Genomic DNA, 118,463 nt, shown 5'->3' on the forward strand with positions numbered 1-118,463 from the left:
ACGATACAATGGTCTTTTTAAAAAGGGGCTAAGAAAAAAATAAAGCTGGAGGCATAACACTACCTGACTTTAAGCTATACTACAAAGCTATAATAACCAAAACCGTATGGTACTGGCATAAAAACAGACACACTGATCAATGGAATAGAGAATCCAGAAATCAACCCACACACCTACAGCCATCTGATCTTTGACAAAGGCACCAAGCCTATACACTGGGGAAGAGACAGCCTCTTTAGCAAATGGTGCTGGGAGAACAGGATATCAATATGTAGGAGAATGAAACTAGACCCTTACCTTTCACCATACACTAAAGTCAACTCAAAATGGATTAAAGAATTAAATATACACCCTGAAACAAAACTTCTTAAAGAAAACAGGAGAAACACTTCAGGAAGTAGGACTGGACACAGACTTCATGAATATGACCCCAAAAGCACGGGCAACCAAAGGAAAAATAAACAAATGGGATTATATCAAACTAAGAAGCTTCTGCACAGCAAAAGAAACAATTAACAGAGTTAAAAGACAACCAACAGAGTGGGAGAAAACATTTGCAAAATATACATCTGACAAAGGATTAATATCCAGAATATACAAGGAAGTCAAACAACTTTACAAGAAAAAAACAAGCAACCCAATTTTAAAAATGGGCACAAGAGCTAAATAGGCATTTCTCTAAGGAAGATATACAAATGGCCAAGAGACACATGAAAAAATGCTCAACATCACTCAGCATTCGGGAAATGCAAATCAAAACCACACTGAGATACCATCTCATCCCAGTGAGGACGGCTAAAATCCAAAAGACTCTGAACGATAAATGCTGGCGAGGTTGCAGAGAAAAAGGAACTCTCATACATTGTTGGTGGGACTGCAAAATGGTGCAGCCTCTATGGAAAATGGTATGGAGGTTTCTCAAACAACTGCAGATAGATCTACCATACGACCCAGCTATCCCACTGTTGGGAATACACCCAGAGGAATGGAAATCATCAATTCGAAGGTATACCTGTTCCCCAATGTTCATCGCAGCACTCTTTACAATAGCCAAGAGTTGGAACCAGCCCAAATGTCCATCATCGGATGAGTGGCTACGGAAAATGTGGTACATCTACACAATGGAATACTACTCAGCTATAAAAACGAATGAAATACTGCCATTTGCAACAACATGGATGGACCTTGAGAGAATTATATTAAGTGAAACGAGTCAGGCACAGAAAGAGAAATACCACATGTTCTCACTTATTGGTGGGAGCTAAAAATAAATAAATAAATTCACACACACACAGACAGAAAAACCGGGGAGGGGCGGGGAAGAAGACATAACAACTACAATTACTTGAAGTTGATACGACAAGCAAACAGAAAGGACATTGTTGGGAGGGAGGGGGGAGAGGGAGGAGGGAGGGCGGTTTCGGTAATGGGCCACAATAATCAACCACATTGTATATCAAGGAAAAATAAAAAAAAATTTAAAAGGGGCTAAGGCTATCTTCCCAACCCCCATCCCTAAAGGGGTGAACACAGCAGTTATGGCTAACAGTCAGAATTCTAAATGAGAGACCCTGCAAGGGTGGGCCCTCTCCAGTGAAAGCTCTGTTGCATAGGATTGCAGCACCTATACAACTGCAAGTCACTACTAGAGATGAGCTTTTGAAGCCAGGATATGGCAAGAATGGAAATATTCTCTTACCAGCCCCAACCTGTTTACAATAGTGACAAACAGTACAATGGGAATGGCCTTGGAGAATAGACGCCCCTCATATACGCTGGGTAGGTCTAATAGGGCCTTGGGGGAAAGAATTAGAAGAAGACTTACAAATTTCACCTTGGGTGACAAGGGCCTCCTCGAGTAAAGGTAACATGGCCTGGAACAGATAAGCGCTCTATTCCAAAGGGCACATTTGTACTATTATGGCTGATTATGAGTTCCCCTATACTGTTACGTATAGAACCTACAGATCCAACAGTACTAGCAGATAATGTATGGTATCATAAACCGGGTAAGATACCTATTCCTGCAACCATCCTTTCCCAGGATGGCAAACTAGCATGGATCTTACCAGAGAGGCGAGAACTCCCCCTATTGGTACCAATAACCCTTCTGTCTTTTCACCCATAGTGTTCTGGCTGCAGGCACCAGAGTCAACTGGATACAGACAGACGTTCGTGTGACCAATGTGTTGGCTTATTGAATATACTTATTGAATATACACTGAACTTTACACCAATGATGACTACTAACCAGACATGTGCGGCTAATAGTTGAAAGAACAGAACGACAGGACAAGCCTTAAGGCATATTGGACAGACAATAGGTTATATGAATGTAAGGGTCATTTATCCTCGCTAAGGCAACATCGTGGAAAATTCTGAATGCTTACATTGTACGGCGAGGGGCCCTGAAGGGGTGGATTGTTGGGGAAAAAATAGAAAAATGGTCAGGGCCCCTTAGAATCTTGCCAAGTATTTGCGGTAAATATGCTCAGGTGTTCCTTGTTTACTACTTAATGTAATTATGTAAGGGCACCCAGGTGTCCAGGGTTATGGACTTAAGTATAAAAGACTTACAGCTCTGATCCATACTGCTTCTCAGAACCCTCAGAGAAGCCACTAGGACAGTTGCTCCTAGATCTGAATAAAACCCATTCATTTTTCTATACCCATGGCTCCCAGGACCTTTTTTTCTATTACCTAGCTCACAGACCTGCGTGTGGAGGGTTTGTGACCCATCTGTGCAACAGAGTCGAGGGGTCTGTAAGCTCTAGCTTTACTCTTTCTTCCATTCTTTGGGCTTTACCACTTAGAATTTGTACATTTCTTGCATAGAACAACTGTAATCAGCTCTCTACTCATTAAGTAGTTTCTGTGGTAGGTGCTACTGATGCTTTTATAAGAAATGTAAAACCATCATGAGCACCCCTTAGAAGCATTTTTAGTATGCCTCAAAGTGTTCCTGGAATTAAACCACTTATATAACAGATTTTTGAATAGAAAATGACTGTGTAATTAGCATTAAGTTTTGTTGTTGTTTTTTAAAGATGGCCGATAAGGGGATCTTAACCCTTGAGTTGGTGGTGTCAGCACCACACTCTCCCAAGTGAGCTAACCGGCCATCCCTATATAGGGATCCGAACCTGTGGCCTTGGTGTTAACACCACACTCTCCCAAGTGAGCCACGGGCCAGCCCTAGCATTAAGTTTTGAAACTTAAAAGGTTTCATATTATCTTTTGGGTGAAGGAAGTTGTGAGATGGTTTTTGGAATTTAGATATAAAATTCTATTTGCCTTCTAATTCAAAATTTATACAACTCTTAAAATGGGCATTGGGTCATACTGCACTTTTATTCTCTAAAGCTGGAGGCAGGAAAACCTGAGAATATAGGCTAAAGAAAGAACTAATAAGAAATAAGGCTTATCTTTTAATAGCTGTAAGGACAGTGAAAGTAAATGGTCAGATTCCTCAGATGTTCGGAAATTCGCCAAACATGACCTATCCTGTTTAATGTAAATATGTTAATTGCACACACGCACCCAGGTGTTCCTTGGTTATTGTCTGATGTAATTGCACATGTGCACTCAGGTGTTCTTTGGTTGTCTGACCCAAATACAGGTGCTCCTGGGTTATCGGACTTGAATATAAAGGACAAACGGCTCTGATCCACATGGCCCCCTTCCCCCAGTATGCCCCTGGGAGGACCCCAGGCCACCACCAGGCTGCCACCTGGCCCCACTGCTGCTGGATCTGCCAGAGGCTGTTGCTACTGCTGCTGAGGAGGCCGGGGACTGAGCTTGTATCTGAATGAAGCATGTCAACTTTGCCGACGGTTCCCAAGATCTTTTCCAGTTATCTAGCTCATGACCTGCATATGAGGGGTCTGCAACCCAGTCTCTCTACAATGGGTTTGAATGGTCTGAGCCCTAGCCCAACACTATCCCCCACCCCCCAAATTAAGCCAGAGGCATGATAATTGACTGAAGTGTGACTCTTTAGGACTTAGCAAATTAGGGAGCTCTTTTCTCTCCAGGCAAGACCATACTTTTTTTCCTCCAGGGTCCTTTATTTTATTGCATTAGCTAAGATAGCACTTAATATTTAGTTATTTGAAAAATATTTGTTGGTTACCTCCTATACGACAGAACTTTCTTTGGACACTAGAGATACGGGGTGACAAGTAGCTGACAATCTAACTTATCTGTGTAGGCCAAAGCACAGTCTCAGACTGATTCAGTTCCTGTCTGCTTGTTGCAAAAAAATAGATTGGATCACCTTATTAATGAGTCACGGGGAAGAGGGCACTTCAGAAGAATAAACGTTCAGGAACTGTAAGGGTCTCTGAAGCATTAGCTGCATAGGGGAAAGTTCTGCTGAGTGATAGCCTCCTTTTCCTTCATTGCCCAATGCAGCTGCTATATGTCCTTCCCCTGTGTAGAGCTAGGGCTGGGTCTGGAGCTCACAGACTCCTCAAGCCCATTGTCCAGACAGGGACACAAACCCTTCACACAGGTCTATAAGCTAGGTAACTGGAAAAAACGTCCTAGGAGCCTTAGTTGAAGGAATAGTAAGCTTTATTCAGCACACACACATCTAAAAGCTGGACAGTCTGAAGAGAAACTCAGAAACTCATCTGCTACAGGCAAAGTCCAAAGAAAAACTGAGCAGCTGCCAGCAAACATGCTCTATTTTTAGATGTGAGCTCTCTGCTGGCCAGCCACTGCTGCACACACTCTGAAGAACACACAATAGCAACAAACTAAAAGATACATTGGTGAGCATGTGCACTAACTCCACCCACACACAACTTGTTTACAAAGAATGTGCTGCACCACCCCCAACCAGACCTGAGGGGAGGCAGTCTGACTAAACTATTCTATTTTCCTCACACCCTGACACCCCTGATACTTGTACACTTGGGCCCCTGGGATATCTCCAGGAAGTGTTAAATAAAATTTGTGGGAGGCCATTGATTTGGACTAGGCTCCTGCACTAAGCCTAAGAGACCAAACTAATATGAAGTTTAACTGAGGTAGCTGAGCTTTAGTTAATTGCATTAGACTCTGTAACCAATTAAGCAGTCTCTACATTTTACTTCCATTTCCTATAAATGCTGTCAGATCATGTTATTAGTTGGAGTTCTCTCAACTTGTTCTGGTTCAGAGGACTACCCAATTTGGGAATGGTTTTTGTTTTTTCTTTGATCATTTTGTTTTTCTTTTTTTTTTTTTTTTGCTCAATTAAATTCAGTCAAAATTTAAACTTGTCAGTTTAACAAAAGTTACCCCAGTAACAAAGGCCTTCTCTATTTAGGATGATTTCCTCCAGGTGTGAAAATATCTAGGGTATCTGAAACCACATACAATCCCCAGGGAAAGACCATTCCTCTACCACCTTCTCCTCCATACCAAGAAGCTGAGATTTGCCCTGCTACAGGCTCCCTACAGTTACCCCATACCTGGGAGCTGGCCAGAGGGAGTTGAGTCACCGGTGTGTAAAGAAATCGAAGGTAAATGTAAGAGTCCCTCAGATATTCAGAATCTTGCTGAACATTTGATGTAAATATGCACTTGCACCCAGGTGTTCCTTGGTTATAGTCTAATGTAATTATGCACATTTGCCCGGGTGTTCCTGTGTTGTCTGACAGAGGGTGTCACATGGTGAATGGCTGAGCAAGAGAGAGCTAACCTTTTAAAGCCATCAGAATCACACCCATTACCACCTATTAAACCATCAACTTATTACTCCATGAATGGGTCAATCCTTAACACTGTCACTGTGGGGATTAAGTTTCTAATATGTGAAACTTTGGGGTCACATTCAATGCATAGCAGTCATTTCAAAGTTTCACATAAGGTGGGAACAGGGAGACAGGATAACAGAAAAATACTGATTGGTTAACAAGTTGCTTCAGGTTAAAGATTAAAACAGAAGGAACTTCATTATCATGCCAATTGAAGATTGAAATTGGCCTGTTTGAGAAATCTCTGTTATCTCTCTCCTGATTTCTCACAGGGTCAGATAACAACTTAGTTTTATCTCGGTGATGTGGAACCTCAGCATGACTGACTCCATTTTTTAAAAAATCTGGTCTATTGGGGCCTAGTGCAGGCTCCCAAACTATGGCCTCCTGTAATTTTTGTTTAACGCTGGAGACTTATGGCTTCTGAAATGGAGGTCCCTCCTCTCTGCTCAACTTGGGATCTCCTCTGTATTCTTCTCCACTTTTGATTGGAGTAAAACCATTAGCACAATTGTGTGAATTTTTAGTTCCTTCCTAGATGTACTTCCCGATCACATGGAGAAAAGAGAGCCTAGTTGCCACTTCTCTCTCCCTGTGGGCAAAACTAGGTCCCTCTTCTCTTCCTCTTGCTAAGAACACATGCTGCAGACCCTGCAGAGCCTCTCCTCAGCCCGGATAAGAATCTATCTAATGGGGAAGTCACTCACCTGCCTGGCTCAGCCCAGCACTGGCTGTGGCTCAATCCTGCCTCTAAGAGAGCCCCAGAAGAAAACAGCTTTTCAAGTTTCTCTGCCACTTCCCATTTTGCTCACCGACAACACAAATACATATGTTGATAGTTCTGTGGTCAGAAGGAGGCTGTTAATTTCTCCATCATAAATTCCATCTGGTTAAATCATCAACACAAGTGAATCCTGATCCCCCAACTTCCATGATGGCATTTCTAAAGACTAGAAGATGTGTTTTAGTTCAATCCTTCTCTCCACTTCTCTTTGAATTGTCATGGGTTCCTTTCTTTTGAGCAGTTATGTCTTCTACAGGTGCCATCATCCATGGACACAAACTAGAAATCCTTTAGTATTTAAGGATCATGTACAGTGTCACATCATCATTACAATCGACTGTTCTCTCCCTAAGCAGTTGCCCTTTGGAAACTAATCCAAAAGAGGTTAAGTCACTTGCTCAAGGACACACAGTGAAGAGCAACATATCTTGGGGTGTGTAAGAGGAGAGGTGAGGGGCAGGTACCTAAACTGATTCTATGTGCCCTTCCAAGTCTAACACATCACGTGCATTTGTGTCTATCAGTGCATAGCATATGTGTGTCCACGTGTCCATGTTTGTGCAAATGGCTGAAAACGAACCTTCAGTTTATTTTTGAATGAGATCATTTATAAATAAGGGCATCTTGTGTATGAATGTTTGGGTACACGTGTGTGAATTTCCCTATCTAATAAATGGCACCACCATACACCAGGGTGGCCCAAAATAATTTCTCATCACCTACCCAATCAATGACCATTCCTTTTCTAGGCTATCTCCTAAATATACCTTATTGCCACAAGATCATCCCCTCTCCATCTCCGCTCTTTTTCTAGCCCAGACCACCATCATTTCTTCACATGAACGAATCCCTGGCTCTAACTTCAATCCCTCCACTCTACCCTCCACAATGGAGCAGTATTTTTCTAAAATCCAATTCCGAGCAGGAAAGACCTTTCACATAGAGCTCTGTCTCCACACTGCCCTAGGAATAACGCCCGAGTTGATTATTCCTGCTTCTGGTGGTCCCTCTCCATACTCCACCTATCTCTCTACCCCTTATCCCCTCTTTCTCTCCGCACCCAATGGTGAAGTTCTATCAACTAATTCCGTTCTGGTTGCTGGCCTTTTGTTGATCCCTCTCCCAGGGACCTTGGACCTGGTCGTACCCCTTGACAGCTTCCTGCCTATTGGTCCCGTAGGTTTCCACCCCAACCTCACTCTCTCCAGGAAACCTTCCCACCCACGTGCTTCCGCCTAAGGCAGCAATTATAACACCTGCCAGTTTGCATGTTAGCCCTTTCCAGATCATGAGCTCTGGAAGGAATAAATCCCATCCCCCAGGAAGACCGAGAGACAAAGGGACGGACAATAGCCCGCCACAGGCTGCACCAGTCCAAGCCTCAAGGGACGGCCGCACGTGCGCACTTCGCGTGAGGTCAGGCCCAGGCTCCAGAGAGCAGCAGAAATCGAGCTGAGCGTGCGTGTCAGAGCCCCCAAACTACTACTCCCAGAATCCCCTCCATCCAGGACTACAACTCCCAGCAGCCTAAGGCAGGTCCTCACGCTGGGTTTGAAAGCTTTACTTTCGCCCCGGAGTGCAGAGGGTGGGGTGATGCGTGTCTTTCCCTTTGCCACCCGAACCGAGGAAATCCCTGGCTTCCTCCCCGGGACAGTATCTGGAAAGTCTCGATTAGACTTATCGGTTTGTCAGCTCATGATGTCATTAAAAGTTCTGAAAGATAGAAACATTGGAGGGCGTGGAAGGGGCAGGAATCTCCACAGCTGCCGCCTGACCTTGCTTGTGTCAAGCAGAAGCAGGCGGCTAGAAAACCAGTGGGTCCTTAGCTCCCAGGTCCTCTCCTGCTCACACTGACTTGGAAGGTGTCTTGGTCTTTAGGGGTTCCAGTGCCCTTAGTGCCACGCCATGGGGGCCATCGGACATCCGCTGCGGAAGGTGAGGTAGGGGCGGTGGAGCCGCTGGCTAGTCTCAGTCTCTAGAGAAGCCACGTATGTGGGGCCCAGCCTTCTCTCCTCTCTTGCTCCTGGTCTTCAGTCCTCACATTCCACTTAATTCCTGCTTCAGGTCCTCAACTCCACCGGTCTAGGTGCAAGGATCCTCCTCCCCTCCCCGCCTCCTTCCCCCTTAAATCTTAAATCTCTACCCTCCAACTTCAGGTCAGCCAGGAGCTTTCAGAAGCCCACTTGGAGAGGAGAGTTCTGTACTTGAGCCTCGGTTTTCCCACTAGATATGAAGCCCCTTAGATTCAGGACAGAGAGAAAGGGTGTGATAAGATGAGTGGTCTGGGTAATTACCTTCATTGGGCCCTATTTCCCTAATTTGTAAGATGGGGACAGTTATTCGTAGAGAAGAATGGGCCTCCACTTCTTGGCTCAATCCATCAGATTTCCATAGCTAACAGTGCCTTCTACCGCACAGGGGAAATTAAAACCCTAGAGCATAGAGGAGAGGGATCACTACTTCTCTCCAAATACTTCTTGTTCAGGTCAGCTATGGCTGTGTTTGGCAGTTACAGGAATCAGGGTAATGCTTGGGAGTTAGAAAGAACCTAGAAGCTGTTGATGAACACTGCTGTTGCTCATACTGGGAAGGTGTGAAAAGGAGGCCACACTGGGGGAGGATGCCCTTGAGAGGAAAGGGAAGTGGGTGGGCCAGTCAGGTTCCAGTTCCACCCATCCAGGTGCAAGGATCCCCACTCTCCCCATCAATGATTCTTATTTGACCTTGCTCAACTTACTCTTTAGGTCACAGTTTTGTCTTCTAGATAATATGTGTATAGGTGGAGAGAGTGGTCATTACACCTTTTTCCTGTTAAGAGTTTTCCTGCACCAAGAAAATCAGATTTAGTTTATTATCAGACCACCAGAGGTCACTATTGACTAACAGTATTGGAAGAGCAATTTAGTTTAGAACTTGAGGACATACTTTCCAAATTTTATACACATTACTTAGAAAAAAAAAAACAATATCTCAGGGCAAGGGTTTAGATTTATTCAGCATCCTAAGCACAGAAGGAAAAGGAGTCCGTTAAGCTAGCGGTTCCCACATTTTGTTGAATATTGGACTCTAAAAAATATTCCTGATGCCTGGACTTCTCTCTCCAGGCATTCTAAATTTCATTGATAAGGGGTAAAATGTGGGCAACAGTATTTTTAAAACCTCCCCAGTGAGTCTAATGTGCAACAAAATTTGGGAACCATAGGCTTAAGCCCTTCTCTGTTTTAAGAAAGGGTTGTGAACCTAATCTAAACTTTATGTGGGGGCCGGCCTGTGGCTCACTCAGGAGAGTGTGGTGCTGATAACACCAAGGCCATGGGTTCAGATCCTATACAGGGAAGGCTGGTTCACTCACTGGCTGAGTGTGGTGCTGACAACAACAAGCCAAGGGTTAAAATCCCTTTACCCGGCATCTTTTAAAAAAAATAAAATAAAATAAAAAAATAAAATAAAATAAACGTTATGTGGATAAACTTCAAAGGAGAAGCACGAGTCCTCAGGGAAGCATTTCTAGGAACATGTTTGAATGCAGCTCGAACAAGAGTAAACAATAACTGCCCCTCTGTGGCACTTAGTCATTCTAGAAACAAGAGCTTCACTAGAGTGACTAGTGAATTTAATCAAGAGATCGTGATAATAGCAGCTTTCACTTACTGAGTTCATTTAACCTTCAAAATAACAAAATAAGAATAAATAAAAAAAATTTTAAAGAGAAAAAAGTAAAAAGAAAAAGAAAATCTTCAGAATAAGAGGTTAAATACCATCATTATTCCCATCTTACACATGAGCAATGAGGCACAGAAAAGTTAAACAATTTGCCAAATACAGGTACTAAATTGCAGAGCCAGGGTTCAAATCCAGGCAGTCGTCTCCAAGAGCCCACACTCTTAATCACTATGCTAGTCTACTTCTTAATCCATAAACAGTGAAATCCCCCTTACTCTCCACTTGTTCTGCATTCCCTCCATTAGTGATCACATTCATTTTCATTATTCCTTCACTCTCTCATCTCTGAAGCCTACATTTCTGGCCATTGTTCATCTTTAAGTTACTCAAGTTTCTAGCAGCATATATCTCTGTGTGCTCTGAGGAGATTCAGAAATATAATAACATTTATTTTCTCATTCTGTGGCAGGCTTTCATTAAAAACTTTATATGTATTATCTCATATGAGTCTCACAATAACAGTATCACAGGTGATGAAACAGTCTTGGTGAGATAAAGTAACTTGTTAAGCTGATATGATTTGAGCTCAGGCGCTTTGCCCTGGCTTCACTCATAGTATTTCCTTATTTCTTACCAGGTTCCAGTAAATATTTATCAAAAGGGGAAGAGAAAGGAAAGAAAGAAAAAATAGAAGGGGTAAGGGTTTTTACTGTTATAAACATTGATATTATAGAACAGGTCCAAATTCCCTCAGTCTGAGACTGAGTGAAGAAGTGGTTTTCCTAACGTACTGCTAAGATGCAATTCTGAAGCACTATTATTTGGGATTTCCCTTTGGCTTGCGCTTGTATCTTTTTCAGGGAGTGGCTTGTGTTCCCACATAAAGAGCAAACTTTGTGTTTTACCTCTCCCTCACTTCACTTAGCACATTGGCTTGTACATAGTACTATCAAAGAATCATTGGGTGGTTACAGAGATGGAGGATGACTTAGAGATTATCTTGCTCTCTTTCCTCAGTCTACAGATGTGGAAACTTGGGTCTAGGGAGAGTATTTGTACCATAATCACAGATAGTTGTAGGGATAGAACTAGAAAGCAGGTCATCTTGAGAATCAGCTCAATGCTCTTTCTACTCCTATGAACTCAGTAAATGTCGATTTGTGCATTGATTTATTTAAATGTCAAAATAACCTGTATTGTGGTTGGTACAATACATTGTACATAAGGAATCTTAAAATTTTCTTTCATAGATAGTTACCATTGTAAATAATTTTTGGCCTTAATAAGATTTGAGATTCATCCAGCCAAATAGTTTAGTGAATGGTTTTCAAAATTTGGTCTGGAGATCAGCAGCATTAACATCCCCTGGGAATTTGTTAGAAATGCAGTTTCTCTGACTCCCACTCTAGATTTACTGAATCAGAAACTCTGTTGGTAAGGACACAGCAAAATGTATTTTAACAAGCCTGCTGGGAGATTCCGATGCACACTCAAGTTTGCAAACCACTGGTTTAGGGTAAAGTGTCTGTTTATTTAATTGCTTAAATAAAATGTAACTATAATGAAAAGACTCCTTTGAAAGATTTTATATGTGATTTTTGAAAAAATTAGATATCCTGTTTATATATCATCTTGGCTAGGACTTATCTGACCCAGTAACATGGAAATATCATTTAAAATATTTTGTGAACGTCATATATATATATATATATATATATTATATATAAATATATATATATATAAATATATAATATATATAAATATATAATATATAAATATATAATATATATATAAATATATAATATATATAAATATATAATATATATATAAATATAAAATATATATAATATATATATATAAATATAAAATATATATATATATATTTTTTTTGGTGGGGCATGGGGTGTTGGCTGGCTGGTAAGGGATCCAAACCCTTGACCTCGGTGTTAACACCACATTCTAACTAACTGAGCTAACCGGCCAGCCCAACCTGATTTTTACCATATAATATTCTCTAGAATAAATCCTTTCTTAAAAGATTCAGGATTCGACTGTCACGATAAGAGCAATACAAAGCCAGTAATTGCAAGTATGTGTTTAACAGGCACATTCTTATTTCTAAAAATTTAATATAGGTCATAGAAAATTCTGCTAGTTCATAGTTTACAGAAAGATAATGTTAACTCGTAGATATATTTAAACTAGGTATAGTTAATTTATATATGTCTACCAGTGTTAGAAAAAAAGAAAGAATATGTGCTTAGCATATTTGAATCTGAGAGCTCTGTGCCTAATTAAGTAATTTCTCAAACAATTTCAGCAATAATTTAGCCAGGTAGAGGACACTACCTCTATTTCTGCTGTGCCATCCTTTCCTTGAGGACAGTGAGTATATAATTCCCTAGCTGATGCTGCCTAAATTGGGGTGAAGAGTCATGGGTCATAGAAAAATGGCAGATGTAATGGTTAATATATCAAAATAGAATAAGAGGACATGTGAGCCACCTACCATGTGCTGTGCATCGCACTAAATGCTTTAAATGCATTATCTCATTGAATCCTCACAACAGCCCTTAAAGTAGGAAATAAAGAAACTGAGGCTGTGAGAGATTAAATAACTATAATTGCATGACTGTAAGGGTCCCATTCAACTGGGTCTAAGCTCATTCATTCAGCAAATACTTATCAAGCACCTATTATGTGTCAGGCAATGTTCTAGGTACTGGGGATGCATTTGTGAAGAAGACACAGTCTCTACTCTCAGATTGCTTCTTTTCTAGTGGAGGTGAAAGACAAGAAACCAAGCAAATAACTATATAATAGTCAGGTAATGGTAAAAGCTAAATAAGAAAAAGAAGATAGGGTGAGGCAATAGGGAGTGCCAAGAGTCTGGGGTGGAGGGTATGTTACGTGCGACCTGAGGGTAGCAGCATTAGAGGGGGCCTGGAAAGCAAGGATGTAAGTTATGGGAAGATCTGGGAACAAGTTCCAGGCACGGGGAATAGCAAGTACTAAGGCCTGAGGAGGGAATGAGCAGGGGATATTCTGGGAACAGAGCGAGGGCTTCTGTGTCTAGGGTGCAGTGAAGGAGAGTAGTAGGAAATGAGGTTGGAGACAGACAAACAGGCCAGGTAGGTAATGCAGGGGCTTGCAGGCCAAGCTAAGAAATTTTAGTTTTTATCTGAGTATCATGGGAAGCCATTGGAGTGTTTTGAGTAGGAAAATGACACTCTCTCTCACATTTTAAATTCTTTTTTTTTTTGGATGTCAGCCTGTACACGGATCCAAACCCTTGACTTTGATGTTATCAGCACCAAGCTCTAACCAAGTGAGCTAACCTGCCAGCCCACACATTTTAAATTCTTGAACAAATATTTATTAAATACCTCCTATGTAGTTGAGGTATATACAATGATCTTTACCTCTAAGTAGTAATATGAGTTGGAGGAAATCTCTTAGCCATTATATGTCTTGTGACTTTTAAAAAATCCCAAATATTTAAAGTATATAATATGATAAGTTTGGGCACATGTATATACCCATAAACCCATCACCAAAATCAAGATAATGAATATATCCTTCACTCCCAGAAGTTTCCTCCTGCTCCTCTATAATCTCTCCCTCTCCCTTACACCTGTGCCCCCCATTCAGACCCAGGCAACCACTGCTTTCTGTCACTATAGATTATTTTGTATTTTCTAGAATTTTATATAAATGGAATCTTACAGTATGTACTCTTTTTTGTCTGGCTTCTTTCACTTAGCATCATTATTTTGGGATCCTTCCATGTTGTAGTATGTATCAACAATTCATTCCTTTTTATCGCTGAATGGTATTTCATTGTATGGATGAAGCACAATTTCTTCATCTGTTGATCAAAATTTGAGTTGTTTCCAGTTTTTTTCTATTATACATAAAGCTGATTTGAAAATGTGTGCCAAAGTATTTATAAAGACATATGCTTTCATTTCTCCTTATACCTAGGAGGTGGGATGGTTGGATCATACAGTAGGTATATGTTTAACTTTATGAGAAATTACCAAACTGTTTTAAAAATTTGATGTACCATTTTATATCCCTACCAGTAGTGTATGAGAGAGCTCTAGTTGCTCCTCATCCTCATCAACACTTGTTATGGTAAGTTCTTTTAATTTTTGTCATTGTAATAAGTGTGTAGTGGTTTCTGACGGTGGCTTTGACTTGCATTCGTAAAATGACTAATATGCTGAGTATCCTTTTATGTGCTTATTTGCCATCTATATATCTTTGATGAAGTGTTTGTTCAACTCCTTTGCCCACTTTTGTTAATTGGGTTGTTTCCTTATTATAGTGTTTTGAGAGTTTTATGAATTTCTGAATACAAGCAAATATTTTTTTTCAGCCCATAACTTGTTTTTCATTCCTTTAGCAGTGTTTTTTGAAGAACAAAGTTATTAATTTTATTGAAATTCAATATCAATTTTTTTTCTCTGCATTGTATTTTTGGTGTTGTATCTAAGGAATCTTTGCCTCACAAAAGTCACAAAGATCTTCTCCTATGTTTTCATCTGTAAGTTTTAGGTTTTACACTATTTATAACCTATTTTGAGTTAGTTTTTATACATGGTGCAAAGTTTGAGTCAAAGTTTATTTTTTTGCTCAGTTGTTTCATCCACTATTTGGTGAAAAGACTATTCTTATCATACTGAGTTACCTTTGCACCTTTGTCAAAAATCATTTGCCCATAAATGTTCTATTAATATAGTGAATTACACTGATTGATTTTCAAATGTTAAGCTAACTTTGCATTTCTGTGGTAAACTCCTCTTGGTTGATTTTTAAAATATATATTGTTAAATCCAATTTGATAATATTTGTGTAAAATTTCTGCATCTGTATTCATGAGTGGTTTGTAGTTTTTGTTTGTTTGTTTGTTTGTTTGTTTGTGATGTCTTTTTCCTGGCTTTGTTATCAATGATGCTGGCCTCATAGAATAAGTTGGGAAGTATTCATGTTTTTTAGAGTTTCTGGAAGAGGTTCTGTAGAATTGATATTTCTTTTTCTTCATTAAATGTTTGCTAAATGTACAAATTAGGCCCTCTGTACCTGGAGTTTTCTTTGTGAGACTGCTCTTAACTACAAATGCAATTTCCTTAATAGATGTATGACAATTCAGATTATCTATTTTTTCTTGAGTGAACTTTGATAGTTTGTGTCTTTCAAGAGTTTTTGTCCATTTATATATCTAATTTTATATTAGCATAAAATTGTTCATTCCCTTATAATAAATATTATATCTACATATAATCACAAAATTATAAAAAAGTTTCAAGTATAGAACTGAGAACATTTTTTCCCTTAACCATTTGAGAGTCAGATGCTGACCTGATGGCCCTATTACTGCTGATAACTTAAATATGTAAACTGTATGTATACATACGGATAAAGTGTATAAGTATTCCTACAAATGAGGATGTTGTCCTACATAACCACAATATAACCATCAAAATCAGGAAATTAACACTACTATGTTGCTACCCTCTAATCCTCAGAGCCTGTTCAAATTTTGCCAATTGTCTTAATAATGCCCTTAATAGCAAAAGAATTATATATTGTATTTAGTTGTCATGTTCCATTAGATTCTTTCAGTCTGGAATTTCTCCAGTCTTTTCTTGACATTTTTGATCTTGGCACTTTTGAAAATTATAGGCCAGTTTCTTTGAGCATCTTCCTCAATTTTCATTTGTCTGATGTTTTCCTCACGATTAAATTCAATTTATGCAATTTTGGTAGGAATATCACAGACATGATGCCGTGTGTTTCTTACCGCATTCTATCACATGACACACAGTTTTAATTTTTCCCATTATTAACTAATTCTGTTTTTTTCCTTTTTGTGATTATAGTGTACTTTCCTTTGCCAGCAATGAGAAACTCACTGACCACTCTTCTCAATATATGAGGGCACTTCAAAATTTCATGTAAAGGGCCGGCCCCGTGGCTCACTCAGGAGAGTGCGGTGCTGGTAGCGCCGAGGCCGCGGGTTCGGATCCTATATAGGGATGGCCGGTGCGCTCACTGGCTGAGAGTGGTGCAGACGGCACTGAGCCAAGGGTCACGATCCCCTTACCGGTCAAAAAAAAAAAAAAAAAAGTTCATGGAAAGATTCATATTATCTTTCAATCCTGTTTCTCCAAGAACTTTTCGAAGTACGTGCATATATACTGAATAGATTGATCCTCCATGCCAGGCTGCCCTTCTCACATGAACACCCTCCTCACCCTGCCCTGGCGCTGACATCCCACACTGGGCCACCCTTTACCCTGCATGAACACGCTCTTCACCTTGCTCAGGTTCTGACATCTCACGTCAGCTCACCCCATCTGTGCATGCCCTACTCATCTGTCTGGGTGCTCTCCTTACTATAATCAGGCTCTCACACACCAAGCTTGGTTGCCTCTTTATAGGATATCCTCTTTACCCTTCTTGGGCTCTGACTCCTCACACAGGCTGTACCACGCCCTCATGGATGCCCCTTTGACCCCACTTGGGCTGACTTTTACACTTTCCACAGCTTTCTCCTCCCAGCCCCCCCCCCCCACCAGCTATGGTGGCCTTACCTCACTCTGCCCCACCTAATAGTTTCAAGATGAATTGTTGGGTGCTGGAAAGGGAAGAGAAGAGGAAGGAAGAGGAAGGGTTGTACTTTTATAAATGGTCTCTGGCTGCTCTATGGAGAACCGAATATAGGGCAGGGTTCAGCAGGGAAACCAGTTAGTCAAAAAAGGGCAATATGGCAGCTATTTGTGGAAAGGAAAAAGAGTGTTCATGAGTGTTGTATCTAGAACAGATGAGTTGTGGACTGTTAGTCTGGTGATTTTCTGTAGGAGCCTTCTATGAGTTTTGCTCCTGACCTGACCTACCTCCTCCTTGCCCATTTCTCTGCCTCACTGAGCTTGATGAACCTGTCTCCCGGAGAGTCCCTATTGGTTGGGGGAGCGAAGGCTATTACTTAGAGGTACTTTATTCACCTGGAGGGCATAAGAAATGGAGGTAAATTTAATTTCAATCCCACTGAACCTAATTTACAAATTCTTGAAATAAAGTGCTCATGAGGATGACTGAACTGGAAACTGACTGAAGGAAATTTTACTCTTTTCAGTTCTGTCCCTGTGTGCCAAAATAAGACAGCATCCTTCTTCAATCCATCCATACCTACATATTTTCTAGATGAACTGGAAACAGTAGCTGTAATACCCACTTCATCTAAATCTGTTAAAAACGGAGGGGAGTGGGGAACGTGACCACGACCTCCAGGTGGAGATGTCAGGAGATATCAGATCAAATATGGAGGACATGGGTTACCGGATAGTCTTAGGAGCCTGGATGAGAGCCAGGGGATTTCCTTTCTAGCTCTTTCATCCTCTGGGTCTCAAACTAACCTTCTGTCAAATGCTTACAAGATGATGTCCACGTATCCTTTCATTCAACAAATATCTTTTTGCCAAGCATGTTCAAGACGCTGATTCTTGCATTCTAGAATCTAGAATTCTAGACCATTCTAGAATTTCCAATATTTCTGAGCACCTCTTCAGTGTGGTTAGCCCTGAGTTGAGCCATGTGCACCCCTTTTGGTTTTTGCAGCCCCATTCTCCAGAAGCTCACAGGCTACTGGGAAGACAAGGCGTAATGCCCCTGAAGCAAGTACCAAATGGTACAAGACAGCAAATGATAAAGTACTAAAACGTACTCAGGGATCAAAAACATGCCGCCTGGCCCAAAGCAGTAACGTAAAAAGACGAAGGAAAGACACAGCGGTCTCTGCACCCGCCAATCGCTGAAAGTGGAGCCTCGGAGAGCCGTGGGCCGTGTGGTCGAAGGCGCGGAGACCCAGGGCCTGAGGGGCGAGCGGTACCGCGTCTCTCCTCCCACGCCCGGCGGCGGCTCCTTTAAGAACCAGAGCGGCAGGCGGGGCAGCTGGCGCTCACGTGACTCAGCGCCGCCAGCTTGCTCGCGGAAGCGGTCCTTCCTCTGCGGCCGGCCGGGGTCTCGGGGCGCCCCGCGGGCGGGCAGGCCGAGCCGGTCCGCAGCCCGGCGCCGGGATGGTGCAGCTGTACAACCTGCACCCGTTCGGGTCGCAGCAGGTGGTGCCCTGCAAGCTGGAGCCCGAGCGGTTCTGCGGCGGGGGGCGTGACGCGCTGTTCGTGGCGGCTGGCTGCAAGGTGGAGGCGTTCGCGGTGGCCGGCCAGGAGCTGTGCCAGCCGAGGTGCGCCTTCTCCACGCTGGGTCGAGTGCTGCGACTGGCCTACAGCGAGGCGGGTGAGGAGCGGCGGGGCCAAGGGGCAATTGGGTATGGGCGTGGGGCCTCCTCCCTAGCGGACCCAGCGTGTAGGCAGCCTTCCTGAGTGGGGAAGGGTCTGTGGTCTCGCCGGGCAGGGCCGCTGATTGCTGAAAGAGCTGTGAGCTTTGCGTTGTCGTGGCAACCGTAGCCGGGAGCCCGCGCGGGGCGGGGGCAGATGCCGAATGCTGCTTCTCACGTTGCGTCCTTGCCAGAAAGGCCTGTGTTAGACTCAACCCAGACCCTCCAAACAAATACATACAAGTTCGAGCACATAGCAGAGTAGAAGGGAGAGTAGTATCCTGAATCTCCAGGTACTCCCAGTTTCAACAGTTGTCGCCGCTCATAGCCAGTAAGTCCTTTTACATCTACCTCCACCCACTTCCTGTCGGTTTTGAAAGCTCACATTGTGCGCTGGTTTTTCAATGTATGCAAGTGGAAGTCAGGTCTTAAACTGCCCCGCCCCCAATGCCCCTTAAACAGCTGCAGGAGCATCCACTACACCAGAAGTGTGAAGCAATATCAAGGCGTACTGTGTGGGTGTGTATCTCTATTTTAGAAAAATCTAGCATTTAAAAATAGATGCTTTTCAGATTACAGAAAGATTCACCATAGGATTCTTTTCACTGTCAAATACACTTAAGCTTTGATTCGTAGTTTCCGAGAGGGGTGTAAAGTGCAGTATTGACAGTGGAAAAGCCGATGGCTGTGGTACTAACAGAGTGGTGAGCATGAACCTGGAGGGTTGGAGATCTCCCTCTAATCCCTGCTCTGCAGCTGGTTCGGTGTGAATTTACAGAAACCTTTGGGTCTCAGTTCCTGTTTTTAAAAAAGTAAGTTGAATTATTAGATCAGTAATTTTCAGACATTGGGGTTTTGTGAACCAGTTAAAAACTGTGGAGCTACTTACATAGTATCTGAGTATTTTGTCAAGTAAATATATATATTTCTTAAAAATGAAAAGTCCTGCTATTTACTGTCACCATTATTTATGACAGAAAAAGCACTTAGCACCTAACATTGTATACCTTTAGCTTTATGAGCAACTTACTATGCAGTCATTTTTTGTTTTTGACTAATGACAATAACAACAGGAGCTTGCACTGGTTGACAGACCTGTTTGAAAACCACTCATTAGCTCTGAAAGTTCCCTTTAGTAAGCAGGAAGATTGTGATTTGGTATTTCTTTTGAAATCCATCTCTCATGGTTATACCCTTTACAATGTTGGTAGTTTTTCCTACTCTGTCCCCTTTCAGGCATGAGTTCTCACCTTCAAGATTTCTGTTAATTGGTGAACTTACCAGTTGCAACTTGTGTGAGAGAGAGAGAGAGAGAGAGAAAGAGACAGACTCATACACAGAGACAGACAGTATGTTTACGTGATTTGCTCCATTCTTCCAAATAGACCTTTATGCTAGAATTTGAAATGGCAGGCATTTTGTAAACCTCTTGCTTTCTTGCCTTTCAGTAGTGGTGATTTCTGGGATCCTTGGATTGCTACTTCTTGTGCATAAGAATTACCTGGGGAGCTTTAAAAAAAATCTCTGTCCACACTCTCAGGGATAGAGTGTTAGTTTCTCTGCTGGGGTGAGGCCAGCATTGAGGGAGTCAGATGTTTAGCCAGGATTGAGAACCACTGACCTAGAGCCACACTGGCCTCAGGAGGCCGTGAGTATCATGGTAACCTCATTCATGAGCCTTGAAGAACAAAGGTGTTTTTGTAATCCATTGGCTGCCTTAGAGAAAGTTCAGGAGTCATGTGGGATGGCATTAACATCATGGCTCATATAGCTCAAGGGTGACTTTTAGTTCATGGCTTGAACTTCATTTCCTGGGTTCAGTTCCTATTAATCACACATAATCACATAAGTAGGGCTGACTCCTGGCTGTGCTGATATCCAGATAATTTGTTTCCCACTGGAAATTGCTTTTGCCTTTGGCCCCTTCCTCCCATTCACAGTAACTGGGACATGTTATTCTTGCTCTCACTGCCCAGTGTCTTCCTCTGTAGCAAATTTCTCCCTGTCAGAATGGAAAGAATCTTTTATCAGCCGTTTATATTCACTGTAAATGTTTTGCAGATCCCTTACCCAAGCAGAAAACGTTTTCAGGTGTTTTGTTTTTTTGGTTTTTTTAAATCTCTAATTAGCTGAAAGCTGTTCTCCTTTTATAAAATTTGAGGGCATTAGGGAGATATTTTGAAGGACAGTACATCATCGGTAAGGGAAAGTTAATTTAGATTTTGTGTGTGAAGCGAAGAAGAGGGGAGATGAGAGAACTCCCTGCTCCTGAGACAGAAAGACCTGGTGGCCAGGGTCAAATGTTCTGTGAGGACCTCTGGTGCTGGATCACTGTTTTGGGAGTGTCAGGGTGGTGGGGCAGGGAGGACAAAACCACATGGCATCACCTTTCCTTTAACACCAGGGTACTAAACCAGCCCTAGCACATTCACACCACGTCCCCCCCCACCCCCCACCCCAGCCCTACTGCCCTTCAACTTTTCTGAAGTCTTAAAACATAATTTGATGCCTCATGTATTATTGTATTTCTGCCTTCTGGTATCAGTTTTGTCATAGAGTGCAGCCTTTTCCTTAATCTGATATATTACTGTTTACTGGGTTTGTGATTTTGCTACATAAAAAGAGAAGTTTACTTATTTTAAAAATCAGTAACTCTCAGTTTAAGAGTAAAAATGAAAATGATTTTTTTAATTTACTTAATGAAGACAGAAACTGTTGTAAAAGAAGTAAAATAAAGCACTAGGCATATATTCCTTACAACATTTTAGTTTTCTTATAAAGGGTTACAACCTCCACACAATCCTGTAGACTTATATATCTCTTCTGACAGTTTGAGAGGTAGCATTCTTGGGGAATGAGCATAGGCTTTTGAGTTAACCAGATCCAGGTTTAAGTCCCAGCTTAATGATTTGTTGGCTCTGTTGCCTTAGGCAAGTTACTTAGCTTGTCTGACCCTCAGATTCCTGATCTATAAAAGGGGGAAAGATATATATCTTGAGGGGCTGTTGTGAGGATTAACTGAGAGAACTTTAAAGCTCTCATTGTAAGTCCTGTCAGGTAGACACTTAGCAAGTGCTAGTTCATCATTTACAGAACAAGCCATTAATCCAAAGACATATGAGGGTATTTCAAAAAGTTTATGGAAAAATAGAATTAAAAGCATATGACTCTTTCCATGAGCTTTTTGAAGATCCCTCACATAACTCCATACGGGCACTATTTTTGCAGAATATAAACTAATTTGCAGAACATAAGCATAGTTGATATAGGCACATATTTATAGGTACATGAGTAAAAAGTTTTTATTATAACTAAACAAGTATTCTTAGTTTTGATTCATTTACTAACCTGAATATGACACCAAAAGTATAGGCAAACAAAAGAAAAATATATAAATTGGACTTCATCCAAATTAAAGGCTTTTTTTACATCAAAGGACCCTATCAACAGATTGAAAGGTCAACCCATGGAAAGGGAGAAAATGTTTGCAACTATATATTTGATAAGGAATTAATATCCAGAATATATAAGGAATTCTGCTATAACTCAACAACAAAACAACTTGATTGAAAAATGCGTAAAGGACTTGAATAGACCTTTCTCCAAAGAAGGTACTTAAATGGCCAAATGCACATGAAAAGATGCTCAGCATCACTAGTCATTAGGGAAATGCAAATCAAACCACAATGAGATACCACTTCACATCCATTGGGATGGCTGTTATCAAAACAAAGCAAAAACAGAAAATAGCAAGTGTTGGGGAGGATGTGGAGAAATTGGAACCCTTCTGCACTGCTGGCAGGAATGTAAAATAGCGCAGCTGCTGTGGAAAACAGTATAGTGGTTCCTCAAAAATTAATATGGAATTACCATATGATCCAGCAATTCCACTTCTGGGTATAAACCCAAAAGCACTGAAACCAGAGACTTGAACGGATATTTGTATACCAATGTTCACAGCAGCATTATTCCCAATAGGCAAAAGGTGGAAGCAATCTAAGAGTCCCTTGACAGGTGAATGGATAAATGTATATGACTGAATATTAGTCAGCCTTGAGAAGGAATGAAACTCTGACACATGCCGCAACATGGATGAACCGTGAAGACATTATGCTCAGAAATAAGTCAGACACAAAGGGGCAAATACCGTATGGAAAAATACTATATAAACTACTTCTCTGGAACAGTGAGCAAACTTATGGCACCTGCAGAGTATATTTAGGCATTCTACCAATATCTCCAGGGACAGAACAGGTTCAGCCTCCATTTCTGTGGCATCAAAGGAATGAGCATCAGGAGAAAGCCATCCTCCTCTTGAAGGCTGGATCATTTTGGAGGAAGGGGGTGCCTGGTCAGCCCAGTGAATGTCTGCAGAGAGGGGTAGCACCTGCTTCTTTGCTGCATATGTCTGTGAGAAGTCACTATAGCAGCAGAGTTTAATAGGTTATACATTTGGAAAAACTGAAGTTAGATCCCTGACTTATCCCCCCTCCTCACCCACAAAATTCTAAAGATTAAAAATTTAGATTAAAAAACAAAAACAACAACAAAAAGAAAAACCTCCACTAAAAGAATATATAGGAGTATATTTACAGAATCTGGAAAGTATGGGAGACTGTTTAAGCAAGGTAGGACACTCAGAACCCAAGGAGGAAAAGATACATCTCTGACTACACCAAAATTGTACAGTAAAAGATGCCAGGAACTACGTCAAAAGTCAGATAATAAACTACCAAAAACTATACTATGCATGGCTGACAAAGGGTTAATATTCCTTTTACCTAGAGAGCTGCAATTCCTTGATGAGAAAAACAAATCAACAACCTAATAAAAAATGGAAACTTACAGAAGAGTAACTATACATGGCTGATAAATGGCCAGCATTATAAGAGATCTGGGAGATGTAAATTATAATAACCATGAGAGTCCATGTTTTTCCCCCCTCATGTAGAGTTCATGCTAGTGAGGATGTGGGAAAATCAGTCATGTTCAAACAGTGCTGCTGGCAATATGAATTTCTGTTATCTAATTATAGTAATCTGGCAGTATTTATTAAAATTTTAAGTGCACCTGCCCTTTGGCACAACATTCTCACTTTTGGGAATCGAGGTCATTAAAACAACCCTCCTCAGTAAATAAATGTATAGGTATAGGCCTATTTAGTACAGTATAAAATATAGTGGCAAAAAAAAAATGAAATATTTGAATATATATCAGTAGGAGAATTGTTGAGTAAACTATGGCACATGTATATGTAGGCTCTTTTACAGATATTGAAAAGGATATGTCCATATGTAGACCTGGAGGGAAAGATTTATTGATAATTTTTAAGTTGCAGATTCTTAAATGAATTTAGTGTGATTCCATTTTGATTAAGAAAAAAAAAAAAGATGACAAAATGCCACTCTGCAATCTGTGTTTACATGAGAGGTGTTGAAGGGCACACCCCAGGCTGCATGTTAACATTGGGTCTTTGGGGACAGGACTACAGTGTACCTCTACCATTTTGACTTATCACAACAAATATATGTTACTTTTATAAGTTAAAAATCTCATACAATTAACAATTAAAAGAAAACTTGGATTTATATTTTGTTTAATATTTCCAACTTTGTCCTATTTCTCAGAGTTGTGACTTGTGGTAAGAGGAGGGGTTGAAGTGTAACTTCTGCTAACCCCGAGTTCTGTAAATCACTCCTGATTGTAATCAGTCACACTAATACTGCTGAACCCTGTGTGCCAGTGAGCTTTGTCGGAGCTGTAAGTGTAGAGCTACAGTAAACACTTATAGCTCATATGAGGAATAAAAAGGAAAATTCCTGTAAGTTATATGAATAATTGATAAGTTATCTTAAGATACTAAGATGAAGATTGTATTTCAAAACCTCAATGCCTAATGGCAGTTAAAAATAAATGCAAGATATCGTTACTTAGGGTTTTGTTCTGCTCAGGCATTAATTCAGCCATTTGTGTTAGGGTTCATTAATAGTTCCATTTTGTGGTTGTTTCTAGTTGCAAATTCTGAGTATCTTATTTCCTTCTCAGGAGACTATTTGGTAGCAATTGAAGAGAAGAACAAAGCCACGTTTCTACGTGCTTATGTGAACTGGAGAAGTAAAAGGACTGAAAACTCTCGTGTGTGTATCCGAATGGTTGGGCATAAGGTGGAGGCACCCTTCAGTGAAACCTTGAGAGACCAGATGTTTATTATTGAAATGCCACTTTCTGAGCCCCCCTTATGCATTTCCTGTTGCCCTGTGAAAGGAGACCTTCTTGTTGGCTGCACAAATAAGTTAGTCTTATTTAGTTTGAAGTATCAGATCATTAATGAGGAATTCTCAGTATTGGACTTTGAACGTTCTTTAATTATACACATAGATAATATCACTCCTGTTGAAATTTCTTTTTGTGTTGGATATTTCGCTGTCATGTCGGAATTAGAAGTCTTAATCCTAAAACTGGAGTTGGACCCTAAAAATGGAGAGAGAGTTAATCACCATCCACATAAGACGAACAATCCAATGAAACAGACAGAAGATGGTAAATAATGAATTTAATTTGTTTTCTTGTTTTAGGCATAGACAAAACCTTCACCACTGGCAATCTAGAAGGGCACTAATATATATGGTGCCAAGCCACATTATAGATTTAGTTATTCCTATTACATGTGATTTGGGTTTATGATCTGGCTGTCCATATCTTATTCTGTAGCATGTAAATATATTTCTACATATATTTTTAATAGAAGTAATGGAACAGCCACTGCTGGATGAGAAGTTTCAGGTCCTAGTTCTCATATTTATTAGTTGCATGACCTTGGGTTAGTAATACCATCTGAGTTTCAATTTCCTCATGTGTAAATGGGAATAATAATACCTATTTTGTTGTATTTTATCAATTGTTGTGAGGAATAAATGAGCAAGTGCTAAGATTTTTCAAAACTGTTTTCTTGTAAATGCATGAAATATGTGTGTATAAATAAATATAAGGATTTTATATTTATTTATAAGAAATAAAATTCTTATATTTCTGTTTAATTGTTGGGAGGATGTGAAATGTAATTCTTATTCAAGCAGATAATAGTATTTGAAGTTGTTAAACTCTTAAATTTTATTTTTTAAGGCATCAGTAATGAAACTTCACAGTTTGAGTCAGATGACTTTGTTATTTGCCAAAAGCCCATGGAACTTCTTGGAGAAAAAAGTGAACAGTCTGGAGTATCTGTTACACTGGAGTCTACAGGATTAGCTGATGAAAAAACAAAATATTTCCACATTCAGCATCTGCTCTATAGGTATTAGAGAGCTTTTTATTCAGTAGCATTTAATATATGTGAACATGCTTAAAGTACCTAAAAATTAGATTTCTCCATCTTTCTGTTTTTTTCAACCCACAGACGTTTTACTCCTGATATTTCATCCTATGTCTCACCTGACGACATCAGGTTGCATTCCCTTCAGCTGCTACCCATTTACAAAACTGGTGAGTATGACAGTGCTGTATAGTGCAGTGACAGGGAAGGCTCTGGGCTGGGAGAGAAGACCAGTGTCAGTAATAGGTTTGGTTCTTCCACTGAGTCCCTCTGTGTCCCTGGACAAGTTCCTTAGCAAATACCTGCAAGCACTAGAAAGGGAAGTCATGTCTGCTAGGAGAAGTCATAGGGCATGACAGACCCTTTCTGAAATGATATTTCCCTTTCTGAAATGGTCTCTAGGCCCAGAAAGGGAAATCAGAGCCCTATTAGAGCTGAGTTTTATCTGGGTTCCAGCTAAGTATTTGACAAAGCTTCTTATAACGGCCTGGTAGCAAGGTGGGAAATTGTGAACTGAATGGAAATTCATTTAGAGCAGTGGTTTTCAACCCTGCTGCACATTGGGCTTACCTGGGAATACTTTTAAAAATGCTGACACCCAGGCTGTACATACTGGAGATTCTGACTTAATTGGTCAGTTATGGGGCCTGGATATCAGTATTTTTTAAAAGCTCCCCGGGAGTTTAATTGACACCAAGATTGAGAATTACCAATAGGCTCTGCACTTAGATGTCTAGAAAAAGATAAATATTATTCTGATTAAATGTCTTTATAACTTCATTTTTTTCCCTTCCTTTTAGTAAACATTGAGTACCTACCATGTTGAGCGTTGTGCTAAATACTAGGGAATCAACAATGAAAAAAAGTAGGCAAAGTACTTTCACTTACAGAGCTAATCATCTAATTGGGGGAGGCAGACATTAATTGAATAGTCACAAAATCACGATTACACACTGAAATGAGTGCTCTGTGAGAAAGGAACCCCACTGTGAGATCCTATAACCAAAGTTCCTGACCCCATCTTGGGGTCAGGGAAGGCTTCCTGAGGAAGATCTGAAGGGCTAATTCGGCTGACTTGGGGATGGGAGTTTGTGCAGGCTGAGAGCATTCCAGGCGGAGGAAGCAGAAAAGGCTCCGTGGTGAGGGGAGAATCTTATGTTTGAGGAACTGAGAGAAGCAAGACTGTGGAGAGTGGAGCCAGGGAGACAAGGCTGGAGATCTGACAGGGCCAGTAGCCATGTTAGAGAGTGAGCTCTTCATCCAGTGAGCTTCCTGTAGCACTTGGAATAAAAACCCCAAATCCATTCCATGGCCTACATGACCCTACCTCTGACCTCATCTTGTGCCACTCTCACCTGCTCACTATTCTCCATCCACAGTGGCCTTACTCTGTTCCCCAGATGTGCCGGCTATGCTCTTGTCTGAGACCTGTTAGTTGCTCTTTCTGTGCTTAGAACGTTCTTCCCTCAGATCTTGTATGACTGTCGCATTCATGTCATTCAACTCACAGCTCAAGTGTGACCTCACCACAAAGGACTTCCCTGACCTCTCAATGTAAAATCTCTCTTCTCCACACACTGTGGGGTTTACTTGTTTATTCTTCATCCCAATCCCCATCACTAGAAAGACAGGTCTGTGAAAGCCTTATCTCAAAAGCCTTGTTTTGTGCACTGTTGTATCCCTAAAACAGCTGCACTTAGAAGGCACCTGATGAATATTTACTGAATAGACAAACGAATGAATGAGCAGTGTGTATCTGTGCTAGTCCCTGATGGATGAGTAGAATTTTTAGAAGATGGAGATTTTGGTAAGATACTACGTAAAAGGAACCACCGTATACAATGTATAAAATTATCATGTGTGTTTGGAGATTAGTGAGAGTTTCTTTGTGGCTAGAGCACAGTCAAGAGTAGGAAAGAAAAGAAGGAAAAAAAACTGGACAATTGGCTTTGTGCCAGTTGTGGAGAGTACGAAATTGTACTTCTGATATTAATGGGTGTCCTTGAAGAGTGTCAATCAGAGGAGTACTTTATTTTAAAACTGGCTGCAAACATCACTCAGCATCCGGGAAATGCAAATCAAAACCACATTGAGATACCATCTAACCCCAGTTAGGATGGCTAAAATCTAAAAGACTCTGAACGATAAATGCTGGCGAGGCTGCGGAGAAAAAAGAACTCTCATACATTGTTGGTGGGACTGCAAAATGGTGCAGCCTCTATGGAAAACGGTATGGAGGTTCCTCAAACAATTGCAGATAGATCTACCATACGACCCAGCTATCCCACTGTTGGGTATATACCCAGAGGAATGGAAATCATCAAGTCGAAGGTATACCTGTTTCCCAGTGTTTATCGCAGCACTCTTTACAATAGCCAAGAGTTGGAACCAGCCCAAATGTCCATCATCGGATGAGTGGATACGGAAAATGTGGTACATCTACACAATGGAATACTACTCAGCTATAAAAACGAATGAAATACTGCCATTTGCAACAACATGGATGGACCTTGAGAGAATTATATTAAGTGAAACAAGTCAGGCACAGAAAGAGAAATACCACATGTTCTCACTTATTGGTGGGAGCTAAAAATTAATATATAAATTCACACACACACACTCACACACACACACAAACCGGGGGGGGGGAAGAAGATATAACAACCACAATTATTTGAAGTTGATACGACAAGCAAACAGAAAGGACATTGTTGGGGGGGAGGGGGGGAGGGAGAAGGGAGGGAGGTTTTGGTGATGGGGAGCAATAATCAGCCACAATGTATATCGACAAAATAAAATTAAAAAAAAATAAAAAATAAAAAAAAATAAATTTCCAATCCATCACAAAAAAAAAAAAAAAAAAAACTGGCTGCAAAAAATGTCAAACACATATAGGTAGAAAATAATATACTGAACTCACCCTGTGAACCCTTCACATGGCTTCAGCAGTGTTGCTTATGACCATTCCCTGCTCCATACCAGATTATTTTAGTGGCAATCCCAGGGTTTATACCATTTCATCCATAAGTATTTTAGCATATGTCTCTAAAATAAAAGGATTCTTTTACTTAAACCCAAAATACCATTACACATTTAAAAAAAATTCTGTGATAGCAAATATTTAGCAAGTGTTCAAATTTCCCTGATTGTCTAAAAAATTTTTTCTACAACTCATTTGTTTGAATCACATTCCAAATAAAGCTCATACACTGCAATTGGTTGCTATGTCTTTTAAGTCTCTTTTAATATAGGCTCTCCCTTTCTCTCTTTGCTATTTATTTAGCAAGAAATTGGACTCTTACTGTAAAATTTTCTATGATTCGAATCTTACTGATTGAATCCTCACAGTGCCATTTAACATGTTCCCGTACCCACTGTATTTCTGGGTTAGTTGGTAGTTAGAGCTAAGTAGCTAGATCTAGATTCTCACTGTCCAGTATGGTAGCCATTAGCCAGATGTTGCTATTGAGCACTTGAAATGTGACTAGTATAAATTGAGATATGCTGTAAGTATGAAATACGTATTAGACTGTGAAGGCTTTGTACAAAATATATATAAAACATCTCATAAATTCTTTTGTTTATTTTTTGAAATGGTAATATTTTGAATATGTTGTGTTAATACAGTATTATTAAAATTCAACTTGTTTCTTTTTACTTTTTAAAATGTGATTATTAGAAAACTTTAAATTACAAATGTGGCTCACATATTAACAGTGCTTGTCCAGACTCAGGTGTGATCAGATTTTTCTTTTTTTTTTTTTGGCACCACAAGTAGTATTGAGTTCTGCTGGAAGGCACATGGTATCTGGTTGGCTCTTTTTGATGTTAATAACCATTGATATCATTACCTAGATCTGTTAATTTATTAGGGGTGGCAAAATGGTGATATTTTAATTATATTATTCCTTTTTCATTTCTTACTGGCATTCTTCTATAAAGAGCAACTTCCACTTAGCAACTCTTTAGTTACCTACTGATGCAGTTTGCATAAAAAAGTCAAGATACTGATGTTTTTCCTTTAATTATTGGCTTTTACAATATTTATTTCTTTTATTTTTACATGCAGGTTTTCTTACTTCTGATGGAAAAAATTTGTCTCAGGAAAAAGAGTTGCTGAGTCTCTTTTGTTTTTTCTCATTACCACACGTGGGCTATCTCTACATGGTTGTCAAATCTGTTGAATTAATGTCAGTCTACCAATATCCTGAGAAGTCTCAGCAGGCAGTGCTCACACCACAATTTTTGCACGTCATCACAAGGTACTGTTTCAGTGTCACTTGCTGGCCTTTGAGTCACGTATATTTCTGTAAGTTCTTGAGATGCTGCCAAAGTCTTTAACTGAGAATTGTGTGAACTAGTATAGAGCACTGTAAATTAATGAGTTACATCTGTCTTTTCAAATCCATCTTTTGATGGCCCATACCTCCATTTTCAATATCAAAGAATTAGTCTCTGGTTTCATCCTTGTTTTGTTTCTTTAGATTGGATGGGGATCCTTATAAGGAAGTATAAGATTCTTCATGAAAGAAGATTTTTGTAGGGAGTTCTAATGAAGAGTCAGCAGGGCCAGTCAGGGTATCTTCTTAGATTCTTTTTTAGATTTCCTAAAATTTTTTCTCAATGCTGCTATATTCTTTCAGTATGAATTGAGTTATTACATAATGGTTTAGAACTATGAAAGGGCCAGAAAGATGATCTGGTTCTATCCCTTGATTAGTATACACATGGGAAAATAGTCACAGAGACGCTGGGATTGGCGCAAGTTATGTGACTAATTAGTTGGCAGAGGCCTTCTAAGTTGCTTTACCCTAGTATGCTGGCATGTGAACTGGGTTCCTGAGCAGTTTGATCTCATTTCCTTTTATCCCATGAGTAAGTGATGCTTTTGGTTTTATTTCCTATTTTTTGGGCTTAGATTATGTTCAAGTTACTGCCTTGGGCCAAGAAACTAATAATAAGATATGCCATCTGCTTTCTAAAGCAACAGTATAAGAGAAGGCCAGAGATACGTACAAGAGGCACAGACACTAGGAGATTTTTGAAAAATGTCTTAGGACTTCAAGAAGGTGCTGTAGGCACTGTGAAGAGAGAAATTACTTCTGGCTGAGTCCATGTGGGGAAGTTTCAGATAGGCAGTTGTGTTCAAAATGAGGCCTGAAAGCTAGTTAGAATTTTGACTGATGGAGATTGGGAGAAATGGGCATTATTGCTGGAGGGAATACTATAAACAAAGGCTATATCCAGTTTTTCAGGAACATCTAATAATGAATTGCACAGGACAGTGACTTCTTTTTTCAACTGAGCGAGTATCAGAGTCTCCAGGCACTGGAGTGTATTTCCCCCTGCATCAAAGCCCCGTGGAGATTCTGATGCTCACCCCTAGTGAAGGTGCTCCCCTCTCCTGATTTCTGGTGTAAGGACAAATGTTACTGATGGGAATGTTCTTCTTAAGTAAACGGTGTGGAGGTGGTTGGTTTTCCCAATTTTCAAAGTGTCGTGTAGTGATGTTCTTTAAATATGAAGAAGCTGAAAAGTAGTGGGAATAATGCTTGAGAGATAGCTTAAGGCTTTGGAAATTAAACTAAGGAAGTTTTTAAGGTTTTGACCAGAGAAATGGATGTGATTAGAGCATTGCTTTAGGAAAATTAATTGTGGCCATTAGGGAGGATGGATTGAACACAGAGTGATAAGCTACTAGAATGGCCCAGGCAAGGATATTGAGGAGCTGTATTCAGGCAGGGCAATGCCAATGAGAGGAAAAAGAAGGATGGATCGGAGAGGCTTCAGCAGGAGAGTTACAAGATTTGGTGACTGATGGGATAAGGGGGATGGAGGAGGCATGAAAAACCCCACTAGAGTTTTGAGCCGCTTTTATTAAAGAATGGAGGCTGGTGTATTGTGAGGCGAAGGGGAAGTTTGGTTTAGACGTGTGTGTTTGAGCTGCTTGTGGAATATCAAGAGGGAATGCTAAGTAGGCTTTTGGACACATAGGACTATAAATTAGGGTAAAGAGAGAAGCTGAGAAGTTTTATTACCGTCAAAAAAGAACTGATTATCAAAGTAGTGAGTCTGGCCCCAAGAGTGTATAGACAGAGACAAATAATTGGAGAACTAATCTCTGGTAAATGTTGTGTTTAGTAAGCAAGAGGAAGAAGAGAAGGATCGTTAAGGTTGCAGAAGAACCTAGGAAATGATAGCATTTTGGAATTTAGGGAAAAGGAGAGGGAGAAGAAAGGAATAAAAATATTAATTTCTGTCCCAAAATATTGATGCAAAATACTGTCCATCTTTTATCCATTTGATTGCATACATGTACAGGACACTGAGAATTTAGTGAGTGGAACCGTTAGATTTTTCCTCCATTTCTGTTATGAATAAGTCATGAACTAATTTTAAGTGTAAACTCCTGAAAACATATTATTATGAGGGTTTGAAGGTACTTAAAATTTGTGGGTTTTGACTGCCTCCAGGTAGGAAAGGAGCTTTTCTTAGTATAAGTATTAAAAATACTCTGACATTATTAAATTGACTGTGGGACCATTAGACATTAGTTTAGCAGTAGTTATATGTAAATTCAGATAAGGCTCCCCACCTCTGCTTTTAAAATCATATATTGTTGAACTAATTTTTTACATGTTTTTTATTTTACCCAATAGATATATATTTTATTATTTATTTATTTATGACATTGAATTCAAATTCTTTATTTGCCTATCTCCCCCAATAGACTGGGGCTCTACCGGGTAAGGGAAGATGCCTTATTCATCTTTACCTCCCCGCTACCCAGCACAATGACTGACACCCATGAATGTCTGATGAGTGAATGGATGCTTACATTTTCACTTCCAATAAATATATATTTTAGAACTATCTTGTCCCATATGTTTGTCTTGAAAAGTTTCTTGAAGATTGGTATGTTCATATACCTAAAAAAAGCAAGAGATTGTTTTTTTAAGGATCAAAGAACAATATAAAATCATGTAAAATGCTAACCTTATAGAAATATATAAATAGGAAACCCCCCATTTCCCCATAATCCTGCTCTCCAGAACCAACCACGTCAACAATTGGTGTATGCATATTCATCCAACTATTTTTTTATACATTACGTTTACTACTATAACTTATTTTTTACAGAAGTGGATCATACTATGCCCACTATTCAGCAACTCTTTTCATGCCAGCACGTTGCAGTTTACTTTATTCTTCTCTTATACATCTGCTTAGTATTCTAGCAGTAGCCAACAAGCTAGGTTACTGTAGGTGGAGGTGAGTCAGAGCACCCTGCCTTTTTATCTCTAGAACCTAAAGGTCATTTATCTTTGTGGTCAGAGCTACTCTCAGTTGTCGTTCTGGCCCCACTGCAGGTGCCTGTTTTGCTCCCCACTCCCTTGGTTTACTTCCCAAGGTTGCTAACCGTACTCCAGATTTGTAAATGGTGATCCTGCTGTCCTCGTTATTGTCATGATTCCAACGGTTATTTCCCAGAACTTTGTGGAATTGGGCAGAGATGGCAGTGGACTGAGGCTGAAGTGGCAGCAGCAACAGATGGAGAGAGTCCTGACTGAAAACCTCTTTCCTACGTTGTACAAAGGCTCCCAACTGAACGTGTCAGGATGCCTTTCTTATGGAAGAAGTATTTCTTCTACTTTAATATTGCTGTTAGGTTTGCTTTAGTCCTTTATTTTTATTTCAAAAAGTACACTTTTACTTCTTCCGCTTTATAGTCTGCTTTTAAGAATCATTCTTGTGAACACGCTGCAAGATGGGTTTTGTGGTAATTTCTAAGTTAATTGTTAACACTCTGATATTGACATTAAAAACAGTTAACTTAGATAATAATGACAGATGACAAGCAGGCATGTATTATGTAATTACTGTGGGGTCCTTAGGTCCTTTTACTGTGCACAGGCAGCCTGGGGCTATGGAAAGAGAGGAGTGAGAGGAGTCAAGAGACCGGGGATCTAATTCGCTCCCCTCTCCAGAGAAACCTTGAACCAGTCATGAACTTTCCATGCTCTGATCTTTAAAACGAACAGCTAGACTAGGTAATTCTGAAGATTCCTTCAGAGAGTCTCTCATTTTCAGTCTACCATTGGATTTGTGTTTGCATAGTCTATGTGTTGCCACCGTAATCCAGGCTGCATTCCATCCTGAGATGAGTAGGGTAGACCAACAGTCAGGAGTGGATTCTAGTCTTGCCTTTAAATAGAACCTTTGGGGAGACTTTGGGGGCATCATTTTATCTGTGAGATGAGGACATTGACCCAGATCCATAGTTCTCAACTAGGGATGAATATCAGAGTCACACATGGAGCTTTGTGGAAATATACATGTCTAGGTTCAGCCCCTAGAGAGTCTGATTCAGTAGAGGTGAGGTGGGACCAGTATATTTTTAAAATAGTCCACAGGAGTTCTGAGGCATTCTGCTTGTTGGGAAGCAGTTTAACTCACTGAACATTTGACAAATATTTGAGTCTTCTCCCGCCCCCTGCTCTGTTTGTCTTGAAACCCTCCACACTGTGGGCATGTTGGTTATTGGCCTCCATGTCACTCAGTGGCCTCTCCTCTTCCTCAGTAACAACCTGCAGTGTTTCACAGTGCGGTGCAGCGCAGCGGCAGCCCGTGAGGAGGACCCGTACATGGACAACACCCTGAAGGTTAGAACTGGCTTGTGATTTCAGTGAGACCTTAAGATCAGAAAGGAGTACGTGAATGCTTGCATATTCTCTCTTGGACCTAAGTTTGGCAAGAACTAAACATCTTGTCTTATTTATTGAATTAGAACTTTTGGATGTAAAATAGTAAGCATTTTGTTATTCACACTTTGGTTGACAATCTTAAAAATAACATTGCTTTGAAAACATTTCATGCAGGTTTGTTTAGTTTTTAAAGTTTGGTAAAGAATCTGTATGGTGTAACTTGAAAGAGAGCAGTTCACGACTATAGTATACTCCAATTTTTTTTAACAGAAATATTGGTGGCAATTAAACAAAGCTATTAAGAAAGCAGTATAGAAATCAGTATACTCAAAAGCACAAAATTGAATAAAATGCAGTAAAATGATTTATACTGTTATCAGATATGACTATAATTATTTCATCATTTTACAAACCTTCAACAACCTTCCATACTTAATCTAAGAATTAATGGGTATGCTAGATCAATAACCTCATTTTTAGTGAGAAGTAATGTAGTCTCTGAAAAGCTTGACTACAAAATAAACATAGGCAATTTTATGATGAAATTCTATATTTCCTGTATTTCCTGACCTTGAATTTCTGTTCTCAGCAATATACTATTCATTTGCATTATATTTATCTATGCTTTTTCACCTCTGAAGTATAAGCTATTTGAATGGATATTTGTTATGCATGAACATGCTGCAAGAAACCTCCAAATTATGATGGCCTATATTTCAAAAGTTAGTTTATGTCTACTTGAAACCTGCTACCTGGAGTGCCTTTTCCCAGAAAAATAAGTGTTCAGTAATAATGGTTACCGTAACAAACCAGCCCCTGTGTAGTGCTAAATGTATCTGAGATACTTTTCCACAGTCACTATTGCCCAAATTGTGATATGTGATAGCATTTTATGGAAAGCGTGGTCTCTGAGTTCTCAGTAACTCTTTTTTTTGCCATAGCTCGCCTGTGATTTTCTGTTGCTGACCAGGTCTGTTGCCTGCCTTCAATCTCTTGGAAAACCAGAATCATAGATTCCCCATGCCTTTCCGTGTATGAGATCTACACAGAGACTTTTCAAGAGATTATTTTAAAAATAAGGGTTATTTCCTTAGTAGAAATGGAAAGGTGACAGAGATAAAAACAAACAAACAAAACTTTGATTCTTTGTCCCTCTCTTTTTTCTCCACTTTGCCTTTTTAGTTTTCAGAAAGATACAGTCTTACACAGGGGTGAAGGTACAGCTTGGGGGTACATAATAGATTGAAGTAAGATCAGTCTCCATTTGGAAAAAAATCAGAATTAATTGTCTCCTCAGAGTCATAAAACCAAAGGGAAAGAACAAGGAAGAGATGAAGGGGAGGGAAGAGGAGAGGTGGGCAGCTGATGGGGGGTGCTACCCTCGAGGCCACTGGACGAGGGAGAGGGAGGGCAGTGATGATCACACTTCATGGCTCCCCCTTCCCGGAGACTCCACCAGTTCTGAAACCCTAGGTACCACTTGCATGAGCACTCGCTGACTCAGGCTTTGGGAGCTGTGGGTCTGAAAAAGTTTCGTAACCCCAGAGCCTGGTCCAAAGTGCACATGGTCTTTATCTGCCTTTGTTCTCAGCCTTCTCAGCGCTAGCCAAGGCCACCTTAACTACTTTTAGGAATGAAAATATAGGTGGAGGTGTTTCTCCAAATACTTTGTACAAGGAGACAATGAAGATGACCTCAGAATCAAAACAGCGTTAATGGAGGAGAGGACAGGGACCTGGCGGCAGTATTTTGTGAGCTCCCAGAAAGAGCTCTTCCATTAATCTTTCTTATCCATTCTACTTGAATTAATGGTCCCTTACAAGAACATGAGCCCCAGTTTACCTGACATGCCCTAGTCCAGGCACTGTTCACACCTAAGGGGCTAACAGTTGGGGGCCATCCAAACATATAAGCATTTCTTACACATACCCATCCACAGGGAAACCATTTTGTGTACTCTATCTACATGCAATAGAATACCCTTTTAGAGTGTCTGATTTTGCTTAGAAGCTCCATTTGGGCATACCTCTGAGCCAGCCCACTATGAGTAGGGATTTCCCTGGGTGGCAGGTTACCATCCCAGGCTGCTCTCCAGAGGGATCTGCTGGAACCACTGTGTAGGGCACATGCAGGAGTTCCCACAGCTGTGGGACACTCTTTCTGCATTGATGCAGTCAACAAATATTGAGTTTGTTGACTGAGTAGGTTTATAAAATAGATGGTTAGTTACAGAATGTTTAGGTAACCTCCTCACTCTGTTAAGAGTAGGAATTTGAATTTTTTTTTTTTTTTGGTGGTGGTTTTTTTTTTTTTTTTTGGAGGAGGGAGTGGGGGGTAGAATAGATATCAAATAAACAGACTGATTTTGAAGATTAAAGCTTATGTACCTTAGTCCTTGGTTAACTTTGATTTTTCCTTTACTAGGCTTGCCCACAAGTCAGTATGGATGTCTGTGCTTTAAGAATACAGCTTTTCATAGGCTTGAAAGCTATCTGTCACTTTAAAAACCACATTATACTCTTGACCAAGGCAGACCCCGAGGCCATTCCAGAGAGAAGAGAGTCACCCAAGAGGCTTCTGTAAGTATCCTCTGGCCTCCAAACATTCCTGCCAAAGGTGCAGGAGTAAATTGTAACTTGTATATTTTGTATGTCTTAGTTTACCTTTTTTAAAATCAAAACTTGGAGTGATCAGATGGATTTTATATGGTGTTCTTTTTCCAGTGGAAGAAAAGGTTTTAACAATCTCTATAATATCCTTCATAATTGACCTTGGAACTTTTAGAAGAAAATGAATCATAAAATAGTTGCAGTAAAAATCAGTGGTGTTTTATATAAGCTAAAGGACATGCTTTTCTGTGTAATGAATAGGAAAGACAGAACCTGCAATACTAATCCAATCTACAAGGCTATTTACTACTTTTCTTCTTTGACCTTTCAGTAGTTACATTTTTATCCAAAGATTATTTCCTGGTATTGCAAAAAAATTAATAATGCATTTTTTACCTTAAAGCACATTCATAATCTTCAGATATGTGCTGATGATCTGCCTTAAAATAAAATTGTATTTTGATAACATTAACCTCTGGTTAACTCTTAGGTCTGCTTTCATGTTGTTTAGAATAGAATGCTTAATTCCAGACTACTTATGCTTCTATTTGATGTTTTCTGTACTGTTAACTTGGTGGTAGGGAGTGCAATCCAATTCGAGCATTCCTCTAAGGAAAACTTAATCAAGAAGGAAATCTATTTGGAGGAGAAAAGCATATAGTGTATTTCAAGTCCAACATGTTTTTATTTTTAAAATAAGTTTTTGCTTTTTTGAATTGTTTTTGCCTGTTCTCTGTTCCGCCAACAGGAATCAGAGGTTGAGTTCGTGACTGATCACTTAGAGTGTACACAGAGTGATCTGAGACTGACTGACCCTAAAAGCTGGCAAGAGGAAAATAATTTATAATCTTGCATATTTGGCACTTTTAAAATATAGTATTTTTTAAATGATTTTTTAAAATTCTAATTATTTGAAAATTCACTTAATCAAGAAATTTAAAAGATTGTGTACTAAAGAAAATGCATCACATATGGAAAGCAGGAGATAAGATGTACTTTAAGCAGACTTATGACTTTGTGTCTTCTGCATTTTCCCAGCAGCCATGAGTGTTTTGCATTTTGCACGTTGCTTCTACTTAGATTTGTGGCATAGGGAATGCTGAATTCATGAAAGCCACATGCAGGAGAGAGGCCAAATCTCTCTTCCCTTTCAGGGGTCTTGCCTCTTCTCTGAGCTTATTGCTTATTTGAGAATACTTGTGGAGTAATTGGAAGGGATAGGTTTATCAATACATGATAGTTATAGAATATTAAATGCTGTAGGCGTATGTAGTATTGTGAACTAATGTTTTATAAAAATCGACTGCAAAACTAATCACTGAAAAAATTACTAAATGAAGGTGATTTCATAGTTATATTATTTTATGGTATTCAATATTTACCACTTAAAACTGCCATTTGTTAATAATATGTCTTATCTTACAAATCTTGTCCTTTGTTTTGCTTTTAGTTCTAAAAAAGATACCAGTGTTAAGATCAAAATACCTCCTGTAGCTGAGGCTGGGTGGAATTTGTATATTGTGAATACGACCTCACCAATGCAACTGTACAAAGAAATGGTACTCTTTTCAGATATCTGATTCATATTTGTAGAAATATAGAGTGAAATTGACGATCAGAAATTGATTCTAATCATCATACATTCAGGATGCCACAGCCAACCAGATTCTAGGCTCTGACAGTGGAGTGTATATCTTTCTCCTTCTTCTCATTTTTATAGCTTCTAACATTTGAGGAGCCAGTAGAAATTCCCTTCAGTAAAATAAGACTCCCTTGGTTATCCAGGCCAAACATAAGTAGTCTTTGACCCCTAACAAAGAGAACCAGGAAGTGAAAATGAAAGAAATCTAAGATTATTTACCCCATCTCACTCTTCTTTCTTTGAAATATTAGTGGATTGTCCCAGCGCACTGCAGCCTGTGCAGCATTGTCCTGTGGGTAGGGGCCTGGAGTGGGCATCCTTACTTCTAGTCATCCTTGGCTTCCTACTCATCCTTGGCAATTATTTTAACTCTTTATTTTGAAATAATTTCAAGCTTACAGAAGAGTTGCAAGAATAAAAATAGTACAGAGAAAACCTGTATATTTGCATATTTTACTTCATTTGCTTTTCTCTTTCTTTTTTTGCACTCTTGTCCTTTCTAAACACACACACAGACACATACTTTTTTTGTCTGATCCCTTGGAAGGTAAATTGTGTACACCATAGCCTTTTGCCCCTAAATACCTCAGTGTGTATTTCTAAAAGTCAGCATAACCACAGTATGGTCATATGCTTCAGTAAATTTAACATTTACATACTTTAGTTCTACAGTTCATACTCCAGTTTTGTCATTTGACTTAGTCATGGCTTAGCATTTTCCTCCTCTCTAGTCCAGGATCCAGTCTAGGATCAGGTAGCGTATTTAACTATTACATTTCCTTAGCCTCCTTAAATCTGGGATATTTCTGTAGCCTTTTTTTAATATTATGTCATTGACATTTTTGAAAAATACAATTTTCCCTTCTACCTTTTTTTTTGTTTTCCTGAGAGTGTTCCTGATTTGGGGTGTGTTTGATTTATTTCCCCCCACCCCTTGATTAGATTCAGGTTATGCATTTTTAGCCAGAATATTGCGTAGGTGATGTTGTGTACTTTTAGGGTATCACATCGGGAGGCATGTGATGTCCATCTGCCCCTTGTTGGTGATGTTTGTTTTTATCATCAGGTCAAGGTGTTGCCTGATTTTTGCCTGGCATTTTAATGATGATCATTATATCAGCTTTGCCCTGTCTTTTTAGTCTTGCTTAATTGAAAGTCTTCGACTGCGTCTAGATGATTCGACTACTGGAGTCTGAATATACTGATTGACTCAGATTTGCTAATGATCATTTTTATGAGCCTACTGTGAGTTATGGAAATAGATGTAGTAGAACCTAAACTCACCATTTGAAACTAAAATTAAGCAGGGGATACTCAGTCTCAATTTGAGACAGAGTTAAATCACAGAACATTTAAAACAAAATAAGTTAACTGTTTCAAATATGTTCATTACCCTTATCCAATTGGGATCAAATTATTGGTAAATTAACAGTATTATTAGTATTATAGTATTATTTGGACCTTCTCTAATGATTAGAGCTGCTTAACAAGGTAGTGTTTACAATCATGTATGTATGAAACTGGCTCATAGATTGTGGGGACAAAAGTACTTCGGCTAAGTCCCTGTCAGAATGATAAATAACCACTTATTTATTTATTTTTAGGATTTAACATCTCCAAGTATTAACAAAATAAATAGATGTTCTTAAGAACTGGAGAACTTTGGGGAGTCTTCAGCAATGTTAGCTGTTTGTCTTTTTTGTTTTAGGTAGATTATAGTAATACCTACAAGACTGTAAAAACCCAGAGCTGCATCCACCTTCTCAGCGAGGCTCATCTGTTGGTGAGAGCTGCCCTGATGGATGCCAGTCAGCTGGAACCTGGGGAGAAAACAGAGCTTTTAGAAGCATTTAAAGAAAGTTGTGGGCACCTTGGAGACTGTTACAGCAGGTTGGTGACACTTCTTGGAACCATGCTACGGAAGCCATCTAGAACTTGGGGCATACTGATTAGTTTTTCCATCTCTGGTAGTTACCTGGTAAATGGAGGAACACATAAGTACAAGCAGTTCATTTATTCACTTAGTCCACAAGCTTCTGTGAGCACATACTGTGTGCCAAGAGCTGTGCTAACCTTAGAAATGCAAAGATGAACGTGACCTATCCCTACCTTCATGGAGTCACAGTTTACTAGATGAGCAGAAAGTCTCAAGTTCATAAGTCTCTCACCACTTAATTTAGGAATTTGAAGTATTTTTCAGGCCTCGAGGGGCTAATGACCAGTGAAAATCTCTGAGATAGCCGTATTACTAGTTTATTGTCAGTTAGCATAAGTTGGGCCGCCTGTGATTTTAATCTTAGTAGTCAGTGCTTTTATGATGTCAGAAAGGAACACTAGAATGAATTGTGAGTTTTACTTTTAAGAATGTTTATAAAATTTTTTTGTGTGATTGTTTTAGAGGCTTACTTGACTTATATGAATGATTATAAATTAGTAAAAGACTTTTCCTAACTATAAACACCATGACTTTAGAATATTTGCCATCATGAATATTAAAATTCACTTAATTAATTGCTTTTCTATTTTTATTATGAGCAGACAAAAAAACCCTGCATTAATTAGAATGACATTATAAAATAAACCTTAGCCATTTGTTCTAATTACTAAGGGCAGTAGAAGAGTATTTTGAGATTTATGTCTTCTGGAAAGCATGATCTGTTTTATTATTGAATGTGTTAGGTATCAGGCTTAAAAATTACAAATTTGAGGATTTTTATTTCCTTCTCTTTAGGCTTGACACCCAGCATTCCCACCTTGCTTTGCCTTACTATAAGATGTCTGGTTTGTCTATGGCTGAAGTTTTGGCACGTGTGGACTGGACTGTAGAGGATGGATCACAGAAATATGAGAAGGGATTAATCTTCTATATCAATCATTCACTTTATGAAGACCTGGATGAAGAATTAAGTGAAGTGAATATAGTTTTCTATTTAGTTATTGCTAATACTTTTAACTTTTCATTTTAGTAATCTATGTAATGCTATTTAGAAGTCAGGTTCCATATATGTTTCTTCTTTGATATTCTTTTTCTAAGAAGGTAGTGTGCCCTTTTCTTCATTAATGATCATAGAATTACAGCTGGGGAAAGAATTGTGGGTCATCCCATACTTTCTCATTATATAGACAGGTAGATGTGGTCCATTGTGGTTGAGTGACCTGCCCAATGACAGCAGCATGTCTTTAGAAGAGTGACAGATGTGGGCCTTGCCTTCCTCCTCCTCATCTGCAGTCCTTCCCACAACATTAGTTGCCCCATTCTCTGTGCCCAAAACTTCACTTATGAAACCTGGCCCAGTGACTTTAAGACATTATTAAGGATTATTTTTAGTCCCTCAGGTATTTTAAACATAGTTGAATGCAAATATGACAAGTTGGAAATTGTGATACCAAATGATTTAAGGTTTTGAGTGAAATGAAATTTTCTCATATAAGCTACTACATTGAGTATATTTTGAACAAAGTTATAGTTTTTTAATGGTGGACTTTTAAGCTTAACTTAATGAAATATTTTTCTTCTTGTGAATTCTTAGTAAAGTTGGAAATGTTTGTCACAACCTAGCACATATTTTCACTGCTTTTTCTTCATTATAACTCAGCAAAGAGATCACTTTAGGTCATCTCAGGTCTCCAATACATTAGTATCAACTCTGTCTTTTTTAATCAAAACATAATATAATTTTATGTTGACAGTCTTTGTATCTTGGCTTCATATATATGTGTGTATACACACACACACACACACACACACTTTTGTGTGTGTACTGATTTTGTTGCTTTCTATTGGCTGACTGATCTTTTATTCCTTGTTCATTCTCACCAAAGGAATTAGCAGCAAAAGTGGTTCAGATGTTTCATGTGGCTGAGCCGAAGCAACTGCCCCATATTCTCTGTAGTCCTTCTATGAAGAATGTTAATCCTTTAACTGCCATGAGCTATTTAAGGAAGCTGGATAGTTCTGGGTTTTCATCGATTTTAGTGACGTTGACCAAGGCAACAGTGGCTCTTAAAATGGGAGATCTTGACATGTACAGAAATGAAATGAAAAGCCATCCAGAGGTATGATGCCCTCCCTGGTGTTGAAAGCAGGCTGAAATTGGACCTGGTAGTCCTGAGGTGTTTAGCTTTCCTCTGGCTTCTTTCTAACTCATATTTTCTTAGTCGTAATGGAAAACAGACTTACTATTAAAAGGGAAGTGATCCAAGTGGGACTTTGGATCTGATAAATGAAAAAGAAATAAGACTGATAAATGACAGCAATGGGCATGCAAAGACCTTTCACCTTAGTGTCAGGTGAGTTCAGAGCACTGTGCTTGGTACTGAAGAATATACAGGCTCTGCCCCTAGCCAGACAGTCTAATCTAGCATGAAGGATATGGTGTATGCACTGAAAATAGAGGAGTGATGTGTATTTAAGTACAGCAGGGGAATATTAGCACTGAGCCTTAGGAGTCTAGTAGTTGCAGAAATAGCCCATACTTGGGAAAATCACAGATGACTTTATGGAGGATTGGACATTTGAATGGTGTTTCAAAGGAAGAGAGGTTATTTCCCGAGGGAAAGAGGTCATTTAGGGACATGAGCCAAAGACGTTGATCATTTAGGGGAAGAAAATTAGAGGTAATGTTAATTGAGCACTTACTATGTCTCAGACCTATTCTAAGTCCCTGCATATGTTATCTGATTTAATTCTTATAATAATACTACAAGGAAGATGCTGTTATGGCTATTATACAGATGTGGGAATTAAGACACCAGGATCACACAGCTGGTGACTGGTAGAGCCAGAAGTGAACCAAGCGGCCCGACTTCAGAATCTCTGCTCCTACACTGTTGTTTTCGCTCCCTGACTGTGGTCAAATGCAACAGTATGACTTGGTTTCTAAAACGAGAAGAACAGAAGTGCTTTATCACTGTACAAATGACACGTTTTGTTAGGATGAGGAGGGAAAGTCAACATCAGGGTGTCCTCTGCTTTGAAGAGTAGAATTCTAGAAAAATGAATTTTCTTTCCGTAATTTTGATTTTTTTATTTTCTAATCAAGTAGAAATATAATAGGAACTTAAATATAAAGCTCTCTACAAAAATAGGACATCCTGATGCCTAGTTAAATATTAATAATTTCTGTAAGACAGTTAATGATGTCCTTCTTTGTGTAAGAACTAGTTTTTATAGTTAAAGAAAAAATTGTGACAAAAGTAAATTAGTAATAGCTTAGCCATGAATTGTGAATGTACTAGTATGTGTTTCCAAGATGAACAATCTGAATGCAATCTACATTTTCTTCCTACATTTTTTTATCTGAAGATGAAGTTGGTATGTGGCTTCATTCTGGAACCTCGGCTATTGATTCAACGGAGGAAGGGACAGATTGTTCCCACTGAGCTTGCAGTTTACTTGAAGGAGACTCAACCTGGCTTGCTTGTGGCTTCAGTCCTGGGCTTGCAGAAGAACAACAAAATTGGAATTGAAGAAGCAGATTCCTTCTTTAAGGTGTGTCACCTTGAAAATGTAATTTTTCTGGGTGGCCTGATAAAATCAGTGGAGAGGGAGGAGCAGAATAAGAGAAATGAGTTTTTCGTTTGTTTATTGAAAAAACAGACTTATACATCATCAATTTGATAAGATAAAAGTACAAATTAAAAGAAGGTATCTGGAGAAAACTTCATTCATGCAACCTAGAATCTGTTTCCTGCTGAAAATGTCTAAACTTGCTTTTGCCATGGCACCAGTGCTAATGGTAAATTATTAATTGCATGGCCCACGTGATGGAGTGATATTCAACCCAGCTATAACTTAATCAGTGCTATATTTATCTGGCATTCACAGGCTTGTTTCATTGTTTTCAAGGTGCTCTGTGGTAAGGATGAAGATGTGATTCCTCAGCTCTTGGTAGACTTTTGGGAAGCTCAGCTAGTGGCATGTCTCCCAGATGTGGTAATTGAGGAGCTCTTTTTCAAGCTCACATCCCAGTACATCTGGAGGTTATCTAAGAGGCAGCCTCCTGATACCACACCATTGCGAACGTCAGAGGATCTGGTAAGAAAATGGAATATAATACATTAAATAAAACTCACACATTGCACATTACAATTACGTACCTTCTTATTTTTAATGACTTAGAATTGAACCCGGTTTTCTATTACCAGATATCTTACTTAAGCAGGATTTAAAAATACACTTAAAACTTGTCTATGACTAAAGTTGCCCGTACTTTAAATAATTTTATATTCTAAAGAATGTCCCTACTGCTCCTCTATTACTTACTTGCAGTGGTACCTCAGTAACTGAAGCATGTGGAAAGGGGCTTTCCCCAGAACTTCACCACGTCTGTCCCTCCTCAGCAGAGGACCATTAAGTAGAATATGAGAGAAGAGACATCTGCAGACCTCCCTAGTGGGAGAGGAACTGCAGACAGCTTGTGGGAGGGGGACTTCCTTACTGGGATCCCATTTCCTGTCAGCTGCACACACGAGAACCATTCCGTAGCATTCAAGGCAGTAATAACAGCTCTTTCTGTCTTTTTTGGTCCCGTCTTTTCTCCCAGTGCCTTTGTCTCTCAGGGATGATGTAGCTAGTGTTCTTTCTTTTTTTGGTGGCTAACTGGTACAGAGATCAAACCCTGGACCTTGGTGTTATCAGCACCATGCTCTAATGCACTGAGCTAATCATCCAGCCCATGTCACCAGCTTCTTGAGTAAGGCTTCTTGGGAATTGAGAACTTATGGGAGATATTTTGCTTCCCAAAGAAAGTAGTATAAGTAAAAATTATTTCCAGTATTACTGTTAACTCTTTTTGAGTATAATTAACTTAAAAGCTGTATCGTTCTTTTTGCTAGGAAATGCATCTTTGGAATATTTTAGATTTTAAAGTATAAAGAAATATTTAGAGCAAAAGCAGAAAGGCTGAAACATTTTCCAGAGGAATACATTCTAAAAGACTTTCCTTCCCCATTTTCAGGAAAGTGTATACCTAATTCTGTGATATGGCAGAGGATTAATGATTGCTTGCTTTTTGTGGAATGGATAAAGGGTTTTTTTGTTATGTTTTGTTTATGGTAAATTTCTTCTATGTTTTAGATAAACTCCTGTAGTCATTATGGCTTAATTTACCCATGGGTTCATGTCTTAATATCGTCTGATTCCTCAGCTGATAAAAACTACACAGAAGACCTTTCAAAATTACAGGTAAATAAAAATGCCTCTTTTTCTTAGGAATATGCATATTATAATATAGTGTAAGAATTAAATTTGGTAAGCCCTCGTGTCCTGTTAATCTAGAATGTATAATTTGGGTAGGAAAATCCATAGTTAGGCATACTCAGGAGCTTTGGAGGGGATTCCTGCCTCTGCCTAAAACTGCTGACAAGTGGGCCATCTATGCTGAGAGGCTCGTTTCAGCGAGCATCACCAAGTCACGTGACTACCTTCCTCATTTTGAGGATGTGCTTGAAAACACTTTGTGAAATGAAAATGTGGCAAATGTTTAGTGGTGTTTTTATTGATGTAATCCATTTTTTTTTTGGTGTTGATTTATATATTTTAGGCCTCCAACTCAAGCCAACCACTACTGTTTGTCTTATAAGAAACAAGTCAAAGTAGCCAGTTTATCCAGCTCCTATAAAAGGATTTTTAAAAAATAAGAAAGGAAAGATTAGAGGGCATAGATCATCCTGCAAGAATTCTGGCCATGCCAGTGTTTTGACTGAAAATGAGAAATAATCTTCATTTGACTTGGTAGATCAGACTGGATCTACTAGATATGCATGTGATTTTATTTAATGTAGCTCAGTGCCCAGATATAATCTCCACATGTTTTGTTTGGTCTGCCCAGTATAGCTGCCAACATGTAAAAATTAAGAGTTCATATAAGAATTGAATTTCCAGTTACTCTTGAAAAATTCAGCAGGACTGGTGACCCTGGACTCTCACTGCTTCCAGGCCCTGAGAGCCGGTGCAGACTGGTGGCCGCCCTCCTTGGGCAGTGCTCATGCTGTCCTTTCTGCACACTTCTCACCTCCATGTCTTCCTGATCCCCATGTTCATTTTCCTTATACCCTGTTGCCTTCATGCATTTTCATTTTCTATTTAGCCCCTTTAGGCTTTTGAATCTGCAGTCTTTGCTTTACACTCTGGGAACTGGTGTAAGTGTAGTTATTGCCTAAAAAACCAAAATGTCAAATTGAGGATGGAGTTTGGAGAAGGAAGCTCAAGGGGCCATATTTCTTAGACTCAGCGTTTAGACAGGATTGTGTAGTCTCTAGAGATGGAGTCATTTACATTTTTCTAAAAAAAAATCACCAAAGAAGATTCTTGTCTTTTGTCACTAGTACCCTTATGACACAGAGGCTTCTGAGGCCTTAGCCTCAGATGTGTTCATTTCATGAATATTGCTTGAACATTTACCTTGTACCTGTGATAGACAGCATAGCACAGGATAGGCAGGCCCTTGTCCTCCCAGAACATGCGTACTAATTACATATTTAAATCCTAATAGTAGTAAGTGCTATTAAATTTCCCCTGATAAAGTTTCAAAGCATATTTATAGTCACTGCTTGGCCAAGTGTAATTCAGTGATCTTTTAAAATACATTTTAAAGTATTTTAAAAGGATACATTTTTTTTCTGGGAATCTTTGCTATTAAAGGACAGAAATGTAGTTGGCCTAAACTTTTGAAAATACTTTTCCTAGTTATAGCTTTTTCTAGATTATCTGTGGGTCAATTAGTGTTAGACATTAAGAAAAAAACCATCAAGAAACAAAAGATTTTATCGGTTCTCAGCTAGAGGAATTAGGGGTGGCTTGGAATCACCTGGAGAGCTTTTCCAGGATTGTATAACACTTGTCTCCCCTCCCCTGCCACCGATTTCATATGAGTAGCTATTGTCCTCAATCACCATAATAGTGTATTTGTGCAATACTAAAAGTAAGAACAGTCTATAAATCACTCGTATGTCAAAAAGCTGCTGTTTGGAATAAAACACTAACAAGTAAATGTCCTGCCTTTTGCCAAAATTGTTGTGGTTCTCCTCCCCCCGACCTCCTCGACAGCCATCTGTCCTTAGAATGACAGTTGTGATGGTCTAGGTGGAGAAGACAAGGAGTCTGTGGATTCCAGCCCTGCAGAGTCAGAGCAGCGGGTGAGGGATCCTTATTGGAGAAGGAAAGGGATAACACAGGTGTTGAGGGTGGCGAGGGGTCCATTTCCAATATTGAAAAAAAAAATGGAGCACTCTGCTAAGAAGCAGACATTAACAGTACTTTAATAACAGTAGCCTATGGATCATTTTTCAAACGAGTGATATTATATATGTGTTGTTTAGTGTTTCTTAACTATCGTACTTATTTCAAACTTCTTAATGACATGGATAAAACTAAGTAAAATTTTATAAGTAATCCATTTTATACCAAGTTTTGACTACTTTCATTTTAACCATGGTTTGTTACCCATGACTGTCCCCTTCCTGCACCACCCATTATCCCGATTAACCAAGAATTGAATATAGAAATTATCTGTGTTCCATGTTGGAAGATGTGTGAATGGGAGATTATCACCTTATCTCCTCTTTGCCATCTTATTGTAAGAAAATTATTCAGATGAATAATTTATTAAAGTTACAGAAAGAAAAGGGACCAACCTTATTTTCCTAGCCAATCCTTGCTAGATATTTGGAATAAAATAATCACACTGACTGCGAATGGATAGTTCATGTTCCATATCCCTCTGTAAGTCTGAGAAGATGCTGTAGCAAAAAGGATACAAGAGAAGAAAATCAGGACGTGATCATCTCATCTTTATTCAGGAGAAAGGGAAAGCAAGATTATTTTGGTGATAGAATCAAAAGTAGCATGTAAAATACTTTCAAGTTAAATGCCTAAAAGTTAAAAACTGGTTAAGTTTGAGATACTGAAATAATACCTGTTCCCTGTCATTCAGCTTGTGGTAAGTGGTATTGATACAGATGATTAGGTTCTAAACAATCACTTTAGTTTTCTTAAATGTTAAATTTTAATTTTGATTATATATGTAGCACATGCTTATTATGGAAAATTTGGAAAATACAGTGAAATGTGAAAAGAAAAAAAAAAACAAAAAAAAACAGGCTTTGTCTTCTCATCCAGTGAGCTAATCTCTGTTTCAAACTGTGATACTCTTCCAAAGGTATTTCCATATATGCGTATACCTATGTAGATTTTACAAAACTGATAATGCTGTGAATATAGTAGTCTCCCCCTTTGCCATGGTTTTACTTCCACGGTTTTTTTCAGTCACCTGCGGTCAACCATGGTCTGAAAATATTAAACAGAAAATTCCAGAAATGCACAATTCATAAGTTTTTTGGGTTTTTTGGTGGTGTTTTTTTTTTTTGGCGGCTGGCCACAGTGGGGATCAGAACTCTTGACCTTGGTGTCATAACACCATGCTCTAACCAACTGAATAACTCTTAAGTTTTAAGTTGTGTGCGATTCTGAGCTACTCCATCCCACCCAAAATGTGAATCAGCCCTTTGTTTGGTGTATCCATGCTGTCCATGCCCATTAGTCACTTAATAGCCGTCTCTTTATGAGATCCACCATTCTGTTACCACCATGTTTGTGTTCAAGTAATCCTTATTTTACTTAGTAATGGCCCCAAAGTGCAAGAGTAGAGATGCTGGCATATTGTTCTATATTATTACTAGTTGTTAATCTCTTACTGTGCCTAATTTATAAATTAAACTTTATATGTATATGTAGGAAAAAAACACAGTATATGGAGGGTTTCAGACATCCATTGTGAGTTTTGGAACATATCCCCTGCAGATGAGGGAGGACTACTGTATAATTCTGTGTTAAGGTCTTTTTATTCAGCTTTTTATCATGAGCATTTTCTCATTAACTGGACTTTGAAAACATTATCTTGATGGCTATATTCTATCATATGAATGAACCATAATTTATTTGCTCTTTTCTTACCATTGAACATTTAGATTACTTGTAATTTTTCAATATTGTGAATACTCTTGTGGAATGTAAGTCTTTAACTACATGTTGATTATTTACTTAGGATAGAAGCCTAAAGAATTCTTATTAGTTTTAATTTGCAATTCATCCAAAGCAAATAAAATCATGTTATTTGAAAAATGTTTGCTTTCTGTTAAACAGATCTTTATTCTTTAAAGTAGAAGTGGTTTCAAGATTATTTAATACTTCGGTCCACTTAGATTTATTAAATAAGGACCATATGCATGTGCTCTACAATTGCATTCTTTTTCTCTTTTGGCAAGTGAAGTTTGGTCTTTTTTAAAAAATTGTATTCTATAGTTGGTTTTAGTTTTTTGGGTGCCTCATTCCATAACATTTCACTTTTCTGTTCATAGTCTCTTGTATGTGGTCCTTCATTTGACATAGCTTGCATTATTCCATTCTTGGAGCCACTCTCAGAAGACACTATTGCTGGCCTCAGTGTTCATGTTCTGTGTCATACGCGCTTGAAAGAGTATGAACAGTGCATAGACACACTGTTAGAGAGATGCCCAGAGGCAGTCATTCCATACGCTAATCATGAACTGAAAGAAGAGAACCGGGTATGCTTTTCATATTACATTTTTAGACTTGTCAGTGATAATCAGATTTGATAATCTTTTTGCATTATCTGTGAAATGGGTCCAACCTCACAGAGCTGTGTGAATCCAAAAAGCACATGAGAATACTTGAAAATGTTTATGGAAAAATAGAATTAAATGATAATACAATCTTTCCATGAACTTTTTGAAGTACCTTTGTATATGTTTATTTTATTTACTTATTCATTTTGGTGGCTGGCTGCTGTGGGGATCCGAACTCTTGACCTCCCTCATATACATGAGGTGTTTTGACTACTGTTAGATGCTATTAAAAGGTATGGTGATGGTATGTTATCATCCCATCATATCATTAAAAATCTCTTCTTTGGAGATGAAGTGGGTGATTACTTGAAGATTTGGGAATCGTAATATATGATGAGAAAATATATTCGGTGCCATATGGTCTTTAGTTTAGAAATTAGAAGAGTTTTAGATTTTAGTACTTTTTCTTTTCTTCCTTCTTTCCTTTTTGCCACCTAAGAGATAACGGGACATGTTTGTATTTCTTCTTGAAAATATCTTTGTTCATATGTACAATACATGTATTATTGGATTTTCAAGTTACAAACCTGACTTTTAGGTTACAGTTTAAGCATAAGACTGGCTGCTGATATAATTTGTGTTATATCAAAGTTGGGTGCCTTAACCAAAATGGTACATCTTTGCCCTTTGCTTTCTTGCACAATCTTCTTATTCTCATTGGAAACTAAATATAAAATACATCAAAGTAAAATTTATATACTTTTTCCTAAGATAGACTCTGTGGTGGAAAAAACTGCTGCCTGAACTTTGTCAGAGAATAAAATGTGGTGGAGAGAAATACCAACTTTACCTGCCATCATTAAAAGGTAGAATGATCTTTTTTGCTTGATAATAAATTTAAGAGTCTCTGTTTTAAATTTGCTGATGTATAGAACCATCTGGAATGCTTATTTTCAACATTCACATGCCCCCATCACGTGTGATACTCATTTATCTCTCGTAGTCACAGATCAGATGTTCTAAGTCAATCTTTTCAAACATATCACCGTGATAGAAACTCACAACTTCAATATTTTGAAAACTTGAGTAGCCATTAAGACAATTACATCTTTTATTAATGATCTGTGTGCTTAATCTACTTAATTTCCTACATGTAGAAGTTAAGGTTATTATTATTAGACATAATTGTAAGCAATCATTGAGGAATGACAAGTTTCTCAGGGATTTGAAAGTTGAGTGTTTCTAAATTGTACAGTATTTCACAGCATAGGTAGTTACTTGAATTTTCATAGTTCACAATCTTTTTTTTAAGAAATTGCCTATATGATTGCTTTTCCAATTTTTTTCCCTAATTATTATTATTATTTTTCCTCTTTTTTTTTTTTTTTTTTTTTTTTAGCGGGGGGTGAGCAGCTGGCTGGCATGGGGATCTGAACCCTTGACCTTGGTGTTATAAGGCTGTGCTCTAACCAACTGAGCTAACCAGCCAGCCCATAACTCTTAATAGATACATGATTAGCCGTATTTTTACTGTTGTGTTAGTATCACTAGTTAATTGTTGGCCTGATGACAAAGGGTACAGTTATGTTGCTTGCACATAAACTACTACAAATTGACAGTGTTGGAATTTTATTTTCCAGCTGAGGTAATTCATTTTTAAAATGTTAGGCAGTGCCAGAGGCCATGGGAGATTATTTTTGTGAAGATCCACATTTAATTAAAGTTACGTGTTGTGATTGGGAAGAGCAGTAGGTGACTCCCTACTAACTCTCCTACCCATCTCCCTGAGTGCTTTTAGTTTCCAGAAGATGGAAGTGTTAGGTGTTTGATTGCTTTGCCCCACTTGCATCAAATTTTTCATATAATTTATCACTGAGTATTTGTGTTGGTGGATCTCTTACCGGTGCAGATGTCCCACATCTGTACACCTTAGCAGCAGCATCTTAGTCAAAATACTTTCTTCATCCTTTTCTAATCCATGTCCACACTCTTTCTATTCAGCCCTAACTTACCTGTAGTCTTTCCTCCAAATGTTTCATTTTTCTCTATCTTCAAAATATGTTTGTGTGTGCACACACAGGTGCACGTGTGTGTGGCTTAGTTCTGTGTGCGGTTTACCTTTATTAAACTGTGATGCTTCTAGAGATTGCATAGTGTTTTATTGATTTTTCATGTTGCGTCTTCCTCACAGCAATGTGCCTTTTCCATAGGAAACATTCTGTAACTGTTGATAGGAAGGGGAGACACCTGAAGAACTTCAGGGGCATTTCACAGGTCTTTCTGTTAGCAGCTGTATTACACTAAGAAGGGCCCAGGATTGAAGTCTGCAGAATTGCAACTGAGTTCCAGGTCTGTCACTTACTGAGTGACCTGGAGGAAGCTGGTTTTTAACATCCTGGGAATAATGAGAAGTTCAGGACTGACTTGAGTAAAATGTTAGGCAAAATTGCAAGAGCGTAAGGTTGGAGACAGGTCAGGGACTTAATATGTTTAAGAGCTTGGATTTGTTATTTCTGTAATGCAGTGTTTCTTAACCTTGGTATGTTGACATTTTGGGCCAGATAATTGTCCTTGTGCATGGGGGTTTCCCCTGTGCATTTTAGGATGTTAAAGAGCATCCCTGGCTTCTACCCACTAGGTTCTAGTAGCACTACCCTGGTTATAACAAACAAAAATGTCTCCAGACATTGCCGGATGTCCTCTGGGGTACAGAATTGTCCTGGTTGAGAACCACTGCACTGTTGCAGAGCCATTAAAACTAGGCTTACTGGATGGCTTCTTTAAGAAAATATTTGTTACTGTTTTTGTAATAATGAACTATGCTTATTTTTTAAAATTCTAGTACTGTAGTAAATTACAAAAATAAAGTTTAAAAAGTCATTTAAAATCCCTCTAGCCAGAAATAACTATTTTCAACATTTGATGAATATTTTCTAAATATGCTTTAGTATTTTAAGCAAGCTGGTTTACATTTAGGTAGGTCATTCTTAGAAAACTTTTAGATTTGAGTGGCTGGTGAGTGGAGTAGAGCAAGTTATTTTAATCTTTTCTTAGCCTCAGTTTTCCCAACTGTAAATCAGGCATGATACCTACTAGTATATTCTTAGATTAAATAAAAACCTCAGAGGATTATAGAAGGAATTAAATGAGAAGTTATATTCAGAAGTGTTATGCCAATTTTTAAAGTAACACTATAGATTTAAGATATTGACCTTGTTTTTGGAGTTAATAACCTGTATTAGCCCCTCGTTGGTTGGCAGAAGGGGAGAATTGGGCAGTGGCAAGATTTTTGTTGGTTCTGTAATGACTAGTGTTTGGATTACTACATACAGGTTCCACATTTAGGCAAGTAAATAGTTCGATAGGAAAACATCAATAATTCCTGTTTTTGCATGGGTTTTGCAAACTAGTTAGTAGTTGCTGTTTATTAACGTCATATTATATGTCCACGTGCATTATTGTGTTTTAATTTAATTCTTACTGGAACTCTGGAAGCCAGTAGATGGTACCACTAAATCATAGATTAGGAAAGTAGGACTTGGGAGGTTAACTGACTTTCTTAAGGTCACTCAGTGAGTAGGTAGAAGAATCTGATTCCCTTCCCAAGTCTGTTGAATTCCAGAGCTAGGTATCTTTTCTATACACCACTACTGCTCCATTCATTAACTCTTTAGCAACAAGTGCAGGTCATTCCATTATGTAAAGGATGATTTAGGTTGCTGAATATTGGACAGAAGACTTTAGATAGATTTTGTGTTTTGTTCACTCTGCAAATAGAGTTAAGTGGTGGGCATGCAAGGACCACACGGAGAATGGCACTGAAGTGCGGAGAGAGCTGTAAGGCCAAATGGATGTTTATTGTGAACGTTGGTCTTACGTGTCACCCTTCTCTTCCTTAGAGTGGGCAGCATATATCTATTAAAAAGACATAGAATCATAAAATTGTATAATTATCCGTACACATAATGTTCGATAAATTCCTTAATAGTGAAAATGATTGCTAGAGCACCTTACTTTGCAGTTTGGAAAAAAAGGTAAAATGGTCATGAAAACAGATTTGTGCTTATTAATAACATGAAAATCTCATAATGGGAACTGTATTTAGGAAAATGTTATCCAACAATTCATGGTATTTCCTGTCCTAGCAAGCAATCTTCATAAATTAGCTGCAGTATAGTCCTAGCATTAAGAACAGTGTTCAAATGATTGTATTTTTCTTTAGAGCATAGTAGAAATCTATTGAAAAGTAGTGTAGTAATTCAGGAATGAAATAGTAAATCCAAATTGCATGGGGTTAGTATAATAAATTCAAAGGATTCTGGAAAAGATAAAAAGTTGTTAAAACCGTAAAGTTGTCTGTGGATTTGAGACTGATGTTTTTTTCTTTGTAGTTATAACATTTTTTTTTACCTGAACTAGCTTCTAATTGATTGGTTAAGAAGAGAACTGGGTGAAAGACACACTTTCAGTTCTAACTCAAATATTCTTTCCCACAAACAGAAACATTGTCAATTGTTGCCATGGAACTAGAACTGAGGGATTTCTTGAATGTTCTCCCAGGAGATGGCACTGCAGCATTTTTCTTGCCATATCTTCTTTACTGCAGCCGAAAGAAATCAGTGACTTGAAGGTATCATTTAAAAAACATCACAGTAGCATATGGGACTGAATTTTAAAAACTGGAATGCCAGTAAAAGTAAAGGAGTTTTTATATTATGTGTATATCAAATGATATGTTTTCGTAGGATATATACATATTAAATGCTTTCAGGCTGCTTACCATGTTGTGGTAACTATTAGTTTCTTAATTTATGACCTGAATCCATTTAATTGTCCAGAATATAAAAAATCTTCAAGATATAAGACAGCATCAGTTCACTGTTGCAGACATGACAATCTTCATCATCCCAGGAGCACTTTAAGGAAACATTTTACAAGTATGCTTGAAAGAACGTCATTCTGAAAGTGGTTCAGAATTTTTCTTGATATTTCCAGATTTCTCTATTGGGTCACTTTTAAAAAAAAAATTGCCTTTGAAAGAGAGGTTAATGTTTTGCCACAGTGAAAGATTTCAAACTTTAATTTCTTTTTAATTTAAAAATTTATGCTGTGTTTCTCTTTGAATCAAATGGAGTTAGAAGTTTGCAAAACTAACTTTCTTCTTGTCTGGCTATTATCACAATTTGTTGAATGCATGTTTTTTCAGCCAAAGCCTTGTTTTCATTTTTTATTGATGTATACTCTTGCTCTTTTAGCTAGAGCATATATGAAAATAAAGAAATATATCATTGTATTCACAACTGTGTCCTCTTTTTTAACCTCTTTATGAAGAATTTTGAGTCCAAGTTCAACTCATCGATGGTGTCCTTTGAATGCAGTTAAGGCTGGGCAAAAATTCTACCCATCCAGAGTCTGCCACAACTGTATTTTTTTTTTTTTTGTAAATAAGGATCATTTTATGGGTAAAGATATATACTGTGAACATATAGCAAGCATTGTGTACACAAGAGAAACATCTATTTGGTTAGCCTGAAATATGGCTAGAATAAAATTTCACATTACATATGGGAATAATTTTATATTTTTTGTCTAATGTTGCAAAATAGTGGAAACTAATAATGTATCTCCATATAGTAGAATGTCAGTACATACTTTTCTTTTGATTACTTCTTATTTCATTCTATTGCTAATGAAGATATCAATTGTTATTCCTCAATTGGAGACTGATTGAAATCTCCTAAGCATTATGGAACATTTTTACTATATTTGTTGCATGCTTATGCTAGATAGGCTTGCTTTTTATTTTTTATTATTTTATTTTATTTTTTTAACGTTTTATTTTATTTTATTTTGTCAATATACAATGTGGTTGATTATTGTGGCCCATTGCCGAACCCTCCCTCCCACCTTCCTCTCCCCCCTCCCTCCCAACGATGTCCTTTCTGTTCGCTTGTCATATCAACTTCAAGGAATTGTAATTGTGCCACAACTGTATTTTGAAGCTTTTCTCCAGATGGCAGCATTCATCCTTACCAGGGTTTAATATGTAGAATTGCTCCTCAACTCTGCCTTTCTCCAGTTCCAGATAACTTCCTTTTGACTATCTCTTCAAGGGTTTACAAAACTACGATTGGCATTATTTTATTTTTACTTTATTTCATGTTATTTTATGATGGAGTTTGGATGTGTTGTCCCCTCCAAAACTCATGTGGAAATTTGATCTCCGATGTGGCAGTGTTGGAATCTGATTGAGTCATGGGGGCAGATCCCTCATGAATGGATTAATGCTCTCCTTGGGGCAGGGGGGATTAATGAGTGAGTTCTCACTCTATTAGTTCCTGTGAGAGCTTGTTGTTTAAGAGACCCTGGCACCTCCTCTGTCTCTCTCTTGCTTCCTCATGCCATGTGATCTGCTTGTACCCACTGGCTGCCTGCCACTTTCCGCCATGAGTAGAAGCAGCCTGAGGCCCATGCCAGATGCAGCCGTCCCAGAATCGTAAGCCAAATAAACCTCTGTTCTTTATAAATTACCCAGTCTCAGGTATTTCTGTTATAGCAACACACATGGACTAATACATTTTATTTATTCATTTATTTTTTCTCCACACCTTATGCCCCCTGCCCACCAGTTCATTAAGAAAGTCAGCAGCATTTTAGAGGGATTGATGGGAGGGTAATGGTTGGAAGCATTTCAATGAAGGTTAATAGTGATCCTTTGAAGACCACCCAGAAGAATGTCTGATTATAGATTTTTTTTTTTTTTGATGTAGTTTTGTAAAGCCCTAATAGTAGTGGTAGGAGTGGCATGTATGAATCAATTCTATTACCTAGTGTACAAGTGTCAGTCATATATCATAATACAGTCTGTTCATTTTTCCATCTGCAGTAAGGTAACACGGTTAATACAAATGCACAAAATTATATGTTTTCAGTCTTTTTAAAAATATATTCATTTCAAAGTAAACATTCTATTCAGTACTTTTTCACATGCGTTGTTGTGAATTGTTCTTTCTTTTTTTTCCATTTATCACCAATTTATTTTTTTCAGTCAGACTTGGTCTCTATAGAAAAAGAAATTTTATGACCATTATTAAAAATAATATATATTATTTGGTTAAAAAAATTAGTAGATGGTGCTTTAAATGTATTCTACTTTTTAAAATGTTATTTAATCATTGTTGATTCATTTATATTTTTCTACTTTTCATCTGTTTATAAATCTCTCATTTTAGTACTACTCTATTTAAAGAAAAATTACTTTTCTCCCTACAAGATCTTTATAAATCATAAAGGGAAAAATAGTAATTTTGCAGTGGAGAAACCTGGCAGACACCACCTTAACCAAATGCTCAAAGTTAACATAGTCAATAAGAGAACAAGTCAATATCTTATGCCTCTTGTGATGGAGTACTGAGAAAAACACAACAGCATTTCATGATAGTCTTGCCAAAAATGCATAGCCTAAGTCTCATCATGAGGAAATATTAGACAAACCCAAACTGATGGACATTCTACAAGGTGATGCCCAGTATTCTTCAAAAATGTCAAAGCTGTGAAAGACAAAGACCGAGGAACTGTTCCAGAGTAAGAGAGACTTTTAAAAAGACATGCCAACAATGCAATGCATGATCGGGGATTTTCTTTTTCTCTAAAGAATTTTTAATATTAATTGGTGAAGTTTTTAAAAGATCTGTAGTTTTTAATCATTGTTAATACAATTATCAAAATCAGGAAATTATGGTTAAGCACAAGAATATTGTTTTTAGGAAATACGGATATATATATTTACACACACATGTCTGTGTGTGTGTATGTGTAAGGGGAGAGAGCAGGAAATAGAGAATAAGACAGCAAATGTGGCTGTGTAAAAACGTTTGCATTTGGGGAATCCGGGTGAAGGTATATGGGATTTTTTGTACTACTACTGTAACTTTTCTATAAGTCTGAAATTATGTCCAAAAAGTTATTTTAAAGTTTTTTTTAAAGGAATTTATTTTTTAAAGTTTTAAATGAATAAATATATTGTTGGATATTCACCAAGCACAGTATTGTATTGGGTTTGATTACTTAGGTAGAAATACAGAATACATAGTCCCTGCTTATAAGGAATTTAAAGCTTATACAAGCTTCTTTTTCTACAAATTGCATCCAGAGGTTATCTGACTATAATAGAAATGTCACAGTCTAAAATAAGTACCTTTTACGTTTGTCCTAGGAGGTCTTTACATGCTTCTCCTGGTAGGGGAAATGAGGCATTACATTAAGTCTGATGGGATATCCACCGTTCTTTTCTAATGATTTTTTTCTTTGTGGAGGCAATTGTCTCCTTGGCACAGGATACTGAAAAAATTTCGGTCTAAACTCATGTGCTCTCTTGTCTGTGCAATGGTAGGCAGATATTTTTCTAAGACTCATAATTAATATAAACTTGCCCAAAGCTTTATCAAACTTTTATTTAGAGATATTCAAACTGATAAATATGGCTCCCCATTTTTCCGCATATAGTGCAAACTATGTTTTTCACTTGTTACTGCTTCTTTCAGTCCCATACAATACCTTTTCTCTTTATAAAAGTCAAATTTCTCTTTCATCTTTTTTCCAGTGCGTGTTTTTCCTTCATATTTACTATTCTGCAGTTTTCCCTACAGCTTTAAGAGCAATCTCCCCTTTCTTAGCCATGTGGTCATCTGTCTCTCCTCCTTCCAGGCCTGTTGTACAGTGGGAATCTTCTCAGTATCTGCTTGTAGGATTAGCCTAGAGTATCATCCTGTGCATGCTGAGTATTTGCTCACAAGAATTCCCTGAATGCTGCAGTGTTCCCTTACTCTCCGTTATTTTTCTGAGCACGACCATTCTTTTGTGTGGTTTACCTGCAAGCTAGTGTTTTTTACAGACTATAAAATCTTCTTTCTCATAATCTTTGACTCTTTTCACCTTGTTCAAGTTACTGGCATTAAACTCAGTTTTTTATTTGTCTGTTCAAGTCTTTGGTGTTCTGGTTTTATCAGTAACCACTTTTTATCATAAAAACTGTTAATGGAAATAGTTTTTCAAGACACAAGGTGTTCGTGTAAGACCTACGAGCAGAAATTAAAGCTTTTCATTTGCATTAAGTGTTAATCTTTCAGTGATTTTTAATCTTGAAATATATTTACTTCTCTATTTTCTTCCATTTATATGTTCCTTTTTATCCTCATTTTGAGGAGGAAACATAAGGAGTTGTTTTCTTTGTATAATTTCCCCTTGTTGGGTTTGCCATTTCCTGGTCCAACAATTCTCAATTCAAAAGACCCAGGAAAGACCAGAGGCTGCAACCACAGCACAGGAGTTTCACTCTTGACAAATTTTGCTGGTGTGTATCAACAAAAAGGCAGTTTGTTTTCCTGCATTTTTAGAGAAAGTATGTGTGTGTACCTACGTAGGGGAGAGGGGTGTTGCAGAGGTTAGGGAGCAGGAAATTTAAATTGTATTTCTTTTCTACATCTTTACAAACCATAATCAATAATTTCTCCTCTTTTCTTTGAAGCACAGAAGGACAATCCTTGCCTGATTGACAGAAATTATATATCAATTATCTGAGGCTGTCCTGGGCTTCTCTTAGGTACAAGATGCTACCTAGAAAAAAGTTGATGTTTTCTTTTAAAAAATTAAATCCTGAACATGTCTTTTGTAAGTCATAGTTTGTTTCTTGGTGAATAACTAACATGACTCCCTTATATCAGCTTGTGGTATTACACTGCCTCAAATTAGTGTCAATTTTTAAGTGCCAGTTGTTTTAAGTACCAGCTGTTAGGAAATAAGCAGTATTCCATACCATTTAGCAGTTAAAATTCCTCTTTGGAGGTAGAGAATGAAGAAATCAGGGCAGAAAATTAACAAATGCTTCATATTGGGGAATTATTTATGTAAACTAGTGTATCTTAATTATATTCATGATATATGACTTTGGGAATTACTAACTGGATATTCACCTTCACTTGGTAGAACTGTGTAAGTCGTTTCCATTCCAGCGTGAATGTGGTCGGTCACATGGCAGTGGAGTAACCAGATTCCAGGTGTTCTTGGAAACATTTCTAGGGCTTGGTATGTCCCAGGGAAAATGTCAAAGACATCGGAACTATAAATGCCCCTGTGCTTAATTAGAAAAATGACAGATATTATATATAACATTGTATGTGAGAGTTCACTCCAATAATCTTTCATTGGCCCACTCAGGGATATTAGAAAAATGGATGTCTATTTTTTAAAAATGAGTCCCTGCTCATTTCTGTGTTGGATACAAACAGTGAGATATGTGGTCCTTGTATTCCTACTAAGCCCTTGGCACTGTGGGCCATCAGGTGGGTATGAAGGAGAGAAGATGTGATGGAAGTGAGTTCATGAGTGAGGACTCTGCTTTGACTCTTTGTCAGGGCACTCGAGCTACACAAAGGAGTTTAGCCATGGCCCCATTTCAGCTTTAACCTCACTTTTGCCTGAACCTATCTTAGACTAGCTTGTTTTTGAAATTTTAGGGGAAGGAGAGTAATAAAGGGAGCAAAAAAGAAGCCAAAAACCAGGGGCAGTTCAGGCAGAGACTGGACTAGAGATAATAGTTGGGCATATTTCTGCAGAGATAGAATTCAAAGTCCATATAATATATATATATATTATATTATATATATATATTATATTATATATATATATTATATATATATATTATATTATATATCTATGTAAAACAAAATGCACACCATAAAGTGGACCTCCTGCAATGTACTTTTTGGTAGCTTCTGCATTTTATACATTAACTCAAAGGTAAGAGAAAAGCATTTCCAGAGGGCCATTGGTTTCTGCCAAAATCAGCACTGGGAAAGGAATAGAAGTAGGATTGAGATCAGGGACCAGTCTGTCAGTTGCTTGATTCCTAACTGATGATCTTTCTCACCTCAGGCCATTTAAGATATAAAACATAGGCAGGACAAGGATATAATAAAATCTTGTACTGGTCCCTACTTTCTTATCCATCATTATGTGAACACTCCTACCCTTTCAGCTAAAAATTACAGTCAAATGCCTTACTCAGAAATGTGTGAGGAGAACTCCATGAAAATCCAGTAAAAAGTGCAAATCCAAGGAAGAGCCCAGGGTATATAACAGAACGGAGGCTGGCATGCCAGTTGAGATTTGTGTGCCTACACTCTCAAACTTTCAATTTTTCATAAATCCCTCAGAGGAAATATTTTCTTCTTTTGTATTAAAACATTTTCAAACAGAGCAAGAATAACTGCTGTGGGTGGCTCTTACCTTGTATCGGAAGCTGTGGCCGTGGAAATGTACAGTGTGCAAGTCTATTTCATTGCCCATTCCCAGCAGATACCAGTTGACTTCATCTCCCACATGCATTGTGAGGCCTTGTAGGTTTCCAAACATTCTTCCATTAATAGCTGGGGAAAGCACATGATTTTATATTACTTTCAGGATAGTTTAAACTAATGGCTGGAAATATGATTATTAGGTTAATGTAAGAAATCATTTTGATGTAATAGGACTTATTTCACTACAATGGGGAAAATGGTTACTTTAAGGTCAATGTCACACAGTGCTTTTCTAGTCACTTTGCACCAAAAGCCTTAACTCTAATTTTGGATTTATTTATTTAAAAGGGAATGAGATTTTGGAATTGGGACAGATATTAGTAAATGATTTTGAACATAGTCCCCTTTTGCTTTGAACAGAATTCTACCTCACATACAAAGTGAGACAGCAGTGTTTTAACTTAAAATGAAACAAATGAACAGTCTCCAAAGTAATTTTATTTAAAGGAAGAAAAGGAAAAAAATGGTTTTAGAATAATGACCATACCGTGCATTTTATTGCTTTCTATGAATTCATCATTGTCTTTGTTTACTTTCTCAGGGTGATCAGAATATGTTTTGATGTTGTCATCTAAGTACCAAGATTCATTCTCGTCAAAAACTAGAAACAGAAGGACGAATTCCTTCTTCTTTATGGGATTGTATACTTTCACATAATGTCTCCGACAAACAATTAGTGGGCCAATTAATCCACTGAAGAGATCCTGAAAACAAGAGAAAACATCAGTCATCCTTGCGATGTTGATCGAGATTTCAGAGAACTGGGACTTTATCACCCATGACCTCAGCAATTTTGATTTAAGTAGTACACTTTGCCCAATGTGGTACTTGCCAACTCAGTAACTTTTCATTTGAAGTAGTTAAATTGTAACAATGGTGAGTAGTAGGTAGGTCACGCGTCATGCTAGGGTAACAGGGATGTGTGCAGAGGCCAAACATTGGTTCAGCTAATGAGCAGCAATTTAAAAGAACCCCAAATGAACAGTTTATTTATTTCATAAGCTCATGAACTCATGAGTATGAGCCAAGCACTGTATCAGGCACTGAAAATCCAGAGATAAGTGAAACTAAGCCTGCCCCTCAGGTACTCAGTCTAGTAGGGAAAATACAATAATAGAAGAAATGAGAAATAAAAAATAGAAATAGAAGAAACTGTCAGCTCCATTGGAGGTACTCAGAGTGCTAATGAGCACAGAGGAGGAAGACCGCAATTGATTCAAATCTAAGCTTGGTTTGGCTGGGCATCAGTAATGGCAGATTAAGTTTTGAAGGGCCTTTGAGCTGTATCATTTTAGGGAATTTTAGATTTTGTCATGTGTGTCATAGGTAGCATTGGAAAACTGAACAGAGAATGGCAGCATATTTGCATTTTAAACCAATCATCCTGGTGGAGTGAAGGAAGGCTTGGAGTGGGAAGAGGCAAGGCTGGGAGGCCATTGCAGTAGTTGAGGCCAGTTTCAAGGACCTGAACTACAGGGAGGAGAGAAGGAATGGATGGAGCCATGTGCAGGTGGGCGAATGGCCTGGTGAGCCAGGGGAAGTGGTGCTTGATAATTTGGAGTTCTGGCTTGAACAGAGGGTACATTGGTACTTGTGGTGCTATTTGTTACAACAGGAAATACAGAAGGAGGTAGAGGAAGGTCTCAGTGTCCATGTTACAATCGCTGAGTTTTAAGTGCTTGTGGGAACCGCTGGTGGTACCGTCCAGTAGGTAGGTGGATGGACAGGATGGGAACTCAGAAGAGACATTTGGACTAGACATTTAATTCTACAAAGCGGTCTGGAAATTTTGCCTAATTTTTGGTTGTTGAGCGTTTTTTGGTTTTGAAATATTTCACTCAACAGCTTTAGTTGTGCTGTAATTGATGGCTGAGATCAGGTAAAAATAGAGCTCTGAAACCATGTACCTCAGTTCTTTGAGTTTAATGTATTTTCACATCAAAAGGGAAATAAAATACTACACTGATGGATATTTAATTTCTATAAGTGTTATCCATAATCAGTAGTCAGGGTAGTTATAACTGTATCCTTAAAAACAAGCAAATCAAGAAAATGAAACTAAAGTAGACTACAGAACCCATTATTTTCCTGGGATTTTAAAACAGAATTAGACCACAGGAAAACTCCAACCTCTTCTTCCTTCAATTGTGTGACTGTTTGGCGAATTGCAACAAAACACAAATGATTTAGTTTACCTTAACTTGATCCACATTTGAATAGTAAGCCCATGGAATACAAGCCAAATCCTCTGTTCCAGCTCCAGATCTTTCTGGGATTTTCCATATGTAAGTGCGAGTTTCACCTAAATTAATCAAATATTAATGTTTCTGGTTATTTCTGGTTTATATTTGATATGTGAAAGTGCCAGGGTAATTAGTTTTAAAACATAGTAGTACTCAGAATCTTCACAGGAATTTCATTTTAATACAAACTATGAGACATACTTTTATGTCTTTTTTTGTCAATTATGAATTAAGTAGCTGTGACACACTTGCCATACCACAAAGTTAAGAGGTGGCAATTCCAATATCATAATTTGAGGAAACTTTGTAACCTATCTTTTCTTAGCTTAAAGTATATTTTCCTAATACGCTCTTTTCTCTTCTAACACTGAGTGATTTTCTGCAGTGGCTAGCACTTCGCCCTAGTCTTCTCTGCATCTGTGTGTCTGGACACTCCTGTGTAATTCCCTCAGCCTCGCCGTGGCCTTCCCCCACTCCTCTCTCACCATCATCCTCGGGGAGCTCAGGATTCCTGGTGAGGAGCCATTAGACCTCTTGATCTCATGGGTTACTGACTTGTCACAATTCTGCTTATCTCCTCTCTAGTCCATCCCATTCTGTGATAGCATACGCTACTCTGTCACATACAGGACATAACCACACCCTGGACCTTGACACTTTAAAGACGGCCGGTTGCTCCTACCTTGCTGAGGCTCTTACCCTCTTTGTATGTGCTCCAGGCTCTTCTGAAGTCTGATCTCCATTTCCAGTCATCTCAGGGCTCCCTGTACAACTGCTAATAGACCTTGACTTTGAGCCAGGCCCACGCACCAATCCTGACCATACTCACTGTCCACTCCATCTACGTGGACCTCACTATTACGTATTCATGCTGTCAGACTCTAACTTGCCATGGTCCCACAGACCTGTACTAGGAAATCAAGCAAGACATGAGGGATGGTCTCAAGGGATGTGGTAGACTTTTCCCTTTTTCCTCAAGCCCTCAATCTTAGCTGTTCCTATGTCCTCACCCTGTTTCTAAGCAGAAAGTTTCACTGAGAACATAGAAGTATTGATTCACCACCTGGACATACTACTCTCTCTCCATCTCTACTTTTATTTACTTCTGTAAGCTGCAAAATACCATTTCCTTCTCTTCTCCACTCCCCTTCCCAACCTGCTCTTCCACCAGTGGTCAGTGCCCAAAACCTTCAGCCACTCCTCTCTTCCCCAACACTCCCTAATGCCCAATTATCACCATGTCCTTTTAGCACCACCTTTGAAATAGAACCAGAATATAGCTTCTCAACACTTCAGCTGCTTCCGCCCTGTTCCAAATCTCAGTGATTTTTTTTTACCCAGATTATTGTGATAGTTCCCTAACTTTGATCCCCTGCTTCTAGTCCCTGCTTCTATTCCCACCCGTAGTCACTTATCCGCACATCAGCCAGAATCGCCCTTTCAAAAGTGCTCACCAAATCACTCTTCAGCTCAGACCCTCACATGGGTTTTTAGAGTAAAATCTCAAGTCCTAATTTTGGCCTCCTGGATCCTCCCTATTCCATCTGGCCCCCTGCTCTACCTGGATCGTATCTCCTAAACCTCTGTCCTATGTCTGCTCTGCTCCAGCCTCTGGCCTCCTTGCTGTTCCTTAGAACACCAAGCACACTCCCATCTCAGGGGCCCGGAATCTCTTCCCCCACAATTACCTGACCTTTACTACTTATCATTTAGGTGTCTTCACCAATGTCACCTCCTCAAAGAAGCCCTCCTGACTACCTTACCTAAAATAACACCCTTGCTACTCTCTCTCACTCTGCTGGATCTTTTCCATTGCATTTTTTACTACTTGACATTGTGAATATATTTGTTTATCTCCCTCAGAAGAATATGAGGGCCACAAGGGGAAGGATTTTTATTTCTAGTCACCTAAGTTGACAAGCGCAACTCTATAGAGCAATTTATTTTTTCTCACTTGATATCAACGAAAAGATCATTTGGGAACTGCTAAATTATTGAGAAATGATCTTTCCCTAAAAGACTACTTTGCAACTAATATAAGAAAAATACAGTTCTTATGAAAGAAAATACACACCTGAGTATATAATCTATTTCAGCTTTTACTCTGTATTAATTAAAGAAACATTTGTTAGCTCCTAGGACCAAACAGGGGATTTAAAACTCTAAGTGACAGCCTCTGGCCCTTTGGACTCCACCTGCAAGAGACCAGCATGGAAATATGCAACCACACCCAGTATGGTAGGTGCCATCGGAGGTGTGTTCCAGCTGAATGTGGAGATAGCATCTCTTTGACTCACCCTTGAACATTTGTAGATGTCCAGTACCTTCTGTTTTTTTCTTTACAGTGCTCCTGTGGGTTTTTTTGGTATGAGTGTGTGCACATGCACATGCACACACGCAGACACCTCCCTACATACCCACAACAACCAACTCCCTTTTCACTTCCTCAGCCCACACGTTTGGAAGGAATACCTCTATGATAATAGTCATTTGTGAAAAGGCTGTAAAGTCTATTAAAATGCATCCCCCAGGGATTTCTGGTCAAGATGGCAAAATAGACTGTCCCCAGAATCACTTTCTCCCACAAATCAACCAATTTACAACTATAGAAATGTAACATCAGCCAAGCTGGGGCTGCTGGAGCTCAGGGGAAGAGGAGAGACCTACGGAGTTCACGAAGGCGGGAGAAACCACAGTGAGAGAAAGAAAAAGCTGCTCTGAGCATTTCATGCCATGGCTGCTTTAAGGCTGGAGCTACTAAGCACATGGAGCAGGAGCTGGCAGAAGCCACAGCTGTGCCCTTCCGATGGAGTTACTTGGAGGCAGCAGGGAAAAAAGGGTCTTGGTGGCCCACAGGACAGCAAGACCACTAATAGGGTTCCTGTGGACCCACGCAGGAGCAAGGAGCCAGGACAGCTGTAAAAGGGGAGCCATTCAGAGGCTGGTGAGTCATCGCAAGGACCGGCTCAGACCTGTCCCATGGGAAGTGTTTAGAGCACAGGCAGTGGTAGAGATGGGCCCACCAGGAGAACACTGGAGCACAGTGAGAACAGCCAATCCACCCCCCAATCAGCACAGGACCACTCAGAGGAGACTGGTCGGGAATGCAGAATTGCATGGGGTGCAGTTTGGTGAAAAAACTCAGGCCCAGATCAGAGTTTCTACACAACCCAGGTGCACCAGGTCTCTGCAGAGCCAGAAATACCTATAAGGTCAACCATTAACACTGAACTGCACAAAAAGCCTTCCCTAGGGAAACAGCAGCAAAACAGCAATTTAGCTCAACCACACAGTACAAATATTGGTTCCCACAGGAAGTTCCCCCACTTTAGAAGTAAGCAAAGGATAAAAAATTAGTTCTGGCATAGGCACACCACCAGCACCTTGGGGCCCACCTGGGGGCACAGGGCATGGAGCTGTAGACCAGACCCCCTTCCCACAACCAGGCACACCACCAGCCCCAAGGAGCATACCAAAAACATCACCTCCATGTGGGTGGCCCACTACAGCCACCACCATAACCATGGCTGCTGCAAAAGTGGCTAGATGCCACAACCACCATGCAGATGGTACGCCAGCCACTGGAGTGCACTGACACAAGGAGAGTCACCAGCAGAGACCAAAGTGAAGAAGAGGATGTCTCTCTTCACAAAGCCCATTCCAGAGTGACAGAAGAAACATCTGCTCTATGATAATATTGGGGGACCTGACCACACTGCTCAGCATTGGACAGATCATCTAGGCAACAAATCAACAGAGTAACCATTACTCTTTCAGAAGGAGAGAAGAAATCTAGGATAATTAGAGAGGGGAGGGAGAAGGGGATGGGGTGAGATTAGACAAGGGGCATAAAGCATAATTACAATTTGTAACAATATATATGCTAGTAATACTGATTTGATCAACATATCTCAATGTTGAACCCCAAAAATATGTATGATCAATTTTGATTCAATAAAAATTTAAAAATAAAAAATAAAATAAAATTCCTCCCCCACCATTAGTACCTGGTAATGTTGGAGTAACTGTAGAACTCTCTGTTTTCACCCCATGGGCATGTATTGAGTAAGGCCTAGTGGCCATGTTTTTAAAGATAATTTTAACTTCGTCTCCAACATCTGCATGAAGTAGTGGACCTGGCAAGAGTGAAAAGAAAGAGTGGCTTATTTACCTGTCAGACTGAAAGTTCTAACTTGGTGATAAAAGCAAAGATCAGGTAACTTTCTCAGCATGAAGGCTGAAGCCTCTGTTTTTTTCCCTGTGGTTTCATGCTGTAATAGTCTTGGATTTATAACAGGTCCCAGAAGATTTGTGATTTAAAAAAAAAAAAAACACGAGAATTGGTTGCCTCTAAAGATGGAGATCATGGTGTATCACTTACCAGGAGTTCTAAGGGAGGTTTTGGCCTGAAAGTCCCCTGCAGAGTAATGACCTAATTATGGTGAGTTGGGTCCCTGCCAGGAGTCATTTTGCAGCGCTTGCTGCTGTTTCTCAGTGTTTGGACTTCCAACCCTTCCTGAGTATTCATTTAGGACAGTATCATCTGTGAAAGGGTAGGGCTATCCCTCCCGTGTCAACTCTCTAGCCAATCTTAACTTGTCTCCTGCCTGGTAGAATTTCTGTGATCTAGCAACAATGCCATTTTCCCCTTCATGTCTTACTTCAGGGGCTGAGGATAACCAAGTCCGGGAAACAATGACAGTGTGGACCACAGTCGGGTTGTGTGTGTTGGGGGTGTCCTCTGCACTTGATGGTTTCCAGGACAATTCCTAAGACTAGTGTGGCTAGTGTTGGTAGAGTTCTGTCTTAAAGTGATTCCTGAAAAATTGAAGGCAACTTTTCCCCTGCCTTGTGTACGGTAAAACTTTTTATTTTCCTTATTTCCTTGTCTGTATGTGTATTTCTTGTAATTAATCATTTATATCTTACTTTTAAAAGTAAAAAATGATTTTTTTTTTTTTGCCAGGATAAGATAATGGGGAAAATTTGGTTAAAAATTTCATTAGAAAGTAGTTTCTCGGAACTTCACCTAAACTATAGTCATCAATTTGATAAGCACCACATATATACAATTTCATCAGTATGTAGGATATACATTGTTTCTGACAGAAGTAATATTTTATTATCCATATTCTTTAGTAAGCATGGGCTTTTCACTTTTATTGAGTAACTGATTTTTCTTTTTATTTGAATAACTTTGATATATGAACCGAGAAAGTGAAACCCATAGATGTGGATTGACTGTCACTGCATGTAGCACCACATCACTAACCCACACTTGATGAGCTGGAGCTGTCAATGTACCTAGAATTCCCAGATGTTCTTCTTCAGCTTTTCTCTCCACTGGAACTCTGAATGTGCTGTCAGTGTACTGCCGGTACACAACTTTCTTGTACTTTGAGCCAATGTAAAACTCTTCCTTATCTAAAAATGCATTTGAAACACTTAAAAAACAAAAACAAAAACAACTAAGATTAGTATTTGTCTTCTGAAAGTGGAAGTTAGGTTTTAAGTTTTAAATTTTGAATAAAAATATAGTTTCTATTGACATAATTATGATAGTTTTTTTTTTTTTTAATTTTTTAATTTTTTTGGTGACTGGCTAGTGCTGGGATCAGAACCCTTCACCTTGGTTTTATCAACACCACACTCTAACCAACTCAGCTAACTGGCCAGCCCCAATTATAGTAGTTTTTAATCATCACTCTCCCATCCCAGTGACAAAGAAAAGACTTTAAAAATAGACAGGTGTGGTAGAAAGTACACCTACCCGTCTGAGCGGGGCCATCTGAGTCTTGGCCCTAACTCTGCCACCAGCTAAAATAACCTCCAGCTAGTCAATGTCTGTTGGAGCCTCAGTTTCTTCACCCCTAAAATGAGGTATTAGAAGAGATCATCTCTAAGGTTTCTCTATAACTCAAATTTTATGAGACGATTTCACTGATTAAGTGTTCTGTGGTTACTGCAGTGTTGCCGGCCTGTGTGAACCGAAATGGCTGTTTTTTCCAGTCATATCCTTTTCCTGAACATTTCATTGACTCTAGGGACTTCCATAGCCTTTTAAGCATTTTACCTAATCACCAAAATAACCTTTTACCCCTTTACACTACAGTGAAACTAATCAGCTAACCCCTGCTCAGCTATAGGTCATGCTGTACACCCTGGGTCTGAACACCTGCTTGTCCCAATCGATCTCTCAGATCCTATGCATGCAGGGTCACTGTGTGACGTAAGTGAGACAATAGAGGGAAAGTGCTTGGAAAAGTGTGACAGGGCTAACCAGAAGCATCAGGGGATGCTGCTCCAAATTCATGTTCCTGAAGCTCCTGTGACCATCCTTTACTCACATTTATTCACACCAGATTTATTTTTTACTTTTCCATAATGCACATGTTATTGGTGCTTTTGAACTATATGTTCCTGTAAGTTCTCGGAGGGCAGAGGTCATACCTGCTATACTGCCCTCAAGCATTAAAATATTATTTTATGCATAACAGTTTTAGGAATGTGAAATAACTGATTATTAGACTGATAATAAAATCTTCAGAAGAAAGATCAGACAAGCAGCAAATAGTTGGTAAGAAAAATAATATTTTAGCTCTGAATTTGGGCATTAATTTTAGTTAAGTGTGAAAATAAATAACAAGATAAGGGCACACAAATGGGAGAAGACAGTCCAATAGAAAAGAAAGCAAGATGGGTGATTCCAAAGAATCAAATGAGATGAATGGAAATTTTCCTGTGAGAAAATTGAGAAAAGTAGAAATGAATGAAGTTTTTGTCATTATTGTTTAATGTAACTGTTTTTTGAAAATTTAGCATAATTCGTACTTCTCTGAAAGGGAAACCTAGAATTACTGCTGAACAAATTGGGAATCAGTCGGGAGAATTACTTTTGCTCTTGGAAATGATGCAGCTCCTTTTCCCATTCCCTGCGTGGGGAGTAATCCCATTCCACCTCCACCGCTGCAATATAGTAGGTCCTCTTTCCCAGGTAGAAGGTGGACTCCTCAGACAGCTGCCTGCATTGTCTCACAGTGTATTTTTGCTTCATGCCCCCTGTGTAGTGATCGGTTGTGAGGCACTCAACATCAAAAGTCCCTGGAGTGGTAAATAAGAAAGTCTGTCACTCCTTTGCTCAGTATCCTCTGTGACTTCCCACCTCACTCAAAATCAGTACCAAAGCCCTTATCATGGCCTCAGTTAGATGATCTGGTTTCCCACACTTCTGATCTCATCACCCACCCGCCCCCCTCCAGCCACATAGGCCTCTTTGCTGGTCTTAGAACAGGCAAGTGTGTGCTGGCCTCAGGACCTTTGCACTTGCTTCCTCCTCTGCCTGGAACACTGCTCTCCAAATATCCACACAGCTCATGCCCACTTGATTCAGCTCTCTTAATTATCACCTCCTGAGAGTCTTGACCCCTTTCGCCATAGTCTCCATCTCCTCCCTTTGTCCTATTTTTCTTCATGTACTTATAACCACTTGACATGTATGTATTAATACACTTGTCTGTCTCCTTGCATTAGAATTCCAGCTCCATAAGACACTTTATCTCTTTTGTTCATATTTACATTCAAATGAATGAAGAAAAATGGACACAGCGTCTGTCTTAAGTTTTAGTGGCACATAATGAATCAAATAAACCTGAAGCAAGTTAGTGTATTTTCACATTTTGATTAAAATTCCTTCTTTTTTGTTTTAGTTGTTTTGCTCATTCAGACCCAATTCTGCAGGTGTCTCTGAATTTGCATGACTGTAGTTCTAGTGTAGAATATTCGATTGCAAGCAGCCAACAAGCCAATACTACATTTAGGCTACAGAGACATGAAAGATTTAGATGCAGATCCTTTATGGGAATCATTCCCCTTCCAGTCTGATTTTTCAGCTATCTTTAAAAGGACCATACTTTAAGAGGGGATCATCTTGAGGAGTCTAGTATGTCAAAATGACACATTTCAGCTGATTGTGGCCTAGACTTGCTCTTCCAAGGGAAGAAAGGGCATTTGGGAGGCTTGAGGAAGTGATGAGTTTATCACCCAACAGGTTCTGCTACAAGATTTTAAATCAAAACCACACACAAATCAATCCAATAGAGACTTGACTTGGATTTAAAAATATGTACCTTCTGTGTCAGGCCTCATGTGGAGGGTAAGGCTTGTGTGAGGGAAGAGGTTTGCCGTGTCTCTCCTTTCTCCTCTTGACAGATACGTGTTTCCGGAAAAGTATATCCCGTGCACATCAGCTTCATTTCCAGCACTGAATAAGTACCACACGACCGAATCTCCTTGGCACATATTGAGACCAGGCTGATTCCCATACATGAATCCATTCATGGCTGTAAAAGTTGGGAAATAACATCATGAAAGTAGTTTATTTTATGTCCTACTACATGATAACCTACCAGCCTTTACGGAGCCAACTTTTTTTTTTTTTTTTTTTCTTTAATCTTTAAAAGACCCATTCAGGCCTGCCCACCCTTATGTGTCATGAGTGTCTCTGCAACACTGCTGTCCCCACCACTCCCACAGTAGCCCCTGGCTGAAAAGAGCAGAGCTGAATACATGGGCCTTGAAGTTCTGTGCCAGTGTCCCTAGCATCCTGGGAATGTCACTGTTCTTCCTAGCTGGACCAGTGAGATTCTAGCTGTCATTCTCGGTTCTTTTAGTGGTCATATTTATAAATATCCAAGTCTATGAATAATAACAGCTTTTCCTGGGCACCATATATTGGAAATGTGTTTGCTGTTCTACATGATTCATCCTGAATAACAGGAAAGGTTATATACAGGAAATTTTCTCTCACTGATATGTCTAACGGATAATGTTCTTCACACCTTCAAAATGCCAAAATGCAGACTCAAAAGAAATATTTCGAAGATTGTGGGTGGTGTGACTAGTACCAGTCCAGCTCAAAAAACAGCATCAGTTTGGAACAGAATTTTACATTTTTTTCATCTACCAGATACAATAATTTTTAATGTTGCCTACTAGTGGTATGGGCCTTTTGAACAATTAGCTCACTGTCTGTAAATCCTAATCATGTTTTAGAATTACACTGGGAGCTAAAAAATAAATCTGATGCTAGGCCTTAATTAAATAAAAATCTCTGCGGTTGTCCTGGGCATTGGAAGTTTGTAAAAGCTCCCAGGTGATTCTAATGTGCAGTCAAAGGTGAGAATCACTGAGGGCAGAGATCATAACTTTCTTCACATTGAATAATGAAGTGAGCCTATCATTACAGAGCCACAGATGAGAAAAGCATCTAAGCCAGTAGTTCTCAAACTTGAGCATACATCAGAATCGCCTGGAGGGTTTGTAAAACAGATTGCTGGGACCTGTCCCCAAATTTTCTGATTAAGTAGGTTATGGTTGGGGCCCAAGATTTGCATTTTGAACAAGTCCCCCGGTGATACTGAGGCTGCTGATCCAGGGACCACACTTTAAGGACCATTCATCTAATTGACATATCTTGTATGTCTACTTATTCTGAATTAAATAAAATAATGAGTAATTGACAGTAAATAACCAATGATCGTTCCCTCAGAGCACTATTGTATTTAATCATTTATTGAAAATTAATCAATTAGCAAAGCTATTTGCATTTTGGTTTAATTAAAAGCATTGCTTACGTAATACTGAAATAACTGGATAGGTTGGTGGATGATACCCTACTCACAGTGCATCTTATTAGATTCCTGAAAATCCTCATCTTCCTTATCCACCTGATCAGGTGCAGTTGTAAACATTCTAATATTGTCATCCAGGAGTAAACTCTCATTCTCATCAAATACCGTGGGAAATAAATAGAACTCCTTGTCTACATCTTTCTGTAAATCAAAACAAGAATGAGGAGGGGTAGACACAATGAGTATAGCAGAAGACTTCCATGTACACAACACTATTTGTGCAAAAATAAGCTAAAGGAAGGAATGAGAACAGAAGTTTCTGTTCCTCTTTGCAAACGAGGACTCCTGAAATATGCTAGTTGACCACCAGAGTTTTCACTGGTATCTGCTTAGCGATTTTATGGCTCAGTATGGTTGCTACAGTTTGGATATGTTTGGCCCTCCAAAACTCATGTTGAAATCTGATTCCCAATATGGCAGTGATGGGAGGTGGGGTTTAGAGGGAGGGTCCTGGATCACTGAGATGGAGGCAGATTCCTCATGAATAGATTAACAGCCTCCCTTGAGACTGAGTGAGCTGTCATGGGAATGGATTTATTTTCATGAGGGCTGGTTGTTAAAAAGAGCCTGACACCTCCCCACCCTCTCTCTTGCTTCCGGTCTTGCCCTGTGATCTCCTTTCACTTTCTGCCATAAGTAGAAGGAGTCTGAGACCCTCGCCAGATGCAGCTGCCCCAGAATCACAAGCCACATAAATCTCTTTTCTTTATACATTACCCAATCTCAGGTATTCTGTTAAAGCAACACCAAGACAAATGAATACAATGATAATCTGAGCTTCCCTCTGCGTCTAAAAGTTCTGACTCTCTTCTCCCTGCCTTCCTGCCCACATTACCCATACCAATTGAAACCACTGAAAACATCGTTAAAATTGGGGGAGAAGAGGTATGTGCCTGTGCTGGAAATCGGGGAATGTGCCATCCCCATTGCTGAAAATGCGAAGAATTCCTGTAAGGCAGAGAGAGCTGGGTGGAAGCTGATTAAGAGAGGAGTAATCGTAAGTGAGGAAATCATCTGCCAGTGAACTGGAACAGGGATTCGCCCAATCTCCAGCCATCTGGACAAACATTCTCACCCTTTCTCCCTGCCCCTGATAAAAAATAAAGAAGCAGAAATGCTATCAGGTCTATAAAATGATTCGGTCACCCAGAAAAAATCAATTAGTCTGAGGAATCAAAGCAAATGAGCCTCTGAGAATAAGTTACTCCCTCAAAGTAGAGAAAGCCTTAGAGATTATTGCATGTTGTTTCTTTGAAATTATTCTGCAGATGAAAAACATGATTATCAAATTGGAAAAATCCAACTAAGGCAGAGACCTGAAGACTGGATCCTCTAGAGAACTGAATTAATGATGAAGATGATCTAAAGAAACCTATAAATAAGCAAAGATTCAAAAATGAAATATACATAGTAATTTTAGAAAGAGAGAAGTTAGAAAAGGAGGACACACAATCATAAAGAGTAATAGTGGAAATATTCACCACCATAAAGGGAAAAGACTATATGAGTAGTATTCAGATTTAAAAGTTTCACTGTAAACAAGACAAAAATAATAGAGATCAATACCTAAAACTTTCCAGGTAAAATTTATTAACTTCAGAATTAAAATTTCTACAACAATCTATTTTTAAAATAGATTTTATCATGAAAGGAAAAAGTCAGGTTGACATTGGAGTTATCTAGTACCGTAAATGTCAGAAGAAGATGGAGCTGCATTTACCTTTTCGAGGAAAAGATGATGATACAAAAATTCAATACCAAGGTAAGAACAACAAAAGACATTTTCAGATGTTTAAGGATTCCAACAGGGACTGCTATAATGCTGTAACCGCTTATGTAACTTATGTACAGAGAAAACTTGAATGAAAAATTGGCAGGTTACATTTTCCAATTATAATGCAACAAAATTAAACATTGCTAATAAAGGTCCGACCTCGTGGTGCACTCGGGAGAGTGCGGCGCTGGGAGCGCAGCAGCGCTCCTGCTGCGGGTTCGGATCCTATATAGGGATGGCCGGTGCGCTCACTGGCTGAGCATGGTGCGGACGACACCAAGCCAAGGGTTGCGATCCCATAACCGGTCACAAAAAAAAAAAAAAAAAAAAAGACAAAAAAAAATTGCTAATAAAGAGCATCTAAATGTTTAAAAATAGGGATTTGGCTAAATAATTTATGATACATTCATATGAAGTATTTTGCGGTCATTCAAAATAAGGCTGTGGAGGATTTTTTAATGACAAGGATATTCATAATATTGTTAAGTGTATGAAGCAAATTGCAAACAGTATATACAATGGGATCCTTTTTTTGTGACATGAATACAACCCCCAAAGCACAGGCAACCAAAGGAAAAATAAACAAATGGGATTATATCAAACTAAAAAGCTTCTGCACAGCAAAAGAAACAATTAACAAAGTGAAAAGACAACCAGCAGAGTGGGAGAAAATATTTGCAAAATATACGTCTGACAAAGAATCAATATCCAGAGTATACAAGAAACTCAAACAACTTTACAGCAAAAAACCCAAATAACCCAATTAAAAAATGGGTAAAGGAGCTGAATAGGCATTTCTCAAAGGAAGATATACAAATGGCCAACAGACACATGAAAACAATGCTCAACATCACCCAGCATTCGGGAAATGCAAATCAAAATCACTTTGAGATACTATTTTCTTCTTTTACTTCCATACATATTCTTAATTCTATAATGTCCATGAAATACCTCTGTATTAAAATAATATTTTTTTAAAAAAGAATAGTCATGTAGGTCAGGGTCTCGCTTTAGAAGTTGATTGGCCTCACATTGTGTTGTATGTGATTAGACAAGGTAACCATTCCTTGTTGGTTTAATATGTTTACCTTACTCAGGGCTTTCACCTGTATTCATTTCATTTGTTTCTTTCAACAGGAAAGAATCCAGTCCATCAAATGATTCAGTGGGGCAGTTATTGTCTCCATTTACAGATGATTTACATAGGCACAAGAAATACTAAAATAACCAATTTGAACCCACGTGGCTAGTAACTGAAAAAGCTGGAGAAGGACTTCTAATGCCTCTGTAGACCTTCCTGTGTTGTGGTTCTTTCATTTATAAAATTAAGATGGTGAAATATGTAGAGGGTAAAACTCATTTTAAATCTCAATTCATTGCGTATTAGTTCCCTTTTTGCAAAAATGAGGATGACAATACTTAGCCTCTTGGGTTGTTGTGAAGGTTGGAAGAAAGATGTGTGAAAGTACCTATTCCTTCCCAAGGTAAGCACAAGATTTAAAACAATAGGAATGCAAAAACAAAGAAAACCATGTTTTTCAGTTATATATTTAAAAATGTTAAATGATTGTGTAAACATTTACAACAGCCAGATGAAAATAAAATATGTAGGCATAAACTTAAGAAAAAATATCCAAAACCTATATAAGAGGATCTGTAAAATACTCCTGAAAAACACAAAAGTAGACTCGAACAAATGGAAAGACATATGTTCTTGTGTAGGGTGACTCAACCGCATAATGATGTCAATTCTTCCTAATTTAGTTTGTATATTTGAGATGATCCCAATAAAACACTATCAGACCTTTCTTCTGGATCCAGATAAGTTTTTATAAGGTTGGTTCATTAGAAAAATAAGTAAGCAAAAATTGCCTCTAAAATGATGAAAAAGAAGAGCAATGAGATATAGTTATTAGTCATTGAAACATATTACAAAGGCTCTATAATTAAAATAGTATGGTACTGGTGCATGAATAGATAGAGACCAAAGGAACAGAAGAGAAAATTCAGAAATAGATCCAACTGTGCAGAAAATTTTAGTATATGATAAAGACAGCATTTTAATCAGTGGAGTAAAGTTTGGCTTTTTAATAGCTGATGTTAAAATAACTGGATAACCATATAGAAAAAGTTAAGTTTGATCCACTCCTCCACTGTACACCACAATAAATTTTAAATGGAACAGAGAGTTAAATATGAAAAATGGAACCATGCAAGTACTAGAAGGAAGTATGGGTAAATTTCTTTATAACCTGGGAGTTAGGAAAACTTTATTAACTATGACACAAAAATCCATAAACAATAAATAAAGGAAGAGATGATAACAAATTTTGCATGGCAAACAACAATACTTATGCAAAACATAAGGGCAAATGACAGACTAAGAAAAAATATTTGCAACCAATATCTCAGACAACGGGTTTCTATTTCTAATATATAAAGAGCTTCTAATCAGTGAAGAAAAATAACATAGAAAAATGGGCTAGAAATATGAACATTTCACATAAAAGAATTGAAAATGGTTCTCAACCATTAGAAATGATGCTCAACTTCTAATAATTGAGCAACACAAATTAAAATTCCAGAGATACTGTTTATCTTTTATCAGATTGGCAAAATCCCCGAATTTGACAATATGCTTTGTAATGAGGCTGTGGAAAAACAGATAATTTGATGAGAATACAAAATGGTACAACTCTTATAGAGGGGAATTTGGCACTATCTAGCAAAATTATACATGCATTTATCATTTGTCCCATCAATACAACTTCTAGGAATTTATTGTAAAGGTATGCTGACAAAAATACAAAGACATATGAACGAGTCTATCCATTGTTTTGTATTTGTAAAAGCAAAGACTGGAAACAACCCAAACACCTGTCAAATAAGGGGTGGGTTGTATAAACTGTACCATGTTGTCACAATAGAGTAATATGTACTATAAAAAGGAATGAGGAAAATCTTCAGATATTACTATGAAGCGACTTTCAGATTATGTTAAGTGAAAAAAAGCAAGAATATGAATACACACACATTTGTTTATTTAACAAATGGAAGAATAAAGTTAAAGTAAAAAGAAAAAGTTACCTATAGTGAGGAGGGAGGGAATATGTGAGAGGAGAGGGATGGAAGCTAGGTATCTTTGAATATACCTCTTTTTCCAGATTTGATGTTGTGGTCATGTAAATATTTCACATAATTATAAAATAATATTACAGTTTTAAAACCAATTCCTACAAAAGAGAAGTAACGTGAATTAAATAAACTTGTCTATACACTGCGTGGCAAAACTATGCAGAGAAGAACTACTCCAAATGGCTTTACATATGTAATTTGACTAACATTCCTAGAGAGATCTGCTCTAAGGACAAAAAGAGTGTCAAACAAACCTTAAACTGTTTTCAGGAACCATGTTGTTGGTTGTAGTGATTCTGAAACCGTTGTGTGTATATTGTGGGATGAATGAAGACAATATTTATGTTGGTGTCACTGAAAAATCAGATCTTTCAGTGCAGTTTAAGGGAGATAAAATTGTAAGATCAACAAGGTTAATAACAAACAAAAAAATCTGTAGGCCCAAATTTGAATATAAAGTGTCAGTATGAAATCATGATGAATTTATCTTAAAATTTTTTTTTCCATTTCTGCTCACTGAGAGGGCCTAGAAACAATGATTAACCCAATAGCAATGAGCACCTTGAGAGGTCAGATTGTGGTTCTAAAAATAATTTCTTACCGAAAACAACCAGGACTGTTTGGGAGAAATAGCTGATTCCAGGTCTGGCTTAGAAAATGTTCAAGACAAGCCTAAAATATCTTGTTTTACTAGAAAGTAAATAAGCTTAAAGACTGCTAAAGTCATGTGAAAATGAAGCAGTCGGGCCGACCCCGTGGAGCACTCGGGAGAGTGCGGCGCTGGGAGCGCGGCAGTACTCCCGCCGCGGGTTCGGATCCTATATAAGGCTGGCTGAGCGCTGTGCGGCTGGTCACAAAAGGACAAAAATAAATAAATACTCAAAGTTTAAAAAAAAAAAAAAAAGAAAATGAAGCAGTCACCCTGAACAAATTCTCCAGTGAAGGAGTGAAGGATACTTTGAACATCGATAAAGATAATGGCAATGAATGGAAACTCACCAAATATGCTTATATCCATGAGTTCTCAATACTTCTTAAAAAGAAAAATTATTGAGAGCTATTAATTTGAAAAGGTAAAAATATGGGGAAAGAATCAAGTATTTGTCATTCCCTTCCTATATAATATGTACCAGAGTAACCAAATAATTTAGTAAGGGAAGTTTCTGTTTATAGAAGTATGACAGCAAATAAAGAAAGAATTATGGAATTAGAATATTACTATTATGCAATCCCTGATTAGTTTATGAATCTAGGAAATGGTCATCAGTGGCTGATAACATACCCAATGGAGAGACAACTATATATTGTGTACTCACTGATAGAAGTACCCAGGACCACATTTGAAGTAGTCTTGCAAGAAAAAACCGTAATTTGAATCTGATCAAACACTTAGATTTAGCCATTGATTTATGGGAAATAAAGGGGGAGAAAAACATTAAATGACACCACAAGGATGCAATATGGAAAATCTAGACATGGGAAACTTCTACAGGACCAATGACACTTGCAACAAAATAATTACAAGAAAATAATCTTAAGAAATGTATCAATTGATTGTAATATGTGTAATTATTTGGATACTGATCCAAACAAAACTTAAAGTAATTATAAGACAATTGGGGAGATGGGAACATTGATTGGCTATTTTATGATATTAAGGAGTTATTATGGGCTTCTGGGAAAGATGGTAGAATAGACGGTCCCCAGTATCACTCTCTCCCACAAATCAACCAATTTATAACTATAAAAATGCAGTGACAGCCAACCTGGGGCCACTAGAGCTCAGGTGAAGAGAAGGAGAGATCTACAGAGTGCATGAAGGCAGGAGCAGCCACCATGAGAGAGAGAAAGAACCGCTCCAACCATTTCAAGCCCCAGCCACTTCCAGGCTGGAGCTGTTGAGCTCTTGGAGCAGGAGCTGCCAAAAGCCACTGCTGTGCCCTTTGGATCAAGTTGCTTGGAGGTGGCAGGGGAGAAGAGGGCCTTGGTGGCCCCCAGGCCAGCAAGACCACTAATAGCATTCCTGTGAACCCACACAGGACCAAAGAGCCACAACAACTGAAAAAAAGGAGCCAGTCAGAGGCTGGTGAGTCATTGCAAGGGACTGGCACACAGCCCGTCTCATTGGAAGTGTTTGGAGCATGGGTGGTGGGGGAGACTGGCCCACCGGGGGAACACTGGGGCACAGCAAAGACAGCTGATCTGCCCCCCAATCAGTGAAGGACCACTCAGAGGAGAATGGTCAGGAATATAGAATTGCAAGGGGTAGAGTTTGATGAAAAGACAAGGACCAGACCAGAGTTTCTACACAACCCAGGTGCACCAGATTTCACTAGACCCGAAAGTACCTATAAAGTCAACCATTAAAACCTGAGCTGCACAAAAAGCCTTCCCTAGGGAATCAGCAGCAAAGCAGCAATTTAGCTCAACGACAGGGCTCAGGTGCTGGTCCCCACAGGAAGTTCCCCCATTTTAGAAGTAAGCAAAGGACAACAAATTAGTTTCAGTGCAGAGTTTAAGTGGTGGGAACAGCAAATAATACAAAGAACTGAAAGAAAAACAAAATACTCACAGACCAGAGACAGTTTTTTGGTTTTGGTTTTTTTCTCCAAAGACAAAGTTTGATATTAAGTAGTAAAGGTCTCATTTCACCAAAGAACTCCTATAACACCTAGAAGGACCAGAAGTCCCCTAGGCTACCAAGCCAGAAAGGGGGAGGGCTGGGGGCCTCAGCAATGCCCCCAGACATCCATAACCAGTCCTGGCGGGGGGGGGGGGGAGTGCAAAGGCCTCAGCCATACCCCCCTGATGCGCACAACCACCCCAGCAGTGACCACTGAGTGGGGGTGTCATAAGAAGTTAAAAATGCAAATCTGAAATTCACAAGAGTTTCTGAGTTGGAGATGCAGCTTTGGGAGCATCACATTTAGGTGTCATTGTAGCCTAGGACTTAAATTTCTGTTTTAGGAGTCACAGTCCTGCGGGGGAGGACAAAGGCCTCAGCCATGCCCCCCAGCATGCACAGCCAGCCCAGTGGTGACCACCAAGCCACAACAAGAAGGGCCCCGGGTTCCCAAGCTGGGATGGCAGGGGGCGAGGGTTTTTGCCACACTCCCCTGACATCCGAACCCAGCCTGGCAATGACCAAGCCACTGCCGGAAACCCCCCCGGTCTCTCTTGTAGGAATGAGGGGGGTGCCACAGGCCTCAATCCCACCCCACCTCCTTCCTCCTTCTTCCATCACATTCTCTTCCCCTTCTCCTCCCCTCCTTCCCAACTGCTCCACCACAACATCCTGGAATGTAAAAAACAAATAATATTAATAAAATAAAAAAGCTATTTTTTAAAAAAGGAGCTATTATGATTTGTATGATTATTATTTTAAGGTGTGATAATGTATCGTGGGCATTATTGAAGGACTCATCTTTTAAAGGTATATACTAAAATAATTTAGAGATAAAACAGTGATGGGGACAGGTATTTCTATTTTTAGGTCAAAGGGTCATTTTCTCCTTTCTAAAAAATATTTTAAGCAATATTTTCCTCAATGAATATTGACTGAATCATTATCATTAATAGGTAATTTTTAAAATGTGTGCATTAAAGTCTAATTGTATCAAAAAAGACATTGGAGCCCATGGAACATTTCATTGCCAACCCTTCTCGGAACAATCATGTTAGCCAGAGAATCTCCAAACAATACAGATCTTATAATCCTGAGAAAAATTTGTAATAGGTGTTATGTGTAGAATCCTCACTGCCTCAAAACCCAGAATTTTCCTTATGATAATGATAATTCAAAGAGATTGGCCAGTCATTTTCATTTCTTCCCGATTAGATTTACCTGTTTCCCATTTGCCTGTAAACTTCCTTTCTTGCATATTTTCATTGGCCCGATAAGCCCAGTGAATATATCCCTGGTGGGATCCACAGCAGAATAATACATCTTAGACAGACAGACAGGATCTGTATGAGTGGGTCCCACTTCCTCAGGGACAGTCCATTTATAGGTGAACTTTTTTTGGGGTGCCACACGGGAGGCTGAAGAAGGAGGCACACCTGTGGGAAAGGTCACATTAGAGAGGGTAAGTGTGCTTTCTCGTGAGGGCATTGGAGCCACAAAGCAGACTGGGTTTAGTCTAGGATAACCCAGTTCTGAGTTCCTTGCTATGAAAAATGGATTCCTACTTGCGCTCCTATGTCAGATAACAGATTGGTGTGATCTCCGTCAGGAAGCCTCCTCTAAAGCTCTATCTGGGTCGGTGCCCCTCTTTGTGCTCACACACCCCCTGAGAATGTCCCTAGTGCCTTTCACATATTGTGTGTATTTTTCTTCCGAACAGAACATAACCTTCCTGAAGGCAAGCATTGTCTATATTTCCATAAGCTACAACAACGCCTGGCAATAGGGGGTAACCAATGCATTTTCTTTTGAACAAAACTGAACTGAAAATAATTGTAGAACTGAAGGAAGTTTGCAGATGATCCTGTTCAAATCTCCTTAATTTACACTTCATGAAACAGGCCAAAATTAACCTACTCACAGTTACACCACATGTGATGGCAAAGTCACTAGACTTCATTTGTCAGCCTTGATATATAGAAATACTCAAATACATACACATAATGGTATATTTTTTGTCATTAAAATTATATTTATAAATGCTTTTAATGCTAAGAGAACAAACTGGGTACAAAATTAAAATAATAAGTATATTTATAGACTATGATCCCAACCATATTTAAGGTACACATTAAATGTGCACAGATGAAAGTATAGGAATTATACAAAAATATAATAGTGGTTGTCTGTAGAACTATGGGTAATTAATATTTTTGGCTATACCTTTCTCTATTTTTCAAATGTTTTAAAATAAGCACCTACACATCTTATAATTACAAGAATATTAAAAATTCCAAATCTCTCAAATAGTACTCCAGAAATGTATAATTGGTACAATACAACTAAGTTACCATCAGCATTGTCAATAATCATCCAATTAAGTCAGGACAAAATTCCACAAACCAACTGGAAATGGTAGGAGAAGAGGTTTCTCTATTTCTTAGCATGATGCCTGCAAATGACGAATGAGCAGTTTCCTCAAGGGTTCCTGTCTTCAGTTTCTGCAGGACACTGCAAGTGACCAGTGCAGTGGGTTATTAAACATTGTTGATTGGTTACAGAGAACTGCACTCACTTCCACTTGAGGAGTTGTTGTGTAGGGAATAGTATGTGCCCTCGTTGTCCTTACTGAATCTCACCCCAGTTGGCTGGATACTGAGGGGATATGCTCCTTTGTTATAGAAGGTGACTCTGATGGTGTCTCCCACCTCTGCCCAAATGACGGGACCTAGGGACAAAGAGAGAATTATTATCCTTCCTTGCTATATAACATGCAGAATGTATAAGGCAGTTATTTTCTTTGGCCATATCCTCTGGCAAGAACCACTGAGAGCAACATACCTAGTTGTGGCAAATGAAAGCCTTGGCTTTTAAAAAGTTCACTATCAATCTGACATGGTGAGGTTGGAAGGAGGTGAGAAGGGTTTTTTGATCCAACTTCAGGTTAATGAAATTTGTTATCATTTTGTCAAAGTCAGTTAATAAACTTTGCACATACACCAAAAACTATTCTGAGTGTCTGCACTCTCTGCACCACGGCATTCTGTTGGCTAGATGTGTGCTATTTATCCCAGGGGTGCTATAACCCTTGACCACCCAAAAAGCATGTACTTAATGTCTTGGATGTGAAGGAGAACACTGTTTTTAATTCTCCACCACAAAAATTAACATCGTTTCCAATTATAGAATAAAAACAGATATATTGAGGAGTATATAAATATTTTATGTGATATACACAAAATGACATTTATTGAGAGCATCCTCTCTGTTCTTAGTTTTTATGTGTATTAACTCATTTAATCCTTCTCACAACTTTATGGCAGGAGCTATCATTGTTCCCATTTTATAGAAGGGAAGTAGGCGCAGAAAGGTGAGTAACTTTCAAAGGTCACACAGCTAATGGGTAAAGAGTAAGAACAGTCTGATTCCAAACTCTGCTCACTCACACGCTGTTCTGCCCGAGTGGCTGGGTGAGGGCCTGTTTCTGGGCTTGCCTGAGGACAGCCTGCAGAGCGCTCTAGGAGGACAGCTCCAGCCTGTCTCATCAGCAGCCCAGATTTTACTTCAAAGGGAAAGCATCTTTAGCTAGGAACAGAGGTTAACAACTTAGTTACTTATTTAAACCAAGTCACATAAACACACAATTCCCCTTTCCTCTTCGAAGAAAAAAAAAAAATCATTTGACCTCAGCATGACTTAGTGATGCAGACTTACTATTAGTAATTTACATTTGGAAAAGTAATTAGCTACTGCATAGTATTGATGTTTGATCCTTCACATGTCTACGTTATATGCAGAAATCAAGTGTAGGTCCTGAAGTTTCTGTTCCTTCTGAGGTTGGTATAGCCCAGGGCAAGAGTACATCAGCAATATAGACTCTGCATGCACTCACCCAGGATTCCGAGGTGTTCCTCTTCAGGGCCTCTCTCCTTTTGATGAGTGAATGAGGCATCTGTGTACTCGCGATAAACCAGCTTTTTATAAGAGCCTCCAATTCTTGTAGTACTTTGTTTAAAAAACACCTCTGAGTCACTGCCAAAAGAAAAAGCTTCTAAGTTCTGGTCAAGACGGCAGAATAGATGGTTCCCAGCATCACTCTCTCCCACAAATCAACCAATTTACAACTATAAAAATGTAACATCAGCCAAGCTGGGGCCACTGGAGTTCAGGGTAAGAGGAGGAGAGACCTATGGAGTTCATTAACGGGTAGAAACCACAATTAGAGAAAAAATTAGAGAAAGAAAAAACTGCTCAGAGCATTTCATGCCACGGCTGCTTTAAGGCTGGAGCTGCTGAGTGCATGGAGCAGGAGCTGGCAGAAGCCACAGCTGTGCCCCTCAGATGGAGTTACTTGGAGGCTGCAGGGGAGAAGAGGGCCTTGGTGGCCCCCAGGACAGCAAGACCACTAATAGGGTTCCTGTGGACCCACGCAGGAGCAAGGAGCCAGAACAGCTGTAAAAGGGGAGCCATTCAGAGGCCGGTGAGTCATTGCAAGGGACCAGCACAGGGCCTGTCCCATGGGAAGTGTTTGGAGCACAGGTGGTGGGGAGACGGGCCCACCCAGAGAATACTGGGCCACAGCAAGGACAGCCAATCTGCCCCCCAATCAGCACAGGACCACTCAGAGGAGACTGGTTGGGAATGCAAAATTGCATGGGGTGCAGTTTGAGGAAAAAACTCAGGCCCAGATCAGAGTTTCTACACAACCTTGGTGCATCGAGTATCTGGAGAACCTGAAGTACCTATAAGGTCAATCATTAACCCCTGAGCTGCACAAAAAGCCCTACCTAGGGAAACAGCAGCAAAACAGTAATTTAGCTCAACCACATAGCTCAAGTACTGGTTCCCACAGGAAGTTCCCCTGTTTTAGAAGTAAGCAAAGGACAAACAATTAGTTCCAGCTCAGGCACGCCCCCAGTGCCTTGGGGCCCACCAGGGGACATGAGGCATGGAGTTGGGGACCAGACCCCACTCCCACATCTGGGCACACCGCACAAGTGCCTCAGGGCCCACCTGTAGACCTGAAGCATGGAGAAGGGGACTGGACTCCCCCCCCACAACCTGGCACACCATGCCAGCCACTTGGGACCCATCCGGGGACCCAAAGCATGGAGCTGGGGACCAGGAACTCCCCACAACCAGGAGCCAGAGCCAAGGAGCATGCCAAAAACATCACCTCCATGTGGGTGGCCCACCACAGCCACCACCATAACCATGGATGCTGTGAAAGCATCTAGATGCCACAATGGTCCACCAGCCACTGGAGTGCTTTGACACAACGAGAGTCACCAGCAGAGATAAAGAAAAGAGGTTGTCTCTCTCCACAAAGCTCATTTCAGAGTGACAGAAGAAGCATCTGCTCTATGATGATATTAGGGGACCTGAACACATCTCTCAGCATTGGACAGATCATCTAGGCAACAAATCAACAGAGCAACCATTATTCTTTCAGAAGGAGAGAAGAAATCTAGGGTAATCAGAGGGGGGAGGGAGTGGGGGATGGGCAGAGATTGGACAAGGGGCATAAAGAATAATTACAATTTGTAATAATATATATGCTAGTAATATTGATTTGATCAACATATCTCAATGTTGAACCCCCAAAATAAAAATAAAAATACTAAAAAAAAAAAAAGAAAGAAAAAGCTTCAAATGCTGAAGTTAAAGTAGAACAGAAAACAGGTATTCACATAAGGTACTAATTGAAGGGAAAAATTCAGACCAGTGCTTAGAGATGATTATTATCCATGATTTACAACAATCCATACCAATTACTTAAACAGATATAGACAATTCTAGGCCACTCATAGAGGGATGTTTAGAGTAGCGAATCATGGAGGAGGTTTCACTTTTTCAAGTGAAGTAAAAAAATTTCAAAAAAGCCCATATCAACCCCTGACAGTTAATACATTGTACTACAATAGTATCTTTTTATCAGATTATGAAATGTTTAAAAATACAGTAGCTACTACTGTTGATTGCATATTAGCATCAGCCAGGTGCTCAGGAGATTTTTTACTCACATGACAATGCAAAAAAGTTGGTATTACTCTCCACATTTTACAAATGAAAAAACTAAATTTCAGAAAGGTATTTGACCTGCACAAAGCCACCCCATTCATCTCTTCTTTCATTTGATAAGTGTGTTGAACACCTGCTCTTTGTTAAGAACTCAGATATGTGTTGATGACATAACCATAGGCAAGTAGACTCATCCCTGTGCACATGGACCTCACATCTGTCAGAGAAGACTGACTGAGCCAATCAATATAATAAAACGTGATAAACAGAGAGTGTTATGGAACATTTCTCCTGGGGCTGGGGAAAGAGGTGGGGAGAGGCCAGAAAAGCTTCCCGGAGGAAGTGATTTTTTAAAACTATCTAAAGGAGAAATAGAGTTAGCATGATGAAGTGTGTGTTGGGGAGAACAGGGCAGCTGTTTACAAAGAGGAGACAGCCTGTGGGAAGACTCAGAGGAGAGTGCAAGCATGGCATCTTCTAGAAACTATGACAGGGCAGGACAGAGGAGTGAAGAGTGAGGCTTGAACAGATGGAGAGTGGGCAGGAGGGTCTAGCCAAGGTTTCAGTATTTTATTCTAGGGCAGTGGGAAGGCCTTGAAAATTTTAAGCATTCAGGATTAGTGTCTTAGGAGGATCCCTTGGGCAGCTGCTGAGAAAATGTGTTGGAAAACACAAGACTGTAGTAGAGAGACCAGTCAAGAGGCTGCTTTTATAGTATCAATGAGAGGTGGGGATGATGTCAGAGGTATCAGCAAAGAGGAGGGAGAGAGGTAGACAGCTTCTGGAGATGTTTAGGATATAACGAGTCAGTACTTGATGAGAAGAGGAGGGACTGGTGGAAGAGGCAGGGAGTCACGGACGGTGCTCAGGTTTTGGATTTGGGCACTTAGATGAATACGTGCATAGATGGAGATACTATTCACTGAGAGAGGAGGAAACTTAGGTTTGCAGGGAGACAGTGGATTCAGGTTTAGAATGTTGAGTTGGAGGGGCCTCATGCAAGTGGGGGTGTCACAAGAAGTTTAAAATGCAAATCTGAAATTCACAAGAGTTTCTGGGTTGGAGATGCAGCTTTGGGAGCATCACATTTGGATGTCAGTGCAGCCTGGGACCAAAATCTCTGCTTCAGGAGTTACAGGCCTGGGTGGAGATGGACCCATCTATCAACTTGTTGTGTGACATTGGGTAAATTACTTAACTTTTCCAAGGAGGAGATTTTTAAGGTGGTTTGCAAATAGAGATTCTCTAATGAGGTGATGTATGAGCAGAGACTTGGAGCAGGGGAGTGGCAAAATTTCACTAACATTTTTGAAAGATCCCCTTGGCTGCTTTGTGGAAAATAGAAGACTGAGGCAGGAAGAATGGCTGGGAGGCTATGGAAGTCATCCAGATATGTACAAAAGAGTAGCTTGCGTGCACGAAAGAACACTATAAAGAGTGAAAGGCAACTTACAGAACGAGAGAAAATGTTTGCAAATATCTGATAAGGGATTAATATCCAAAATATATAAAGAACTCCTACAACTCAACAACAACAACAACAACAACAACAACAAACAATTCAAAAATGGGCAAAGGACTTGAATAGACATTTCTCCAAAGAAGATACACACATAACCAAAAAGCATATGAAAAGATGCCCAACATCACTAGTCACTAAGGAAATGCACATCAAAACCACTATGAGTTATCACTTCACAGGCATTAGGTTGGCTATTATCAAAAAAAAAAAAAGAAAGGAAGAAAATAACAAGTGTTGTTAAGAATGTGGAGAAATTGGAATCCTTGTACATTGCTGGTGTGCCAGTAAAATTTTGCAGCGTCTATGTAAAACTGTATGGTAGTTCCTCAAAAAATTAAAAATAGAATTAACATATAATCCAGCAATTCCACTCCTAGGTGGATAACCAAAAGAATTGAAGGCAGGGACATTTACACACTAATAGCAGCATTATTCCCAATAGCCAAATAGTGGAAACAACCCAAATGTCCACCAACAGATGAATGAATAAACAAAATGTGGTATATGCATACAATGGAATATTGTTCAGCCTTAAAGAGGAATGAAATTCTGATATAGCTTGAAAACATGCTAAGTGAAATAAACTAAACACAAAAAGATAAATATTGTATGATTCTACTAGTGTGAATTGTCTAGAATAGGAAAATCCATAGAGACAAAAGGTAGAATAGAGGTTATCAGGGGGTGGGGGAAGAAAGGAATAAGGGGTTATTGTTTAATGAGTACGGAGTTTCTTTAAAAAAAAAAAAAAAGATGACTGGTAAGGGGATCTTAACCCCTGACTTGGTGTTCTCAGCACCACGCTCTCCCAAGTAAGCCACGGGCCGGCCCTAGTACAGAGTTTCTGTTTGGGATGGTGAGAAAGTTCTGGAAACGGGTAGTGGTGATGGTTGTACAACATTGTGAATGTACTTAGGGCTTCATTGCGAAGTGTGCATTGCAAATTGTACAATGCTATGTTTTCAGAAATGGAAAGCAAATAGCTGATTTATCTAATTGTATGTGATGTTTTGTTATGACTTTGTGAAACATTTGATAACTTTTGAACCCATCTTTTTTATAGACTCAAAAGTCATAGTTCTCTTAGACTCTTATACCAAACACCTTAATAAATATTTAGCAGTCTAGTTAGTCAATTTCAGATTCCAATAAAAATTTTAATTATTGAATCATCCTTTTACATTTTAGGGGGAGGGGGGAGATATTTTGAAATAATAGTCTTTTTTCATGTGAATTACCTTCCAGGTGCTGTTAAGTTTTCTTCAGTGAAGATATCTCTACCAGAAGGAGCATAGTTCCAGATGATTTCCTCAGCAGCAATGTAGTAGTGTCTAACACTTTTCTCAGGGATATACTTCTCTGATGAAGATTCATTACAGTCCTGGACCTGGAAAAAGGCCTGCAAACCAGCTGAAATGACATGGAAGGAAGCATTGGCTAACAGAGCCGTGTTTCTCTCTCTTACTGCCCTGTAAGCACTGCTGGTGAGATGACAGATGGAAATTGAAGAGGTAGACAGAAACAACTCTATAAACTAGGGTAAACAACTGTGAATAAACTGCTGATGGAAAATTCAAGTTTTTACAAAGACATACATTTTTTTATGTACACACAGCATAGAGAAGATTTTGAGCACATGTGTTTTCAAAATATGGTACCAATTTCTGTGGAGTTTCACTTGGGAGTTCTTCTAATGAGAGAAAAAGGGAAAATTTATAGATAAACAAAAAATAGGGGTTTTGACATATTATAAGGAGTAGGATGAGAGGAATAGTGGAGGAGGAATAGAATGAGCATGTGTTATTCTCTCACACAAAATGTGGTACACCTGCTATACTGGGCCTTCTGCAGCCCAGGTCGTATTTGATAAGCTAGAAGTCAAAGTAATATACCCAAAGACCTAGGTTAAATCTAATTTCTTCAGGAAACCAGCATCACAAATTAATATTTTTCAAGAACAAGGGATGTTTTTGTCACCTATGCCAAAGAGAAAGAGGATGGATTTATCAAGTTAAACCAAGGAATAGTCAAACTCAAATAAAGAACAATGTTGGTTATACTTGATAGAAACAACAGCAAAAAGCAAACTATGTGTCAGCACAATATACAGATCTTCTGGTTTTTACGATATTGTGTACTAGACAAAGCTGAGAAACTATGTACAGTACTATATTTTAGGGGCAGTACTGTATTTTCAGGGCTGATTTTCTTTTCCAAAACTTAATATGTTTTCAGACCTCATTACTTTATAAATGTCCCAGTCTTTTAGTCTTTTTTTTATTACATTCCAACGTATACCATCATAATAAAACTGAGGTAACAGTTCAAAGCTCAGATCATTCCAAAGATATTTAGCTTTTAGATTTTGATTCCCATAATCAGTTTTTTTTGGCTGAAAGCTAATTTCAAGAAAAGATATCTTACCTTTCAGATGGTTTAGATTCTGACAACTCAACATCCATTCTCCAGGGTTCTGGGCCACCATAAAAGCATCAAAAAGCGTAGCAGGAAAGAGATTGATTGTATCAATACGGTAATTCTTGTTAGTCAATGTTTGCCCGTGAAAGAAAGCTGCATGCACATCAACTTCATTACCCATGCCAAAAAGATACCATTTCACCCTATCTCCTGCACACATTGAGAGTCCTGGGAGACTTCCAAAAGTGTATCCATTCAAAGCTGTAGGTAAAGAGCAGAGTTTGTGACTACTAGACATTGATGCCTGGGATCACAGCCACAGTTACCTCTACAGAAATAGAATCAATTTGGGATGGAAAATACGTGGCACGCATGCTGCTATTCCTCCCTCCCATACCCATGTCAGACATTGCTAATCAATGGCAGCACTCTTTCATTTTGGACCTGAATTTGGCCTGAGGATTCTTGTCAACACCATATCAGCAGACGAACACAATACGGAAGATAAAACATATTTGCTCTCTTTGTTATAAACTATACACATTGGTTGTATGTATGTGTGTTTGTAAACACAGATGTGTGCATGTACACATACGTGTGTACAAAACATACACAATACAGTGAATAGAAGAAACATTGAAGGTTATTTGATAATCAGTTATTAATCAGGTTGGTAGTGGTAGTATGGATGTTTTAAATTTTTTCTTTTTGCTTATCAGAACTTTTCCAATTTTCTACTATTAACTTTTTTTGTAACAAGAACACAAAGAAAGCTTTTTTTGTTTGTTTTTAAGCTTGGAAGACAAAATTGAAAGACATATGAAGGAGGGAACAAAGAAATTCAGGGAAGGACAGCAGGGACCAGGGACCAGACCCAGAAAAACCTAAAAGTTCAAAAGCAGGATGGCCTGAGACCCTTGAAAGAAACTTAGGGTCATTGTTCACACTAGGGGATCCTAGATTTCCTGGATGGAAATCAGTTCTGGGAAGAACTGTGAATGCACCAGATATGACAGTGGTACCAAATGAAATCTATTCAGACTAAAGTTTGAGTATCTTCTTCCAACATCTATTTTTGTTAGCACATAACAGAGGCAGGATTAAAGTATGGAAAAGGGACCCTCCAACCCTTTTCCAAGCAAAAGTTGGAAACAAAAATCTGTACTTTTTAAATTAGTTTATTTTTCTACTTTGATAGCATACTTATTTTGTTTGTGTTCTCAGTTTCTGAGTAAAGGTTATTTTGAAGAAACTAAACACAAAACAAAAATCTATATTTCTTGGTCTATGTGCTGTTAAGGGATTTGATTTCTCATGCAAATTCTGAGGGAGAGATAATCTTACTAAGCTCATTGTTCTGTGTCTGAGAATTAAAAAAAGCCTCAGCTGTAAAGAAGGCATTTCTAGAGGAAATAAAAAATTAAAAAATAGAAAAGAATGGTGTGGAGTGGGAGTCCCGGTGAGGGAATGCAGTATGTAAAAGGAATACCTTTTAGAACTAGTGTGGTTGAACTATTTTAAAAAATATAATTAGATGCTTTACAATATAGTATAATTTTAAGCATTTCATTTAATAATTTTAGGCTGCCTTGAATAATTTTTAGAATGAGTTTGGAGGATACGTAAATATAATATACACACACATTAAGCCATCATTGATGATGCTTTATCCTTATCACTTTGGGATCAAGTTTGATGTATCCAGCTCTACCTGGTTTAGAGTTTTGATTTTTAACTTTATCTGAATATCAAGTTGCACATCCAATAGGCTTTGTTATCAGGGCCACAGACTAGAAACACACTACTTATTCATGTCAGGAAATAAGTTTAGCAGAATTAAAGGATCAAGAAAAAAAAAAAAAAAGTTAACATGTCTCCTGTGATCTTACAGTACATTCTGTTACTCTCCTGGAAGTCTTCATTGTCTTTGTCAACTTTCTCTGGTTTAGAGCAGTAAGTTTCAATGTTGTCTTCTAAGTACCAGCTGAAATTTTCATCCACCACAGAAAACATCACCACAAATTCTTGGTCAATATTTTTTTCTTTTTCATTATCCAGAGAATCTGAAGTGAAAATTACTATTTTAGTAGAATCAAATTTTCAGCATATATTTTGATTTATGTTTTCAGGAGATTTATAATTTTAAAAATTTTTTAGTATTTATTTTCCCATTAAACTACAAACGTAAACCAGTCACTCCTGTTTTACAGATGTGGCAACACTCAGGGAATTTCATGTTCAGTATCTTGGGCTTGAGAGACACTCACTTATCTCGACATCCACCAACCACATGACTATTAATGCTTTTTGGTAAATTGGAAGTTTGGAATTCAAAGTTGTGTTTAGCCATAAGCTGAGGTGACAGTTTTTGCAGATACCTCATTATTGTTCATGTAAACATTACATTTCAAGCTCCTGAGCTATGCTGTCTTTTTCATGATGTTAGAAGTAAATACCATGATGTTATATTTACAACATAATACAGATAACTACTGATCTATCACCGTGCAGTGCCACTAAGGGAGTCATACTCGGTAAAGTCATACATCTCTTCCATGCCACTGTTGGAGTTGGACGAAGCAAACCTATCGCCAAGGAGAATGAATTTCTCGTATCTTCACTGGCATTTTCTCCATATGAAGGCTTGTTGCTTTTATTTCTTCTTCTCCTAGTCCTGCCCGGCTTTTCCCTTCCTTTTTTTTCTAGACTCACCACCTCTTTACTTTATCTACTCAGTCTCAACACAGACTTGACATATTAAAAAAACAAACTTCCCTGTTCCCGTCTTTTGGTCATATATTATGAGCAATAATGAGAAAACGTACCTTTTTTACAGAGGATTAAAGGCCCGATGAGTCCTGAGGCAATATCTTTTGGAGCGTCAATGTGGGAATGGTAAATCCTAGTCACACAGTTGCCGTCTCCCTCACCAGGGCTTTGTTCTTCAGTGGCATGCAATATGTATGTATACTGCTGTCCTGGATACACTTTGTCATCGGCTTTTTGAAAATCTGTGGTATTATCAGGGTAGATGGCCCCTAGGAAACAACATGCAATGAAGTTATGTGAAAGTAAATGTGTCTGAAACTGAATGAGAGAACAGGCAGTCCATTAATTCATTCAGTAAACATTAGTTTATCATCTAATATGTATCCCTTGGAAAAGCGGTCCTATTGTTTCACAGAAATTATTATTTTTTACACTTGACTGAGTTTTCAGGGAGCAGTAATAGTTATGTCAGAGCATTAGTGACTTTTGGTTGCAATTTCAAGAACAACTTTTGCCCTGGGGTCATATGGTAGTCTGAGCAAAATGGATACCCTCTCCTATAACTTGAAACTTCTTACATGATATCACATTTTTGCCTGTGAAATAGTAATGAGATTTTGAAAATTTTAACTCTTAATTTTGGAAATTTCCAAACATACACAAAAGTCAAGAGAATAATATGATGAACCTCTGTGTATCTGTCATCTTTAACAATGATCAACTCAAGACCAATCTTGTTTCATCTATATTCACACCCACTCTTTTGCCCAGCACCAGTGAATTATTTTAAAGCAAATCCCAGATATTACATTTCATTCATAAATACTACAGTATGCATCTCCAAAAGGTAAGAATTCTTTTTTTTTAAACAAAACCACAATACCATTATCATACCTTTAAAATAAATGCTAATTCCCTAATACACCATGAAATTGTAAGAAAGAAATGAGGTGGCAGTCAGCCACTTATTCTATTAATGCAATTGTTTGGTTCAGTAAAACATAAGAACAAACAAAAAAGATGTAGTCAAAACATTCACCTTCTAAAATAATACCTTTTTGAAAAAGAAGATTAATAATCTAATCTAATTTTATATTAATTTCCAGACTTGATCCTTATAATTTCAATGAACTGTAGCGTGTCCTAAGCATTTTTGCTTATGATAATAGCTGACATTTATTGAGTTAAGTATGTACTGTCATTGTCTCTATTTTATAGATGAGGAAACTGAAGCACAGAGAATTTAAGTAACTCACCCAAGGTCACTCAGCCAGTAAAAGGCCAGGCTCAGACTCAAAACTTGGTCTATTAATTTTAAAGTCTGTGCTCTTAACTGCGACAAAATACCACCTCTTTTCACCATCATCATCAAGTATGGAGAATGAGATTACAGACACCAAACTGATCTTTGTTCTTCATGTACTATATTTAAGGCTTTCAAGTCCTATATTCAAATGGCCCTTTCCGTTAATTGTGCCTCAGACGTGACTCTGAGGTCATCCAGCTACATGCACCACTTGGCTGATATATGAGACTACTTATGCCACCTGAGCTGGGACAGAGTTTATTCAAAGTTATGATGGGAGGTGACAACAGCTACAGTATGTTCACATGCAGAGCATCAGGCATAAGGCAATCCCCATCCTGAGTCCTTTCTCTTCCCTCTGGATTTTTACCTCTTCTAGGCTTTAATGCACATTGTCCATTTCTCTTATTCTGACTATCTGGCAGGAAAGGAACTGGGCCCTGGGAAAGAAGCGCCAGCTCTCGCTGACTGTCACTGTCTGAGCCCACCTAGAAGTCCTACCACATTTACACAAACAAGCACAACCAAGAGAAACACTGCATTTTATGATGAACTAAAACACCTGTTAATGAAATAGTTTAAATGACAAAGTTACAAGTCTTTTCCAGAGGGAAGTCCACAACCTTAGAAGCTAAAAGTGCCCCTACAGAAAAGTAAGAGGAAACCGCAGCTACGGTGTGAGCCTCACTTACCTTCGTGCTCCTTATAGTAAGTTACTCCGTGTGTGTGAAAAGTGTAGAATCTAGAGGCAAAGTTTTTCAAGTGTACATAAACTTTGTCTCCAGTTTCAGCTTTGATAATGGGGCCTAAAAACCCTAGCCAGACTGGTTTTTCTACAGTCGTCTTAAAGGTTCCATCTGTGAACTGAACATAAAGGGCCTTCTTGTATATTCTTCCAATTCTGTCTGGGCCATTTTGAAGATAGATATTGGAATGTTCCCTGCAAAAGAAAAGAAGACAACTCTCTCAGAAGCCATCATTTCTGGGGATAACATTTTAATTAAAGAGAAATTAATGGCCACATCATATTAAATATTTGCCTGTTGTAGGGATGCCTCCAAAAATGTAGTGGAGAGCTGGCAGTCAGTCTGTCATTTTAATTATGTGAGATGTTCCATATCAGGTTTGTGGCAGAGAAACATCTGTGAAGGCATCATAAAAATATGGTGCATCTTACCAGAGTGAGTTCTCCAAGAATTTTGTATTAAAACAGAGGCATTATAGAATAGAATACAAAATTAAACTGAAATATTAAGATAAAGCAGTTAATTAAGACATTTCTTACTTATGAAGTACCTCTTTTAGCTGCTGAAAAGATTGAGTTTATAAGAAGTTTGAATATTTGAGACTTCAAAGTGTGTATATGGGTGTGTATGGTTTTTCTTCACTAAATAAAGCAAAATTAACGAAGCTAAGTTAATTCTATCATTTTTATTTCTTTTAGCAGAACTAAATCTCAAGGCTAGAGTTAATGTATGCAATGTGAGTGGTTTTAAGATTACCTTTGGATTTAAATCACCCCTGTTTTTTTAAATCTCTCACTATTATGGATACTTAACATTGAATGTTTATATTCTGGTTAGTGCTGATTAATAGTTGCTTAAAATTTTCCTAAAAATATCAGCAAAGTAAATGGTTGTGAGGAAAGTGGAGTTAGTTTAGTCAGGCCCCCTGGCCTCATATCCGGCTGGGTATGATTCAGCACATCCATTGTAAACACGTTATCTAAGAGTAGTGTTAGTGGGCATGCGTGCCCGTGTGTCCCTTGGCTAGTTGCTGCTATTGTGTACTTTCAGTAGGGGGAAACAGAGGCCCTGAACCACTGGCTGGAGGAGCTCGTGTGTGGAATAAAGCATGTCTATCCCGTTGTTGGCCACCAGAATCTTTTTTCAACTACCTGACTCACACGACCTGCACAGGATGGGACAGAGGGGTCTGTGATCCAGCCCGACAATTGATGCAATTGTCAGGAATCCAAGCAGGTAAGGGAACCAGTAGCCCTAGGGAAGGGGAGGAAATGTGGCTACTCTTGAGTATGTGGTACCCGATGGCCACTTTCCTCTTGACCGCGCGCCCTCTGGCTGTTGCTCACTGTACTACAAGTCAACATGGACCAGGCACTCCATGAAGCAGTGTGGATTTGAGATTTGCAACAGAAAGTAGACACGTTGGAAGCATGGGTACCTGTTCTAGAGGCTCAAGTACAGCAACAGGTCACTCCTGCTTCCAACACTGGGGACAATGACAAACCGATGGTGAGTTGGGGGAGACTATGCGTCCCCTGGCATGACCTGTTGTGCATCAGAAACTAAATCATGAACAGCCCATGGGACCAGGCAGGCAACTGGCAGGCAACCCACAAGTGACCCAATTTACTACTTATGTCCCTTACACTCAAGCTGAGTTGTTGGACTTAGGGAGACAGTTTTACTAGAAACAGGACGAACTCCTAGCTGCTTGGCTTTTGCAGCTGTGGGACCTAGGGGTAGATGGCAAGATGTGCTCTGGTGAGGAGATGGAAAAGTTGGCTTCCATCACCACGCAGCTGTCCCTGCATCAGTGGTTACAGAATGGGTGAATGCAGCCATCCGGACTGTGTGGATGAGCGCTAGAGAGCTGCCTGAAACCTTGAGTAAATGGCAAACATGTGCCCAGCTGGTTCAAGTAATTCGGGAGGGGGATGCAACAGGCCATGTTTAATGTGAAAACCTGTGGCACAGATGATGAACGCTTTACAGGCAGCATGAGGGACATAGTGCTGCAAAATGCTGCATCGATGTCCTTTGGGCCGCTGATGGCCATACTGGCCCTATGCATTGGTTATCCTATACATGAAGTGATAACCATGATGGCCAGTCTTGGTGAAGCAGAGGGGAGGAGACAAGCAAGGGGGTCTGAAAGGTGGCTAAGAGTAAACTCCCAAGAAATGCTTGTGATTTCACTCTGAAGGGACCGAGCAAGACCAGCCATATGCAGATGTGGTTTGACTTGCATACAGCAGGAGTTGATAGGGAAAAAAATCGACCAGTAACCAAATGCAGTTTTGTTTGCCTTGTGGCAACAATTGCATCCCAAACAGCATTTCACTAAATGTCCGGAAATGGGTGGCAAGGTAGGCCCAGTGGATTTGAAGGATTTTATGGCTTCTTCTGTGGAGGCAGATGAGCTGTTCTCTTTTGGCCAGGGACCAGGCCAACATGCTCATCTTGGTGGGGCAGATGAGGACCGGAGGCCTCATGTTGAACTGACAATATATTGATCAGAGACAAATGTACAGTGAGTGTTAGCGTTGGTGGACACTGGCGCAGAATGTAGCCTGATACATGGCAACCCAGATAAGTTTCCAGGGGCCACAGTGAATGTTGATGACTATGGAGGACATTCTATTAAAGTCAAAGCTGTGTCTTTGCTTCTGCGCATAAGACAATTGCCCCCACGTATAAATACTGTGTATGTATCCCCAGTAGCTGAATACATCTTGGGTATAGATGTGCTTTATGGGTTACACCTGCAAATAATGGTTGGAGAATTCTGGTTGTGGATATGGACAGTGAAGCCTGTGTTACAGGGATATGCTAAACATGATCCACACGTATTACCCAAGCCAAGACATGTAGTCAATGGGAAACAGTATCACCTGCCGGGAGGACATGCGGAGATAGGTGCCACTATCTTGGAGTTAGGAAAAGTTGGCATCATCCGTCTCGCACATAGTCCCTTTAATGCCCCTGTATGGCCACTGTAAAAACCTGATGGTACTTGGAGAATGACTGTGGACTATCGAGAACTGAACAAAGTAGTGCCTCCTTTGCATGCAGCTGTGCCTTCAGCTCATGACTTGATGGATCAGCTGATGACTCAGCTGGGAACTTATCATTATGTATTGGACCTTCGAATGCTTTTTCCTCTATCCCAATCTTGGCTGATAGCCAAGATCCACTTGCTTTCACCTGGGAAGGAAGGCAACGGACGTTTCAAGTTCATTGAAGGCAAAGGACGTTCAAAGCTACCTGCATAGCCCAACCATCTGTCATGATTTAGTAGCTGGGGACCTAGCCAAGTGGACTAGGCCCAGCATGGTTACAATGTTTCATTACATAGATGATGTCTTACTAACTTCTGATTCTCTTGCAGATTTAACCAAGGTGGCTCCAATGCTGCTAGGCCATTTGGAACAATGTAGGTGGGCCGTATATAAGGGCCTTACCCTTTGGATTTCTACTTGGAAATATCAATGGTGGATGGTAGGCCACCAACCCCTGTGGAAACAAGCCATGTGGCAAGAGTTCAAGGGAATTAGGACGTGAAAAGGAAGTAACTCTTTTCCATGTTACAGGACATTCCCCCTTAGCCAGTCTGGGCAATGATGAAGCTGACGTGCTGGCTAAGGTCAGATGGCTGGATAGAGACCCAGCAGCTGATGAAGCCCAATGGTTACATCAACAGATACAGCATGCTGGCTGCAAGACCATGTGGATGGTTGCACAAAGGTGGGCCATACCTATAAAATGGGAAGATGTAGTAGACACATATCACATTTGTCTGGTATGCACTTAAGAGAGTACATACCCCTGGCAGTTGCCTCGATAACTCGAGGAAGGGTGCCCCTGACTCGATGGCAAGTGGATTTTGTGGGACCACTGCCAAGGTCAGAGAATTTCAGGTATATCTTTATAGATATTGTTGTTTGATACAGCTACAGGTCTTCTGTTTGTAAGGTCCTGTAAGGCCCCAGACCCGGTAAGCACTATTAAGGTGTTGAACAGCCTTACAGCCATGTATAGTCAGCTCCTGGACATAGAGAGTGATAATGGAACCCACTTCACTGGACATGAAGTACAGAGGTGGGCTTCTCAGTTGTCCATTCAGTGGAAACTGCATGTGCCTTAGCACCTCCAAGCAGCAGAAATGATTGAATAGTGCAATGGTCTTCTGAAAAAGGGACAAAGTCTATTTGCCAACCCCTATCCCTGAAGGGGTGGACACAGCAGTTGTGGCCAACGGGATCTTAAATGAGACACCCCACAAGGGCAGGCACTCTCCAGTGGAGGCTCTGCAGCGTAGAGCCGCAGCACCTGTTCTGCAACCATTCTTTCCAGGATGGTAAGCTGGCATGTATTCTGCCAGAGGGACAAGAACTCCCTCTATTGGTGCCAATAACCTTTTTGTCTTTTCAGCCCTAGCATTGTGGCTGTGGCACCAGAGTTGACTGGACTCAAACATAGATTCGTGTGGCCAATGTGTCGGCTTGCTGAATACGCACCAAGTTTCCTATCGGTGTGGCTGCAGGATTCCTGTGGAAAATCACCCCAATGATGACTACTAACCAGACATGCATATGGGTTTTTGTGCATAATAGCTGAAAGGACAGTGCTACAGGGACAAGCTGCAAGGTGTATTGAACATACAATAGGTACAGAGGTTATATGGAGGTGAGGATCAGCCATTCTCACCAAGGGAACATCGTGAAAGATTCCAAACATGTAGATTGTACAGCGAGAGACCTTGAAGGGGTGGAGTGTGAGGAAAGTGGAGCTGATTTGGTCAGGCCCCCTCACCTCATATCCAGCTGGGTATTATCAGCATGTCCATTGTAAACAAGTTACATAAGAGTAGTGTTAGTGCACATGCGCACCCATGCACTCCTTGGCTGGTTGCTGCTATTGTGCACTTTCAGTATGGGAGACAGCAGCTCTGAACCACTGGCAGCAGAGCTCACATTGGAATAAACAATGTCTATCCTGTTATCAGCCACCAGAATCTTTTTTCAACTATCCAACACACGACCTGCCCAGGACAGTGTAGAGAGATCTATGATCCAGCTTGACAACAGTAACCAAGAAGAAAAAAAGAAAAGAAAGAAGTGAATTTGGCATTCAAAGTTTTGAACTGATTGTTCCATTCTTGAGCTTAACTGAAGGCTCTGGATAGCTCAGTGGATCTACTCGTGGGCAATGCCAGGCAGCCATTTAGGAGGACCCATGTAAATCCCAGGCTCTGGCAAGCCTCTCCGCAACCAAGGTCTCTTCACAAAACTGCTCACATTCGGGCTGATGATCAGGTGTGCATGTGTGTTTTGCCTGCTTTCATCTCAGTGATCCTTGACACCTGTCCATGTCCCCCACTCAACCCTTGTGGGCCCGGATAAACCGAGAAATTAGCTTTGTCTTGTTTCCTCAGATGTGAACTCATCAGAAAAGTGAGATGTATTCTTCCTTCTCTTCTTCAAAACAAGAGCAGGGCTTGTCCAGACACTCTGAACTTTCATTGCTGTGGAATTTAATCACCTAGTTTTTCAAAAGTCCAAGGCTCTAGCCTAATGTTTCTTGAGTTTTAATGTGTACAGGAATCCACTGAGGAACTTGGTGAAATGCGAATTTGTAAGGCCCAGCTCCATTGATTCTGGTTCTGTTGGTCTGCAGAGGGGCTTGGGCATCTGCATTTACTCCCACCTTGCTGGTATGCTCTGATGCAAGCGGGCTGCTCTGGGCTCACCTGAGGGTTGGGGAGGATCCAAGGTTGAAAGTAAGGAGAGCTGTCCAGTACAGAGGCAGTGGGATTCCTTGATACCATGAGACAGAAAGGTGCAAAGTTCTGTTTCCTGGCCATACCCTAGTAGTGGCCAGACCTCTCTGCTCACAGTAGCTATACGGATTTAGCCTCAGTGCTGGGGCAGGAAGCATGGCCTCTTGGCAGTGTTCCTGGTGAGTGAGTTTGGACAGAGAGGGCAAGTGTTGGAAATAACAGAGCCACCATCCTCTGGATTGACCAAGGGGCTTCCACGATGAGCTTTTCATAGTCACTACCATATACTGAGGAACCCAATTTTCCCAGATTGTATTAAACCCCAAGATTCCCAAAGGATGCAGAATTGTTCACTGAAAAATGACTGAGAAGGTGTTTCCTGTCCCACCTCCTCATCCTGACAGAAGAGTCACACTGGAAGTTAGAAAAATAAAATGGCATTTTTTGCACCCAGTGTGGAGTGGCAAAACCATGGGTATGCCCTCATTTCTCCTATTAACTTTTACCGTCTAATCATGTGTTGCAATTTCCCATTTTGTTACAGCAAAATAGAAAAAAAATTGGGAAAGCTCAGAGAGACTTCAAGGACACAGAAATGCATGGGAAAAGAGCAGGTCACAGGTATGAACTCTGCCCCCAAATCCACAGCACTAATGTGGACAGGAGTCTTAACAAATATATGCTTTAACAACAGCAAAATTGTGAGGCACTGAAGACCACTGAGATTAAAAGCAGTTTCATCCAGTCCATACAACTGAGAGGGGTCAATGAGCACACAATTTCAGTCAGGCACACAGCTGCAGCTGCAAAGTCTGCAGTGCAAAACTGTGATTCCTCTCTGGCCCCACCGAAGAACCCTGGGCCGTCTGTCTCACACAGGCTTGTCTAAGCCCCAGGGAAGATTTTCTTCACAGTCTGGATATGCTCCTATTTCTAGAAGACTGTCTGATAATATTTAGATTGAGATTCTTCCCTATGCTCTACCATACTCTGTTGATACACATCTTACACAGGCCAAAGTTTAAAAATAACCCTCAAATTCTTGTCGTCATTTAAATGAAGTGTGTATTTATATTTTCTTAATGTTACTGTAGCATACTTTGTGTTGGGAAAATGGAATAATTTGGTCAGGCTCCCCTCACCTCGGAGCCGGTTCAGGGTGGTTCGGTAAACATTGTGTGGGTGGAGTGAGTGCTCATGCACCGCACCGCTTTGGCTGGTATTTTTACTGCCTCAGGCGCCTGCCCTGTGCGGCCATGTTTTTCCAGACCTGCAGCTTCCAAGGACTGTGTGGCCAGTTGCCTAGCTTGTAGACCTGTGTGGAGGGGTCTGGTGACCCAGCCTGACATGTGAAGGGTTTATGACCCAGTCTGTGAATGGACTTGAGAGGTCTGGGAGCTCCAGACCCAGCCCTAGCTCAACCATTGGCCCAGTTGGTGCAGGATTACTGGCAGGTAAAAGAGCCACGACAAATAGCGTGTTTGCCTAGCTTTACAGTTGTCGTCATGAACAGGATTAAGAGCTAGACAATTGGCACTGTGAGTAGGATTTGCGACATCAGCCTTAGCCTTGCAGTAGCCCTTGTAGTTGCTAGACACTTAGGAATACATCACACCCCATTTCAATAAACTATAGAAAGCTTTGTCAAAATTCTTCCATTGCATTGAAATTTTCTTTCCTAAAACAGGAGGAGCATTGCCTAAACTTTTTCACTCATTTTTTTCTACACAAAGGTTTTTTTAGGGGGGTAAAAATTACTTTTAAAATAATTGTTCAGAAGCTATAATATATTCAGGGTTTTTAACATTTAGAATTACTTTTATGTATATTGTAATATTCAAACTGGTTTTTCTGTCCTGCCTTTTATTGTGAAAAAATTGTCTTAACCAAATGGGGAAATATTTCACATCATGAGATACTTTGAGAAAGGTCTATTTATAATCTGTCTCCAAAGAAACATCAAAAGTTCATCAGGGGATGTTTATTTCATTCCAACAGCACAGCTTGAGAACAAAGGGTCAGTTACTAGAAGCTCATAGGAAGTTTGCCAGTCAGATAATTCAGTCACAAGAATCTAATAGAGTTGTTCTTTGAACCAAACAAATAATTCACATTTATTGTAGTTTTCCTGTTGACAATTGTAATATGTTCTTTTCTACCCATTACAATAGATATGTCCCCTCACAGTAATCACATTCCCTCTTTTTCACCCCTCATTTTAAAAAAAGCCAACTCCTATAATTTCTGGTAGACACAGATCCAGAAGTGGGTTTTTAATGGTAAGGAAATTAATTTTTTAAATAATGCCTTAGTAAGATAATAATAATGCTATTCCCTCCCATGAATTCAGAATTCACTCAGGTGGTCTTTGTTTATGTTTAGACATGGTTACTAAAAATTGGGTATTACAGGTGAAAAGCTCCTGGACTTTTGGCTTCATTAATTGAGACATAGTAGTTTTTTATTGCTGCATAACAAATTATTACATAACAGCTTAAAACAATACCAGAGAACCCATTTATAATCTCATAGTTCTGTGGGTCTGAAGTCTGGCAGACTTTGCTGGGGTTCAGCTCAGGGCATCACAAGGTGAAATCAAGGGGTTATGTGGGCTGATTACTTGTTTGAGGCTTCCTGGTTCAGGTTACTGGCAGAATTCAATTCATTGAGGTTGTAGGACTGAAATCCCTGTTTGCTGGCTGGCTGGCTGCTGAGGGCCTCTCCCAGTTCCTTAAGGCCACCAGTATGCCTTCTCAAGTGGCCCCTTTCATATTCGAGTCAGCAATAGTGTATGGAATACCCTTCGAATCTCCCTGACTTCCTGTTCTGCCACCAGAGGACTTTTTGTGTTTAGATTAGGCCTACCCAGAAAATCTCCCTAAGGTCATCTGTGCCATTGACTAAATTGTAAATCATGGAGTGATATCTCATCCTATTCACAGGTTCTGGAGATTTAGGGTAGAACATCTTTTGGGGTCCATTTTAGAAATTCTGCCTACCACACACAAGAATCATTAGGAAAACAGTCAAAAATTAACTGGCACAAGACTTTGGCAAACTCAACCTAGATGTACATAGTACAAACGTAGGTGAGTTATGGGTCCCGACTAGACTTGCTTCCCAAGCACAGCATGGACATAGCACCTACTGGTCAACTTTCTTTCATCTCTGTTCTTAGGAGAAATTGTGATAATCAACTGTAGAGCTTAAAAGGTGTGAAATGTTATTGTCACTCAATTAGCTCTTCATACCGGCTGCTGTGTGAACTGTTGTATCACCCTAGTTACTGCTTACTATTTTTTATTTGGCAACCTTGGAAAATGAATCACTATAAGTGATTTTTTTCCAGATAATTTTTGCTAACAATTGCACCTCTTTAAGGACCATTTTAAAAATTTTAAATTATTTTTTAAGGGGTGTTTAAACAATTAACTGGGAGACCATTAGGCTCCTGTGTAAGCAAACCAAAGCCCAATTCAATGTAAACAGCTACATGAAACTTAAGCTTAACCAATCAGACGCCACCAACTAACCTCCAGCTAGAGACTTTACCTGTCAGAAACTGTCTTCTAACCTCTAACTAGGGACTTTCCACTTTAACCAATCAAACAAATTTTCTTAGTTTTGCTTCCACAAACACCTTACAAAAGTTTCCTCCCTCCTATCCACCACCTCCAAAGTGAAACACTGAACATCTTGTGGTCTGGTGCTGCCTGAATCAGGAGTGGCTAAATGCTCAAATAAACTTATTAAAATTTTAATATGTCCAAGTTTACCTTTTAACAGTGGTAAAACAAATATCTTCAGTCCAAGTTTTTTCTTTTAAAATATTTTGTTTGCTTCCCTGTTTTCTTTCTTTTTTTCTTTTTTTTTTTTTCTTGGCAGCTGGCCAGTATAGGGATCCACTCTGTTTTCTTACACGGGATATACTGGGGAGAAAGTCTACCTTTTTCTGATAATATTAGTAAAAATGAACATCTATTGACTACTTATTGTATCCTGGTCTCTCAAGATCATAATTTTAATAATTATGACTATATCGCAGGGTGGAATATTCTTCATTTGTTGTCTATTTCTTTGGTCAGGATTTGTGCTGTTATTTCTCCTTGGTTATTGGATCTGCTTATAATGACATCTTCACTATACCATTTGTTTTTTAAACCTGCGATAGGATAGAAAATTAGGTAACAAAGTTTGTTAGAACTGTATATTAAGAAAGTCACCAAGCCTGAGTGAGAACCATTGAAGTCAAGACTAAAAGAGTTTTGTGACGGCTATTCTTGTACTTAAAATATTTTTCACTTATTTCCAGTTTCCTAGAGGTCAGCAGAAAAAAAAAAAAAAAGTAACCTGAAGATAACAGGAGTATTATTATTTTTTGCTATTATAGTCAATTAATTCAATAAATATTTAATTAATGCCTACTATAGGCCTAGAGCACACTACTATGTTTAATTATTTTCACATGTATGTCTTTTATTCTTAATTAAATATAAATAGCTTAGGACCCGAAACTATATTTTATGGAATCTTTAACTATTTATTGATTTGTTGAAGTGACAGATCAGACACTGACCCAAGGAAATGGCGGAACTGAGTATAAGGAAATTACTCTCCACCTCACCCTAAGAGAAATAAATATTACTGGCATTAATACCAGAGAGAAAAACTCTATTTTCCTAGACAAAAGAAATGTATACATTTTTCTCTTTTAATATCTTCCGATGTTTTTAGTTACACTAACCCTACGTATAACCTGTAAAACTGTCTTTTATTTTATTCTGTTGCCTGATTCATTATATAGCATGAATCTGTCCACACGAGGAACACGAGAAAGTTTACAACATGGCCTATAATTCCTGTTAGCTTTCTACATACCTTTCCTTCATTCATTTTTATTTATTTACAAATATTGATTTTGTGTCTCCTATGTTCTGGGTACTAGTGACCAAGCAGTGCTCATAACAGATGGAGTTCCTGCCATCTCAATATATATCTTCTGTTTCATCATCCCAGACTTTCAAAGTCCACATCCAGCTTCAATCCAATGGTCTACCTCACACTCATCCTTCACTCTGTCACACCTTGCTCTACAGGCTGTTGGTTTCCACTCCTTTTTAACCACCACAGAAAAAGGAGCGCCAACCATGTCTGACGATACCTCACCATCCTTCGCTGACTGGGCTAGACATGCTGCAAATCTGGGACAAAGAATGGAGCAAAAAGTTGCTACTTACCTTCATCTATATAAAAAGTTTAGCATAGTATTGGCAGAACTGCTGAAGCCCTATTCAAAATTCAGTGTTCTTTTTTGCTCAGCATTGCTCTGGCTATGCGTGGTCTTTTATTATTCCATATAAATGACTGGATAGTTTTTTCCATTTCTGAGAAAAATGTCTTTGGAATTTTGATGGGGATTGCATTGAATTTGTATATCACTTTGGGTAGTATGGACATTTTCACTATGTTGATTCTTCCAATCCAAGAGCATGGGATATCTTTCCATCTTCTTGTATCCTCTCTAATTTCTCTCAGCAGTGGTTTGTAGTTCTCATTATAGAGATTTTTCACCTCCTTGGTTAACTCAATTCCTAAGTATTTTATTTTTTTGGTAGCTATTGTAAATGGGCAGGCTTTCTTGATTTCTCCTTCTGCATGTTCACTACTGGAGAAAAGAAATGCTACTGATTTTTGTGGGTTGATTTTGTATCCTGCTACTGTGCTGAAATCATTTATCAATTCCAGCAGTTTTTTTGTAGAGGTTTTAGGCTCTTCGATATATAGGATCATGTCATCTGCAAACAGGGACAGTTTGACTTCATCTTTTCCAATCTGGATGCCCTTTATTTCCTTCTCTTCTCTGATTGCTCTGGCTAGTACTTCCAACACTATGTTGAATAGGAGTGGTGAGAGGGGACCCCAACAGTTTTTTTGTAGAGGTTTTAGGCTCTTCGATATATAGGATCGTGTCATCTGCAAACAGGGACAGTTTGACTTCATCTTTTCCAATCTGGATGCCCTTTATTTCCTTCTCTTCTCTGATTGCTCTGGCTAGTACTTCCAACACTATGTTGAATAGGAGTGGTGAGAGGGGACATCCTTGTCTAGTGCCTGTTCTTAAAGGAAAAGCTTTCAGCTTTTGCCCATTCAGGATGATATTGGCAGTGGGTTTGGCATATATGGCTTTAATTATGTTGAGATACTTTCCCTCTATACCTAACTTATAGAGGGTCTTTGTCATGAATGAGTGCTGAACTTTATCAAATGCTTTTTCAGCATCTATAGAGATGATCATATGGTCCTTGTGTTTGAGTTTATTGATATGGTGTATCACATTTATTGATTTGTGTATGTTGAACCAACCTTGCATCCCTGGGATGAATCCCACTTGATCATGATGAATAATTTTTCGTATGTGTTGCTGTATTCTGTTTGCTAGTATTTTAGTGAGGATTTTTGCATCTATATTCATCAAGGATATCGGCCTGTAGTTTTCTTTTTTGGTTATATCTTTACCTGGTTTTGGTATCAGGATGATGTTTGCTTCATAGAATGAGTTTGGGAGATTTGCATCCATTTCAATCTTTTGGAATAGTTTGTAAAGAATAAAGCTGGAGGCATAACACTACCTGACTTTAAGCTATACTACTATACTACAAAGCTATAATAACCAAAACAGTATGGTACTGGCATAAAAACAGACATACTGACCAATGGAATAGAATAGAGAATCCAGAAATCAACCCACACACTTACTTCCATCTGATCTTCGACAAAGGCACCAAGCCTATTCACTGGGGAAGGGACTGCCTCTTCAGCAAATGGTGCTGGGATAACTGGATATCCATATGCAGGAGAATGAAACTAGATCCATACCTCTCACCGTATACTAAAATCAACTCAAAATGGATTAAGGATTTAAATATACACCCTGAAACAATAAAACTTCTTAAAGAAAACATAGGAGAAACACTTCAGGAAATAGGACTGGACACAGACTTCATGAATACGACCCCCAAAGCACGGGCAACCAAAGGAAAAATAAACAAATGGGATTATATCAAACTAAAAAGCTTCTGCACAGCAAAAGAAACAATTAACAGAGTTAAAAGACAACCAACAGAGTGGGAGAAAATATTTGCAAAATATACATCTGACAAAGGATTAATATCCCGAATATATAAGGAACTCAAACAACTTTACAAGAAGAAAACAAGCAACCCAATTAAAAAATGGGCAAAAGAGCTAAGTAGGCATTTCTCTAAGGAAGATATACAAATGGCCAACAGACATATGAAAAAATGCTCAACATCACTCAGCATCCGGGAAATGCAAATCAAAACCACATTGAGATACCATCTAACCCCAGTTAGGATGGCTAAAATCCAAAAGACTATGAACGATAAATGCTGGCGAGGCTGCGGAGAAAAAGGAACTCTCATACACTGTTGGTGGGACTGCAAAATGGTGCAGCCTCTATGGAAAATGGTATGGAGGTTCCTCAAACAATTGCAGATAGATCTACCATATGACCCAGCTATCCCACTGTTGGGAATATACCCAGAGGAATGGAAATCATCAAGTCGAAGGTATACCTGTTCCCCAATGTTCATCGCAGCAGTCTTTACAATAGCCAAGAGTTGGAACCAGCCCAAATGTCCATCATCAGATGAGAGGATACGGAAATGTGGTACATCTACACAATGGAATACTACTCAGCTATAAAAACGAATGAAATACTGCCATTTGCAACAACATGGATGGACCTCGAGAGAATTATATTAAGTGAAACAAGTCAGGCACAGAAAGAGAAATACCACATGTTCTCACTTATTGGTGGGAGCTAAAAATTAATAAATAAATTCACACACACACACACACACACAAAACCGGGGGGGGGGAAGAAGATATAACAACCACAATTAAAAGACTATGAACGATAAATGCTGGCGAGGCTGCGGAGCAAAAGGAACTCTCATACATTGTTGGTGGGACTGCAAAATGGTGCAGCCTCTATGGAAAATGGTATGGAGTTTCCTTAAACAATTGCAAATAGATCTACCATACAACCCAGCCATCCCACTGTTGGGAATATACCCAGAGGAATGGAAATCATCAAGTCGAAGGTATACCTGTTCCTCAATGTTCATCGCAGCACTCCTTACAATAGCCAAGAGTTGGAACCAGCCCAAATGCCCATCATCAGATGAGTGGATACTGAAAATGTGGTACATCTACACAATGGAATACTACTCAGCTATAAAAACGAATGAAATACTGCCATTTGCAACAGCATGGATGGACCTTGAGAGAATTATATTAAGTGAAACAAGTCAGGCACAGAAAGAGAAATACCACATGTTCTCGCTTATTGGAGGGAGCTAAAAATTAATATATAAATTCACACACACACACACACACACACACACACACACACACAAACCGGGGGGGGGGGAAGAAGATATAACAAGCACAATTATTTGAAGTAGATACGACAAGCAAACAGAAAGGACATTGTTGGGGGGGAGGGGGGGAGGGAGAAGGGAGGGAGGTTTTGGTGATGGGGAGCAATAATCAGCTACGATGTATATCGACAAAATAAATTTTAAAATAAAAAAATAAAATAAAATAACAACCACAATTACTCGAAGTTGATATGACAAGCAAACAGAAAGGACATTGTTGGGGGGGAGGGGGGGAGGGAGAAGGGAGGGAGGTTTTGGTGATGGGGAGCAATAATCAGCCACAATGTATATCGACAAAATAAAATTTAAAATATTAATAAATTAATAAAATAAAATAAAATAATAAATAAATAAATAAATAAATAAATAATTAAAAAAAAAAAAAGAAAATTCAGTGTTCTGATATATGGGGGGAAAATCAGGCCAAGTAAGGAGTCCCATGGAAAGCCTGCACAGCTCTAGGCTGTTGTTGAAGTCACAGGAGATTACGGGGCAAGGACAAAAAGAGAACTGACCTGCACAACTGAAAGATGCCCCACTTTTCCTTTTAAGTGTCCCTATTAAATATTCCTTTGAAATGACAATGGGGTAAACAAGATTATACTCACTGCATAGCCCTCCTGGCAAGACAGGCCACAAGGAGTATCTAAAAACAAAGGAATTCCCTTTGCCTCCCCAAATTCTCAACCTCCTTCGTGCTTCTATTCCCTAATTTCTAGAATTAGATACTTCTTTATTGAAGTATGGATGGGGCAATGTCTTGCACTTAGTTTATGCCCAGTAAAGCTGATTTGATTTTTGATTATGAACCATGGCACAGAGGGGTGCGGGGGGGGACATGGAGCAGATAGTACTTCTATTTTTTAATGTGTCTGACTTTATCCTTGGAAATAAAAACCATGTATAATTTACATTATATTTAATCAGGAACATACTGAATCCATACAAAATCATGCTTCTGGTAAAGCTGTAAAAATATGTCATACTCCTAAGAAAAGAATACTATCTCAAAACTAGTTCTTAAAAAAAAAAATTGAAAGGTATACTAGCTTTATTTACAACCAGTTATCTTTAGGTCAGAGACTTTCCTTACTGTATATCATTAAATTAATAACTTAATAATTACATATTATTATCAGGTATGCATTTATTTTTTACTGTGAAAAATTTCAATCATATAAAAAGTTAAAGAGAATAGCATATACCCATCAACAAGAGTGAACAATTATGAAATTTGTCATGCTTGTTTAGCTATTTTTTAAAGACAGAATTTTTGTAGCTAAAGGTCATTGGGCTTATTTGTGGTTTTTTGCCATTAAAATGCAAATGTCAGTTTTTTGCAAATATTAATAGCAAATATTAGTTTTGAATGTCCAATTTCCATTTGGTGGTAAATGTTTAACAGTATTAAAAGTGATGATGACTTCAGTATAGATAAACTTCCATAACAAAAAACTTCAAAAATAACTGTACTTTATTGTTTTCATGTATAGTGAATACTGCTCAAAATAGGGGGTTTTCAATTGAAACATTTAAATATTTAAGTTACACAGAGTTTTGGGGGTCAGTATAATAAGTATCTAACGTTTTTGTATATAGGTGATGTGCCCAGCACTATACTAAGAACTTTACATGCATCTACTCTTCAAAGAACCCTACGAGATATGCTTACTGGGACTCTGAAGCTGAGTAATCCAGTTAATCAATTAATTGTCCAGAGTCACTCAACAAATATTAGGCGGAATCATATTTGTTAAAATCATATTTTATTTCTATAAACAATGCTTTGAAAGATTTAAAAAAATATTCTTATCATTAATAGCCAGTAGATGGTGTAATAAACATGGCATTTTATACAGTCATTGTTTAAATTAAAGAACTTCTGCACAAACAAGCAAAAAGCCAGAATCCTGATGGTAGATGCACTAATAATCGGGGGGGGGGGGCAAAAGAGGCCAAACGCAGTTCCCCAGGAACAACAGAAAAGGAGCAGCCTCTCAAATTAAAAATATACAGGATATAGAGGAGATTGATTATAGTGTCTTGGGCTTTAAGGCCACATTTTGCAGTTTCTGTATATGACAAATTAAAGAAATGTTTTATCTTTATTTTTTAAATTGATAATTATAAATTTGGTCCGTAAATAATAAAAATAGTGACTTACGTGTCAACCGAAATAAGTTTCTTTTCCCCATTGTCAGAGGCATAGTTCCAAGTTGTTTCAATAATTCCTATGTAGTAATGCTTATCTTTCGCCCAGCCTGGGGTACTATATAAAAACAGAAAAATACCAAGCATCAAAATCTTCATATTTCCACCCTGTCGGAGCCTGAGAAACAAACAACTGAAATCAGAAGCAGGCAATTTTATAAATAAGGTTTTCTTCTTTTATTTGCTTGATTGACACAGTTTAATGTTGCACAAGAGTACACCGTTTCCTCAGAGCAAATAACATTTTCCAATTGAGTTCAGTTCTCGTAACCCAGAAAAAAAACAGTTCTCGGTTGCCAGGCTTCTCTGACTATAAACAGAAAGTCAGCAGTTACTGTTGGAGGCCCTAGCATATGCGTAACTCTGTGCCTTTTCCCATTCATCTTGTAAATTCCAGGAGGGCAGAGAATGTCTCTAAATTCTCCCTTTGTTCTCTTAACAATATGCCACAGCACAGTGCCCTGCATACAGAGAACTTCCAGTAAATCAGGATAAAGATTAGGTAAACGAACCAAAACATGTTGCTTTTTACTATTTCAGAAAGCCTAACTAAAACTTAATTGAAACTTTAAGATATGAAACAAAATATTTAGCATACCAAATTTAGGGCCGATCCCGTGGCGCACTCGGGAGAGTGCAGCGCTGGGAGCGCAGCATACCAAATTTAAGTAACCAAAAATAAGAATTTCATTTTAAAGGACTTAACTGTTCTGTGAGCTCTGAACACATCTGCAGAGAAACTTGACCAGATCATTCTGTATTGCTATATGCAAATAACTAGCAGAGCATAGTAGGGGCCAATAATTTTGTTTTAATCATCAAAGAAATTAGCCATAAATAAACCTCTCTTCAAAGGCAAATAATGGTCTGAGTAAATGAAAGTATCCTAGTATTAGCCTGGGATTTTTCTCTTTGAAGTGGACATGAATTTTAGGGTAGAAGGCATTTTATTAAAACCCTGTTTTTAGTCTTGAAATGTGTGTCTAAAACTATGAAGTGTTTTTTTCTTTAGTTGAAGAAAATCCTGATGATAGCTGTTGACATTTGATGTTAATATAATTTTTTTCTCTAAAAAAACCTCAAAGCATTATGTAAGTATTTGACAACGGCTGCCTGTTGACATAGTTTGGTAGTGATGTGTGAAGAATTCATTCATTTAGCAAATATTGTTGAATGAGCCCCTCTGTATGCCAGGCTCTGTTCTAAGCACTGGGGTTACAGCAGTAGATAAAACATCTACCCTGATGGAATTTATGTTGTACTTGAAGGAAACTGACAGCATACCAATGAAAAATGAAATACCCAGTATTAGTGGTGAGTGCTATGGAGAAAAATAAACCAGGGAAGGGGAATAACGAGTGGCAGGGAAAACAGCAGGATGAAGATGGTGATCTGGTGCTGACATGGAACACTGGGCAGGCTGCTTAATCTCAGCTAAAGTCTAGTCATCCATGAAATCTCAGCCTCAGAGAACAGTTGTCAGATTAACTGAAATGACCCATGTTAAGGCACATAGTGGAGAAGCTCCTTCCACCAGCCAGTAATAATCAAGGTAACCTGATACAGAAAACAGAGTCACAGCACCCAGGATGCCCCAAGGCCTCCTTCTGAGCCTCCTTGAACGAGTGTGTCCTCAAGTCCACTGAGAGGGCTGCAGTGGGGCTAAAATCTGGCCCAGACTCCCCTGGACTTATAGGAAGCTATTCCTTTTAAAAGTTCGTGCCCAGAAGGCTCTTTTCTCCAAATGGTCCACATAGAAGAGAAACGTTTTAGCAGTTTATTCTCCTAGGGCAGGGAGACTCTTTTAATTGGTTGGAAGCCACTACATGAGCCAGCAGCTGTCCCAGCCATTTCCTTCTCATTCTGTATTCTGTGCTTGAACTCAGCCCCAGTGCTGTGGGATGGCAGGAGAGTGATCAGAGCACGGCAACCATCCCCAAATTTGTCTCTTCCAGCAAATTCTACTAGCCAACCATCCAACAAACAAACCAACCTGCTCAAATGGTGTCTGAGGGCTCCAAAATGAGTACTTACAGCACCTCTCATACCAGTGCCTGGACCGCTGCCAGTGTAATGCGGGAAGGGTCATGAAGTTCATATTTCTGTCCTGTTCTGTAGCAGTTACTCTTCCCGTCAAAATGCACGGAACTGCTGTGTGGCGGGAAATGGGGAGAATTCTCTGAATTTAGGGCTATCTAAATAAGAGGAAGAACTAACTGGGGGCTAATAATTCACCAGCCACTGGCAGAGTCATTTAACACTGCAAACTTCATTGCAGTGATTCTAGAGTTGATACCTAAAAGTGAACTTTGGATAATCTTGCAATTGGAAATTTTATGTATTCAAAAAATGCGTAATGAAGCAAAGACAGGGGTGAGACAAGAAGAACAGGGGCAGAGGGCACCAGAAGAAGCTCAGCGGTCTTAGAGCTTGCAAGAAAGAGAAGAGAGGAATTCAGACTACCAAGCAGCCTGTCCTCCTTGCTGTGCCGGTTGAAAGGTTTTTACCTCCAAATTCCAGGGTATACCTTTGCGATTTGTGATGAATAACTACCATATGTCTAAGTTAATGGTTTAGTAATCTGAGTAGAGTTACATAGCACATGTTTTAATCATTTTCCACAATTTCTTTTCTTGTTATCTTAAAGATTATGGACTGGGCAAGTCTCATCTGTATCTAGCAATTAAGATTCTGAGGCTGATAATGGCTAAAGTCAAGGAAGCAGCCTCCTTTACAGAACAGTGCTTCAGCTTATTTCTGTCTGGCAGGATGCAATCTCTCCACCTCCACTATTCCTGTTCATACCCTCTAGTTTCTTTCTTGTTGATCCATGAGAACTGGCTCTTAACCTCTACTTCATGCCAACATAGAAATAGCAGGTCATTCTGTCCCTGACCAGTCTGACCACCACGCTGCTTCCTTCTTCAGAGGAAATTGTGTAACTCTGGAATTTTATCTGTGAGTGTGGTCACATACAGAACTTCGGTAATGAGTAACTGACTCACTGCAGCACAGTGTGAGCACTGCTGGTCCCTTCTGCTCTAGCGGTCAGCTCATTTTGGGAATGGTCTCTCAGATAGGTCCTTGGTCACTCCATCCCCCTTTGGCTGCCCATTAGTGGGTCATGGCCCTGCTCATCAGCTCCTGGCATGTAAAGTGGTCACAGACAAGGGAAGAGGGAAAGTCTGGACTAATCTGCTAAAAGGCTTGATGATGAAGTCTACAGTACTATGGGAAAGAGACTTTTTTTTTTTTTAATGACATAAGGATTTCAACTAATCCTTCATTCTTGTTCTCTTACTACCTTGAATGATATAGAAATCAAAGGATATGATTTATTAGCAATGAAAGAGAACCACGACGATAGAATTTTTTTTTTAATTGTTAAAGAGTAACTTGTTCACTGGACTTGATTACATAGAACTTCAATGCATGACTTTCTTTGAACGTTCTGTTCCTTTGACATCCCTAACCTCATTTCCTCTTGCTTCTACACCATGGTGGGGTAATATTCTGCATAGCTCTTAACACTTTGATTTGTGTTTGGGTCTTAATTTATAGAAGGTAATTGAGTGTCAACACAGAGAGGCCAATGCCATTGAAAGAAAAGCTTATTGTTACTCCCAGTTCCCTAGAAATGAGAGGCAGGGCATGACATTCAGGCCACACGGGGAAGCACCACAGCTGCTCCAGACCGTGTTAGCCTGGGCCTCCTAGTCTTCCACTTTGGAAGGATTTTGTCCATTGTCACATTCAGAGCCTTCATTTTTGTCAGTTTACTTAAAGGTGACTGGGGATGGAGGGGCCAAATGACTGCACATAAAAAATCAATATGATAGTTTATCCTTTTAAAAGTAAAGGAGTTATTGGTCTTTTTAAATTTAGAGGCACATCCTCCCTGTTTATAGATCTACTCAGAATATCATATCATAGAACAAAGTTTTCTTGGTAAGTATAGAGCTTGAGCAAGAGTGGATATTCTTAAAGCATATACCTTTTTTTCCTTTAATTTTTCACTCTAACATTTTTGTCCAAATACTGGTTACTCACTATTAGAATAAGGCCACCTCCCAACACTTGGGCAGGCAACACACCCCACTGACACTCTTAGTCTTTTGACTCTCCCCTGTTAAGAATGCATTCAGTTCTATTTACTAAATCGCACTTCACACATTCATTAAGTCAAAGTCTGGGACTATGTTCTTAAATGAACAAATGAGTGGACAAATTAAATATTATTCTTTATGAGATTTGGGCAACACCCCTTGCAGTTTCTTAAAGAATATTCTAGTTTTATCCACAATGCCTTTAAAATCTCACACTTGGACTGCTTCTATGAAGGAACTAGTTGCATCCATATTTTATAGGTTCTTATTAGTTTCAATATCAAAGAGTGAAGTATTATTGTTATTTTATTCAATGTTATAATAGCATTATTAATATATTGATTTTTAAAAGTCCTTCTCTGCTAGAAAGGCATATTCGAGTATTGTGGGGTGGAATAATATGATGTCAGGGATTTGCTTAATAATACTCCAGGTACCCATGTGTTACACAGCTAACAAGTTAGAAAGTGAAAAGAACGAAAAGTCTGACTTTCATTCCAGTTCTCATGCTAAACCGTTTGTTTAACCAATCCCTGCTTTCAACAGTCTTACCTATGGTCTAAAGCAGAGGCTGTTAGCCAACCACAAGACATTTCAAATCTCTTCTCCCTCGTTGCTTTCACTGTACCGGCTACAAAAATTTTTTTCCAGTCTCCCTTGAATTTAGGAGTAGCCAGATAATATGGTTTTGACCAATGAGACACAGGCAGAAATTGATCAGAGGCTCCTGAGAAGACTTTTTTCTTTACTGATAAAAGGGGAAGATGTCATTGGTGCTATACCTTTTTCCATATTCTTTGTTTTCAGATGTAATATCTGGAGCTGCAGTAACCATCCTGCAACCATGAGGCAATAGTCATGAGGGAAAGGCCCAGGGAATTGGAGGCATTGGCCCTGACATCACCAAGGCGCTGAACCAACCCTTCCAGCCACCTACTTCCAAACTTTTTTCTTATACGAGACAAAAAGCATTGATAATCTCCTCTTAGCTGGGTTTTCTGTTACCTATGGCGGAACACCTCCCAACTGTTTATATTGCCAGATACCAGGTCAGAACACAAGTCCCTATCCTTATTTTTCTGGAAAACCGGCAATTATGCATTTTGTAACCTACAGTCTTCCAGTCCTAAGGCAGAGTATAATGTAAGGATTTGCATTTAAAAGACTGATTCAAATGCCTACCTAGCTGTGAAAATTTCATTTCTTTCTTTCTTTCTTTCTTTTTTTTAAAGCTCGCCAAGGAAGACTTTATTTAGGACCATAGCACCAGGTGCAGGGACCAGCGCAATGGCACTTTGCTGTGGGGGTGAGAGATTGGGCTCACCTCAACCTCAAATACAGCATGGGCAAGAGGGAATTCATAGCCAAGGTACAGGGTGGCAATCAGTGGATGGAAAATTGGTAAGAGGTAATACCAGGGCTTGTAAGAGAAATTCTGGCTAAACCAACCAAACGGTATTCTTGCTGAAGACAGATCGGGGTGATCAAACATCACCTGGGGGACAGTGGAGGATGAGGAACCTGATCAGATATTAAGAGTGATCAGATAACAAGGGTGAGGGGTTCTTGCTACACTTGTTTAGCACAGTTAGTTCTTGCTAAAACTGGATTTTACAGTGAAGTACACAGATAGGCCTGGGAGAAGGTTCAGGAGCCTGAGTGAAGTCTGGACAAGCAAAGAATCTTTGTCAATGCTATAGTGGAAGAACTAGAAAAGGCTTTGTGGAGAAGGTGGATGAAAGTCTGGCATTTTTTTTTTTTTTTAGAAAATGTAGTTTTATTAATATTATTTTTTTTACATTCTAGGATGTTGTCATGGAGCTGTTGGGCAGCTGGGAGAGAGGGGTAGAGGGGAATGGGGAAGGAAATGTGATGGAAGAAGGAGGGTGGAGCGGTAGGACTGAGGCCTGTGGCAC

The 118,463-nt window shown here is 39.1% G+C and overlaps 2 protein-coding genes across 11 annotated transcripts; one reads left to right on the forward strand and one right to left on the reverse strand.

Moving 5' to 3' along the window:
- The first annotated feature begins 18,180 nt into the window (after positions 1–18,180).
- HPS3 (HPS3 biogenesis of lysosomal organelles complex 2 subunit 1) lies at positions 18,181–55,595 on the forward strand. Of its 6 annotated transcripts, XM_063091415.1 has the most exons (18): positions 18,181–18,489; positions 24,575–24,670; positions 24,908–25,069; positions 25,652–25,823; positions 25,926–26,011; positions 29,911–30,103; positions 34,423–34,504; positions 36,971–37,125; positions 38,606–38,714; positions 40,506–40,687; positions 41,529–41,709; positions 42,620–42,853; positions 44,103–44,288; positions 44,646–44,834; positions 45,876–45,983; positions 50,156–50,362; positions 51,159–51,249; positions 54,884–55,595. In XM_063091415.1, exons 1-18 carry the CDS (start codon positions 18,273–18,275, stop codon positions 55,009–55,011), a joined length of 2,778 nt encoding a protein of 925 aa, XP_062947485.1. In that variant the 5' UTR covers positions 18,181–18,272; the 3' UTR covers positions 55,012–55,595. The 6 variants fall into 6 exon arrangements, 5 of the variants coding, with proteins under 5 accessions (XP_062947485.1, XP_062947463.1, XP_062947493.1 ...); XR_010022980.1 differs by having other exon boundaries at positions 24,575–25,069; positions 51,155–51,249; positions 54,884–54,961; XM_063091393.1 differs by having other exon boundaries at positions 24,575–25,069.
- On the reverse strand, positions 44,366–112,566 carry CP (ceruloplasmin). 5 transcript variants are annotated; one of them, XM_063091347.1, is made up of 20 exons: positions 112,395–112,566; positions 95,933–96,180; positions 93,991–94,203; positions 93,055–93,228; positions 91,172–91,426; positions 89,986–90,157; positions 85,097–85,236; positions 83,780–83,932; positions 82,426–82,640; positions 73,663–73,813; positions 72,110–72,322; positions 70,877–71,084; positions 69,288–69,427; positions 67,991–68,119; positions 63,936–64,042; positions 62,228–62,444; positions 61,670–61,809; positions 60,355–60,517; positions 48,434–48,538; positions 44,366–44,831 (listed from the first exon to the last, which is right to left on the reverse strand). In XM_063091347.1, the coding sequence occupies exons 1-19, from the start codon at positions 112,538–112,540 to the stop codon at positions 48,435–48,437; spliced, it is 3,288 nt and encodes a 1,095-aa protein (XP_062947417.1). In that variant the 5' UTR covers positions 112,541–112,566; the 3' UTR covers positions 44,366–44,831; position 48,434. The 5 variants fall into 5 exon arrangements, with proteins under 5 accessions (XP_062947417.1, XP_062947427.1, XP_062947450.1 ...); XM_063091357.1 differs by lacking the exon at positions 48,434–48,538; XM_063091364.1 differs by lacking the exons at positions 44,366–44,831; positions 48,434–48,538 and adding an exon at positions 56,990–57,444.
- Between the last annotated feature and the right edge of the window lie 5,897 nt (positions 112,567–118,463).

The sequence above is a fragment of the Cynocephalus volans genome, chromosome 1 (assembly GCF_027409185.1).
Source record: "Cynocephalus volans isolate mCynVol1 chromosome 1, mCynVol1.pri, whole genome shotgun sequence".
Lineage (NCBI taxonomy): Eukaryota > Metazoa > Chordata > Mammalia > Dermoptera > Cynocephalidae > Cynocephalus > Cynocephalus volans.

What these genes read in the sequence shown, in the direction of transcription:
- HPS3 (XM_063091393.1), top strand. Translation starts at nt 18,273, where the DNA reads ATGGTGCAGCTGTACAACCTGCACCCGTTCGGGTCGCAGCAGGTGGTG. An exon ending in AATGAAACAGACAGAAGATG is followed by an intron (nt 25,070 to 25,651) that starts GTAAATAATGAA and finishes TTATTTTTTAAG; the next exon opens with GCATCAGTAATGAAACTTCA. An exon ending in AAGACCTTTCAAAATTACAG is followed by an intron (nt 45,984 to 50,155) that starts GTAAATAAAAAT and finishes TTCTGTTCATAG; the next exon opens with TCTCTTGTATGTGGTCCTTC.
- CP (XM_063091347.1), bottom strand. Translation starts at nt 112,540, where the DNA reads ATGAAGATTTTGATGCTTGGTATTTTTCTGTTTTTATATAGTACCCCA. An exon ending in CATGAGGCCTGACACAGAAG is followed by an intron (nt 71,085 to 72,109) that starts GTACATATTTTT and finishes TTACCACTCCAG; the next exon opens with GGACTTTTGATGTTGAGTGC. An exon ending in GCCACAGCTTCCGATACAAG is followed by an intron (nt 60,518 to 61,669) that starts GTAAGAGCCACC and finishes TTTCTAATTAAG; the next exon opens with CACAGGGGCATTTATAGTTC.